The 121,896-nt window shown below is 44.2% G+C and overlaps 1 protein-coding gene across 4 annotated transcripts; it reads left to right on the top strand.

Moving 5' to 3' along the window:
* Positions 1–46,018: 46,018 nt before the first annotated feature.
* Positions 46,019–120,037, top strand: PTPN1 (protein tyrosine phosphatase non-receptor type 1). Of its 4 annotated transcripts, none has more exons than XM_038750140.1 (9): positions 46,019–46,173; positions 95,767–95,857; positions 99,615–99,715; positions 103,566–103,664; positions 107,230–107,367; positions 115,223–115,432; positions 116,417–116,578; positions 117,132–117,361; positions 119,574–120,037. In XM_038750140.1, the coding sequence occupies exons 1-9, from the start codon at positions 46,111–46,113 to the stop codon at positions 119,767–119,769; spliced, it is 1,290 nt and encodes a 429-aa protein (XP_038606068.1). In that variant the 5' UTR covers positions 46,019–46,110; the 3' UTR covers positions 119,770–120,037. The 4 variants fall into 4 exon arrangements, with proteins under 4 accessions (XP_038606068.1, XP_038606067.1, XP_038606070.1 ...); XM_038750139.1 differs by having other exon boundaries at positions 46,020–46,173; positions 117,126–117,361; XM_038750142.1 differs by lacking the exon at positions 46,019–46,173 and adding an exon at positions 64,855–64,875 and having other exon boundaries at positions 117,126–117,361.
* The last annotated feature ends 1,859 nt before the right edge of the window (positions 120,038–121,896 follow it).

Genomic DNA, 121,896 nt, shown 5'->3' on the forward strand with positions numbered 1-121,896 from the left:
CTGACTGTGAACCCACCTGGGACAGGGATTGCATCCAACCTGGTTATCTCGTTTCTACCCCAGTGTTTAGCGCACAATGCCTGGTTAACCATCTCTATATGTTCCTGACTTATACTTCCCAAGCATTTAGTACAGTGCTCTGCACACAGTAAGCGCTCAATAAATACGATTGAATGAATGAATGCTTAAACACCATAACTGTTATTGCCCCATGGGGAAAAAAACTTGTTTTTCTCTTGTTTCTTATATTCCTCCACTGGAATGAGGGGTGATTTGTCACTTAGGAGTGCCTGGGAAGGCAGGGAATGCATCTGGTTTGCCCTGCTTAATCCTTCAAGTGGTTGGAACTGTGTTCTCCTTGCACTGTGATCAGAAAACCCGAGTGAGGATCTGTTCTTCCTAATAATTTTCCCAACCTCTAGTACAGCACGGTGGATACTTCATAAATTTCCACTGTTCTCTAGCGGGGTAATGATGATGATTGTAGTCATGGGAATTATACACTCAATGTGAGCCTCCGTGTTCCCTCTGCCATTAACTGCATAATTGTTGAATTGCAAGCAGTTGCTTGGGCTCAGAGCCGTGACAAAGCAGGAGAACACTGCTAACTCTCTATGAATCGATTTTTGTAAGGTGTCTCATTCACCTTACATTCTCATTCATTCAATCGTATTTATCATCATCATCAATCGTATTTATTGAGCGCTTGCTATGTGCAGAGCACTGTACGAAACGCTTGGGAAGTACAAATTGGCAACATATAGAGACAGTCCCTACCCAACATTGGGCTCACAGTCTAAAAGGGGGAGACAGAGAACAAAACCAAACATACTAACAAAATAAAATAAATAGAATAGATATGTACAAGTAAAATAAATAGAATAATAAATATGTACAAACATATACACATATATACAGGTGCTGTGGGGAAGGGCAGGAGGTAAGTTGGGGGGGATGGAGAGGTGGACGAGGGGGAGAGGAAGGAAGGGGCTCAGTCTGGGAAGGCCTCCTGGAGGAGGCCTGTACTAAGCGCTTGGAAAGTACAATTCGGCAACAGATAGAGACAATCGCTATCCAACAACGGGCTCGCAGTCTAAAAGAGTGACCTATTCTAACCCCTCTCCTACTGTGTGCAGAGCACTGTACTAAGCTCTTGGGAAGTACAAGTCGGCAACATAAAGAGACGGTCCCTACCCAACAACGGGTTCACAGTCTAGAAGGGGGAGACAGACAACAAAACAAGTAGACAGGTGTCAAAACCATCAGAAAATAGAATTATAGCTATATGCACATCATTAATAAAATAGAGCAGTAAATATGTACAAGTAAAATAAAGTAATAAATAAGTCTTAGTAACTGACTCCTATTTTATAGTATTTGTTAAGCACTTACTATGTGTCAAGAATGGTCTAAGTGCTGTCTAATCAGGCAGGATTAACTGGGGCTCACAGTTAAGTAGGGAGAAGGTATTGAATCCCCATTTGTTTGCAGTTGAGGAAACTGAGGCCCAGAGAAGTTAAGTGACTTGCCCAGGATCACACAGCAGGAAAGTAGTGGAGCTGGGATTTGAACCCAGCTTTCATAATAATAATAATAATAATAGCATTTATTAAGCACTTACTACATGCAAAGCACAGTTCTAAGAGCTGGGGGGATACAAGGTGATCAGGTTGTCCCACGTGGGGCTCACAGTCCATCCCCATTTTACAGATGAGGTCACTGAGGCCCAGAGAAGTTAAGTGCCTTGCCCAAAGTCACACAGCTAACAAGTGGTGGAGCTGGGATTTGAACCCATGACCTCTGACTCCAAAGCCCATGCTGTTTCCACTGAGCCACGCTGCTTTCTTGGCTCCCAGGCCTATGCTTTGTCCACTAGGCCACTCTGCTGCCCTCCTTGCCACTCCAAGTTTTATTTATAGATCAGTTGGAGCTTTCAGGTTAAGAGTTGAAAGAAAAGGTAGCAAATCCAAGGTGATAGTTGGCCAGAAGTGTTCAAACAATTGCATGATCCCCATGGGGTTCCAGCACAAGATCTTCTAATATCAAATTGCAGCTTCATTATTCCAACTAGACAAATTAACCTCATCATAGAAATCCCTGTTCTCCTTCCACCTTGGACTTTGAGCCAAGGTGTGACATGGACTGTATCTAACCCACTGAATTTATATCTACCCCAGTGCTTAGTAAAGTGCCTGCCACATAGTAAGTACTTAAATACCACAATTATTACTCGAGTGTTGCTATATGTGGATAGCTGTGCCCTAGAGGTACACGCACCCAAGAAGCTATGCAAATGCTTGAAAAAACCACTTTGCCAAATCGCTTTGCCAAGTCTGAAGAAAACTGGAAATAATAGATCAGTCTGCCCTAGGGAAACCCTTCAACACAACCCAAGCTCTTCCTTAGCAACATGGAGATAAATGCAACCCTAGAATAAATCATACTTATTGAGTGCTTACTGTGTGCAAAGCACTATATTAAGGGCTTGGGCATGTACAATACAGGAGAGTTGGTAGACACGTTCCCGGCCCGCGCGATGGGGAAGTAGAAAAATCTAATTGAAGAGGTCAGAATGTCCTTAGGGAGAGCAGCAGGCAGAATCAGGCAGCAGTGGACCTGTCCTGAAGCAGTGTGGCTCAGTGGAAAGAGCCCAGGCTTTGGAGTCAGAGGTCATGGGTTCAAATCCCAGCTCTGCCAATTGTCAGCTGTGTGACTTTGGGCAAGTCACATAGCTTCTCTGTGCCTCCATTACCTCATCTGTAAAATGGGGATTATGACTGTGAGCCCCACGTGGGACAACCTGATCACCTTTAACCTCCCCAGCTCTTAGAACAGTGCCTTGCACATAGTAAGCACTTAATAAATACCATTATTATTATTATTATCACAATGGCTATCTTTGAGCTTCCCTCAGGGCCTCTGGGAAGGTGACAAAAGGCACATTGTTACAACTGCATTCTCTTCTTGTCCTCCCATGAAATAATATCTGGCTTCCCTGAGGAAGAGAAACAGGTGCTATTGTTCCCATCGTTCAGACAGTGAAACGGAGGCCTAGAGAAGTGACTGTCCCTAAAAATCAAAGCAAATAAGGCCAGTGGCAAAGCCAGGCCTAGAACTTTTTCTACTCTCTCTCTCTCTCTCTCTCTCTCTCTCTCTCTCTCTCTCTCTCTCTCTCTCTCTCTCTCTCTCTCTCTCTCTCTCTCTCTCTCTCTCTCTCTCTCTCTCTCTCTCTCTCTCTCCTTCCCCCAGGCCCCCTGTTGAGCCCAGTAGGCTCAATAATTGTTGACAATGAGGATGAGATTAGTAATGAATATTTACTGTTGAACTAGATGCTCCTCTACACTATAAGCTCCTTATTACTCTATTTTACTTCTACATATTTATTCTATTTATTTTATTTTGTTAATTTGTTTTGTTGTCCGTCCCCCCCTTCTAGACTGTGAGCCTGCTGTTGGGTAGGGACCGTCCCTCTGTTGCCAGCTTGTACTTCCCAAGCGCTTAGTACAGTGCTCTAAACACAGTAAGCGCTCAATAAATACGATTGAATGAATGAATTTTATTTTGTTAATTTGTTTTGTTGTCCGTCATCCACTTCTAGACTGTGAGCCTGCTGTTGGGTAGGGACCGTCTCTCTATGTTGCCAACTTGGACTTCCCAAGCGCTTAATCCAGTGCTCTGCACACAGTGAGCGCTCAATAAATACGATTGAATGAATAGGCGCAGGAAATCTATCAATTCTAGTACTTAGTACGGTACTTAGTAGAGTGTTCCAGACACAATAAATACTCAGTAAACACCATGGATTGATTGAGGTGTCTGTTTGTTCATATCTGAAACATGCCTGCCCTTGAGGGGCTCCCATACTCTAGTGGGGGAGGAGACAAGGCCCATAGTTAAGGGAAGTCAGCAACTTCTAAAGACTCTAACCACTAAATTTAAAATGCCCAGAAGGAAAACACCACAATTCTGCCAACCAGGACACAAGGTTCCGGAACCCAGTCATAATTCTACTTCCTGGTGATGCCTTCCAGCCTCAGTCACCACCGCCAAGCTCTAGTTCAGAGAAGAGAAAGACCGATCCTGGGAGTGACTAGCATGCCCCTCTCTGAGGAGACATCACAGCCTCGCTAAGGTGGCATTGCCCGATCCAGAACTCTGCAGCTCCTTTTTGGATGGATGGATGGATGGATTCTTGGCCCCAGATACGGGACTTAAAAATGTTAAGTCCCCAGTATACAAAGTTGGGCGTTCTGGAAATTCCCTCTAGACAATATGTTCCTTGTGGGCAAGGAACTCATCTACCAACTCTGTTGTGTTGTCCTCTCCCAAGCACTTTAGTGAGGGCTCTCTGCACACAGTAAGCACTCAAATATGATTGATGCGGTTTGCAGTTAGCATTTGCGAGATGTGAGATGTCAATTCCCCAACTTCCCCTTGTGTAGGGCAGGCTGGTACACAGCACAATTACCAAAAAGGGCCAGACACTCGTGACCCGGCCCTGCTTTGGAGTTTATCTACCTGCACCTAAGGAGAACCACTACAACATGATCTCTGAAGAACTCAATCTGCATTAGACTATGCAGGTCTCAGAGGTGGCCAAGGGAGGAAAGTTCTGGTTTCTCTTATTTAAAACAAGCTTCTGATAAACATCTCCAAGAAGGGGAATCAGGAATTGGTCTGGCCAACCTCATTTCCTCTTCTCCCATTCCCTTTTGTGTCATCCTTGCTCCTGCTCACTTTATTCAGCCCTCCCTCAGCCCCTGTGTACATTTCTGTAATTAATTTATATTAATGTCTGTCTTGCCTCCCCCCCTGGACTAAGTTCACTGTGGGCAGAAAACATGCCCACAGTTCATTCAATTGTATTTATTGAGCGCTTACTGTATGCAGAGCTTGGGAAAGTACAATACAACAATAATAATAATCATCATAATAATGGCATTTATTAAGCACTTACTATGTGCAAAGCACTGTTCTAAGCACTGGGGGGTTACAAGGTGATCAGGTTGTCCCACGTGGGGCTCACAGTCTTAATCTCCATTTTACAAATGAGGTAACTGAGGCCCAGAGAAGTTAAGTGACTTGCCCAAAGTCACACAGCTATGTGGCAGATCCGGGATTTGAACCCATGACCTCTGGCTCCCAAGCCTGTGCTCTTTCCACTGAGCCATGCTGCTTCACTATCAATAAACAGTGATATTCCCTGCCCACAATTAGCTTACATTCCAGCGGGGGAGACAGACATCAATATAAATAAAAATTAAATAAATACACATAAGAGCTGTGGGGGCAGGGAAGAACAAAGGGAGCAAGTCAGGGCAACACAGAAGGGATTGGGAGATGAGGAAAAATGGGGATTAGTGTCTATCAAATTGTACTCTCCCAAGAGCTTAATACAGTGCTCTGCTCACAGTAAGCACACAATGAATACCATTAATTGATTCATTCAACCGTATTTATTGAGCACTTATTGTGTGCAGATCACTGTCTTGGCCTCTCCTTAGCTAGGAGCTCTTAAGGTAGCAACTGCACAAGCATGCATACACACCCACGGCCCACCCCCCAAAACACACACACACCATACATTTAATCTTTCCAAGCAGCAGTGGTCATCCGCCTTCCAGGAATGTCCAGCACTCTCCGGCTCTTCAGTAGAGATTCGGAGTGGCCAAGGGGAAGCACCCAAAGAAACAGCATGGGTTCTAATCCCCGCTCCGCCACTTGTCTGCTGTGTGACCTTGGCCAAGTTGCTTCACTTCTTTGTGCCTCAACTACCTCATCTGTACAGTGGGGATTAAGACTGTGAGCCCCACTGGGGGACATGGACTTCGTCCAACTTAATTAGCTTGCATTTACCTCACCACTTAGTACATAGTAAGTGCTTATCCAATACCATAAAAAACCCAGAGCGCAGGCTTCTCAACTATATTCCCATTAATGATAACAATGGTGGTACTTGTTAAGAGATTCCCATGTGTCTAGCAACATACTAAACCCTAGGGCAGATATGAGAAAGTCAGATCAGGTAATTCCTGTCCCTCTTAGATTAAGGAGAACATGTATTGAATCCCCATTTTGCAGATGAATCAGTGATTCAGTGATTACTGAGAGCTTACTGTGTGCAGAGCACTGTACTAAGTACTTGGAAGAGTACAACATAGATTTGGTGGACATGTTCCCTGCCCACAAGGAGTTTATAGTCTAAAGGGTATTCAGATGAGGAAACTGAGGCAGGGAAGCTATGTGACTTGCTCAAATCAAGGCAAAGCCAGGCCATCGGGCCTCTGGACCCCGTGATTTTTCCACTAGATCAGGCTTTTTCCCCCATTGTGGATCTTGGTTCTCAGGATAAGGAGACCAGATTTTCCTGGAACTCAAGGTGGGATAGGGGAAAGAAAGTCACAGAGAGGGGCAGAAAAAGAAGAGGGAAACAGAAAAATGGAGAAAGGGAGCGAGGGGAGAGAGAGAAAGGGTAAGAATAAAAAGTGTGATTTTTTTTCCCCACTCAGAGCAGGCAATTCACACGGTTCCTTTTCCTTTCTTCATGACTATCCCACACAAATAATGGTGCATAACATAAATACTTTCTTAATTTGTTTAATGGGTAGATGTATTGGATGTTTGAACAGTTGTCTGAGTCTTCGCTTCCTCATAAATTTGCCCGTCTGCTCTAGGTTCCCAGAGTTTTGGGGACAAAACAAGGGCCCTGCTGGTGCAGGGGATGGAACAAAGATCTAACTTGACCTTGCTGTCGACTTCAGCAGGGTAGGCGAAGTGGATGTTAGGGCAAGTCTGTGATTAGCTGGGAAACTCAAGAACATTCTTTGTTAATTAACTGTGGTTTATGTTCAATTCATTCAACCGTATTTGAGCGCTTACTATGTGCACTGTACTAAGCGCTCGGGAAGTACAAATTGGCAACACTCTACTAAGCACTGGGGTAGAAACAAGGCAATCAGGTCCCACATGGGGCTCACAGTCTAAGTAAGAGGGAAGACAGGAATTGAATCCCCATTTCACAGATGAGGAAACTGAGGGACAGAGAAGTGAAGAGATTTGCCCAACTTCATACCACAGGTTCATGGTGGAGCAGGGATTAGAAGCCAGGTCCTTTGATTCGCAGGCCCGGGCTCTTTCCTCTAGACTAAGCTGCTTCTCTGTGCCATGTCTACTAAAACTCACTAATGCCCCAGTCAGGAGGATGGAACATTCCAGTTGTTTCTTGTTTCCTGGGTTGCCCAATCCAAGGATAAACATGTCACAGTGCTCCATCCTCCCCAATCTTCAGCTCTGAAGACTGGACTGTGACTCACTCTCCCGTGCCCCCTTCACTATCAACCTCACACTCCTGGAAGCCTTGGAGGATATTTTGTAGATAAATCAGCAAAGGTCTGCAGTGCCGTGTCTGAAATGACCCAACCCCATCTTGCTCCTGAGGCATCTGACACGGTCCTTGCCTCCTCCGTTCTCCGTGACACAGATGTTCCACAGGGGAGATAGATCAGGAGATGCTCCCTGTTGCATCCTCCTGCAAACCCAGGTCCTTTTATGGCCTCCAGTAGTGCTGTCTGGACATAATTCCAGCTGGGGAAGTTTTCTCCCTAGAAAATCGGGTCTCAGCTCCTGCACGCAGCAGATGTGCTCAGGAAGTGAGAGTTAAGTTGCTTAGGACTGACAAATGGTCCAGTTTACATCTGAACAAGACACCATTTGGAACTGACTGTCCTGGTTTGAGACTTGTATCTTTAAAAAAAATGGTATTTTCTAAGTTCTTACTATGGGCCAGGCACTGTACTAAGCACTGAGGTAGATACAAGCTAATTAGGTTGAAAACAGTCCATCTCCCCACCTGGGACTCACAAGTCTTAATCCTCATTTTACAGGTGAGACAACTGAGGCCCAGAGAAGTTAAGTGACTGGCCCAAGGTCTCTCAGCAGACAGGTGGCAGAAGTAGGATAAGAATTCAGGCTCTTTGGACTCCCAGAAGTCTATCCACTTTGACACACTACTTTTCAAGAGAATGACTTTACATCTCGATACTCATTCTGAGTCTGGAATCAATCAATGGAATTTATTGAGCAGTGGGAGCAGAGCATTGTACTAAGCACTGAGAGAGTACAATAGAGTTGAAAGACACAATCCCTGAGCACTGGGAATTTCTTCAGAAGCAGTATCAGCTGAACAGTCGAGGACTGAAATGGGAGATGAAACAATAACTCTACAGTTAAGTTTCAACTGGGAAGATACATCAGAAACACCAATAGACTTAGTAATTAGACAATTACTGCCAAGCAAAAAACCATTTTAGATCTGAGGTGGGGAGGGAAGGGGGGTTCAATTGTTGAAGAGTGTGAGGTTCATGGCCTTTGATTAAAACCTCTTCCCGGTTCCTTTGGTATGGAATTAGACGCACTTGGCCAATGCACTTCCAACACACAGTAACAATTCTACAGAACATTCCAGGTGATCACTAAAGTACATTTCTTGGGAAGGGAGAAGGAGAATGGTTAAATGGCCCATTTAAGATCACAGAAAAGTAATCAATTGGCCATCTTCAACTGAAAGAATTATGGGGTTTCCTTAAATTTCAAGCCTTCCCTAGGAAGTCAATTCCTGTTCTCAAAGGGGGAGGGCTGAGTCCAAGAAATACTGAGAATGAAGAATCTATCCAGAATCTATCCCAAGAGACGAAGTCAAAAGGAGATGGCAGGATGTAATAGAGAACCTTGGATTTAACCAATAAATAAATAAAGAGTTCAGCATTGATTCCCAAGTCTCCCATAATTCTCCCTGTCATTCATTCATTGTCATATTTATTGAGCGCTTACTGTGTGCAGAGCACTGTACTAAGTGCTTGGGAAGTACAAGTTTGCAACATATAGAGAAGGTCCCTACCCAACAGCGGGCTCACAGTCTAGAAGGAGGAGACGGACAACAAGACAAAACATAAATAAACCAAATAAAATGGAATAAATATGTACAAGTAAAATAATTCTCTGGGCAGACAAGGCATACCCATTTCAAACCATACCATACCTGTGACCTAAGCACTAGCCTTTCACCCCTCTATGCTTTGGTTTCCCCATCAGTGTAATAGGGTTAATAATACCTGCCAATTGCTTTCCTCTCAAGGCAGGTGGGAGGAATAATTAGTTAATGTTGCTGAATTTCTTTCATATCCTCAGATGAAAGGCATTATATAAATCTAAGGTGTTATGTCATGCCATTGAGACCCTTTCACCTAGCCATCTCTGTTCTTTGTGGCGGGTGGAAGTCAACAGTTTTGGAGTAGGTGCAGTGATTTCATCATGTTTCTGCAGAACGGCTATGGTGGATGCTAAATTAATCTTGTCTGTGGAAAAACACACAATTCTCTTCCCCTCTGCCCATCCTCAGTTCCTAAGAAGTCCTTTATGAGGGAGGGTGGGTGGGGGTCATTATTGCTTCCCGGAGAGTCCGGGGGTTTCTGATTTTTTTTTTTTTTTAAAAAAAAGGTATTTGTTAAGCACTTACTATGGGCCAGGAACTGCACTAAGCACTGGGATAGATATAAGGTTGTTAGGTTGGACAGAGTCCCTGTCTTACATGGGGCTCACATCAATCCCCATTTTTCAGATGAGGGAACTGAAGTACAGAAAAGTGAAGTGACTTGCCCAAGGTCATGCAGCAGACTTTGGCCAACTGCCTGAGCGGGGCCTAAGGGAGCGCGAGGTGCATTGACGTCGGTGGGCGATGGGGGCAAGGAGGGGAGGGCTGCTCAGCGGCCCTGATGGGGCAGGGATATATGTATATATGTTTGTATGTATTTATTACTCTATTTATTTTATTTGTACATATTTATTCTATTTATTTTATTTTGTTAATATGTTTTGTTTTGTTCTCTGTCTCCCCCTTCTAGACTGTGAGCCCACTGTTGGGTAGGGACCGTCTCTATATGTTGCCAATTTGCACTTCCCAAGCGCTTAGTACAGTGCTCTGCACACAGTAAGCGCTCAATACATACGATTGAATGAATGAATGAATATGTACCTGTATATATGTTTGTACGTATTTATTACTCTATTTTATTTGTACCTATTCTATTTATTTTATTTTGTTAATATGTTTTGTTTTGTTGTCTGTCTCCCCCTTCTAGACTGTAAGCCCACTGTTGGGTAGGGACCGTCTCTATATGTTGCCAACTTGGACTTCCCAAGCGCTTAGTACAGTGCTCTGCACACAGTAAGTGCTCAGTAAATACGATTGAATGAATGAATGAATGAATGAATGAATGGTAGAACTGGGCTTAGAACCTGAATCCTTCCGAGCCCCAGGCCTGTTCTCTCTCCACTATCCACTAGGCCATACTGCTTCTTGTAGCTTCTCACCTGCCCCAAGGGGGAATGAAAGGTTTGTTGCGTACAACATTATTCTATCTGGTCATGAGGCAGTACCACAGGGAGAAATTGAAACACATACTTACGATCTAGCGGAAAGAGCACTGGCCAGGAATCAGAGGCCATGGGTTCTAATCCCAGCTCAGCCATGGGCCTCCTGTGTGAATCTTGAGTAAGTCACTTCACTGTGCCACATTTACCTCATTTGTAAAATGGGGATTAAGACTGGAAGCCCCATGTGGGAAAGGGACTGTGTCCAACCTGATTCCCCTGTATCTACCCCAGTGCTTAGAACAGTGTATGGCACATAGTGTTTAACAAATACCAAAATTATTATTAAGGCAAGATGACCCTAGGTGCCGACTGACTCTCCAACCTGTTGCATCACCAATCTACCATGCCAAGCGAGAAAGGAGCCGGCAGTTACTGAAATCTTCCTAGGATGCAAAGAAAACTGCCTTTGAAGGGACTAATTTTATCCTGTAACAGGTCCAATTTGACCCAGGGGCTTCTTTTCACTTTTAAAGCTACACAGCAGGCAGAACTTCTAGAGTATGCTATTACCAAGGATTGAAGCAGATTGTCCCTGTCCTTACCACATGTTTCATCACACTAGATTCCAAGAATAACCCAGTCATAGCCTGTTTGGAAACAAACAACTGTACTACACCAAGTTAAAAAAAAAACAACCTCAGAAAATTAATGATTCCATGACCATACCCATCCCAGGGAGAAGTTATAATAAAAATAATAATAATGGTATTTGTTAAGCGCTTACTATTTCCCAGGCACTGTTCTAAACACTGGGGTAGACACACAACAATCAGGTTGGACACAGTCCCCGTACCACATAGATCGCTCGGTCATAATCCCCATTTTGCAGATGAGGGAACTGAGGCACAGAGTAGTGAAGTGACTTGCCCAAGGTCACCCAGCCAGCGAGTGGCAGAGCCAGAATTAGAATCCAGCTCCTTCTGACTCTCAGGCCCGTGCTCTATCCACTAGGCCACGCTGCTTCTCAAATATTTGCTCGAGATGTGTGTAACTTCTGTATTTACTCAGTCATTTTCTTCATCCCTTTTTTGTTTCCATCAGCAAGGATCAATCTGTGTTGCCATTCTTAGCATTTGGGATGAAATCAGAAAGAGAAATGCAGCTGTATTATTTACATCACAATAGCCGCTGGAAGATTTCAGCCTGCCAGGTTAAATTCATCTGTAATGGCACAAAGGGAAGAAGTGGAATAGATTTCTAAATTAAGCAGTGGGAAAGGGCCCAAGTTTACCTTGTGGCAGCCGGCTGAGTTGGGACTTGAATCCTTGGGCTCTTTCAGAAATTAAGGAAGCACTCAGTCCCCAGGATAGCTTCTCCCCCAGCCCGGTCCTTAAAGGAATTCTTGGCCATCGCACACATTCACGAGTTGGAAGAGCTCCAGCCTCAGTTACCAAACTCTCCACATGGATCGTAGAGTTGTCACTGACCTTCTCCATGCCAAACACCCTGCCAATAACCCTGGGAGCTTCCAGAGGGGACACTTAGCAAAATGTGTTTCGCTCTGTGCCTGTTTAACTCTATGGGGTCTGATAAGGGCACAGCGGAACAAAGAGCATCTCAACTCTCCCTTCATCTAGGCCTCTTATGATTATTTCCTAGAAGGTTAAAGGCCTTCTCGAGTCACATTGTGCAGGCCGATTTATGCTGCTGGTAGGTGCCGGGGGTGGGGGGGGGATGATGAGCAAGGACAAGATTTTTGTACAATGACAGGCTACTTCCAAGTTGAGAAACACACAGTAAGCGCTTAAACATCATTATAATTATTATGTCTTCTCCCTGGGATGGGGAGGATCCTGGAATTGTTAATTTTCTGAGTTTTCCTAGTGTACAGAATATAGAACTGAGAGGCAAGAGACTTTGGTTCTAATCCCAGCTCTGCCACTTGCCTGCTTTGGGACTTCGGGGAAGTCAATTAACCTGTTTTGGCTTCAGGTTCCTCAAGACTTCTGCCCCAAGGTTCTGTTCATTCATTCATTCAATTGTATTTATTGAGCGCTTACTGTGTGCAGAGCACCGTATTAAGCGCTTGGGAAGTACAAGTTGGCAACATATAGAGACGGTCCCCATCCAACAGTGGGCTCACAGTCTAGAAGTCGGTTGAAGATTCCCTGAGTAGTGAATCCAATCTGTGGCTAGAGCACAAGCCTGGGAATCAGAAGGTCCTGGGCTCTAATCTAGCTCCGCCACTTGTCTGCTGTGTGACCTTGGGTAAGTCACTTCACGTCTCTGTGCCTCAGTCACCTGATCTGTAAAATAGGGATTAAGATTGTGAGCCCCATGGGGGACAGGGACTGGGTCCAACTTGATTACCTTACATCTACCCCAGTACTTAGAACAGTGCTTGGCACATAGTTAAATGCTTAACAAATACCACTATTATTATTCCAGTCTAATGATATCACTCTTGAGGATGCTACTAGGGAATCTAAAAGCCGGAATTAGAATATGCTTCCGATACCTCAGGAAACTCTTCCAGCTCAGAGGTTAAAAGCACTATCAAAAGTCTCAGAGAAAGAGTCTCAGGCTATTTATCCTGTACAATCACTGTGAGAAACAACATGGCCTAGTGGATAGAGCACGGACGGGCCTCAGAGTTAGAAGGACCTGGGTTCTAATCCCGGCTCCGTCACTTGTCTGCTGTGTGACCTTGGGCAAGTCACCTCACCTCTCTGTGCCTCAGCTACCTCATCTTAAAAAGGGTATTAATACTGTGAGCCCTATGTTGGACGAGGACTGTGGCCAACCTGATTAACTTGTATCTACCCAAGTGCTTAGTTCAGGGCCTGGCATAGAGTAAGCACTCAACAATTAATAATAATAATAAAGATGGCATTTATTAAGCGTTTACTATGTGCAAAGCACTGTTCTAAGCGCTAGGGAGATTACAAGGTTATCAGGTTGTCCCTCAGGGGGCTCACAGTCTTAATCCCCATTTTACAGATGAGGTAACTGAGGCCCAGATAAGTTAAGTGACTTGCCCAAAGTCACAAAGCTGACAGTTGGTGGAGCCGGGGTTTGAACCCATAATAATAATAATGATGATGGAATTTGTTAAGTGCTTACTATGTGCAAAGCACTGTTCTAAGCGCTGGGGGGATTCAAGGTGATCAGGTTGTCCCATGTGGGGCTCTCAGTCTTCAGCCCCATTTTACAGATGAGGGAACTGAGACACAGAGAAGTTAAGTGACTTGCCCAAGGTCACACAGCAGACATGTGGTGGAGTCAGGATTCAAACCCATGACCTCTGACTCCAAAGCCCGGGCTCTTTCCACTGAACCATGCTGCTTCTTCCATAATACCATAACATACCAAAATACCGTAAAAAAATTAAGACACTTGTGTCCATGCAAATATTAATGAACTGCTTTGGAGATTCAGCACAGTACGGTATACTGAAGATAACCAAGTTACAAACCAGTTTGCACCCTGAAAACCACTATACAATCAAGGATTTTCAACATAAGCCTTCTGACACCAAGCCAGTGCCTGACCCAAAATACACACAGACACAGAGAGAGCAAGCAGAATCAAGACAACCAGCATGGTTTCAGGCAGACTGCAAGATGGAGGGTGATGACAACAGGACAACTTCATTCCAATGAGGTAATAATACAAGGGGATACTTGGAAGGCCAAATAAATAATTATGAGACTTATGAAGAGCTCACTGTGTGCCAAGCACTGTACTAAGCACTGTGATAGGTACAAGTGGAAAGAGCACGGGATTGGGAACCAGAGGACATGGGTTCTGATCCCGGCTCCACCACTTGTCTGCTGTGTGACCTTGGGTAAGCCATTTAGCTTCTCTGTACCTCAGTTACCTCATCTGTAAAATGGGGAGCCCCACGTGCAACAACCTGATTACGTTGTATCTACCCCAGTGCTTAGAACAGTGCTTGGCACATAGTAAGCACTTAAATATATTATTATTACTCAAGGTAATCAGGTAGGACTTAGTCCCTGTCCCACCTGGGGCTCACAGTGCAGGAGGGAGCAAGATTTCATCCGCATTTTACAGATGAGGTAACAGAGCCAGAAAAGCTAGGTGACTTGCCCAAAAATCACCCAGCCCAAAAGTGGCAGAGCTGAGATTAGAACCTAGGTTCTCCAACTCCCAGACACATGCTCTCTCCACTAGGCAATACTGCTTCTCCAGTCGAGAATAAATAAAATGAGAGATGAAGCCCAGGGTCAAACCATGTTTGATGATCTCAACCTGAGGGGAGGACACTGATAAAGGCTTTCACATCCTACAGAGGTTTCGCAAAGATCAGGACATTAAGAGGAAAATTGTTAAACAAAGACAGGTCCTGAATGGGACACGTCGTACTAGCATATCTAAGAAGAGTCTAACATGCATCAGTCTTTTTCATTCAATTGACGGTATCTTTGTCTTTACTGGATGCAGAGCATCGTACTGAGCACTTGAGAGAACGTAAGAGAGGTGAGATACAATCGCCACCCTCAAAGACCTTGCAATTTAACAGCCAAGCCACTCTCACATACACAGATAAGATCTCACCACGAGAAGTGTCAGCTTCAAAAAACAGAGGACAATTATAGTTACAGCCATTAAATAGAAATGAGCGATGCCAGATAGAATTCATATCTTAGAGAACTTAAGAAGATACTTATATTAAAAATTGTGCTGATGTTGCCAAAGAGCATTAGAATGGCCTACTGGGGAGTCAGAGGACCTGAGTTCAAATCCCAGATCTGCCACTTGCCTGCTGTGTGACCTTGGGCAAGTCGCTTAATGCCTCTGGGCCTCAGTTTCCTCAACTGAAAAATGGTAAATAAATAACTTTTCTCCTCCTACAGCGTGAATCCCAGATGGGACAGAGAATCTATCCTCCCTGATTAACTTCTGTCTACACCAGTATTTAGAATATTCATTCATTCATTCAATCGCATTTATTGAGCACTTACTGTGTGCAGAGCACTGTACTAAGCGATTGGGAAGTACAAGTTGGCAACATATAGAGACGGTCCCTACCCAACAGTGGGCTCACAGTCTAGAAGGGGGAGACAAAGAACAAAACAAAACATATTAACAAAATAAAATGAATAGAGTAATAAATACGTACAAACATATATACAGAATATATATATGCATATATATATAGAATAGTGCTTTACATGCAGTAAATCCTTAAATCTCACCCCCACCCCAAAATAAAATTCAGGAGACAGATCAGTATATCATACTGACAAGTGAGAAATCACGGGTGAGCTGATAAAAGTGAAGCCAGATAGTTAAACTTTTAGGCTTTATGCATAACTACATTTGAATTTTGTCTGTGGAACTCTGGAAAAAAAATTCATGCTCACAGAATGGATAAAAAAAAGAACTTTGGTGACAAAAATAAAAGCAGCACTGTAATCTGGGGGACTGGGCATTAGTTAGGAAGTGTGTGTGAGTCTATTGATCTTTCTGTAGGTTTGCTATTTCCTTTGCATCTTTGCTCTTTCTCCTTCTCCCGCTATTTGTGAATAAATGATTTGTGCCTGCTTGACTCCTATTAGGATGTAAGCTCCTTGAGGGCAGGGACTATGTCTTCTGTGGGTTGTTCTCTCCCAAGAACTTAATACAGTACTCTGCATGAAGTTAGCACCCATACACACCACTGGTTGATTAGACTTGTTCATTCATTCAATCGTATTTATTGAGCGCTTACTGTGTGCACAGCACTGTACTAAGCGCTTGGAAAGTACAAGTTTGCAGCATATAGAGATGGTCCCTACCCAATAGAGGGCTCACAGTCTAGAGGACAGCGGGTTCAGACTTGAGTCCCATTTTTGATTCTGGTTGATTACTTTTGATCAATCGTAGCTATTGAGCACATATTCTGTACAGAGCACTGTACTAAGCAACTGGGAATGCACAAAGAAGGAGCTAGACCTACTGGAGAGAGCATGGGCCTGGTAATCAGAGGACCTGGATTCTAATCCTGACTCTGCTGGGTGACATTGGGCAAGACCTTGACTTCTCGATGCCTCAGTTTCCTCATAGGCTAAATGGGAATTCAATATCTGTACCGCCTTCCACTTAAACTGTGATCTCCATGTTGGTCCTGATGATCTTGTATTTACCCCAGTGTTTTGTACAGTACTTGCCACGAGGGTGTAAGTGCTTTACAAAAACCACAATTATCATTTTTACTACAATAGTATTGTTAGGCATGATTGCTTTCTCTCTCTGCACCTCCTTGTACTATTATTCCTGCTTCAGAGGTGGAGGAGAGGACGAATGATCATAAAAAAGCAGTTTAGTAGTCTCAGAAGAGAGCAAAGAGAGGCTTATTTTGGGCGGGAACATGCATAAACTCTTGTGCCCTGCACATAAAAAATGCTCAATAATAATAATGATTAATAATAATTATGGTATTTGTTAAGTGCTTACTATGTGCCAGGCATTGTGCTAAATTCAGACCTCTGGAGGGTCCTCGCTTCTTACTTCCAAGTCATACCTGACGAGAGGAAGGCAGAAAGGCCAGCTCTAGGGGTTAAAGTTCCCATTATGTAAACAAGACTCAGACCAAACATCTTCCAGTGAGGTTCAGGGGTTTTCCAAGACTTGTTTGGACACCCCCAAAGAGAATGTTAGTCTAGCCTCTAAGCTGGTCATGAGAAGGAAACATAGTACATAGCAAGCACGTAGTAAGCACTTAATGTCTAATCCTGTTGTACTGTACTTTCCCAAGTACTCAGTACAGTGCTCTCTGCACATGGTAAGCGCTCAGTAAATACCACTGATGGATTTGTCCTGTCCCAAACCTGGAGGAAAGGGTGGAACTTCTCTGTCTCAGACTGCTGGGAGCTGACAGTCTTTCAGATATCTGCTCCTTTAAATATATATATATATATATATATATATATATATATATATATCCATTTCAGTCAATTATATTTATTGAGCGCACACTGTGTACAGGGCACTGTATTAAGTGCTTGGGAGAATACAATGGTGGATAAAGCACAGGCCTGGGAATCAGAAGGACCTGGGTTCTAATCCCAGCTCTGCCCCATTTCTTGTGTGACCTTGGGCAAGTCACTTAACTTCCCTGGGACTCAATTACCTCATCTGTAAATTGGGGATTAAGAGTAGGAGTCCCCTGTGGGACAGGGACTGTGTCCAACCTGAATGACTTGTATCTATCTCAGCACATAGAACGGCATTCGGCACATAGTAAACACTTAAGTACCATAATTATTATTACAATATAACAGTATAACAGGCATATTCCCTGCCCACAAAGTTACACTGATATAAAGTTACAGATATGTACATAAGTGCTGCGGGACTGGGAAGCGGGGGGTGAATAAAGGGAGCAAGTCAGGGAGATGCAGAAGGAAATGGAGGAAAAGGAAAAGAGGGCTTAGTCAGGGAAGGCCTCTTGGAAGAGATGTTTCTTCAATAAGACTTTGAGGGGTGGGGAGGGGGGAAAGGGTAATTTTCTGTCAAATATGGGGGTTGCTGGGGAGGCATTCCAGGCCAGAGGCAGGATGTGGGCCAGAGGTCAGCGGCGAGATAGAGGAGATGGAGCTATAGTGAGAAGGTTAGCATTTGGAGGAGTGAAGTGTGCGGGCTGGGTTGGAATAGGAGAGTAGTGAGGTGAGGTAGGAGGCGGGCAAGGTGATTGAGGGCTTAAAACCCAATGGTAAGGAGTTTGACGGGCAACCATTGGAGGTTCTTGAGGAGTGGTGAAACACGTCCTGAACGTTTTTGTAGAAAAATGATCTGGGCAGCACAGGTAAGCATGGATGAGTGAGGAGAGACAGGAGGCAGGGAGGTCAGCCAGGAGGCTGATACAGTTTTCAAGACAGGATAGGATAAGTGCTTGGATTGATGTGATAGTTTGGATGGAGCAGAAAGGACGGTTTTTAGCAGTGCTGTGAATGTTAAACCAACAGGATTTAGTGGCAGACTGAATATGTAGGTTGAATGAAAGAGGAGTCAAGGATAATGCCCAGGTTATGGGCTTGTGAGACAGAAAGGATGGGAGGATTTATTTAGTACTTACTGTGTGCCAGGCACTGCACTAAGTGCTGGTAGAAATACAAGCTAATCAGGTTGGACACAGTCCACATCCTACATGGGGCTCACAAGCATAATCTCCATTTTACAGATGAGGGAACAAGTACAGAGAAGTTAAATGACTTATCCAAGGTCTCACAGCTGACATGCAGCAGAGATGGGATTAGAACCCAAGTCCCCTGATTCCCAGCTCCTGCTCTTTCCACTAGGTCATGCTGCTCCTACAATGGAAGGGAGAACTCACCCCTTGACAAAGGATTTAAGGTTGAAGTTCACCCTCAGAGTTCAAAAACATCTCTCCAACCCGGCCGCCTCATTCCCATCACCCACTCCTACCCTGCCCTTGGTTCCGTTCCACCCCCTCTGACGGCCCTTCCTGATGTTTGTGGTTTTGCCTTTAAAAAGACTCTGCAAAAATTGACTTTGGCTCCTTGGCCTGAACTCTGAAGTGTTTGAGCTGATAAGGCACAGAGGATTACTTTAGGGTTAGAGTTAAACAGTTACTTTAGAGGAACTCTACTCATGAAAGACCATTGGAAGACAGAAAGAAAAAGGGGGAAGTTGCCTTTCACCAACCCAGCAAACTGGTTTTGGTAGGAACACAGTTACCCTTGTCTGTATAATAAGAAGAGAGGTGTGAGGAGCCCATCACCTTACATTATTCTTTAGGATCTCCTTTTAGCCTCCTGGGGTCATATACAAGAATCCTTGAAAGAATTAGCATCATCGTCCCTTTATATTGATGGCCCAGTGGAAACAGCACAGACCTGAGACTCCATGGGCCTGGGTTCTAACCTGTTATGCCACCAGTCTGCTGTTTGACCTTGGCCAACTCCCTTCAGTTCCCTATGCCTCCATCTCCATCTGTAAAATGGGGATTCAATACCTGTTCTCTCTCCTTCTTAAATTGTGAACATCATGTGGGACAGGGACTGTGTCCAACCTGATGATCTTGCATCTTTCCAGTGTTTAATACATCATATTGTGTCACGTTCTATCCATTAGGCCACACTGCTTCTCTATTATTAATATTAGCACCCATGGACATTTACTGGTGGATGGGTAAAACATTAGATAATAGCAACAAGAGTATTTGGTCAACTTATATAATATTGCAAACAATGGGGTGAATATAATCAGGTCTGATATGAGCTCCTAATAATAATAATATTTGTTAAGCACTTACTAAGCATGGGGGTGGATCCAAGCAAATCGGGTTGAACACAGTCCCTGCCCCACATGGGACTCGCAGTCTCAATCCCCATTTTACGGACGAGGTAACTGAGGCCCAGAGATGTGAAGCAACCTGCCCAAGGTCACACAGCAGACAAGTGGTGAAGCCAGGATTAGAACCCTTGACCTTCTGATTCCCAGGCCTGTGCTCCATCCACTATGTCATGCTGTTTCTCTCCAAACAAAGGAATCACTTTTATGAGAAGACGGACCCTCTCTTTCTCTTGCAGTTAGCCCTCAAATTGGGCCACAGACAAAGAAAGGTCGCTCCTCCAAAGTGATGCAACAGTGAAAGAGTCACTGTGTTTCAATTTAAAAAGCAGGTTGAATCTCTTATAAGAAGCAGAAAAAACATGGACCTGAAAGTTCAGAAGAACCTGCCCCCCCCCACCCCCATGGGTCGGCCGTGTGACCTCTGGCAAGTCATTTGACATCTCTGTGCCTCAGCTCTCTCATCTGTAAAATGGGGATTAAGACTGTGAGCTCCACATAGGACATAGACTGTGTCCAGCCTGATTAATTTGAATCTACCCTAGCATTTAGTACAATGCCTGACACATAGTAGGCACTTAAATGAAAAAAGTCAGTGTACAGTACGGACAAAGCAAATCTCTTCTCAGGACCAGTTGCAGTCCTTACACCAGTCAGAGGAACCATTCCAATAATGGCTGTAATTACTGGTAAACCTTCATTGGACATCGGGGTGCTCATCAATAATGAGGGCACCATTTATTAAATGGGCAATTTACTCGGACAGAATTAATGAGTTTTATTAAGCTGTTGAGAGCAAAACACATTAAATATTTCGTGCTTAATTGGTCTCAGGAGAGGTGATGGAGTCCTGAAAACTGCCGGTCCAGCTTCTGCTTGGGACGCTCGAGAGCGGAGGGCTGTGGGGTAGAGTTGGAAAAGGGAAGCGGTTGGTTTCCACCCCTCCTGGCTCCTAACTGTCTCCCAAGCCACTGGCAGTGACACCACCCAACTCTCAGTCAGCAATCCTCATTTAATATTATTATTTTGGGGTTATTTGTTAAATGCTCACTATGTAGCGCAGCATGGCTCAGTGGAAAGAGCCTGGGCTTTGGAGTCAGAGGTCATGGGTTCAAATCCCTACTCCGCCAATTGTCAGCTGTGTGACTTTGGGCAAGTCACTTCACTTCTCTGGGCCTCAGTTACCTCATCTGTCAAATGGGGATTAAGACTGTGAGCCCCTCGTGGAACAACCTGATCACCTTGTCTCCCCCCAGTGCTTAGAACAGTGCTTTGCACATAGTAAGCGCTTAACAAATGCCATCATTATTATTATTATCAAGCCCTTTTCCAAGTGTTGTGGTAGATGCATGTTAATCGGGTTGAACACAGTCATTCATTCAATCATATTTATTGAGCGCTTATTGTGTGCAGAGCACTGTACTAAATCCACGTCCCACACAGGGTTTACAGCTTAAGTAAAAGGGAGAACAGACATTTAATCCCCATTTTACAGCTGAGGGGCTACAGATTGCCCCTCTAACACTTCAAAAGAAGGGAGATCTGAAGGCTTCATCACAGGGAGGCTGCATGGACTGAGTTCTGGAGTCAGCTCCTTGTATTTGTTAAGCGCTTACTTTTTGCCAGGCACTGTACAAGACACTGAGGTAGATACAAGCTAATCAGGTCGGACACAGTCCCTGTTCCACATGGGGCTCATGGTCTTAATCCCCGTTTTACAGATGAGGTAACTAAGGCCCAGAGAAGTTAGGTGACTTGCCCAAGATCACACTGCACACCGGTGGCAGAGCTGAGATTAGAACCCAGGTCCTTCTGGTTCCCTCACCCCTGCTCTATCCGCTAGGCCATACTGCTAGTAGTGTACTTTCCCAAGCTCTTAGTACAGTGCTCTGCACACAGTAAGAGCTGAATAATTACCTCTGATTGACTAACTCAATTGCGTTCAGACACGCTCATTCCTCGACAGTCAGTATTTACTTCAAACGGCTTCCACTCCCCTCGGCTTGACTCCTTACACCCCTTCTTTGATTAATTACAGTCATCGGGTGTAACTCACCCCTAACATCAGATTGCATTCGAGACCATTTTAGCTCAGAAGGTCCAGGATGCTCTACTCTGATAAATTGGTAGCGTGTTTGCCGTACTGTTTTGCTGACTGGAAGAGGTTAAGCAGCAGAGACGCCACAGAGCCTCAGGTGAAGAACACAGACCTGAGTCAGAGAACCCAGCTCTTAACCCAGGCTTTGCCAATTGCCTGCTGTGAGACCTCAAACGAGTCATTTGAATTCTTAGGGCCTCAGTTTCCTTGTTTTGTTATGACATTTATTAAGCACTTACTATGTGCAGAGCACTGTTCTAAGCGCCGGGGAGGTTACAAGGTGATCAGGTTGCCCCACAAGGGGCTCACAGTCTTAATCCCCATTTTACAGTTGAGGTAACAGAGGCACAGAGAAGTTAAGCGACATGCCCAAGGTCACACAGCTAATTGACGGAGCTGGGATTTGAACCCATGTACATATCTATCCTATTTATTTTGTTTTGTTAGTATGTTTGGTTTTGTTCTCTGTCTCCCCCTTTTAGACTGTGAGCCCACTATTGGGTAGGGACTGTCTCTATATGTTGCCAATTTGTACTTCCCAAGCGCTTAGTACAGTGCTCTGCACATAGTAAGCGCTCAATAAATATGATTGATGATGATGATGATGAACTCTGACTCCAAAGCCCGTTCTCTTTCCACTGAGCCACACTGCTTCTCATTTGCAAAATGGGGATCGATACCTGTTCTCCTTCCTCTTTGACTGGGACAGGGACTGTGTCCAACCCATCTTAATAATAATAATGACATTTATTAAGTGCTTACTATGTGCAAAGCACTGTTCTAAGTGCTGGGGAGGTTACAAGGTGATCAGGTTGTCCCACTGGGGGGCTCACAGTCTTAATCCCCATTTTACAGATAAGGTAACTGAGGCCCAGAGAAGTTAGGTGACTTGCCCAAAGTCACATAGCTGACAATAGGAGAAGCAGCGTGGCTCAGTGGTAAGAGCACGGGCATTGGAGTCAGAGGTTATGGGTTCAAGTCCCAGCTCTGCCAACTGCCAGCTGTGTGACTTTGGGCAAGTCACTTAACTTCTCTGGGCCACTAATACCTCATCTGTAAAATGGGGATTAAGACTGTGAGCCCCCCGTGGGACAACCTGATCACTTTGTAACCTCCCCAGCGCTTTGAACAGTGTTTTGCACATAGTAAGCGCTGAACAAATACCATTATTATTATTCTCTGGGCCTCTGATACCTCATCTGTAAAATGGGGATTAAGACTGTGAGCCCCCCGAGGGACAACCTGATCACCTTGTAACCTCCCCAGCGCTTAGAACAGTGCTTTTTACATAGTAAGCACTGAACAAATACCATTATTATTATTATTCTCTGGGCCTCTGATACCACATCTGTAAAATGGGGATTAAGACTGTGAGCCCCCCGAGGGACAACCTGATCACCTTGTAACCTCCCCAGCGCATAGAACAGTGCTTTGCACATAGTAAGTGCTGAACAAATACCATTATTATTATTACTCTCTGGGCCTCTGATACCTCATCTGTAAAATGGGGATTAAGACTGTGAGCCCCCCGAGGGACAACCTGATCACCTTGTAACCTCCCCAGCGCTTAGAACAGTGCTTTGCACATAGTAAGCGCTGAACAAATACCATTATTATTATTACTGTCTGGGCCTCTGATACCTCATCTGTAAAATGGGGATTAAGACTGTGAGGCCCCCGAGGGGACAACCTGATCACCTTGTAACCTCCCCAGCGCTTAGAACAGTGCTTGGCACATAGTAAGCGCTGAACAAATACCATTATTATTATTACTCTCTGGGCCTCTGATACCACAGCTGTAAAATGGGGATTAAGACTGTGAGCCCCCCGAGGGGACAACCTGATCACCTTGTAACCTCCCCAGCGCTTAGAACAGTGCTTTGCACATAGTAAGCGCTGAACAAATACCATTATTATTATTACTCTCTGGGCCTCTGATACCTCATCTGTAAAATGGGGATTAAGACTGTGAGCCCCCCGAGGGGACAACCTGATCACCTTGTAACCTCCCCAGCGCTTAGAACAGTGCTTTGCACATAGTAAGCGCTGAACAAATACCATTATTATTATTACTCTCTGGGCCTCTGATACCACAGCTGTAAAATGGGGATTAAGACTGTGAGCCCCCCGAGGGGACAACCTGATCACCTTGTAACCTCCCCAGCGCTTAGAACAGTGCTTTGCACATAGTAAGCGCTGAACAAATACCATTATTATTATTACTCTCTGGGCCTCTGATACCTCATCTGTAAAATGGGGATTAAGACTGTGAGCCCCCCGAGGGGACAACCTGATCACCTTGTAACCTCCCCAGCGCTTAGAACAGTGCTTTGCACATAGTAAGCGCTGAACAAATACCATTATTATTATTACTCTCTGGGCCTCTGATACCTCATCTGTAAAATGGGGATTAAGACCCGAGGGACAACCTGATCACCTTGTAACCTCATCAGCGCCTAGAACAGTGCTTGGCACATAGTAAGTGCTTAATAAATGTCATTACTAATTGGCGGAGCGGGATTTGAACCCCTGACCCCTGACTCCAAAGCCCGGGCTCTTTCCACTGAGCCACGCTGCTTCCCCATCTTGTATCTACTCTAGCGCTTGGCACATAGTAAGTGCTTACCAAGTGCCACAATCATGATAATTATTACAGTAATGATGATGATGATGATGAAGTGTGGTGTTATGGCATTTAGTGCCCTCTACTGTCCCCGACCTGACAACGTAGTTTTCCCTCAGGCTCTTGAGGGCCCTTGGTCCCAAGCTTGGCTACTTCATCATCATCATCATCAATCGTATTTATTGAGCGCTTACTATGTGCAGAGCACTGTACTAAGCGCTTGGGAAGTACAAAGTGGCAACATACAGAGACAGTCCCTACCCAACAGTGGGCTCACAGTCTAAGAGGGGGAGACAGAGAACAAAACCAAACATACTAACAAAATAAAATAAATAGAATAGATATGTACAAGTAAAATGAATAGAGTAATAAATATGTACAAACATATATACATATATACAGGTGCTGTGGGGAAGGGAAGGAGGTAAGATGGGGGGGATGGAGAGGGGGACGAAAGGGAGAGGAAGGAAGGGACTCAGTCTGGTAGATGCAAGCTAGTCAGGCTACTTATTTTTAAGGAAAAAGTAGTCACCCTCATAGAAGGAACAGAGCTGACAGGGTTGCTCGAATCCTCCTCCTGAGGCCTATGGGAAAGAAGAATTTGGCTCCAGCCTCTTCAGGCCTAACAAGTTCAGCAAACCCTACAGAGCCTGAAGGAAAGCCCTCTAACTCCCCATAATAATAATAATGGCATTTATTAAGCACTTACTGTGTGCAAAGCACTGTTCAAAGCGCTGGGAGGATACAAGGTGATCAGGTTGTCCCACGTGGAGCTCATAGTCTTAATTCAAGCGCTTGTACAGTGCTCTGCACACAGTAAGCGCTCAATAAGTATGACAATGAATGAATGAATTCCCATTTTATAGATGAGGTAACTGAGGCCCAGAGGAGTGATGTGACTTGCCCAAAGTCACACAGCTGACAAGTGGTGGAGCCGGGATCTGAACCCATAATAATAATGATGGCATTTATTAAGCACTTACTATGTGCAAAGCACTGTTCTAAGCACTGGGGGGGGGGGGGGATACAAGGTGATCAGGTTGTCCCACGTGGGGCTCATAGTCTTAATTCCCTTTTTATAGATGAGGTAACTGAGGCCCAGAGAAGTGAAGGGACTTGACCAAAGTCACACAGCTGACAAGTGGTGAAGCTGGGATCTGAACCCATAATAATAATAATAATAATAATAATGGCATTTATTAAGCACTTACTATGTGCAAAGCACTGTTCTAAGCGCTGGGGGGGGGGGATATAAAGTGATCAGGTTGTCCCACGTGGGGCTCATAGTCTTAATTCCCTTTTTATAGATGAGGTAACTAAGGCCCAGAGAAGCAAAGTGACTTGCCTAAAGTCACACAGCTGACAAGTGGTGGAGACGGGATCTGAACCCATAATAATAATGATGGCATTTATTAAGCACTTGCTATGTGCAAAGCACTTTTCTAAGCGCTGGTGGGATACAAGGTGATCAGGTTGTCCCACGGGGGGGCTCCCAGTCTTAATTCCCATTTTACAGATGAGGTAACTGAGGCCCAGAGAAGTGAAGTGGCTTGTCCAAAGTCACACAGCTGACAAGAGGTGGAGCCGGGATTTGAACCCATTACCTCTGACTCCAAAGCCCGGGCTCTTTCCACTGAGCCATGCTGCTTCTATGTTTTAGATGGGAAATTAAGGACACACGGCTACTGACATGCTTATTTATTAGCTTAAATGTTTTAATAATAATAATAACAACGGCATTTATTAAGCACTTACTATGTGCAAAGCACAGTTCTAAGTGCTGGGGAGGTTACAGGATGATCAGCTTGTCCCACAGGGGGCTCACAGTCTTAATCCCCATTTTACAGATGAGGTAACTGAGGCACAGAGAAGTTAAATGACTTGTCCAAAGTCACACAGCTGACAGTTGGCAGAGCCGGGATTTGGACCCATGACCTCTGACTCCAAAGCCCGGGCTCTTTCCACTAAGCCATGATCTAGCTACTACACAGTTCACAGTCAAAGCCTAAGGGTTATTTTTTAAAAAAAGTCTCCAACTGATAGACTGAAAACACATGGGATACTTGTCAAAAAACGCACCTTTGATAAAAGATTTAAGTAAACCCCTTGGGTTTACTCAAATGTGAAACTACTTGTTAAGCACTTACTATGCATCAAGCACTCTTTTAAGCACTGGGTTAGATACACATTAATCAGGTTGGACACAGCCCCTGTCCCATTTTGCAGATTAGGTAACTGAGGCCCAGAGAAGTGAAGTGACTTGTCCAAGGTCACAAAGCAGATGTGGCAGAGCTGGGATTAGAACCCAGGTCCTCTGAATCCCAGTCCCATGTTCTATCCACTAAGCCACACTGTTTCTGAGAAATGATGGAAGGTGCTATCAAGGAAAAAGAGTTCAGATCATCTGCTGTGTTACTACTGCTTAGGGGAAGCAGCGTGGCTCAGTGGAAAGAGGGGTTCAAATCCTGGCTCCGCCAATTGTGAGCTGTGTGACTTTGGGCAAGTCACTTCACTTCTCTGGGCCTCAGTCATCTCATCTGTAAAATGGGGATTAAGACTGTGAGCCCCCCGTGGGACAACCTCATCACCTTGTAACCTCCCCAGCGCTTAGAACAGTACTTTGCCCATAGTAAGCGCTTAATAAATGCCATCACTATTATTATTACTTGCGGCTCAATCGCTCCAAAATCCTTCCTCCTCCTCTCTCAGCTCCTTGCTACCTTCTGCCTTACCACTCCCACCCGCCATAGAGAAGCAGTGTGGCTTAGTGGAAAGAGCCCGGGCCTCAGGGGATGTGGGTTCTAATCCCCGCTCAGCCAATTGTCTGCTGAGTGACCTTGGGGAAGCCATTTAACTTCTCTGTGCCTCAGTTACCTCATCTGTAAAATGGGGATTAAGACTGTGAGCCTCAAGTGGGACAAACTGATTATGGTGTATCTACCCCAGCACTTAGAATGGTGCTTGACACATAAGCACTTAAATACTATTATTATTATTATTATTATTGTTATCATCATTCCAGGAACTGGAATGGTTCTCTCCTGCCATCCCAACAGAAAGCAGGACCCTAACTGGTCCAGTCTTTGGCCTTTCAGGTGATGGAACACAGCCCGGGGGGGGAAAGAAAAAAGATGTCCAGCCCATTTACTGGGTCCCACATGAAGAGACTCAGGACTCGGTTTCTTTATCAACACGACAGAACCAATAAGAAGCAAGGACACTTTGCATGAAGAAGCAGCGTGGCTCAATGGAAAGAGCGCAGGCTTGGGAGTCAGAGGTGATGGGTTCGAATCCCAGCTCAGCAACTTGTCAGCTGTGTACCTTGGGCAAGCCACTTAACTTCTCTGTGCCTCAGTTAACTCATCTGTAAAACGGGGATTAAGACTGTGGGACAACCTGATCACCTTAGAGAAGCAGCGTGGCTCAGTGGAAAGAGCACGGGCTTTGGAGTCAGAGGTCATGGGTTCAAATCCTGAATTGTCAGTTGTGTGACTTTGGGCAAGTCACTTAACTTCTCTGGGCCTCAGTTCCCTCATCTGTAAAATGGGGATTAAGACTCTGAGCCCCCCGTGGGACAACCTGATCACCTTGTAACTTCCCCAGCGCTTATGCTTCTTATTGGTCCTGTCGGGTTGATAAAGAAACCGAATCCTGAGTCTCTTCATGTGGGACCCGGTAAATGGGCTGGACATGTTTCTTCCTTTTCCCCCCTGGCTGTGTTCCATCACCTGAAAGGCCAAAGACTGGACCAGTTAGAGTCCTGCTTTCAGTTGGGATGGCAGGAGGGAACCATTCCAGTTCCTGGGATGATAATAATAATAATAATAATAGTATTTAAGTACTTATGTGCCAAGCACCATTCTAAGCGCTGGGGTAGATACACTGTAATGAGGTTGTTCCACTTGAGGCTCACAGTCTTAATCCCCATGTTACAGTGCTTTGCACATATTAAGCGCTTAACAAATGCCATCATTATTATTATTATTGTATCCCCCCAGCGCATAGAACAGTGCTTCGCACATAGAAATTGCTTAATACTATTATAATTATTTCCCCAAATATTATTATTAATCATTTCCCCAAATATTATTATTAATTATTATTTCTCCAAATAACTTGAAGACAGTGCCCCCCTGTGGTTAAATTGAATATTGCGCCCATTTTCACGGCTGCTGCTGCTTCTCCACGAAGTGTGGAATCAATCAATCGTATTTATTGAGCGCTTACTGTGTGCAGAGCACTGTACTAAGCGCTTGGGAAGTACAAGTTGGCAACATATGGAGACGGTCCCTACCCAACAGTGGTGGAAACCCCTTCTGGGGAAAACTAAAGGCTCTTTCTCTTTCAGAGAAGCAGCATGGCTTCGTAGTCAGAGGTGGTGGGTTCTAATCCCCCCTCCGCCACTTGTCTGCTGTGAGGCCTTGAGCCAGTCACTTAACTTCTCTGTGCCTCATTTACCTCACCTGTAAAATGGGGGTTAAAAAAGTGTGAGCCCCACATGGGCCAACCTGATTACCCTGTATGTGCTAAGGCACATATTAAGTGCTTAACAAATACCATAATTATTATTATTATTTCTCAGAGATGGGTTCCTCTGGCTTTAAGAGCTTAAGTTGAATACTGGGGGTATTTTTACTGCCTCTTTTCTGCTGCTGCTTCACCTGCAGTGTGGAAACTAAATGGCCCTCTCTCAGAGATGGGATCCTCTGGCCTTCAAACTTGGGATAACCAATGCAATAGAAAAGCCATTTTTGTCATGCTTCAGTGTACCTTTTCAGAGCTCAGCAACTGGCCTCATGATCCTTTAAGTATAAGGTTTCCATTGTGTGTGCATATATAGTAGAAAGATAGTTATGTTTATGAATAGTTCTCATATTCAAGCACCCTTAATTAGATCAATCGGTGGCATTTATTGGATGTGCTTACTGTTTGCAGAATAGTGTACTAAGCGCTTAATTGAAGGAAGGGAAGGACTTCAGAAGGACCTGTAGCTGCCCCTGATTGGTGCAGTCAGGCAGCTTTGGAATGGGTCTGATAAGAGGAAACAGAGGAATAGAAGTTGAAGGACCCAATTTCAGTTCAAAGCCCTTGAAACCCACAAAAAAAAAAAAAAGATAGCTCTTTCCAGTCCCAACTTCCAAAGATAGGAATGCTTTCTTACTGGCATCCCAACTCCCATTGATCTGAACACACTATTCTCAAGTCTTAATGAGCTGGGAGAGAATGACTTGGTTTGAAAGTGCTACAAGAGTCATGTTTACTTCCTAGGATAATAATCCCTGATGCATTTGGGGCTCCACAGGCCAAGAGGGAATTCATGCATTCATTCAATCATCTTTATTGAGCGCTTACTGTGTGTAGAGCACTGTACTAAGTGCTTGGGAAGTACAAGTTGGCAACATATGGAGACAGTCGCTACCCAACAGTGGGCTCACAGTCTAAAAGGGGGAGAAAGGGAACAAAACCAAACATACTAACAAAATAAAATAGAATAGATATGTACAAGTAAAATAAATAAAGTAATAAATATGTACAAACATATATACATACATACAGGTGCTGTGGGGAAGGGGAGGTAAGATGAGGGGGAAATGCCATCATTATTATTATGATTATTATTAACAAGGCACAGTGAGCAGGTTAGCAGCAGGAAGGAGAACAGGTGTTTTATCCCCATTTACAAATGAGGAAACTAAGGCACAGAGAGGTTAAGTGACTTACCCAAGGTCACACAGCCACTTAACTGATGGAGCAGGGGCTAGAATCTGAGTCTGACTCCCACATCTTCTAGACTGTGAGCTCACTGTTGGGTAGGGACCGTCTCTATATGTTGCCAACTTGTACTTCCCAAGTGCTTAGTACAGTGCTCTGCACATAATAAGTGCTCAATAAACACGATTGATTGATTGATTTCTCTTCATTCCCACCCCTGAGCAACAATACTGGCTTAGTGGATAGAGCACACGCCTGGGAGTCAGAAGATCATGGGTTCTAATCCTGGCTCTGCCACTTGTCTGCTCTGTGAACTTGGGTGAGTCACTTTATTTCTCTGTGCCTCAGTTACCTCATCTGTAAAATGGGGATTAAGTCTGTAAGCCCCATGTGAGATGGGAACTGCATCCGATCTGATTTGCTTGTACTCACCCCAGTGCTTAGTACAGTACCTGGTGAAAAGTAAGTGCTTTTCATTCATTCAATCAATCGTATTTATTGAGTGCTTACTGTGTGCAGAGCACTGTACTAAGCGATTGGGAAGTACAAGTTGGCAACATATAGAGACCGTCCCTACCCAACTTTGGGCTCACAGTCTAGAAGGGGGAGACAGAGAACATATTAACGAAATAAAATAAAAAAAGTAATAAGTATGTACAAACATATATACATATGTACAGGTGCTGTGGGGAGGGGAAGGAGGGGGAGAGGAAGGAGGGGGCTCAGTCTGGGAAGGCCTCCTAGTGCTTAACAAGTACCACTATTATTAGGCCATTCATTCAATCATATCTATTAATAATAATGATAACAATGATCGTATTTGTTAAGCTCTATGTGCCAAGCACTGCACTAAGTGCTGAGGTAGATACAAGGTAATCAGGTTGTCCCATGTGGGTCGCAGTCTTAATCCCCATTCTACAGATGAGGTAACTGAGGCACAGAGAAGTGAAGTGACTTGCCCAGAGTCATACAACTGAAAAGTGGCAAAGTGGGGATTAGAACCGAGGACCTCTGACTCCCAAGCCCGGGCTCTTTCCACTAAGATTTATTTATTTTTTGAGTGCAGAGCACTGTACTAAGCACTTGGGAGAGTACAATACAATAAACAGACATATTCGCTGCCCACAGTGAATTTGCAGTCTAGGGGGAGGGGAAGGGGAAGACAGGTATTAATAAAAATATATTACAGATTTCAGATCATGACATCTAGGGATTGTGGAGAGGTTTGCTGAAGACCTGATCTTTTTGGTTTGCCCAAGGACTTACCCAAAGAGAGACAGATGAAGGTGGTGATTTTCCAGAGGAGGGCAGTAGCACACAGACAGAGTGGCCGCCTCTCTGGTGGAGCCTCCAATCCCCAGGATCTAAGGAAATGGAAGAAGTTCTTAGCTGTCTGGAACCCAATTTCCCTTTCCCAAAGGTTGGAACAGGGAAAGGAAACAGACAGTAGCGCTTGGGCCTCTCCGTGAGCTGGGTTCTACGATAGGCATAGAAACCCAGGGCTGGAAGAGACTCAGTTGGCACTTTCTGCTGCTGTTTATCCGTTTGGTTTCTAAATTTTCCCTTCTTCCTCCCTCACTGTTCCCAATTCTGCCTTCTCCCGGCCTTGAGCCACTGAAAGCCGGAGAAGAGAAGAGGGGCTCAAGGGTAGTCACTCATCATGCGTTCTCCTGCGGGTACAGCTGTGCCAAGGGCATGCTTGCCCTCCTGTGGGGCGTGAGTAGACTCAGAAACATGCCCAGGCAAACCCAGCAAAGCCTGCCAAGGCTCACAGGGGAGCTTGCTGGTGTGCACTGGAATCTCTTACCTCAATCGTTCCCATGCCTCTACACATTCTACCCTTGGGACAAAAGGCACTTGTCTACCCTTCTCAATGAGACTTCACCTACGTGACTAGTTCATCCCAGGGTCCCACCATCAGGAAGGTCTTCCTAAGCTCATCCTGATGCAATTTAAAACATCTCTCTTTTCTGGGTAAGAGTTATTAAAGGGAGGAGTTTAGGGAGCATTAAAAATGCTAAATGCAGCCCTTCCTTTATGGGATGATCGGTAGATAAGCATAACTAAAAATCAAATTTAAGGGGCTTCTCCTAGATTCTTAACCAAAAACCAATCAGTTGTATTTATTGAGCACTTACTGTGTGCAGAGCACTGTACTAAGCGCTTGGGAAGTACAAGTTGGCAACATAGAGAGACAGTCCCTACCCAACAGTGGGCTCACAGTCTAGAAGGGGGAGACAGAGAACAAAACCAAACATACTAACAAAATAAAATAGAATAGATATGTACAAGATAAATAGAGTAATAAATATGTTCAAACCTGCACTGGCCCTGAATCTACACTCCCTTCTTTAAAATACCGTTCAAAAAAAGGGTGGACCATAATGGCTGGAGTATTGATGGTCTTGTATCAACATTTAAGACAGGCATCAATAATAAAGGAAAACTCCAATTTTCTCCATCCACTTCATACCAAACAACCGACTTCCAAGAAGAGAATCCATGTTTAAAATGACCACAGCCACGCTCACATAGGTATTTTTTTCTACCAATATGTAGGCGGAGAGACAGTGCAAAAACAAGTCAAATGAAAGAGGTTTATAATAATCAACTTCACAATTGGTTCAAAATAAGCTCCCTGGTAGCCCAGTGAGAGTTACCTTCCTCAAGGGAAGCAGGAATGAATGCTAGAAGCGGGCTGTTAGCCAACTTTAAGAATGAACCTCAAAAATAGCACCTATTTGGGGAGTGCCTACAAAATGACTCCTGCCAAGAATGACTGTACGGGAGAGGAGAATCTGTTTCAACACCTCACCCAGAGGACACGCCTCGAAGAACATGTGGCACCCAATCTCTTCTTCTGATCCCAAACTCCACCCAAGACAACAATGCTGCGTCAGCAGTGATATAAATGGCATAAGGATATTTAAAGATCAAGAAAGATCACCATCAAATTCAGTAACTAAGCTGCTCTCTGTCTTAGCAACTAGAACTGCAATTTGAGTTTTGAGCCTGTTGCTGGGTTGCTACTGATAACAGGAGATTACTGAAAAGAGAACTGATTTTTTAAAAAAAATTCCATGATTTGTTACATCTTAAACTTATCAGAAGGAACAAATCACTTCACTGCTTTTGCTATTGTTTACTTCCTGCATACCAAACCAGGACCAAACCATTATTTTGTATTGTACCCCCTCAACACTTACTACAGTGTCTGCACACAATAAGCCCTCACTAAATACCACTGATTATTGCTTATAATTATCATTGTCTTTATTTAATGTGTTTGCAACACTTCCACTTGCAAAGAGCTCTGTAAGAATTTAAATGAGTTATTTAATGCTCTGTGGGCAGAGCATTGTACTAAGTGCTTGGGAGAGTAAAATAAAGTTACTAGACAGGATCCCTGACCTCAAGGAGTTCATAGGCTAGCAGGAGAAGCAATGAAATTTAAAGATTTGTACATAACTACTGGGTGGGGAGGGTAGCCCTGAATTGTACTTTCCAAATGCTTAGTACAGTGTTCTGCACACAGTAAGGGCTAAATAAATATGATTGAATGAGAGTGCTTGAGTTATTGAGAAGTGCTGGAGTGGAAGTGAGGAGAAAATAAGTTGGAGAGGTGAAAGAGCCGAAAAGACAAGTTCTAATAGTTCCCATTGAGGTGAGGGAGGGAGGGAAGGGGAGAGAAACTGTGGCGTAGACAAAGTTTAGTGACTTGCCCAGTGTCACGTAATGAGTTTTTAAGTCAGCACTTGGGCATCCAACAGTTTCCACTGAAGGTCCAAGTCACCATCCAGAAAAATTTAGAACAAGGAATGCCTGAAGCTAATACCCGGAGGACATTACGAAAGCTGCCAATGAAGCATCAGCTGTGTTTAATATGCAGTATCTTTCTGCTAAATAAAATAAAGATGTTAATGCAAATAGCACAATTATGTACAATTTGCACATAAGGTGTTAAGGAATTTGTAAATAGCAACTTTTCCTATAGCATATAGAGATCAATCTGCCCAAACTAATGCTTGTTATCCCAATGTAAATACGGAAATGCTTTCAAAACACTAGTTGAAGACCCTTATGGCTTATTTTGTTCATTTGGAAATTAATTACGTGACTATTTTAAAGCTAGGTGGAAATTCGGGAGTTCAGATATACAGGATTCTAGCCAAATGAGTTGCTTTGCAAATGAGAGAAGGTAAATCACTATATTTTCCAATTTCATGAGGCCTTTTGACTTTCTCTAATTCAAAAACTACTTCATTAAATAAGACCTGCAGCTAATTAGTTCATAGTAAAGCGTGTCCTCAAAATAATTATGATAGTAATTACTAACCTCTTAATACGTACCAAGCAATGTTCTAAGCTCTGGGGTAGATATACATTAATCAGGTCAAACACAGTCCCCGTTCCACCTGGGGTTCAGTCTGAGGGGGTATAGAATCCCCATTTCGCAGATGAGGAAGCAAAAAAGTTAAGTGATTTGGCCAAGATCTTGCTGCAGGCAAGTGGTGGAGCCTGGATTGAATCTAGATCTCTCAATTCAAGTCCTGTGCTCACAATGCTGCCCTCAAATTAGAATTTTACATTACCAATATTATAAACTACCACTTGTAGGGAATGAAGTTTGTCTTTTGAACCCATGGGAGGCTGTGATTAATTTGTGCTGGGGTTTCAAGACCTGGGCTGCAGTCCCCAAATCTCTAGGATTTCTGAATTGAAAGTTTACCCAGAGGTGGGACAAAGCAACCGCTCGCTAACTTCTCCACATGACTTTCTCTCAATTCACGTAATTCAGCTTTACTCTTGTTGAAAAGCACTGTGGTCTAGTGGATAGACCACAGGCCTGGAGTCAGAAGGAAGTCCACCGCTTGTCTGTGTGACCATGGGCAAATCATGTCACTTCTCCAGGCCTCAGTTACCTCTTCTATGAAATGGGGATTAAGATGGTGAGCCTCATATGGGATGTAGACTGAGTCCAACCTGATTAGCTTGAATTACCCCAGCATTTAGCACAGTGCCTGGAACATAGTAAGCGCTTAAAGACCATTAAAATAGAAAAAAAAAAAAGGAACCATTATGGCAGCCAGAGCTGTTGTAATAGCAGCAACTGCAATATGGTGTTCAATTACAATTCTAATTAGGATTTTATTCTTATACTGAGATCTTGTGGTGTCAATAAGACCTGGGGAAGAGTGTAGTGGGCAGACAAGATTCCTGCCCATGTGAAATTTACACAAGAGTGCTTTCAAGAGTGATTTTAAACTGTGCATTCGCTGTGTACCTTGGCAGAAATTCCATTGCTAAACCTAGATCACTCAGAAAAATATTGAGAAAGTAACTTGAAGGTGAAGTGACCTTTTCGTATTCAGACATTCTAGTCATACGATTATGTCAAACATTTTTCCTTCCCCCTATCACTCTGATGGATCCCATGTGTAGGTACTCTTCCCAACTTCCTCTTTTAAGGGTCTGCTTTCTGGAAGAGAAATAAGTTTTACCCAGTTCATACATGAAAATGGGTAACCTATAGAAGGAACAAAAACTCACAGCTCATTCGACTAACCGCAACGCAAAGTTATTCCTAACAGTGATGTTTTAGAACTATGGTATTACACAAGCACAGGCTTATGTAAGTATTGCTTGCAGAATCCAAATGCATCTTCAGATAACGGAGAGTCACACTGAACTTCACTGAATGTCAGATTTGGCAGAAATGCAGGGGACACCAAACCTTAGTCTGGTGATGATAGAATTACAAAACCACCTGGCAGCCTGTACTGTATAGACGGGACTGACAGCCTCTGGGAAAGTTTGGCGAGCCTTTAAAGTTTTTCCAGATCATAAAAGCTACTCAATGATGGTACTTGCTTGTTAATGTCAGATTTGGGGGTGAGCCTAGTCAGAGATGCCACTTGCCTCCTGTGTGTGACCTTAGACAGCTCTGGGTTTTGGTTTCCTCATCTGTAAAATGGTGATTTAGTACCGGTTTTCTTTCCCTTTTAGACTGTGAACCCTATGTAGGTCAAGGGCCTGGGTTTGACCTGATTATTCATTCATTCAATCGTATTTATTGAGCGCTTACTGTGTGCAGAGCACTAAGCACTTGGGAAGTACAAGTTGGCAACATATGGAGACTGTCCCTACCCAACAACGGGCTCACAGTCTAGAAGGGGGGAGACAGACAACAAGACATGTGAACAGGTGTCAAGACATCAGAATAAATAGAAATAAAGCTAGATGTGAGCCCACTGTTGGGTAGGGACTGTCTCTATATGTTGCCAATTTGTACTTCCCAAGCGCTTAGTACAGTGCTCTGCACACAGTAAGCGCTCAATAAATACAATTGATGATGATGCACATCATTAACAAAATAAATAGAATAGTAAATATGTACAAGTAAAATAGAGTAATAAATCTGTACAAACATATATACAGGTGCTGTGGGGAGGGGAAGGAGGTAGGGTGGGGGGATGGGGAGAGGAAAAAGGGGGCTCAGTCTGGGAAGGCCTCCTGGAGGAGGTGAGCTCTCAGTAGGGCTTTGAAGGGAGGAAGAGAGCTAGCTTGGCGGATGTGCGGAGGGAGAGCATCCCAGGCCAGAGGGAGGATGTGGGCTGGGGATCGATGGTGGGACAGGTGAGAACAAGGTACAGTGAGGAGGTTAGCAGCAGAGGAGCGGAGGGTGTGGGCTGGGCTGTAGAAAGAGAGAAGGGAGGTGAGGTAGGGTGGGGGGGTGAGGTGATGGACAGCCTTGAAGCTGAGAGTGAGGAGTTTTTGCTTGATGCATACATGATTATCTTGCACCTACCCTAGCGCTTCATTCAGTGCTTGGCACATAGACAACACTTCATACCATTATCATCCTTTCCTCTGTATCCATGGAATAAAGCAAGGCTGCAGAGAAACAGAAAATGAAACTGCTTTCTACTCAGGAAAAAAAATTGAAAAAGATGTTTCCGCACACCAGGATAAAATTTATTCCAGCTTGTAGACTTACCCACCTGCCTTTGGTTGATCAGATTCAACACACTTGATTTAATTGTGGTATTTGTGGGAGGGAAAACTGAGTTGTGCTGGTCTTACACAAACCACCACTACTATAAATGAAATTATTTCCTCAGGTTCTCAGTCTTGAAGACTCAGAACCAATGCTCACCCATTATTCTAGAAGGGAAAATGCCATCCTCAAGCCTTCCGTTCAATCCATCCTTTACAGTCATTAGCTGAACACGGAAGCTGGTGTCAGAATAAGCCCTCGGCGACTCTTTCGACTCAACAGATTGAGTGAATCATCCACAGTCCTTCATTCAATCACTCAGAGGAGCAAACCTTCATACTGTTGACTGTGTTCTGGAAACACAGACACAAAGGAAATAGTGGGGCCTAGTGGAAACAGCACAGGCCTGGGAGCCAAAGGATCTAGGCTCTAATCCCTACTCTGCCACTTATCTGTGTGTAACTTTGGACATGTTGCTTAATTTCTCTAGGCCTTGGTTTCCACAACTGCAAAATGGGGATTCAATACCTGCTCTCCCTCCTAAGTAGACTGTGATTCCCATATGGGGCAGGGAGTTGATCCGTTCTGATTAACTTATATCTACCCTGATGCTTAGAATAGTGCTTGGCAGATTAGTACTAAAATAAAATCATCCAAAAATAAAAAAATCCCAAGAGAATGAGCAAATCATTAACTGACTTTTTTGGAATCAGGAGAGATTGAGTGATGTATAGTTAGTCTGAAGGTTGAAGTTATGTCCTAGTTCATACCAGGCAAACCCCTAGGCTCACTCAGCTAAGGGTCAGCATCAGCAACACATCAGCTGAATCTGGTCACTGAGTTCTGTTCCCTAATGATAATAATCATGCTAATTTTGGAATGTGTTGAGGGCTTACTATGTGCCAAGCACTATCCTAAATCCTGGGATGGATATAAGATAATCAGAGCGGACAGTCCCTTGTTCCTCACAGTTTAAAAGGGAGGGGGACCATCATTTTTATCCCCACTTTACAGATGAGAAAACAAAGGCACAAAGAGATTAAGTGACCTGCCCAAGACCCCACAGTAGGTAAGTGGCAGAACCAGGACGAAAATCCAGATTTCCTGATGCTCAGTCCCAGGCTATTTCCACTATGTCCATTTCCATGTTGTGAGTCCCACATGGGGCTCACAGTCTTAATTCCTATTTTACATATGAGGTAAGTGAGGCACAAAACTGATTCAAAAAGGCCAAGGTGACCTTTGGTAGAAGCAAACACTGAAGGTGTACAGAGCCAGATGCTATATTCAACTTTCTTTATCACTAACCACAGAAGTCACATTCTACTTCTAAAGCAGTTCCCATACCATCACCCTCAAAGAATAGTTAACATTAAGAAGCACAACAGGATCCTCCTTAAAGCAACCTAGGAACAGTCAAATTTTGAGCCCTTGAACAGTGTTCATCGCAACTTGATGAGTCGGGTATATGAAGAGAATAGTTAACAACAGTCTCTCTGCAGTGGAAGGAAGAAAGACTTTAAAAACATAAAGAAATACAACCACCAACCTTGAGGCAAAGCAGGGAGCAATTCTTTAACTCTGAAGGAAAAAAAGTCAGCCTCCCACGTGGCCAGCAGAAACCGGGGAAGTAAATTGGAGCAGAACATGTGGTAGATTATGAGGCCAAGCACTAGAAACAAAAACAACCTCAAGAATTGTGGGCGACAAATTCAAAGCTACAGCACCTGATATAGTCAGTGGTTTGCTCAATCAATCACACCTGCTTGTCTCACCTGTAATTTGTTTTACTGCCAACCTCCCCCATTAGACTTCTAAGATTTTTTTTAGTGGTATTTAAGGGTTTATGGTGTGCCAGACAATGAGGTAGATACAAGCTAATCAGATTGGACATAATCCATGTCTCACAGTGGGGTTTACAGTCTTAATCCCCATTTTACAGATGAGGTAAATGAGGCAAAGAGAAGTGCCATAAAAAAAAAAAAAGGGAGGCCAGCTCAGGATCCTCTAGACTGTAAGTACACTATGGTCAGGGAATGTGTCTGTTTGTGGTTATATTGTACTGTCCCAGGTGCTTAGTATGGTGTTCTGCACACAGTAAATGCTCAATAAATACAATTGATTGACCGACTGACTGGTTTAATCCAAGTACAGCAGCAGTAGCAGCGGCGGCAAGCCCTGCTCCGCTGCAGAGCTGGCAAGACTAAGCAACAGGTGTGGCAGCCCCACAGCAGGAAGTGAGGAAGCTGCAGCTGTGGAGCAGCTTTTCCTGTCAGCTCCCTTGTTGCCACCATGTTCCCTGGGGCCCGACCTACAAGGTTTGGGGTCATTTCCAACTTGGCCTCCACAGAGCAGTTTACAGCGGGGGCAGGAATGCCATCGGAAGCTAGTGGACAGTATGATACCTGGTGGTAGGGGAGACGCAGTGGATGCCTTGCAGCATAGACCCAAGTCACCGGCTGCTATCCTTATTTCTTTTAATTTCCGACAACTGGGGAGGCAAGGCGTTGGTTCCATCGCCAACACCAGCCCAGTGAGTAGCGTAATGTTACCGTGTGAGGGTATTTCAGTTAGCCTTCCCTCTCTTTTTGATTCTATATCTTTCACTCTCTTTCTGTTTGGCTCTCTTTTGCTCTAGCCCTTGTTGTCTCTATCTGCCTCTATCTCTGGCCTTGGATTTTTGTTTCTCTGGTGCTCTGTCTCCCTCTCTCTCACCCTTCCATTCTAAACCCACCTAATAAAGGCCTTGCCTTTTAGAACATTCACCCTGTCTCCCTCCTCTGCACTTCAAAAATGTATTTACCTTATTCAAAGGACAGGGAAGAAACCAGACCTCTCTCTCGTTGATATGGTTGTTTCCCATCAAATAATTATCCACTAGGCCATGCTGAGAATTCTAATTATTTGATGGGAAACAACCATATCAACGAGAGAGAGGTCTGGTTTCTTCCCTGCCCTTTGAATAAAGTAAATACAGGCCTGGGAGTAAGAAGGTCCTGGGTTTGAATCCTTGCTCCGCCACTTGTCTGCTGTGTGACTTTGGGCAAGCCACTTCACTTCTCTGTGTCTCAGTTTAGCTCAACTGTAAAATGGGGATTAAGACTGTGAGCCCCATTTGGGAAAGGGACTGTGTCCGCCCTATTTGCTTGTATCCACCCCAGCACTTAGTACAGTGCCTGGCACATAGTAAGTGCTTAACAATTACCATTTAATAATACCTACTTTTCAGAGCATGGAATTTGGAAAAATGATCAAAGCAAGGCCCTAATTCCTTTGGTTCACCCTTTATTTTATTTCCAACCAATTTCTTTCCCCATCAACCCAGGATCCTCTCCCCACACCCTCAAATCAGGAACAAGGTCAAGTATATTATCCAGTTCTTACACGGGTGTTAGAAGCTAGGAATGGGAATTTCTTTAATCAATTTTGTCACTCAATGAGGTTTTTTTTTCTACTATACATCCACCCTGCTATTACACATCAAGTTTTCCCCTCCTCAGCTGAGCACTCACAAAAGAAAAACACGGTTGTTTTTCATTTAATTTTTTATTCTTCAAAGAAAAGCAAAAAATTCAGAGATGACAGATAATGTTATTCAGGACTGTCTTTTTTTTTTGACACTGTACTGTAATCTCTAGAGCTATTTTCACGCCAGGCTTTTCACACGTGTTCTTATCATCAAACCACTAGATACTGTTACAGAATGCCCTCTTGAAAATGTCTTCCTATTGTGGGTGGATGTCCTTTGGAACCTAAGATGAAGGTAAAATGATGGGTGTATTAGCACATTAATTAAAACGGGTCGGTAGAATTGAGAGATAAGACCCATTAAAAAATTCAAGACGTGTATTTCCTTAATTCTTAGAAGTCACTTCTTTGAAACAGAAATTAACTTGGTTTATCATGGAGTTTGTTCTTATCGACTCGGTTTATTGAGCCACACTCATTTTGATTAAGATCCACGACATTAGACAGAGGCTAAGGTCAGTCAATAATATATAATAAAAGTCTAGTGTAGAAAATGCCACTTAGACTGATGAGGAGTTATAAAGGATGAAATACTGATTCTTAACTTTAAAGAGATTATAATCTAACACAGTGTTGCCTAGTAGTAGGAGCCGGAGAGTCAGAGGACCTGGGTTCTAAACCCAGCGCTGCCATTTGCCTGCCATGTCATTGAGGACAAGTCAGTTAACTTCTCTGTGCCTCGATTTCCTCTGCTTTAAAATGGGGGTTCAATACCTGTCTCCCTCCTACTTAGACTATGAGCCCCAGGAGGGACAGGGACTGTCTGACCTGAAGAAAATGTGTCTACCATATAATAATAATAATAATAAATAATAATGATGGTATTTGTTAAGTGCTTACTATGTACCAAGCACTGTTCTAAGCACTGGAGTAGATACAAGGTAATCCGGTATAGAGAAGCAGCGTAGCACAGTGGAAAGAGCCCGGGCTTTGGAGTCAGAGGTCATGGGTTCGAATCCTGGCTCTACCACATGTCTGCTGTGTCACCTTGGGCAAGTCACTTAACTTCTCTGAGCCTCAGTTCCCTCATCTGTAAAATGGGGATTAAGACTGTGAGCCCCACGTGGGACAACCTGATCACCATGTATGGGTTGGGGCTCACAGTCTTAATCCCCATTATACAGATGAGGTGATTGAGGCCCAGAGAAGTTAAGTGACTTGCCCAAAGTCACACAACTGACAAGTGGCAGAGCAGGGATTAGAACCCACAACATCTGACTCCCAAGCCCGTGCTCTTTTCACTAAACCACGCTGCTTCTCAAGTAAATAAGGTTCGATGCAGTCCCTGTCCCATATGGGGCTCACAGTTTCATTCCCCATTTTACAGATGAGGGAACTGAGGCCCAGAGAAGTGAAGTGACTTGCCCGAGGTCACACAGCAGGACATGTGGGGGAGCCGGGATTAGAACCTGTGATCTTCTCTGCCAAGCTTTCAGTACAGTGCTCTGCATACAGGAAACATTCAACAAATACCACTAATTAACTGATTAACTTGTGTCTACTCCAGCATTTAGCACAGTGCTTGGAACATAGTAAGTGCTTAACAAATACCATTAATTAATAATAACAACAGTAACATAGAGGTTAGATTACGTAACAAGGCGACGATTACAAGCAACCGTGAAATTCAATTCGAAAGGGAACCCTGAGTGTCTGTGACAATTTGCTCCAACACAAAAGTAAGAGGGGACCCCTAGGAGAGGTGAAAATTGGAGCAGAGAAGGCAGAGCCAAATCACCGAAGGCGGCTGAAAAAAGTCTTGCCTCAAGTGGCACGGGCACCCAAGATTAGATCACACTTACACTCGCTATCCACAGGAGAGGCATTTCACCCCCCAGCCCTTAAAGTGTACATCGCAACACGTCAACAGCAACGGTGGGAGTCACAACACAAAAAAGCAGTCGGAGCTGCTGTTGATCTGCGGCAATTACCTCGCTGACATCAGTGGATGCTGAATGTATCCCTGAAGGCAGTCTAGGCACCATCCTCCAAAGTTTGATAGACAACCGCCGTCCTAGTAGTTCAACTCCTCTTGGATTTTTTTCGTTCGCGGCTCATTGATTTGAGAGGTTTAACTGATCCATCAGCTGGATCAATGCAAGCTCAGGAAGCCTGTGTGCTACAATTCTTCCTCCATGTTGCTGGGAAAGGATAGACATTTGTTTCCGGAGCTGCCGCCAAACCACCCACACAAAGATCTCCTCAGATTGCCACGAGACATTTGCACGGCCCATCATTTACATGCATGGACGGACCTCCAAAGGCAACTGGCTTATTTGGCAGATTCCTTTTTGAATGGCTATGCACAAAGTTTCTTCCTCCTTTACATGCTGGGCTCTTGGGGTTGAGAGTTCACTTTCAGAATATATTTTTTGCTCCTAATGGAAATCAAACCTCCCGTCTACTCAAGCTCAAAGAGATCCAAGGTCTGTTTTTAAAAGTCGTTTTATGTTTTTAAAATCGACTGATATATCTAGCAAAGTAGCTGCACCCAGTACCTTCACTCTTGGGTTGCATTGTTTATCTTTAGTGTTCTTCTGTCTTGTTGTTCCCCTCATAATAGTTATAATAATAATAATAATAATGGTATTTGTTAATAATGATGGTATTTGTTAAGCGCTTACCATGTGCCAAGCACTGCTCTAAGCGCTGGGGGGGGAGGGATACAAGGTAAACCAGGTTGTCCCACGTGGGGCTCACAGTCTTGAGCCTCATTTTGCAGATGAGGGAACTGAGGCACAAAGAAGTGAAGTGACTTGCCCAAAGTCACACAGCAGACAAGTGGCAGGGCCGGGATTAGAACCCATGACCTCTGACTCCCAAGCCCGGGTTCTTTCCATTGAGCCACACTGCTTCTCTGTTAAGCGCTTACTATGTGCCAGGCACTGTACTAAGGGCTAGGGGGGATACAAGCAAATTGAGTTGGACACAGTCCATGTCCCTCATGGGGCTCACAGTCTCATTCCCCCTTTTACAGATGTTAACTGAGGCCCAGGGAAGTGAAGTGACTTGCCCAAGGTCACACAGCAGACACGTGGCGGAGCCGGGATTTGAACCCAGGACCTTCTGTCTTCCAAACCTGTGCCCTATCCATTTCACCATGTTGCTTCATCCCCAGGTACCTTCAATTCCCTCAAACAGAATCAGCGTGGGAGCTCTGACTCCCAGAGCACAGGCCTGAGAGTCAGAGGTCGTGGGTTCTAACTCCGACTCCACCCCTTGTCTGCTGTGCGACCTTGGGCAAGCCACTTCACTTCTCTGTGCCTCAGTTCCCTCATCTGTAAAACGGGGATGAAGAGGGCGAGCCCCACATGGGACAACCGGATTACCTTGTAGCTACCCCAGTACTTAGAACAGGGTTTGGCACATAGTAAGCTCTTTATTACATATTTATTAAAATTATTATATATATTCTATTTATTTTATTTTGTTAATCTGTTTTGCTTTGTTGTCTGTCTCCCCCTTCTAGACTGTGAGCCCTCTGTTGGGTAGGGACCGTCTCTAGATACTGCCAACTTGGACTTCCCAAGCGCTTAGTCCAGTGCTCTGCACACAGTAAGCGCTCAATAAATACGATTGATGATGATGTTGCCAGCTTGTACTTCCCAAGCGCTTAGTACAGTGCTCTGCACACAGTAGGTGCTCAATAAATACGATTGATGATGATGTTGCCAGCTTGTACTTCCCAAGCGCTTAGTACAGTGCTGTGCACACAGTAAGCGCTCAATAAATACGATTGATGATGATGTTGCCAGCTTGTACTTCCCAAGCGCTTAGTACAGTGCTCTGCACACAGTAAGCGCTCAATAAATATGACTGATGATGATGTTGCCAGCTTGTACTTCCCAAGCGCTTAGTACAGTGCTCTGCACACAGTAAGCGCTCAATAAATACGATTGATGATGATGTTGCCAGCTTGTACTTCCCAAGCGCTTAGTCCAGTGCTCTGCACACAGTAAGCGCTCAATAAATACGATTGATGATGATGTTGCCAGCTTGTACTTCCCAAGCGCTTAGTACAGTGCTCTGCACACAGTAAGTGCTCAATAAATGCGATTGATGATGATGTTGCCAGCTTGTACTTCCCAAGCGCTTAGTACAGTGCTCTGCACACAGTAAGCGCTCAATAAATACGATTGATGATGATGTTGCCAGCTTGTACTTCCCAAGCGCTTAGTACAGTGCTCTGCACACAGTAAGCGCTCAATAAATATGATTGATGATGATGTTGCCAGCTTGTACTTCCCAAGCGCTTAGTACAGTGCTCTGCACACAGTAAGCGCTCAATAAATACGATTGATGATGATGTTGCCAGCTTGTACTTCCCAAGCGCTTAGTACAGTGCTCTGCACACAGTAAGCGCTCAATAAATGCGATTGATGATGATGTTGCCAGCTTGTACTTCCCAAGCGCTCAGTACCGTGCTCTGCACACGGTAAGCGCTCAATAAATACGACTGATGATGATGTTGCCAGCTTGTACTTCCCAAGCGCTTAGTACGGTGCTCTGCACACAGTAAGCGCTCAATAAATACGATTGATGATGATGTTGCCAGCTTGTACTTCCCAAGCGCTTAGTACAGTGCTCTGCACACAGTAAGTGCTCAATAAAGGCGATTGATGATGATGTTGCCAGCTTGTACTTCCCAAGCGCTTAGTACAGTGCTCTGCACACAGTAAGCGCTCAATAAATACGAGTGATGATGATGTTGCCAGCTTGTACTTCCCAAGCGCTTAGTACAGTGCTCTGCACACAGTAAGCGCTCAATAAATGCGATTGATGATGATGTTGCCAGCTTGTACTTCCCAAGCGCTTAGTACAGTGCTCTGCACACAGTAAGCGCTCAATAAATACGATTGATGATGATGTTGCCAGCTTGTACTTCCCAAGCGCTCAGTACAGTGCTCTGCACACAGTAAGTGCTCAATAAATACGATTGAATGAATGAATGAATGAATGAATGAATGAATGAATGAAGGTGACGCCTCAGTGAGTCAGCGGGAGCGGCCAGGCCCCACTCCCGCTCAGGCCGCCCGGTTGCTAGGGCGGTTGCCAGGAGCGACCGTCCCGCGAGGCCAAATCCTCTTCCGGCCTTGGGGTTGCCTAGGTAACGGGGCACGACAGCCTGCGTCTCGCGGGACGTAACGACCGCCTGACGGACGACGGCGGGGGGAGGGAGAGAAGGCTCCCGGGCGCTGCCCCCAGGCCGGGGTTTGGGGCGCGGTGATTGGCTGGGAGCGGCGCGGGGGGCGGGGCCTGGCGCGTACTTCCGGTGGCAGGGTTGACATGAGGAGGCGGCGGCTGAGGCGGCCTCAGTGGCGGGCGGCGGGCGAGAGGGAGGGTGGGTGCTGCCGGCCGGCCGCGGGTCCGCCGCGCGGGGAACCGGGTTCCTCACGAACGACGAAAGGAGGGGGAGGAGAAGGAGAAGAGGATCAAGAAGAAGAAGAAGCAGTAGCCGCCATGGAGATGGAGAAGGAGTTCAACCAAATCGACAAGGCCGGCAGCTGGGCGGCCATTTACCAGGTGCGGTTGGGCCCCAAGGCGCGCACACCCTCCTTGCCCATCCTCCCTGGCAGCAGCCCGAGTCGCCCCTCTTTGTCCCCCCGTCTCCATGTTTGGTTGTCTGTCCCCCCCCCCCCCCCCCTTCTAGACCCTGAGCCCGTTGTTGGTCAGGGACCGGCTCTATTTGTTGCCTTTCCTAAGCGCTTAGTCCAGTGCTCTGCACACAGTAAGCTATTTATATTGACATACCATCAATATAAATAGAATTATAGATGTTCAATAATCCAGTAGATTTAATAAATACAATTGGATGAATGAACATCTATAATTCTATTTATATTGATGGTATTGACGCCCGTCTACTGGTTTTGTTGTCTGTCTCCCCGCTTCTTGACCGTGAGCCCGTTGTTGGGCAGGGACCGGCTCTATCTGTTGCCCTTTCCAAGGGCTTAGTCCAGTGTTCTGCACACAGGAGCGCTCAATAAGTACAATTGGATGAATGACCATCTATAATTCATTTATATTTATATATATTTATATTATATTGACGCCCGTCTGCTGGTTTTGTTGTCTCTCTCCCCCCTTGTAGACCGTGAGCCCGTTGTTGGGCAGGGACCGGCTCTGTTTGTTGCGCTTAGTCCAGTGCTCTGCACACAGTAGCGCTCAATAAATACAATTGGATGAATGAGCATCTATAATTCTATTTTTATTGATGGTATTGACGCCCGGCTACTGGTTTTGTTGGCTGTCTCCCCCCTTCTTGACCGTGAGCCCGTTGTTGGGCAGGGATCTGTTGCCCTTCCCAAGCACTTAGTTCAGTGCTCTGCACAGAGTAAGCTATTTATATTGACATACTATCAATATAAATAGTATTATAGATGTTTAATAATACAGTAGATCCAATAAATGCAATTGGATGAGTGAACATCTATAATGCTATTTATACTGATGGTATTGACGCCCGGCTACTGGTTTTGTTGTCTGTCTCCCCCCTTCTACACCGTGAGCCCGTTGATGGGCCGGGACCGGCTCTATTTGTTGCCCATTTGTCCTTCCCAAGCGCTTAATCCAGTGCTCTGCACACAGTAGCGCTCAGTAAATACGATTGGATGAATGAGCATCCATAATTCTGTTTATATTGATGGTATTGACGCCCGTCTACTGGTTTTGTTGTCTGTCTCCCCCCTTCAAGACCGTGAGCCCGTTGTTGGGCAGGGACCGGCCCTATTTGTTGCGCTTAGTCCCGTGCTCTACACACAGTAGCGCTCAATAAATGCAATTGGTTGAATGAACATCTATAGTTCTATTTATATTGATGGTATTGACGCCCGTCTACTGGTTTTGTTGTCAGTCTACCCCCTTGTAGACCCTGAGCCCGTTGTTGGGCAGGGACCGGCTCTATTTGTTGCACTTCCCAAGCGCTTAGTCCAGTGCTCTGCACACAGTAACCGCTCAATTAATACGATTGGATGAATGAACATCTATAATTTATGTGAGCCCACTGTTGGGTAGGGACTGTCTCTATATGTTGCCAATTTGTATTTCCCAAGTGCTTAGTACAGTGCTCTGCACATAGTAAGCGCTCAATAAATACGATTGATGATGATGATGATGATATTGATGGTATTGACGCCCGTTTACTGGTTTTGTTGTCTGTCTCCCTCCTTGTAGACCGTGAGCCCGTTGTTGGGCAGGGACCGGCTCTATTTGTTGCCCTTCCCAAGCGCTTAGTCCAGTGCTCTGCACACAGTAAGCTATTTATATTGACATACCATCAATATAAATAGAGTTATAGATGTTCATTCATCCAATTGTATTTATTGGATCTATTGGATTATTTTTATTGATGGTATTGATGCCCGGCTACTGGTTTTGTTGTCTGTCTCCCCCCTTGTAGACCGTGAGCCCGTTGTTGGGCAGGGACCGGCTCTATTTGTTGCGCTTAGTCCAGTGCTCTGCACACAGTAAGCGCTCAGTAAATGCGATTGGATGAATGGCCATCTATAACTCTATTTATATTAATGGTATTGACGCCCGTGTACTGGTTTTGTTGTCTGTCTCCCCCCTTCTAGACCGTGAGCCCGTTGTTGGGCAGGGACCGGCTCTATTTGTTGCCCATTTGTCCTTCCCAAGCGCTTAGTCCAGTGTTCTGCACACAGTAGCGCTCAATAAATGCAATTGGATGAATGAACAGCTATAATTCTATTTTTATTAATGGTATTGATGCCCGGCTACTGGTTTTGTTGTCTGTCTCCCCCCTTCTAGACCGTGAGCCTGTTTTTGGGCAGGGACCGTCTCTATTTGTTGCGCTTAGTCCAGTGCTCCGCACATAGTAAGCGTTCAATAAATACGATTGGATTAATGAACATCTGTAATTTTATTTATATTAATGGTATTTACGTCTGTCTACTGGTTTTGTTGTCTGTCTCCCCCCTTCTAGACCCTGAGCCTGTTGTTGGGCAGGGACCAGCTCTATTTGCTGCCCTTCCCAAGCGCTTAGTCTAGTGTTCTGCACACAGTAAGCTGTTTATATTGACATACCATCAATATAAATAGAATTATAGATGTTCAATAATCCAATAGATCCAATAAATACAATTGGATGAATGAACATCTATAATTCTATTTTTATTGATGGTATTGATGCCCGTCTGCTGGTTTTGTTGTCCGTCTCCCACCTTCTAGACCGTGAGCCCATTGTTGGGCAGGGACCGGCTCTATTTGTTGCCCTTCCCAAGTGCTTAGTCCAGTGCTCTGCACACAGTAAGCGCTCAATAAATGCGATTGGATGAATGAGCATCTATAATTCTATTTATATTGATGGTATTGACGCCCATCTATTGGTTTTGTTGTCTATCTCCCCCCTTCTAGACCGTGAGCCCGTTGTTGGGCAGGGACCGTCTATATTTGTTGCCCTTCCCAAGCACTTAGTCCAGTGCTCTGCACACAGCGCTCGATAAATGTGATTGGATGAATGAACATCTATAATTCTATTTTTATTGATGGTATTGATGCCGTCTACAGGTTTTGTTGTCTGTCTCCCCCCCCCCTTCTAGAGTGTGAGCCCATTGTTGGGGAGGGACCGTCTCTATATGTTGCCCATTTGTCCTTCCCAAACGCTTAGTCCAGTGCTCCGCACACAGTAAGCGCTCAATAAATATGATTGAATGAATGAGGGCGAATGGGCTCCTCCATCTCCCCTGCCCACCCACATTCATGCTGCCAACCCCCCGCAGTCATTCAGTCATCTTTCTTAAGCGCCGACTGTGTGCACAGCACTGTCCTAAGCGCAGGGAAAGTACCACCGGGCAACCGAGACCATTCCCACCCACCACCGGGCTTCCAGTCTAGAAGGCCTTGTCCATCCATCAGTCCATCAATCAATAGGATCGATGGCACGCCTCCTGTGCGGAGTGCTGTCCCAAGCGCTGAAGAGAGTACAGTAGAGGCGGGCAGGTGGGGATGATAATAATAATGGCATTTATTAAGCGCTTACTAGGTGCAAGGCACTGTTCTAAGCACTGGGGAGGTTACAAGGTGATCAGGTTGTCTCTCGGGGGGCTCACAGTCAATCCCCAGCTTACAGATGAGGGAACTGAGGCCCAGAGAAGTGAAGTGACTTGCCCAAAGTCACACAGCTGACAATTGGCGGAGCCGGGATTTGAGCCCATGACCTCTGACTCCAAAGCCCGGGCTCTTTGCTCGCCCCCACGGGTTGGAAATGCCGGTCCTTCTGTCTTTTTATTTTCCTCCCCCGAAGGAGGAGCAGAGTGCAGAGCACCATACTAAGCGCTTGGGAGAGGACACTATAACAGTAAACACATTCCCTGCCCACAATGACCTTACAGTCCAGAGGGAATCCTCCCCTTCCAAATCATTCATTCATCATGTTTATTGACTGCTTACTGTGTGCAGAGCACTGTACTAAGAGCTTGGGAGAGGACAATATAACAATAGACACAATCCCTGCCCATAACGACCTTACAGTCTAGAGGGACCCTGCCCCTTCCAGGTCTTTCATTCCTCATGTTTATTGAGAGTTTACTGTGTGCAGAGCACTGTAGTAAGTGCTTGGGGGAGGACACTATAACAATAAATAGGCACATTCCCTGCCCACAACGATCTTAACGGTCCAGAGGGAATCTGGCCCTTCCAAACCATTCATTCATCGTGTTTATTGAGTGCTTTCTATGTGCAGAGCACTGTACTAAGCGCTTGGGAGAGGACAATTTAATTCAATTGCTGGGGTCTCAAAGAAACCGGGCCTTTCCCTTCCTCCCTGTGTTGGGGAGATTCACCTCCTGCTTCCTCTTCTCAGCCGGACACGGAGCCACATCCTCAGACCGCCCTTCTTTGTCTTCTGGAGGAGGGGAGGGTGTCTGGACCGGGGGACCGAGGTTGGCACTGAGCCCCCCTCACTCCCCCTTCCTCCTGACGGGCCTAGCCCAAGTAGCCCACAGTGGCCACCCCTTCTCCCTGCCACAGTCAATCCTAGTGAGTGCCTGCTGTGGGCAGAACACTGTACTAAGCGCTTGGGAAGGTACCATACAACAGAGTTGGTGGACATGTTCGCCGCCCACAGTGACCTTACAGTCCAGAGGGAATCTGCCCCTTCCAAACCATTCATCATGTTTTTTGAGCGCTTACCATGTGCAGAGCACTATACTAAGCGCTTGGGACTGGGCAATAGGACAATAAACACATTCCCTACCCACAACCACCTTAGGGTCTAGAGGGAATCTGCCCCTCCCAAACCATTCATTCATCATGTTTATTGAGTGCTTACTGTGAGCAGAGCACTGTACTAAGTGCTTGGGAGAAGACAATATAACAATAGACACATTCCCTGCCCACAACCACCTTAGGGTCTAGAGGGAATCTGCCCCTCCCAAACCATTCATTCATCATGTTTATTGAGCGCTTACTGTGAGCAGAGCACTGTACTAAGTGCTTGGGAGAAGACAATATAACAATAGACACATTCCCTGCCCACAACGACCTTAATAGTCTAGAGGGAATCCGCCCCTTCCAAACCATTCATTCATCGTGTTTATTGAGCGCTTACTGTGTGCAGAGCACTGTACCAAGCGCTTGGGAGAGGACAGTATAACAGATACATTCCCTGTCCACGGCGAGCTTACAGTTTAGAGGGGGAGGTTGGATTTGTAGAGGCAAGAGGACTATTGAGGTTATATATCAACTCCACACTCCTTTAGGGTGAGCTTTCCATCCCCAGTCATAAACCTCGCTCTTGACTCTTTGTTACTAATATAATAGCCTTATAAATGGTACAGTGCCGCAGCTCTGGGTGGCCTGTGATGGATTTGTAAGTAGTTTTTAGAGTTGAATTTTTTTCCCCTCGTGTAGCCCTAAGCCATAGATGAAAACCATGAGACATCTAGTTTCATTGTGAATTCCAACAAAAATATGACCATACGATTAAATGTCACTGTGGGAGTGGTGAAGATTAACATAAACCATACAACTTAAGCAATGTGTAGGGTAAAGACCTTTTGTTACATAAACAGAGACCTAATTATTCTGTTGGGCTAAATTTACTAAAAAGTGAAATTGTGAGCCCTGTTGGGTATTATTAAAGCCAGTCTGAAATCCACCGATAAAGGCAAACGGCTTAAGATAATGTCCACTCACCTACATGCTTAATAGACCTTTTGGGGAAACTGTCATTCTCATCTATTCGGAAGCATTTTGACAGGATTTTTTTTGACCTTTTGGGGAAACTGTCATTCTCATCTATTCGGAAGCATTTTGACAGGATTTTTTTTAACTTGATCTTAATGTGTTATTGACAAGTCATTAGTTCCTACTTTGCCAGACTTCTTTCTGTAATCTATAAAGTCAATCGATATGTAAAATTTGACTTCTTGCCTGTTATAGCTGTAGGTGAGGGGAATGAATTCTTCACTTGTCCTGAGAATTAATATATTTCTGAGAGGTCCCAGAGTGGGGGTGGTGACTAGAGTCAAACCTTTGTCTTAGTTTGAAACTGATGATGGCAAATCTCTTTTCAATGGTAGACTTTATGAATGAAAAAATAAGCAATTGCAAGTTTTCTCTCCGTACTCTGGGGAAGTTTAAAATCTTTAAGTGTAGTAGTTTGAGTCAAGCCACTTTTGAAGTTCAAATCTTTTTCTTCTGATTGACAGGTAACAACTCTTTGTTCAGTTGCTGCTTTACCCCAATTCAGCACTGTCTTAATAGGTTGGGGGAAAATAGTGTTCAGCAAAAAACTGCTCAACAAAGAATTCTTTCTGTTAGAAAATAAAGTGCATTAATAGGTTCCCAACAATATGAATGCATTTTTAAATTGAGTAAAAACATAACATGACTAGATAATGTACTCATTTTCCAGTATTAAAATTTTAAACTAGATTTTGAGTATTTGTTACAATACAGTGCTTTTCAGAGTATCTTTGACGTTCTATTAAGTAGAAAACTATTCTGTGCTAATAGACTAGAGATGTCATTATCCATGCTATACTGAGATGCGCTAGAATCACTATTCAAGTCAATATTTCATATCTAAAGTGAAAGAGCTGGCTGCTGTAATATCTTACATTGAAGTTCAACAGTTGTATCTAAAGAGGTTAAAATGGAATTGCTGTAATAGGATAGAGTATCTGCCAGACAAAGTAGAGGAATTCAGGGTGAAATATGCAATCCTTTGTTCTCATTAAATGGTATACATTTTCTTACTACAAGTGTTTTATAAGAATCTTTTATTGAGGTTTCTTCTGGATTTAGTTATGTTTTTGTGGGTTTTTTTAGGGGGGAGGCGGACGTTGTACTGTTGCAAGTGTAGGGATGGTGGTTTTGGCCTTAAAGAATTGCTTTAGCTTTTGAGTGCCTGTATTTTTTTTTTAAACTATCTTGAGCCCAGAATCTTTCCAAACCTTGCTCTTTTGCAAAAACTCATGAGTTGTTACCTATTGTAATAGAGAACTTTGCCTCTAAAGAATGTGGGGCATTCTGTGAAAATGCTATTACCATGTCCTGCCCTTTAGCTTAACAGAATGTAGAACGTTCAATATTTTTATTTTTCTCTTAAAAACCTTTATTCATCAGTGATCTTGCAAGACATTTTAAAGTGGACATAATTTTTTCTTATCAGTGATTACATTTGTTTAGTTTTCCAAGAGATTCTCTGAACTATATGTTCCACAGTTCGTAGAAATTGAAAAAGTCGTGTTAAGGGAATAGTGGTCTTTTTTCTAGCAAGTTAAAGCTGACATAGAAATTCCAATTACAATATTTAGTGCAAATATCATTTATTTAAAATAAGGAATTAGTTCACTGTGTATATTGGCTGAAGAAATGGAGTTTGCTGGTGGAGCACTGCTGTGCTCTATCCCTGTCTGTTTTTTCCTTTGCTGCCTAAGAATAAAAAGATACACTGATCTAGCTGCAACTGGAAAAATGCCAAAGATGAGGCAGGAAGCACTAACTTCTCTTGAATCTAGACTAGGGTGGCAGGAAAGTCTGACTTAGGAACCGTTTGTTCAAGTGAGAATCTGGTTGAGTGCAGAGACGGTCATCAATCAGTTGTATTTATCCAGTACTTAATGTTTTCAGAGCACAATGCTAAGAACTCAGAGTACAATATGAGTCGATAGACATGTTCCCTGCCCACAATGAGCGTACTGCTTTGTAACCTGGGTGCTAAGAATTAATTAACTTTTTCTCTAAAAGTGGGGAGCTCGACACTGGAAGACATTCATTCATTCATTCAATCGTATTTATTGAGCATTTACTGTGTGCAGAGCACTGTACTAAGCACTTGGGAAGTACAAGTTGGCAACTTATAGAGACGGTCCTTACCCAACAACGGGCTCACAGTCTAGAAGGGGGAGACAGACAACAAAACAAAAGATGTGGACAGGTGTCAGGTCGTCAGAACAAATAGAAATAAAGCTAGATGCACATCATTAACAAAATAAATAGAATAGTAAATATGTACAAGTAAAATAGAGTAATAAATCTGTACAAACATATATAAAGGTGCTATGGGGAGGGGAAGGAGGTAGGGCTGGGGGGATGGGGAGGAGGAGAGGAAAAAAAGGGCTCAGTCTGGGAAGGCTTCTTGGAGGAGGTGAGCTCTCAGTAGGGCTTTGAAGGGAGAAAGAGAGCTTAACTGGCTCAGATTCTGAACCAGCCCTGAAAAGTTCTAGGTCCACATCAATCAATGGCATTTGCAAAGCACTGTACAAAGCACTTGGGAGAGGGCAGTGCGATGATGATGATATTTGTTAAGCGGTTGACACAGATTCTCGTGCCCCCAAGGAGTTTCCGATGTAGTTTACAGTCCGCTTCCTCACCGTAAACCAGTGGTGGTGTTAGAGCTGGAATGTGGGGATGGCTCGGGACTTGGTCAAGGAATAATAGCATTGGAAACACTGGTGAGGCTCCAAAGATTGTTCTGGCTGAAGGAGAACAGTGAACACACAAGATGAGGAAAAACCGTGGGCCCTGGAGGATGGGGTCACGCAGAAGGTCTGGGATGAGTTCAGTATATTTGGCAGGAAAGCTTTTTCATAAACAATCTTTTCCGCTCAATGAGATTGAGACAAGAAGTGGTTTGAAGGACAGATTATTTATTGTCCAGGAGTTCAAAATGGCCTTGACTTGTAGCATTCCTTTTCACAGTTGCTAGGCAGGAAGTCTAATAACTGACTTGCTTTTGGTTAAGATTTGGAATTACAGTTATTTTGAAAACCCCAAGTCTGCTGCAGTTGGCATGAAATATTGAAGTGCTTTACTGTTTATATGAAAACAGAAGTTCTCTACAGGACACCTGTATATTGGGGTAGAGGAAAAAGAACCCCTTGAATATGACTCATTTTTACCCTTGGGTCTAATGACAGATTGGGAGGGTCTACTAATTTTAAGAAATCTGTTCCAACTCTTGTTGTATGCCCCAGTTGGAGTTAATTAATATCAGTTCTTTATTCATAAACTTTGGAGTGGGGCAAATATCCCTAGGTAGCCATCTGTAGTAATACCTTAAATTGACCCGTGACCTCAGCAGATGGTGAATGTTGGGCTGTATATATTCTGTGGACATCAAATATTCACAGGCTTTTAGAAAGTGAATTCTACTAAAATAATCCAAAGAAACAGGCCAGAGATCATGGTAACTAAAATTGTTTTCAGTTGCCACATTCTCATCGTTCTGAGCTTGGTTCTGAGTGTAGTTTCTTGCCCTCCCTTTAAGGTGTGTAAATTATTGTCTAGTAAGATGCATAAAACGTGTTTGGGATACTGCATTTTTGTAAATCATGTAAATGAACAGGAAGTTTCCATTAAGTTTTAGATCCATAAACTGTTAGAATAGCTCAAAATACCACTCTTCTGCTAAAAATACATGTATTTTTCACAACTCTGTTTTCCTTATACCCAAACTTTTAAGGTGTAGAAATCTCTTGATACCTTAATGCTGTGCTGGAGTAGGCTATGGAATGGTTTTGATTGCAAGTCATTTTTGTTGTTCCTGACTAGTGAAACTACAGGCCTCTGCATGCCAAAGCATTTTTTGGTGTAGTTTCATGCCTCTACTGATTGTGACAAATAGGCTAACCATTCTCCTTTAATGTGCTTGTGGATTAGACTGTGGAGAGAGGTGTGTGTAAATGGGTCAAATTTAGAGGCGCCATAGCAGCAGTGGAGGTTTTCAGCCATCGTGTGTGTGCGTGTGTGTGTGTGTGTGTGTGTGAGTACTTATGTGCTTTAGCCTGAAACGCACCATGATCCTTCTTAGTACGTACAAAAACAATGTGGCCTTGTGAAAAGAGCACAGGCTTGGGAGTCAGAGGACCTGGGTTCTAATCCCCACTCCACCACTTGTCTGCCTTGTGACCTTAGGCAAGTCACTTAACTTCTTGTTGCCTTATTTTCCTCACCTATAAAATGATGATGATTATGGTATTTAAGCACTTACTATTTGCCACTGTACTAAGTGTACTGTACTAAGTGCTGTCAAAGACTGGGAGCTCCATGTGGGACATGGAGTGTGTCCAACCAGATTATCTTGTATCTACCTCAGCATTTAGTACTGTGCCTTGCACAAAGTGCTTATAACAAATACCATTTAAAAAGAAAACTTGACTGCATCCATTTTCTGAAAGCCATCAGATAGTAAACTTATTCTTGGCTTGGGCTGAATTGCATATACAGCAGAAATGGAAGCAATTCAGGCTATCTTATTACTCTCCTGAATCATGAAGTAACTTTTTCCTAATTTTTGGGGGGTGGCTTTGTGATACCACATATCCTAGAAAAATGTCCAAAAAAACCTCAGCAAGTTTGCTCATTGCATCTCTAGTCCCACGAATATTTGTTCAGGGTGCCTTCTTTAAAAAAAAAAAAAAAAAAGGATATGACCCTGTATAAGAGGATTTAAAGTATCTGGCCATTCCTTCTGGAAATACACTGTGATCCTGTTTTTATGAGTCGCTGAAGGGGTCAGACTCAATTATTGTGAAAATATTTTTCTAAGAAAAAGACTTCAAAAGTTTCCAAATAGGGTCAATTTAATAGCCATTTCAGTATTTCAAAATCAAGCTGCATACTTAACTAGTGCCTGAGTAGCATTGGGTGGCTTTTCCTGTAAAAGAGAGAGGAACTGATTCTTGTGAAAATGCAAAAAAATAAACCTCAGCAATGTACATATATAGACCATCTGCATAGCGTTGTAGCTTGGGGTTGTATGCAAGAAGACTGGGTTTTGTTTTGTTTTCTAATCTGGAGGGTGGCATTTCACAAATAATCCTCCATGCCTGTGTGAAAGAACCTACTTCAATTTACAAAAAGTAGCCATTTTTTATTGTAGAAACAAGTTTTATTGTTCTCCAAAATGCCCAATCCAGTGCTCTGCACACAGTAAGCACTCAGTAGATACCACGGATTACTTCTAGACCATAAACTCATTCTAGGCAGGGACCAGGTCTACCAACTCCATTGTGTTGTACTTTCCCAAGTGTTTAGTGCAGTACTGTGCACATACTAAGTGCTCAGTTCCATTGATTAGAAATGAGCTTGACATTTATGCTTTTTCAGTGTCGTGTGAGGTGAAGCAAGAATATTGCTCCCTGTCCCTAAACATGAGTGTTGTAGTACCAGAGGCAGTTAATTTTTCACAGAAAGCCTTTGGTTTTGCCCAGTGCCTTCGATCTCCAGGGCGTGGTACGAGGACTCATTTGAAAGGAAAATAACATGACCTGTTGATGCGTGTTTCCTGGCTTAGGAAGGAAATTTATTGCAATTCTTGCTTTTGAAGTCCTGAAATACTACTGAAATTGGGTTCAGTACTATTACAGGCAAAGCTGGATGGCTCGTTTCCACGCAATAGAGGCAGATAAAGGAAATCAAATCTGTCAGCATGTTTCTACTCATCAACTGTTGAGACCTGGAAGCCTGGGTGACACTTTACTTCTCTGTAAAACTTAGTCCTGAATTGAGACTGCACCTTCTCATACTGTCTTAACTACAAGGAAGTGATATTTTGGGTATCGTTTTAAACAGTAAATTTAGCGCTTCTATGGCAGCAAGGTTCAGATGTTGGGCAATCTGGTCATCAGTGGACTTCCTCCTTTTTTGAGTTCAACGCAAAGAAAAATACCTCCTCGAATTATGAATTATTTCATTGTGGCTTCAGTGGATGGCCTCTTCTGTAGAGTAGGATTATAATGCGTATTAGAATTTATTTGAAACTAAAAACAAAGAAACTAACCAAAATTGTTAGTTCATATTGTGCCTAAAATCTTGGTTGAAATGGTCAGCGAAAGCTAGGGCTACTTCATGGGGCTTTTAAAAGTGTTGTTTTAACATATTACAAAGTCTTCCTCCTAAATTAGGAAATGTTTATTAATGAGTATCTTCCTAGTCACATATTTTGACTTTAAATTATGTTGAACTAAGTTCTGGCTTGAACAGAAAGAGTCCTAGCACATGCTGTTCGGATCTGTACTAGTTATTCATGGAGGTGTACTGTGCAGTCATGCATCACACAGGAAAACAGATGGAGAATAATTACCCTAAGGACAGTTGACCGTTCTCTTGGGAGGTGAAAAAATTACAAAGGTTGGAAGATGAAATCAGTTTTAAAGTCTCTCTTAAAGTAATGCTTCGCTTTCTGCTCTCTTGGCTGACAGTTTAGTTTATAGGGTCTGTGTTGTATCTGTGAATATATGGTCCGCAAGGGATGTCATTTTCTCCATTGCCCAAGCAGTTTGACTCTGAGCAGAAGATGCTCCACTTTGGCATTGCCCTTGGTATTCACTCTTAGGAGAAGGTCTGGCTAAGGCATGCCAGGTCAGGGCCACTGGTTGCCCACAGCTGGTGAGCAGTGGCACCTCCCACTTCCAACATCAGTGCCTGCTGCTTTGAGCCAATGTAAAGAAGCTGTTTGGGAAGGAATCAGAAGGCCAAGCCATTGCTAGCACTCCCTCCCATATGAGGGGGAACACTGAGATGACTCAGTTTGCCCCATCCAACCTGGTGTTGGAATGATTCCCCTGAGTGAGGCCTGTAGTACTCTTTAGATTTCAAGGGAGGTGATTCTAATTGTATCAGGTTTTCCTCCTCCAGCCTTCCTTTTTTTCTTTTAGTCTTGAAGGGTCCCACACTATTCCTTCAAAATGCCAGAGAAAAAATTACCTACTTTTGCACCTTTCCTCTCATAATAGCTGCCTCTCTAGAGGCATTTCTGGTGTCCTAGAAAAACTGCGGGCATTTTGGTGTGGTTCCCAGTGCACAGTAGAATACAGCAAACTTTCTAGATTCTAAAATGTCTAGGGTGGGCTCTAGTATCTTTTCCAGATAAAACAGAGATCTTGAATCCTCTTTCTGAACCAGAAGTGGGATCTAGTGAATTGGGGGTAGGCCAAAAATACTTGAACTAGTGGAAAGAGCAGGGACCTGGGTTCTAGTCCTGCTTCCACCACTTGTCTGCATGGCCTTGGGCAAGTCACTTAACGTCTCTGTGCTTCAGTTTCCTTACCTGTTAAGTGGGGATTCGGGGTCTGATCTCCCTAGTCTATGAGCCCCATGTGGGACAGGGATTGGGTATTGATGATTTTTTATCTACCCCAGCGCTCATTAAATCACTTGGCATAGTGCTAAACAAGTACCGTAATTACAGCTTATTTATTCTCCGCACCAAGTTCACCCGGGTCCCTTCCATCCCCACGGGAGTCGGACGGCTCTCGTCACCGACTCCTGGATGTTTGGCCTCTTGGGACTCACGATGAGGGCAGGGTGGAGGGTGCCCTGTCGGGAGACCTCTGTGAGGGCACCATAAGGGGCAGTGAGTGCAGCTCAGGCTCTGCTCAGACCCCTTTGATTTGCCCCTCGATGCAATTTGTGGCGTACATTGAGCGGTTACTGCTTGCAGAGCACTGAACTAAGCTCTCAGGGAAGGTACAACACAGCAGAATATGTAGACGCCATCCTTGCCCCAAGGAGATGCGGTGTTGTATTTGCTACCCACTGTGCTTGGTGCCGATTATATATTTGTTTTCTCTCCCCCTTTGTGTCACAAATGTCTCAAAGCATCTGTTCTGAGATAGTCATCTTGCTTCTAACTGCTGCATGACAGCTGATCGCTCCCTCCACCCCCAACTGTTCCTGGCTCGGCCACGTTGCCAAGCCTGTGCTTTGTGTGGGTTCACAGCATTTCTCCTGGGCACCCTGTTCGCAGCCCTTTCCTTTTCAGTTCCCCACTGGTCACCCTGAGAACACAGTAGCCTCCTTGATTCGTCTATCTTTTCATCCACTCTAGTAGGTTCTGCCTCAGTAGTATTTGAGCACTTGATATGTGTCAAGCGCTGTTCTAAGAGCTGGGGTAGATATAAGTTATTTAAGGTGACACAGTCCCTGTCCCGCAAAGGGGCTCAGTTGAAGTAGGAGGGAGAACAGGTGTCTGCTCCCCATTTCTCAGTTGAGAAAACTGAGGCACAAAGAAGTGACTTAAGGTCACAGAGCAAGCAATTGGCAGAGGCAGGATTAGAATCCAGCTCCTCTGCTTCCAGGCCCGTTCTCTTGCCATGCTGCTTCTCATTGACAGCATTCAGCTCCGTTTCTGACAGAGGCCATAGGGCAGGTTTGCCAAGCACAGCAGGCTGATGCTGCCCTTCCCTGGTTAGCATTTGTAATTGGGTCCCAGAAAATAACGTTACATGAAAGAGGGCAGAAAGAAGTTGTAGTTTCCCACAGGAATTCATCTGAAGTATATTCGGGTATTCCCAAGATCCAAAAAGGTGATCCAAGCAATATATGCAAAAGAAAATTTTAAAATAAAACAATACATGCAGTTACATCTAATAATGGGTGTACTAATAAGGATTTTTTTCACATAGGATTTTTGTGTCTAAAAATGCAGTACCTTATTTTTAAAGCAGTGCCTTTTTCATGCCATTCAGCAGACAGGCACCCAGCGCTAACATCTGCCATTATTTATGGTAAATGGAGGTCGTGATCTGATGCTGAATTAAAATGGCAGCTCAGCACTAACAAGTCGGCCAGAATACTTGGAAGGGAAATGTTTGTCAAGGTAAGCCATGCGGCATTATCTTGATGTGGCAGCTCCTTAATACCCAGCTCTAACCCTATTACAAAAGCCCTCTCAAAGAACAGCCCTTTGAGCAGTGGGGGGTAGCTCTTAAGGCTAATTCTCTTAAAAACTCCTTGCACATATTGCAGAGAAAAGTTAGCCCGCTACATGTGAAAGCCATGCTTTCATTTCCACATTCACTGGAGTCACCCCTTAAAGCTCTTACAGCTGGCGGTAAACTGGCTGAGAAGTGCAAACAGGAAAAGGATGTTCTGTTCAGACACTCAGGGCTCTTTCTCAATAAAAGGGATACTGAAGAAATGCCACAAGACTTTAAAGATGCCATCATTATCACCACTGAGAAGCAGCGTGGCGTAATGTAAAGAGCTCGGGCCTGGGAGACAGAAGGACCTGTGTTCTAATTCCGGCTCTGTCACTTGGCCTGTGACCTTGGGCAAGTCACTTCACTTCTCCGAACCTCAGTTCCCTCATCTGTAAAATGGGGATTAAGACTGTGAGCCCCACTTGGGACATGGACTTTGCCCAACTTGATTAGCTTCTGTACAGTGCTTGGCATATAGTAAGCATTTAGCAAATGGCTTTTAAAACAAAACAGGAACAACAAAAAGAACTGTAACATTTTCAAGGAGAGAGGGAACTAGAAGCATTTTGCTGCTCTCCAGTGCCAGAAAGAGCCTAGTCTGTCAATCAGTGATATTTGAGCACTTACTGCTTGCAGAGCACTGTACTAAGCACTTGGGAGAGTACAATCAAAGAGTTGGTAGGCCCATTTTCTGCCCACAATGAGCTTACGGTCTGGTCTATCCTGAATGTATGTGAATTGAAGAGCGTAGTTCACTGTGCCCTCTGTGAATCTCATGACTTCACACCCAAGTGATACAGATCTGTGCTGCACAGCAGATCCAGAGAAGAGCATCAAGGCCTCTCCAGGGGTGGGCCATAGACTACATCAGTTGATCTAGGCTCTGGCCACTCCTAAAAAAAATGGCCAGCCCAAGAAGTGGGTCATGATTTGAAGAAGGCCACTGTGGCGATATGGCTGCCTACAGAAGAATTGGAGGTGTTTTGCTTGATCCTTTCTCCATCACTAACGGAGTAAAATGAAGCAGTGTATTCTCTCTGGGTCTTGTTCACCCCATTCCTTGCAGCCATGTTCAGGCACACAAACTCAAAGCTAGAAACAAGTGTCACAGAGAACAGTTTCCATCTTCTGGAAAACTTTCAACTCAGTGAGCTGAGAGTGATTAAAACACCCTAATTCTCAGTCTTGCAAAAAAAAACGCAATCCAGGGCCCCACTCTGTCTCCTCTCCCCCGCCCCTCCTCAGAAACTGCGTTAAAGACTGCCAACTCCCTGGGGTCAAATATATCGAAAGGAGCCTATTTTAGATAACAAGAAGTAAGGAATGTCCAGGCCTTCCCTGAACCCAGCCCTGCATAGGCACAGCTGTGTCCAGTAACCAACATCCGTTCTGCCGTTACTCTAGGAGCTAATCTTGGCTCTTTAAATTATTCACTTAATTTCAGTCTCAGGTTCGGAAGAGAGCTTCCTGTGCTCATCCCTAACCTGTTTAACAGGTAACGCCAAGAAAATTTTGAAAGTGCACAATGTCTGTGCACTTGCAGCATTCTCCCCCTCTACTGTGAGCTCGTGGGCTCACGACTGTTATTAGTAATAAGTAATGTGTATACCACCTCTGTTGTAATATATTCTCCCAAGTGCTTACTACAGTGCTCTGCACATAGAAAGTGCTCAATAAGTACCACTGACTGGAAGCTCCCCATCTAAAATATGAGAAAGAACTGGAGTGGGGGGAGCGGAGTCCAACTCTTTAAAACAGAACTGAAATATCCCTAACTGCACAATAGCCAGTAAAAAAATTTTAAAACAAAGTTCAAATCCCTGGGCTTTGAAAGTTCAAACTCTATGGAGGCCAAGAATCTGCTTTTTGTCACCTCTCTGAGGCTGTAGTTGGAACCGTCTCCTTTCCCAAATAACGTTGGGAAGGTTGGATGCCATTGGATAAGTGTTGAAAGGAAATGTCGCTGTACTTCATTTATTTTCATGCCTGTCTCCTCCTCTAGATGGTAACCTACTTGTGGGCTCTGAATGTATCTGTTGACTCAGTTGTATTTAGTGTCCTGAGTGGTTAGTACAGTGCCCTGCACACAGTAAGTGCTCAATTGCCATTGATTGATTGTGGCCTCAGCTAAATATCTTAAGTGTTGACTGAGAGGATCTAGAGAAGAACCTAGTGGAATGTTTTCCTCAAATGTTCCAAGGTCATTTAATTTTTTCTTAGATGAGTTCGAGAATAGAGAATGTTTACACTTTATTCCTGCATTGACTTATGTTCTTTGATTTAGGGACTGGGGTTCTAATCCTGCCTCTGCCTTTGCCTTCTACGACCTAGGGCAAGCCATTCAATTTCTCTGTGCCTCAGTTTCCTAATCAGTAAAGTAGCTACTGGATAAGTATCCAGTATTTACCTGTTCTCCCTCTTAGACTCGACTCCTTGTAGGACAAGGGACTGTGTCCCATCTGCTACCTAGTATGGCGATTGGTACATAGTACTTAACAAATACGATTATTATTAGTACTAGTAGTCTACTGTTGTAGAACTACGATCTGTTTGTTAAAAGTTAATCACTCATTTCCTGGACTTCCTAATCTACCAGCATTCTGAGTAAATTTGTTGTATACTTTTAAAACATTTGTTTGCATGTTTGGGCAACCCCTTTCTTGGAAGAGATAACAATTTAAAGAACGATAAGTTCCAGCGGTAGGGTTGAACTAAACTGAAGCAGAGTTGTCCCTAGGGCCGCTTTGGAGTGTCTTTTGAAACCCTGGGTGGTGGCAGGTCGTAAAGTCTGTAAACAGGTTTCTAGCCAGGTCCAGTCCCATGAAGGTAGCGAAACACTAAGAGTTCTCACGCACAAATGCAGTGAAACGTAGAGTCTTGTTTCAACTCCCTGAGCAGATTAGAAGTGCAGTTTGGCACTATCCCCGGTGAAGCCTGCAGGAATAGAGCCTAGAAATCCAGACTAGAGCCCCATCACTGCACATGGTTTTCTACCCAGGGGGCGGTTGGGGTGAGGGATTATCAGTCAGTCACTCATATTTATTGAGCACTTACTTTGTGCAGAAAACCCTGTACTAAGCGCGAAGGAGAGTATTCTATAACAGCATTCAATTTTCTATTGAAATAAGCATAAACTAGGCCATATTGCTGAGATTTGATATGACAAGCCTTTGATTTTTAAGCTTTTCCAGTGCATTAAGAAGGATTGGAATGGTGGTGGAACATGGGGAAAGTAAAGTGATCATTTTCCATGTCCCAATTTAGAATGTACTAGTGCATATGATTGGTTTGTCTGACACACTGGACATGTGGCAAACTCTCATTCCTAGGGTGCACCAGCTGATGGGCTCTTTATCTGCTCTGCCTAGTTGTCTTTCTGCCTCATGAATTTACATTTTCTTCAGGGAACCATATTTTTTAAAATCCAATTTCTACTCTACTGCCGAGTGGCGTACTCTGTGTTTGATTCTTAGATTAATGATGACTAAAATACCTTCTCATAAGTAGGCTTCTCATTTGTAGGACTGATTCTTTTCATCAGAGAGGAAGTCTATTGTATATTTTCATATCACAATAATAATTCTGATATTTAAGTGTTTTACTATGTACTAGGTACTGAAGTAAGCACTAGGGTAGATAATAGGTATTCAGGTCGAATGCAGTCCCTGTCCCACCTCAGGCCCACATTCTAGTTTGAGGGTGAACAGGTATTGAATCCCCATTGTACAGATGAGAAAACTAGGGCACAGAGAAGTTAGTTGACTTCCCCAGGGTCACACGGGATGCAAGTGGAAGAACCAAGATCAGAGTCCAGGTCCTCTGACACCCAGACTCATGCCCTTTCAACTAGGCCATGCTGCTTTAGCTTTACTACCCTTATTTTTTGCAATAGCCTTTGGGCCTAACAAGTTACTAAAATGTTAAACTTAAATGTTGGTTTCACAACCTGAACACAGAGTGCAATAGCCGGCTGTTTTGTGGCTTGAGCTAATTTTAATCTTTTATTACAGGTACTGACTCTGTACTCGGTGACATTAAAACATGCCTTCTGGAGGTACCAAAATTGAATGTCTATATACTTCGATCAGTACTCCCCTTTTGTCCCCTTTTAAAGGTTTGTAGTGTTTTTTTTGCTGAATTTTGAAGCTGGGCAGATTTTCATCATCAATCGTATTTGTTGAGCCCTTACTATGTGCAGAGCACTGTACTAAGCACTTAAGATTTTCAGTTTTTCTTGGCTAAACAATGCACTGTTTCAAAAGAAACATCTTATTGGTCTGTTAGGAATTGTCTAATCAGACCATTCATTCCTTATAGGCTATTTAGCCAGTGGAGTTGCTTTTTCTATTGCTTTGCCTAAATCGAAAGTTAGATGATTGGTCACCTCTAGACTGTAAGCTCATTATGGGCAAGGGGACGTGTCTACCAACTCTGTTATATTGTACTCTCTCAAGTGCTTAGTTCAATGCTGTGCACACAGTGAGCACTCAGTAAATGCCATTAGCTGATTAAAATGTACCCCCAAGCACCTCTCTCCGGCTTTCCTTGCTTGGAAACACCCTTAGTGTTTCACTAAAACACCGTCTAATCCAAGTTAGGGGCATCATAGCTAAAATTAGCATTATAAAGATGTTTAATCGGACCAGAAAAAGCAAAATGATAGCATTGAAATAATGATGGATAGTAATTGTAGAATAATAATAATAATTTTGGTATTTGTTAAGCCCTTACTATGTGCCAAGCACTGTTCTAAGCGCTGGGTAGATACAAGGTAATCACGTTGTCCCACATGGGGCTCACAGTCTTAATTCCCATTTTCCAGATGAGGTAACTGAGGCACAGAGAAATGAAGTGACTTGCCCAAAGTCACACAGCTGATTAGAACCCATGACCTCTGACTCCCAAGCCCGTGCTCTTTCCACTGAGCCACGCTGAGTTCTGTTGCGATTGGGGTGAAAAAGGGGAAGTGAAGGTGGTGGAGACCACTGGAGCCATGGCCCGAGTGCCAGCGCCAGCCCATTGCAGCTTGAGAGAGGCGAGGCCGGTGCGCTGGGGTGACTCACATAGGTAGAGCCCTGACTTGCTGGCTCCTTCCCAGCCCCACCTGCAGTACCTCCCTTGTGTACCTGGGTTTCCCATCTCACTCTCCTGCCCATCATCTCTCACTCTTGAGAGGAAGTAGCAGGACAGATGTTCTGCAGGAGCCTCTGATTAAAAAAAAAAAAAGTTATCTCCGCTGACGTACCGCAGCAGAAAATCGTATGCGATGTCCGTCCCCCCAGAGACGCCGTCGCAAATTAAAGCCAAGAACTTCTCCGGTGATGATGGCCAAATTCTTTATAAAATAAATTCATACTTTCCAATGTTTCCTAATCTCAAGCGGTGATGATTATCTGTGGCGTACACAGCAGGCACACTCTTTACTGTGCAAACTGGTTGGAGCTCTTCGGGAAGCCAAAGGTTTATCCCTAAGGGAATAACATGAACAGTGAGTATCGTCTTGCTACGAGGTCTGCATTGTCTCTCCCTCTCCCCTCTCTTTTTGTGGTCTTTATTAAAGCACTTATAGTGTACGAAGCACTGGAGAAGCAGCGTGGCTCAGTGGAAAGAGCCCGGGTTTTGGAGTCAGAGGTCATGGGTTCAAATCCAGACTCTGCCACTTGTCAGCTGTGTGACTTTGGGCAAGTCACTTCACTTCTCTGGGCCTCAGTTCCCTCATCTGTAAAATGGGGATTAAGACTGTGAGCCCCACATGGGTCAGCCTGATCACCTTGTAACCTCCCCAGCGCTTAGAACAGTGCTTTGCACATAGTAAGTGCTTAATAAATGGCATTATTATTATTATTATAAGCATTGCACTCACAACTGTGGCTGTCATAACTCAAAGCATTTTACATTTGATTTTTGCATCTTTTATTTTTTTTTCTATTTGATAGGCCTCCCAATCACCCTTCCTAAAAAGCATAATATAGCTGAAACCAAATCCCAGGGAGTTTAAGTAAGTTGCCCAAAGGATGCTGAAAACAAGGCTAGAACTGCATATTCAATCTCAAGGTGTTCATGGATTTCTTATGTCAATTTCTCTCATGAGGATAGTCTAGAAAAACACTATTGTGCATTTATGAGGCTTTATTTGGCACCTAAAGTCCCTCTAAATTGACAGTTGAAACCCTAAAAAAATGTACCACATACCGGTTTTTAATTCCCTCACTCTCTAAGGGCAAGCGAGAGAGCAAGATGTCTACAGCCATTAATTTCTTTTTGTTACCGAATATTGAAGTGCAACAGTGAAACAAAGTGTCCAACGTGAATAGTTTGTATCTACTCCAGCATTTAGTACAGTGACTGGCACATAGTAAGTGCTTAATGAATACCATAAAAAAAACCCAACAAAAAACAGCCTTGTGGGATAGAGGGTGTGTACAATTGACCATGTTCTAGGTATCTAACTTCTAAGCTTCCTCTTAGAGTTATACGGTTTTCCAAATCCTGGAAGCTCAAAAAAGTCACAGGAGGTGTAGGTTCTCTTAACATAGCCTGCCACCTATTAAGATAAAGTGTAAACAAGGTAATGGGATAGGACAGTTCTCACAAGAATCTGCTAGGAGGAGAAATGTCCTTGAAGACACACAAAGATAAAAGCATATTTTAATTCCTTACCCCTTCCTCTTCTCATTTTGGAGCAGTTGGATCCTTTTTTTTTTCTTTTTCCAATCCTCCTGCAGTCTGATGTGACTATCATGTGGTGACATTTGTGTGAGCTGTTTTTGGTGGTTAAGAAATTGAATCAGGTGGCTCTATTACTGAGCTCGTAATAGGAACAACTTTGGAAAAATGTTAATTCACTGGAGAATCTAAGTGCTTATGCTTTTTCAAGTACGTACCAAAATAATACTGCATGTGACTTGTTCAGGCTGATTACAGTGATCGCCTAAGTCATCCACAGACTAATATGCAGTTATTTGGAAGGCATTTGTTTTGTAGGAGGATATCTTTTTGTTTGTTTTTGTTTTTGAACTCTCCTGGCCCATTCACCATCAAACAACTTTTAATCAGTGGTATATATTACTGTACTTGAGAGAGTACAGTACCATAGAGTTGGTAGTCACATTCCCTGCCCACAGCAAACTTACAGTCCAGAGGGAGAGACAGACAGTAATATAAATAATTGGTAAATTTGTACATAAGTGCTGTGGGGCTGAGAGTGGGGTGAATGCCAGCTGCCGAAAGGGTACAGCCCCAAGTGCGTAGATGATGCAGAGGGGAGAGGGAGCTGGGGAAGAGAGGGTTTAATCAGGGAAGGCCTCTTGGAGGACATGTGACCTTAATTAAGGCTTTGAAGGTGGGGAGAGCAGTGGTCTGGTGTATATGGATGGGAGGGAGTTCCAGGCCAGAGGGTGGATGTGGGAAAGGGGTCGACAGCTAGATAGATGAGATTAGGACAAAGTTGGTGGTCTGGGCTATTTAGGGCCCGAGTGCTGTTTCCCTTCCCAGGTCTGATTCCAAGAACCAACATCATTGAGGAATCTTAACCACACATCTAACCTTCATTCTGGTAGGTTTGGTCCTGGAAGTTGATATGAGGACCACCAGTTTTTTGAGGGGAGGGAAGGACAGAGGACAGTGTTTGAATGTAAAGTCCGAACATATGTGCTGGTTCCTTTTGTTTGCTTACATCCAGATTTGGAAGTGTGATGATACTGGCCTGAGTCAGAAGGCCAGGAGTTCTCATATTGTCTCCATCACTTGTCTGCTGTGTGACCTTGGGCAAGTCATGTCAGTTCTGTGTGCCTGTTACCTCATCCTTAAAATGGGGATTAAGACTTAGCTCCATTGTGGGACATGAACTGTATTTACACCAGTGCTTAGTACAGTGCCTGGGACATAGTAAGTGCTTAAAATGCCATAAAAAAATACCTAAGTTCATAACTAGGAATTCTATCTGTGTAGTCTATATCTAATGTAGAGTTGTTGACCAGTGTTATTTGACAGTTCTCAGATGCTGCTCTACCTCTGTTTTGGAGCAAGAAGCAAAAATGAATAGTAGAAAGTGATTGATCATTTCTCCCGTTTTGCAGCTATATGCAAAAACACCAGTTGTGTGGACCTTATTTCTGTGTTTGGTTTCAGACATCTGGGATTTTGTGCCGTTTTCTTCTCCTAGTTGGTTTAGAAACTCACAAAGTCCGGGGCCAATACATACTTTTTTTTTTTTTTGCTATTTCATGTGACATCTGAGCTTAATTGTGACTTTTGTCTTTTTTCACATGAAGTAAGCTGAAACCTGATTCTGAACTAGCAATAGGAACTCCAGATCTGTAAAGGTATATAACAGTTGCTAACTTTTTAATAATCATACTCCAAAAAATTGGGCACTGATATAAAACTTTTTTTTCCTTGAACTTTCTGACCACATGATGAGAGGTAGTGGGAAGATCTCAATCCATTCCATTATTTAAGGTCTATTGTTACACCGACCTTATTTTTGATGACTGTCAGGACCCGTATCCCAAGCTTGCTGGCCTTCCCCATGACCTTGAGAATTTTGGAATATTCTGGAATGTTGAGCCCTAAACTGAGTAGATGCCAACCCAGTCCAAGCATCTAAAGTTAGGGTTGCCATGAGGTAGGCTGACCAGGTTAGTTAACGTGATCCCAATTCTAAAAGGGCCCCAGTCAGCAACACAAAATGAGGAGTTTTCAGTTTAGAGAGTTGTGTGCAACTTGCTGTGTGCAAATTTGCTTTATTTGAGCATTAAAGAGTCAAATCCCAGATTCTCTGATCTTGTCTCTAGACAAATTTTACCGCTGTTGCTACTGAAATGATGGAAAGGTTGTAGACAGGCTTCTGCTTGGGAAAAGGAGCTGTGCCTGACAAGTAAGCATTTACTGAACAACTCCATGTTTAGTCAGTTGGGATTCATCTTGTGATTACTTAATCCTTGCTGCCAGGAGGTGATCATTTAATGGAAACCATCAAATATACCATCAGAATGACCTAGTGATGGCAGGATCTAAGTACAGTTAGTGGTGGTGTCACTGACCATTTAACAAACTGCTACTTTACTCCTGTTTGTTGCATGACACCTTACTCTTCATTCATTCATTCAGTCGTATTTATTGAGCGCTTACTGTGTGCAGAGCACTGTACTAAGTGCTTGGGAAGTACAAGTTAGCAACATATAGAGATGGTCCCTACCCAGCAGTGGGCTCACAGTCTAGAAAAGGAAAAGGTGAGGGGGCAGTCTTTATAGCAATGATTCCCAAATCTTGTTTTGGTTAGCACGTTTCTGTGGGGATGGTTGTGTATCTGAGGCTGTGTTCTGAGAAGCAGCGTGGCTCAGAGGAAAGAGCACGGGCTTGGGAATCAGAGATCATGGGTTCTAATTCCGGCTCTGCCACTTGTCAGCTGTGTGACTTTGGGCAAGTCACTTAACTTCTCTGTGCCTCAGTTCCCTCATCTGGAAAATGGGGATTAAGACTGTGAGCACCGTGTGGGACAACCTGATTACCTTGTATCCCCCCCAGCACTTAGAACAGTGCTTGGCACAAAGTAAGTGCTTAACAAATGCTATTTATTATTATTATTATTATCTTTTGTTTTTGTTTACATTTTTGTGTGATCCATCTCGAAAATGTTCCTTAATTTGCAGGTAGGCAAGTACAATACAAAATGGGGAAAAGCAAAATATTTATTAACAGCATTTGTGTGTATGTCCCATTGTCTTGCCTGGCAGGGGAAGTGTTGCCCTATTTCTTGGGATTTCCAGTGCCCCGTTTTTGCTTTTGGAGATGACTAGAGGGTGTTTTCTTCCTCAGCACAGATTGTTGACCTCTTTGTCACAACTCAGGTAAAAGGTCTTGAGGTCATTGCCCACATCATCGATCCAGTTGGGCAGCAGCAGCCAAGGAGGTCAGCAAAGTGCTGAGCCTAAAAAGTAAGAAATGCTATTACTGGGCCAGCCTAGTGGTTGGTCCGTCCAGTCCGATATTTTTCCTCCGCTAGTGGCAACAAGATTCTTGAAGGAACTGTGTCGAATGATTGTCCTCCATGACATCTGTTGCTGAGAGCTCTGTCGTATTAATAATAATAAAATAATAATAATAATAATAATTGTGATATTGAAGTGCTTACTATATGCCAAGCACTGTAATGTGCTGGAGATCAGTCAAGCAAATCAGTCAACCAACAACCTTCATTTTTCCTTTAGCATCCCTTTGTGGATCACTTATCCATGAGTTTATCCAACTGCCTCTTGAACTTACTGATCTCGTCTTCCTGTGGTGGTAGATCCCTGTGCTTACAATCCACTGTGCAAAGTGTTTCCTTGATGTTTTAAATCTGCCACCCTCACCCTGTTGCTGTGAACTGTGGAGAGTTACTTTGTACCTTGATTTCTTACTTTGTGCAGAGCACGGTACTTAGCATGTACCTGCCCTCTAGGGGCTTGCACCACAGGCCCCCAGAAGAAACGAGAGTTGTTGCTGTTATTGTGTGCCCTCAAGTCATTTCCTATTCATGAGGACTCCATGGATATACTTTCTCCAGAATGTCCTGTCTTCTACCATAATCCTCAACCGTTCTAACGGTTCTTCTGTTGTTGTTGTGGCCTCTATCCATCTAGCTGCTGCTCTGCCTCTTCCACATTTTCCCCGGACTTTTCCCAGCATTAAGTGTCTTCTGCAGAGAATTAGTCCTCCTGATTATTTGTCCAAACTATACTAATCTAAGTCATTTGGCCTTCCAAAGACCACTTAGGATTAATTTGCTCTAAAATCCATTTGATTTCTGGGCAGTCCATGGTATTCACAAAGCCTTCTCCAACACCACATTTCAAAAGAATCGATGTTCTTCCCTGTTTTTTCCCTATTCAGCTCTCAGATCCATACCTTGTCACTGGAAACACCGTAGAGTTGACAATTTGTATTTTTGTGGCAGTTGTTACATCAGCACATTTCATGACTTTTTCCAGGCTCTTCATAGCAAGTCTTCCTAACATTAGTCTTTGGCGTATTTCTTGGCTACTAGTTCCTTTATTATTGATTATCAATCCCAGGAGGGAAAAAGTCAACTATTTCAATCTTCTCTTTGTGCCCTACAAATGTGTTAAAACTCCAGTTGTCATGATTTTTTTTTCCTTGACATTCAAATGTAGGCCCATCTTTTTGCTCTGTTCCTTAACTTTTAATAATAAGCCCTTCAGATCTTCTTAACTTTCTGCTCCTAGGGTTGTATCATCAGCCTAACAAAGGTTGTTTGTATTCCTTCCTCCAATCTTTACTCCCCCTTAGTCTTCAGAGTTGTTAGGCTCCCCACATCTGGGAACCACTTCCTAGCAGGAACGGGAAAGAGGAGAAATGATCTAGGTGAAAGGAACAATCCCTTTAGAGTACAGCTATTTTAGTACTTTCCATCCTAAACCATCGCTCTTTCTGCCTCTTCTCTGGCCCACTCCTCTCCTTGGTACTTTGACTTCTTCTTTCTCATCACCATTGTTCCCAGAGGAAGAGGTGTGAACAAGGAAGAGAGAAAATTATGGTGAAAGCAAGAAGGAAAGAAACAGGGTAAAGTAGAGGGGCAAGCAGATGGGGGAAGGAAAGCAGGCAGTGATGGCAAAAAAAAAAACAGAGGGAGAAGGGGAAAGGTGGCACTGGTGGTTCCTCTCCATGGCATGATGGTGTAGCAGGGGCTGGAAGGGGTTGCCGAATCGGTAGGTTCAGTCCTAATCTTCTTTGATGCCCACCTCTGGGCGGCACCGTAGCCCAGTTGACCAATTATAAAGGAACATTATCCGGCTCCTCCTGCCCAAGCCAAAGCAATAACTGTGAATGCTAGGCGCGGCATCCTGGGTTACATTGGCAGATTAGAAGGTGGTGGGGATAGCAAAAACTTCCAGCAGTTTTGACATGTCATTTGTGCTTTAAACCAAAGGAAAATGACCTTCCGGTACTTGAAGTTTCTTACTGTCGGCCTTAAAGTGCTCAAACGGCTTGTCCCCGCCTATCTCACCTCACTGATTTCGTACTACCACCCAGCCCTCACACTTCACTTCGCTAACGCCAACGACGCACTGTACCTCAATGTCGTCTATCTTGCCACTGATCCCTTGCCCACGTCCTCATATTGGCCTGGAACTCCCTCACTTTATATCAGCAGACCACCACTCTCCCCCACCTTGAGAGAGAAGCAGCATGGCTCAGTGGAAGGAACCCGGGCTTTGGAGTCGGAGGTCATGGGTTCAAATCCCCACTCTGCCAGTTGTCAGCTGTGTGACTTTGGGCAAGTCACTTCACTTCTGTGCCTCGGTTACCTCATCTGTAAAATGGGGATGAAGACTGTGAGCCCCCCGTGGGACAACCTGATCACCGTGTAACCTCCCCAGTGCTTAGAACAGTGCTTTGCACATAGTAAGCGCTTAATAAATGCCATTATTATTATTATTATTATGTTAAAATTACATCTTAGCCCTCCCCAAGTGCTCACTTCCTCTACCACCTTTTCCTCTGCATCACCTATGCGCTTGGATCTGTACCCTTCAAGCACTTGATATTCATCCCACCCTCAGCCCCACTGCACTTATGTACAAATCTGAAATTCATTGTAATGCCCCTCACCCCTTCAAAGCTCCTTGTGGGTAGGGAACTTGCCTGCCAACTTCGTCGTACTTGCCCAGGCACTTAGTACAGCACTCCTTACACAGTAAGGACTCCAAGAATACCACTTTTTAAATCATTCTTCCTTTCATGTACTAAGTAGCATTTATTGAATGCCTGCCGTGCCTGGAGACCTATACTAGGTCCTAGGAGTAGTTTAGTAAGAGTAAGACATGATTTTTGCTTAACCTAAAGACAACTTTTTTTTTCATTAGCCAGACTTGTTACTTGTTTTTTCCAATTATTCCTGTTCTGAATGAAACATGACTCATGCATAAAGAGGAATGTTCTGCTGTTCCCTTTTTTCATATTCATACAAAAGCTGCCTGTTCTAACCAGTTCCTATTCCCCAAAATACATAGCAACATATAATGTGGTGACTTCTTGGTATGACTAGAAGGAAGCAAGACTAGCCATTTAAAATGGTCTCGAGTGCTATAATAAACACTGGCAGAGAACTGCCTCTTATTGCTAATAAGTAGCACAAGCTCTGTAGGATGACTCCACTTTCTCTGGTCTGAATAGTAGAGAAATATAAAAGATTTGAGTTGATCTTAGTACATGGCCTGCTGGCTACCACTAATTAACTCTGGTTATTAAATGCTTACTGGGTGCAGAGCACTGTACTGTTTGGGGGAGTACAGTACAACAGAGTTGCTAGATGTGATCCCTGCCTTCAAGGAGCATACAGTCTACAGGGGGAAATCCTAACTCTATCCCAAGCACTTAATACAGTGCTCTGCCCAGGGTAATCCAGGTAACTTTCATAAGTTATAATAATGATGGTATTTAAGTGCGTACTGTGTGTTACAGTGTTTTAAATGTTGGTGTAAATACAAGTTAATCAGGTTGGGCATAGTTCCCATCCCACATGGGGCTCCCAGTCTGAGTAGGAGGGAAAATTGGTTTTTCATCCCCATTTTACAGTTGAGGAAACTGAAGCATATAAAGAAGTGAAATGACTTGCCCAAGGTCACACAGCAGGCAAGTGTCCGTGCTGAGATTAGAACCCAGAACCTCCCAGGCTCATGCTGTTTCCATTAGGCCATGCTGCTTTCTTAGAAGTAGGACAGGTGGTCATAGTATTCTAGGGAGTGCAAATAAGCTGTCCCTGGCAGGTTTTGCGTGAGTGTGTTGGCAGAGAGCAGGTGGGAAGCAGAGCTGGGACGGGGATACATACACACTCACAAAGCTATCACCCTCTCTCCCTTTGTTGGGGTCACCTTCTCCTTGTTTACTTTGGGAAAGCGGCCTGTGGACATTGTAGAGGACTTCAGTCCATAGGCGTGGCCCTGTTTTCCAGGATCTTTCCAATGACTCTATTGCTTTGCTCAACTAACAGAAGCAGGGCAGAAATGCCAGTGATCAACACTGGTCTTTCAGTTAAATGCTGCCCGGTTCTTCAATGTCAGTTTAATCAAAGAAGGAAACCTGTTTTGATGAGTGGTGTGTTTTTGATCAAAACTGCCCAAATGCAAAAATTCTGAGTTAAAGTTTTGGGAGGGGTGGTGGTGTGGTGAGAGACGGAGATACTCTTAGGTGGGAGTTATCACCGTTGGAAATTGACACACTGTCACAGGAAGTGTTGCTGGAGAAAAATGGGAAAATTAGCAGATGAGCTGATCTCATTTCAAATGTCTAAGAATCCCATATGTACCCTGGACCTGACAAGATTGACAAAAGAGATTCCGTTCTGGAGAAGATCAGTGGTCCGTCCGCCCCCAGTATTCTGTGTCTAGTTGGCTCCCCAAAGGACACTTAAAGGAAAAAGTTTAGAGTTGATATACTGGACATCCATCACCTCAACAGTCAGGTGTTTGAGGAGGGAAGGGATTGTGGAGGAATCACTGCAGTAACCTGTTAGTAGTTTTACACTCTCTCTCTCATATTTAAGTGCTTACTACTAATAATGATAGCATTTGTTAAGCGCTTAATATGTGCAAAGCACTGTTCTAAGAGCTGGGGAGGCTACAAGGTGATCAGGTTGTCCCACATGGGGCTCACAGTCTTAATCCCCATTTTACAGATGAGGTAACTGAGGCACAGAGAAGTTGTGACTTGCCCAAATTCACACAGCTGACAAGTGGTGGAGCCGGATTAGAACCCGTGACTTCTGACTCCCAAGCCCGTGCTCTTTCCACTGAGCCACGCTGCTTCTCTACTATGTGCCAAGCACTGTTCTGAGCACGGGGATATGTCCAAACTAATCACATTGGACACAATCCATATCCCAAATAGGGTCGGGGGCTCACAGTCTTAATATCCATTGTATAGATGAGGAAATGGAGACATAGAGAATGCACAGAGAAGTTTGAGTTTCCGGAACAACTGTGACAGTGTTATTGGAGTAGGTGTATTCATAATTACTTAAGAATGCCAAATGGGGGAACTCTTGGTGGGTACTCATTTGATCAATCCAGTATCATGGGACCTATCATCATCAGTGGTATTTAATCCATCAGTGGATTTGAGCGCTTACTACGTGCAGAGCACTGTACTAAGTGCTTGAGAGAGAGGAGTACAACAGAATCAACAGACATGTTCCCTACCAGTAACAAGCTTGCAGTCTGTTGTGCACTTACTATCTGCAGAGCCCTGTACTAAACGCCTGGGAGAGTACAGTAGAGTTAGTAGACGTGATCCCTGCCCACGTGGGATCTGCCATCGGCAGTACAGAAGGGATCTCTGTGTAAACAATCCTATATCTGTCAAGATAAAGTAAATGGTAGTCCAGAGCTGGGTCCTGCCACTCCCTTTAGGGAGTTGTAATTGTCATGTTGGTTTAAAAGGGCTTGTGCTTCCCTGTGCCTTCCAAGTATGAGAAGCGGTAGGGATAGGCGGTAACTTCCTTGCTACGGCCAACGTAAGCTCGATAACCGATGGCGGTCGGAGCTGACAGGAAGTGGAGAAATTTATTATAAGCAGAGGGTAGTTTAAGTTTCAGGAAGTAAGACTCTAGTTAGCCTGTTATTTTGTGGTCAGTGTTGTGGTCTGAATTTTGAAGCTAAGGAACTGGACAGGAGTGGGAGTTACACGTTTGCATCTCTAAAATTAGGCCAACTCTAGTCGAGCTACATCATTTTGTTTTTGGAGCGTCTCCAAAGTTTGCCTATGCCACAGGGTCTGTGAAGCAGTTACATCTAAACCATCATGGTTTTCTCAGAAGTTAAAATGTGTTCCTTGAGTCGGGTTGTTAAGGTTCCTTCAGTTAAAAACTAAGGCTCTCACCTTTTTCCTGACCTCTGGTTCAGAAAAGCCGTGTTGGTTATCGTGTGTTCTTTACCAATTTAAGAAATGAGGCAAGATGCCCACTTACTGGCCGGTTCTTTCCCAGACAAGTTTAGAAACAAAATTAAGTTGGTGCAGAGGTGCACAAAAGAGAACTCCCCAGGTGGCAAGGGGGTTTGCTTGAATTGTTTGGCCTGAGCTCCATTGTACTAACTCAGTCTTTCACAGTTCTTTCTAGTTTTGGAATACCTTGCATCATTTGATTTGTCCTATCCCAGCAGTTCAGTTATTGGCGTGACTCATTCTTCTAGTGAGTTTCTAACCTCCTTCTCCAGCTCTTTCCCCACCAGAAGTTGAGTTGTTGGGAGTGGCACCTCGAAGCCTCACCTACTGCCCCATCTAGCCTTTCCCATCTCGCTCCTTCCAGGGAAAATGGACTTTGGCACCCAGGTGGTTGTCACCTTGGCTGTGGTGTCCTGCTCTCTCTCCTCAGGATAAAAGCAAAGGAGTTCCTTTTCTGCGTGCGCTTGCTCACTTGGTGAGGTATTTCAACTGTATATATGGTATTTAAGTGCTTACTATGTGTCAGTCAAACACTGTTCTAAGCGCTGGGGCAGGTAAAAGTTTATTAGGTTAGACACAGTCACTGTCCTACATGGGGCTCACAGTCTAAGTAGGAGGGAGAACAGTTATCCCCATTTTACATTTGAGGAAATTGAGACCCAGAGAAGTGACTTGCCCATTGTCACACAGAAAGCAATTGGCAGAGCCAGAATTAGAACCCAGGTCCTTCTGACCTCCAGGCCTGTGTTCTCTCCACTAGGACACACTGCTTAACTGCACATGCCATTCAGAGTCCAAAAAGGTTTGGCACAAACTGGGACAGTTTGCTCTCAGCTCTGAATCAGCCAACATTAGAGCTCACTCTCGTTCAACTTGGCATAAGGTTGGCATCAACCTGACTTGTACTTCCCAAGCACTTAGTACCGTGCTCTGCACACAGTAAGTGCTCAATAAATATGATTGAATGAATGAATAAGGGCTTCTGGTTAATTACCCACTTGGCTGTCCCTTCTTTCCCTTTCCCCTGCCCCATCCCTGCCAAAGTGTGCCAGTGATTGACACCTGACCTGCGGAAAGTTTCTCCCAGCTTGTTGTCCAGGTTGATCTCAATATATTTAGGTCTAGAAACAAAACACAACAAGCAGCCTTGACTAAAGGCACCCCCAACAGCTAGATTTTTTTTTTTTGAGCGAATTAAGTACAAACCTCACACCAGAGTCCTGAGCTAGGAAGCCCTTCAAACCTGGACTAGTACTAACTGCTGGAATTAGTTCTTGGCAGAATATCTAGGAGGAGGAGATGAATCCTTTTGATGAGAAAGTTAATCTGGTAGGCTCCGGACTGTCAGTCACTGCTCAGAAGAGACTCTAAGCTCGTTGCGGGCAGGGAATGTGTCTCCCAACTTGGTACAGTGCTCTGCACACAGTGTGAGCCCAGTAAATACCATTGGTGGTGATCTCTGAGTCACTGTTCTCTGTTCCTTTTCAATCACTGATCTGAGATGGGCAGCCAGAAAGGCTGACTGAATCCCGGGTGTCATTAGATGTGAATAGGCCAAAAAAAAAGGTGCAGTCTTTGGGTATCATCACATCACCTGGATTTCTATGCATGCAGTTATGGTTACTACCCTTGGATGTCGTAGAACCAGGAAAGGCTAGGATGATGAGGGAGATGGAGAAACTTCTTTTTTAATGGTATTAAGTGCTTATTTTGTCCTAGGAACTGTATTAAGTGCTAGGGTAGATACAAGCTAATCAGGTTGGACAAAGTCCATGTCCCACATGGGGCTCATATTCTTCATCCCCATTTTACAGATGAGGTAGCCAAGGCCCAGAGAAGCAAAGTGTCTTGCCTCCTGGTCACACAGCAGCCAAGTGGCAGAGCTGGGCTGAAAAGATGAGCTTCTCCATCCCCCTCATCATCCTCATCATTCCTCTCCTCTCTCCGTTCCCTTTCCCCTCCCCAGTGGTCAGTAAGCATTTGGAACTTGTTACTGCAGGAACTGATGCAGGCAGAAAATATCAGCAGGATCACCACCGGTGGGGACAGAATACTGGGTTAGCTGGACCCACTGGTCTGGTCCAGTAATGGCACTTCCTATGTTCTTATGGCATGAAATAGATGAAATGTCAGATGCAATCCTTCTGTAAGCTGCTGAGAGAAGAATGGGTCTTTAGTCTTTAAAGTATACTGTTTCTTCTGAGAAACGATCATCTGACTGAAGTTATTTATACAATAATAGTAACCTCATGGCTTTGCTTAATATTCAGTGATTGGATTTTTGTTTCTCTCTACACATGTTCAACCGTAAGCATCAAAATATTGACCAAAGCCTTTTAAAGGAAAAGATCTGATGTTTCATAAGCCTCTGAAGATTGATTTTTTTTTCCATTGTTAGCAAAAAAAGTGTCATAGTTCAATCACATTGAATCTTTTGATCGTAGAAGTTCTAAGAAGGTATGTGGAGAGAAGGATGCCACTATTGCTCAGGTGTAGTGGCTTCTGAAAATCCTCTCTTTAGAGTGACACAAAGGTTGTAGTGCATTCAAAGAGATGTGAGCAAAGTCAGCATTGGCGAATTGCATTAGAAGGTATTTTAGGAATTCCTTACTTGGAAAAAAAACAAACTTTGAATCCTGTAAGAGTCTTCTGTATTTTGCTAAACTGTGAGTTCTGAATTTGGATGGGTAACTACCCTGAAAATGTATCTTTATTTCCCTTCTTGACCCTGTCTGTAGTTATGGATTAATTCTCCTTTCACCAATGGGATTTGGCTAATTTCTTACTAGATGTATACTTTCTTGTATTTTGTGTACGATTCTGTCATGTGGAAAAAATAAAATGTGCCTTCAGACTTTTTATTTATTTCCTTCTAGCCTTTTTTAGTCCTTGCAAAAGAATTGGCTCCAGTTTTTCAATAGAATCCTTCGGTGCCCTCATAGTCTCTTAATTTGCTTCTAAGTGCAGAGGATGAATGTGGATTCCTAGTTATTTGATAAGACTAAGATATGGATTTGAGGATTTAAAAAATATAATTCAGAGGCCATTAGCAAGCTTACTTCAGGGAAAATAAGATTAAAAAAAAAAACCAGTTCTTAAAATGTCAGGTTTTCAGCTTTTTTGTAATTCACCTACAGCAGCAGCTGCATGGCAAGTGTTTCTTCAATAATTTCCCTCCTTTCCATTGTTTTCAAATGGCGAAATGAACCCTCAACAGTAGAGCTGCCCATTGACATACTATTTCAAAGGAATCTGAAATAAACTGGGGCTGTTTTGTGTTTTGTGGGGCTCATTCTTGTAATACCTAGAGCTTTACACACTTTTTTAAAAAAAGTAATCTCCCTGAGAGGAGCAGGAATGCTTTATGCATTCTCCGCATCAGAAGCAGCACAGCCTAGTAGCTAGAGCACGGGCCTGGGAATCGGAAGATCCTAGGTTCCAATTCTTGCCCCACCAGTTGTCTGCTGGGTGACCTTGGGTAAGTCATTTCACTTCTCTGGGCCTCAGTTACCTCATCTTTAAAATGGGGATTAGGACTGGGAGACAAAAACTGTGTCCAACCTGATTAGCTTATATATACCCCAGAGCTTAGAACAGTGCTTGACACATAGTAAGTGCTTAACAAATACCACCATTAGTATTTTATTATCAGAACAATAGGAGCAGAAACTTTGAAGGTGTTGGGTGGGTGAGTGGTGAGTTGATAGAAAAGTGTCTCTTATAATTGGTATTTAAGGGCTTACCTATGAGCTAAGCACCATGGTAGAGGTAATGCATTCAGATCCAACACAATTCCTGTCCCGCATTAGACTCACAGTCCAATAGGAAGGGAGAATAGGTATTTTACGTCAGTTTACAAATGAAGAACCTGAGGCAAGAGGTTGTGACTCGCCCAAAGTCAAGGAAGGTGACATTTTAAATACCTTTGTTTTGTGCCATTTAAACAGGTTACTTTTTTGCTCACCTTCAGACCAACAGTGTATTTGGCGAAGTGTTTAAAATCCCTAAGGTGCATATTTTCTCTAATTCAAGCATTTCCAGAAGTATCCTTGTGAATTTATTTTCCCCACAAGGAGCTTACAGTCTAGAAGAACTGATACCTCTCCAATACTAACTGGTAGTTTGAGGCTTTGGGAGAACTGGGGCTCATTTTAGTCACAGTTCTAAAGACTGAGTTATCATGGTTCAGCTTTATTTGTATTTGTGATTAATCTCACAAATTGCAGTTGTTGAACTTTAAAGGCAGCAGGGCATGTTAGCAAAGGGAGAAATTGGGAGCTGCTATGCCAATCAGTTGTATTTATTGAGTGTTTACTGTGGGTACTAAATGCTTGGGAGGGTATAATAAAGTAGACATGATCTCTGTACTCCAGGAACTTTATTATCCAGTTGGGTAGACAAACACAAAAATAAATGATAGGTAGAACGATGTACAAGGATGTGTACATAAGTGTCATGAGGGTGGGGTGTGTAAGTGTTTTATTCATTCATTCAATCATATTTATTGAGCACTTACTGTGTGCAGAGCACTGAACTAAGCGCTGGGAAGTACAAGTTGGCAACATATAGAGACGGTCCCTACCCAACAGTGGGCTCACAGTCTAGAAGGGCGAGACAGACACAAAATAAAACATGTGGACAGGTGTCAAGTCGTCAGAACAAATAGAATTAAAGCAAAATGCACATCATTAACAAAATAAATAGAATAGCAAATATGTACAAGTAAAATACAGTAACAAATCTGTACAAACATATAGGTGCTATGGGGAGGGGAAGGAGGTAGGGCGAGGGGGATGGGGAGGAGGAGAGGAAAAAGGGCTCAGTCTGGGAAGGCCTCCTGGAGGAGGTGAGCTCTCATTAGGGCTTTGAAGGGAGGAAGAGAGCTAGCTTGGCAGATGTGGGGAGGGAGGGCATTCCAGGCCATGGGGAGGACGTGGGCTGGAGGGTCGACGGCGGGACAGGAGAGAACGAGGTACATTGAGGAGGTTAGTGGCAGAGGAGAGGAGGGTGCGGGCTGGGCTGTAGAAGGAGAGAAGGGAGGTAGGAGGGGGCGAGGTGATGGAGAGCTTTGAAGCCTCCACCTTGATGCTTGATGCGTAGGTTGACAGGCAGCCACTGGAGATTTTTGAGGAGGGGCTCAAAATGCCCAGAGCGTTTCTGTACAAAGATGATCTGGGAAGCAGCGTGAAGTATAGACTGAAGTGGGGAGAGACAGGAGGATGAGAGATCAGAGAGGTTTTAGGCAGGGTATGGATTCAAGTACATGGATGATGCAGTGGAGAGGGAAAATAGGATGGGGAGATGGAATTTATCTAGTCAGGGAAGGCTTCCTGGAGGAGGAGATGTCACCCTATTTGGGCTTTGAAGATGGAGAGATCAGTGGTCTGTCATGAAGGGGGAAGGTGTGAGAGAGGGAGGAGGAGAGGGAAGCAGGGGTGAGTGAGTAGGTTAGTGTTAGTGCGTGGGCTTGTTTGGGGGGAGACTGAGTGCCTTAAAGCCAATGGGGAGGGGTTTCTTAGAAGTTCCCAGCCAGCCAGCTGTTGAGGTTGCTCTGAGCCCAGCTGTTTCTACGAAGCTGACTAAGCTGTGGTCCCCCAAGCAATGACTATTTTTAAGAAACATTTTATGGGATTTGTTCTCACCTGTATCTCTTGTAGTGTAAAATTACCGGTTTGCAACCAGCTCCAGAGCTTGTAACTTTAAGGTGGCTGTTTCACGGTTTGCACCGGTGGCCTGAATGAAATAGTGTAATGAGAATTTAAACTCACGGCCAGTACTAAAATGAAATTTGAAAGGAGTGGGGTTCTGATGCGTGTGAGTGAGGAGAATAGTTGATGGGCTTTAGAGGGTTTACACTGAGTGGCTTTAGAAAATTGAATGTACACAAAGTGAAGCTTATGTGCCATTTTTCTCACATTTTTAGTCATTTTCTAACAAGATTCTATTAGGTTCTAGGGTTTCATTGGCCTTTGGTATATGTCAAATTTAATTGTCCATTTAGCACCTAGGACAGTAACAAAGGGACAACATTCCCAGGGTCATTAGGGCCCATAAGGTAATAGGCTCTTAGGTGCACATTAAGGAAGACACTGACCTTGGCCTCAAGACACATAAATGGTGGCTGTCCAATTTGGGGGGGGGTCCTTTTATTTAATTGTCATTGTGTCAGAACCCAGAGCTAAGGGAGAATTTAATGCTTCTCTCTTACAGAATCCAATCTGTTTGCCAGTGTATGCTGTGTTTTAAGATCTGGGCAAATAGTGATCACCCAGACACTAAAAGGCCTACTCTGAAGGGGACTGTGATGTAAACTCATAGTGAATGGCTAAATGAGTTTCCCTGTGGGATTATTTTACAAGCTGACCTTATTTTTTAAATAAGGTTTTCTTTATCATAGAATAACCTAAGTATTTTAAAGTTTTTTACAATAGGAAGATATGAAATAGGATTGAGGGAGGGAACATGACTTAATGGAGGCAGTACAGAATTTGTTAGGAGAGTTGGGTTCTAGACCCGGCTTTTCCACGTGCCTGCTGTGACCTTGGGCAAGTCACTCAAGCTCTCTTTGCCAATTCCCTCATCCGTAAAATTGGGATTAAATGCCTATCCTCCCTCTCCTTTACATTCTGAGCCCATGTGGGACGGGACTATGTCCAACCCGATTATCCTGTCTCCGTCCCAGAGCTGAGCACAGCTTGGCACATTGTAAGCGCTTAATAAATGCCATCACTATTACCAAGGCTTACAAGAACTCGAGAGAACAAATGCTTCCATTGTTGGAGCCAAGTGATTCTTTAAAAAAAAAAAAACTGGGAATTTAAATATGGATTGATGAAGTAGCCTTCAAAGTGTGGTGGTGCTCTCATCTTAAAATTTTGGCACAAATGTATGAATTGTTGACCCAGTTCTGGAAATTTACATAGGAATTTTTTCCCTCTTATTTTATGAAAGGCATTTTGAACAGGGAAATCAAAATGTGTGTGTGAATTTCAGTAGAATGAATGCTCTTGGTGCCATCCCTTAACCTTGGGTGCATTTGTGGCCAAACCACCCCATACTTACACAGATAATAATAATAATAATGATGATGGTATCTGTTAAGCGTTTACTATTGTGCCAAGCACTGTTCTCAGCACTGGGATAGATTTGAGGGAATCAGGTTGTCCCACGTGGGGCTCACAGTCTTAATCCCCATTTTACAGATGAGGTAACTGAGGCAAAGAGCAGTTAAGTGACTTGCCCAAAGTCACACGGCTGGAAGTAGCGGAGCCGTAATCAGAACCTACGACCTCTAATTCCCAAGCCTGGGCTCTTTCCAATAAGCCTCGCTGCTTCTCGTCCTCTGTGCTGCCTTTGCAGCGCCTAGCAGTGTTCTCCCTTTTGTCTCTTTCACCCAGTCCTCTAGAAGCTTGTGCTCCCCAAAAAAGCCATTCCTTCTCGATTGCTGTGTGCCTTGCCAGGTCTGCCTTGCAGCCTTGGTCTTTCAGCTGTGATGCAGTAGCATCTGAAATACATCTTTAAAACCTTTCCTCAGTTCCCCTCATCCTTTTGGCTGGCCATAGGGCAGCTGTTTGGGTTTCTTACTGTCTCATCCATTCATAGTGATTGTGGTGGTGTGTTTTATGGTTTCTTTGAGCTCCTGCGGTATGTCCTTGGTGTTCCATATGTTTAAAAGGAAAAAAAACTCATTTAAATCTGATTTTCTTCCGTGGTTGTAGAGCTCAGTAGGCATGCCATCAGGTCCGGTAACACGGTTCTGGCTGTCAGCGTGACGTCCTCAGCAAATTTAATGATAGGTCTTCATGTTTTGGTAGCCATCCTGGGCTTTGCAGGGCCTCGTCTTTGATTAGAAGAAGATGCATTCAGGAGACTCTTGGAGCAGTGTTGACATCTCCTCATGATCCCTTTCCTTGTCTTTACTATTCAGAGGTGCTGCGATAGTGTACTTTCTGTAGCATTGCGGCGAAATCCTTGGGGTAGTGGCCGTCAGCCTGGCCTTGGCCTAGATAAAATGTAGTCACTGTTCATATCCTACTTTCCCTTGAACTGGAGGGGGACAAGAACTACTTCAGTGAGAGCTAAGCAGGCAGAAGTGAAACTAGATAGTTTTTTAAGTCTGATCATTTACAGGAATAATTTTGTGGTTCGAAACATTGAAACAATACCAGTTTCAATATGCTTTTTTGAAATCAATTACTGTAAGTCAGACTGATTCATTTTCTGTGTATTGATTTCTGTCCCCCATGGAATTTGTGACATTAACAGAAAGCATAAGTGATTCTTCAGTCAGTATTTGGTCAGAAACATTTTTAAGTCTTCCAATAGTGTAACTTCATCAGCAGTGCTGGTGAAAAGTCAGTCTTGGTCAGTCGACCATAACGCTTCCAACCTGCCCTAAGTAGAACAGTGGGTCTCAAAGTAAGATCCATGAGACAAGCATGCCAGCTCCACAGATTTGAGTCTGCCAAAGGCAGTGGCCACAATGAAATTATCCACAGTCCTTTGCTATAAAACAATAGAGCATTCTCATCCAAAGAAGATCTCACTTCAGTTATTAAAAGCTTGCAGCTGGTTTGGCAGGAGATGTAACAAGGCCCCGAATTCAGGGTGAGAGAAGGAAAGCTGGTGAAAAGAGGGGGGGAAGACTAAAAACTAGTAGAGCCTTTGCTCATAATCAGACATCTTGATTTCCCATCTCCTGTCTCGCTGTCCCATAAACTTTGCTTTCACTCCTACAGTTTGCGCTGTTTTCAAGTGAATAATGTTATTGGTGCTGTGCGAGGAGAATTTTCAGCTTGATCTCAAGAACACACCTTAGGGAACTGAAAATAGCTATATTAACCACAAGTGCATGAAGTGGCTTTTGTTCTCGTAAGTGTTTTGGTTTTGAAAGCAGTGACTCTATTTTCTCGTGTGGATGTATTTAAGAAGTTCTTTCTATTAAATGATTGGGTAAGCCTAACAAATCAGATTAAAAAAAAAAACCAGAAATGCTAAGGAGTTTGCCTTTTTCAGATTGAGTTGCTAGGCTTTAGAAGACACTGTGTTTGTGACAGACATAGCATGCTTAACTTCATTGTCTGCTTTGTTCTTTCTTTTTTCCCAGTAGCCAAGAGCTAAGAACCTCCCTCCCCTACCCCACAGTTACCTCCAAGGTACCTTTTATCTCTCCATTATAGGTAGCTGCTTTTTTTTCATTTTCCTATTCCTATTTAACTGTCTGCAACTTTGTATGTTTGAATGCTTACCGTTCTCAGAGTCAGTATGTTCTTGGTCCCTTGCCTATAGTGAGATTGGCTAGAAACTTGCCATTTACAAACAGTAGGTGTCAGTTACAAACTAAGACAGGTAACAGGAGTTGAGATGCCTTCTTTGAGGCTGACAGGAATTTTCTCCAATATCCGATGCAGTTCCCTGTCTGGTCTGGAACCTTAATTGTTGAGGAATCTTAAGTATTTGAGTGCTTCCTGCTACTGTTTGGTAGGCACTGCAGAATTAGGCCGCGTCACTTCCCCCCAGATTGATACACTTGTTTTTATGAGGAGTTGGCTTGTACATTTGAGCAAAATATTCGCTCATCTGAGGTGGAAGTGTATTTCATTTTTAAAAGACTGGTCCCACCCTTCTTAGTATTTCCCTTTTTTTGCTGTAACTTCTAACAGTGGAAAATGTGTTGCCTTTTTGTGGTTAGGGTTAAGATCAACACTTTCACATGAGTGCCTTGACATACAACCTAAAAAAAACCTAATTATCTAATCATCCAAAACTCCTAGAAAAAAATACATCACAAATAAGACTTTACACCATGTTCCTGTGACCTTTCTACAATTGGCTTATTTTTCCTCCCTCTGTGAGTCTGAACTGGTTTTTCAGAACTCGCCAAGGTTTTCTGTTTGAAACAGTTTCATTCTATTTTGATTTAGCTGACTTGTCCTCAGACCTTGTCCCATCTCTGTAACTATACCTTGCCCCACCTTCAGGCCCTTTTCCTCCCACAGAGAAAGTCTAGATAAGTTAATGAAGTTTGGTCATTTTCTCCAAGCGGTATGTGAAGCCAGTACACTTGTCGTGCTCCTAATTTGTCCTTCTTTGCCCCAGATAAGTCCAGAAGGAGTTCTTGGAAGCCCTGAAATAGGTGTTATCAATCAATGGTATTTATTGAGTGCCTAATATGTGCAGAGCACTGTACTAAGCATTTGAGAGATTACAATACAGCACAATTAGCAGACACATTCCCTGCCCATAACAAGCTTACAGTCTAGATGTTATCCTATCACTAGCTTTTAAATTCTTCCTCCGTGCTTTTGGGGGCATGTAAAAAGAGATTCCAATATTGGTTGACTCAGTAAATCACATTTAAAAAATTTGAATATGTTCATTGTGTAACATGCAAAACGAAATTGGTTAACACTAAAAATCAGATTCATGCTGTAGGTGACACAAGGGAGGGTATTAAGCTTTCTAAAATAAACTTTTCTGCAAAGTTTGGAAATGGTTTGGTCTTATGAAGTTAATCTGTTCCATCTCTTCTCCTCACCACCCCACCTAAATATTAATAAAACATGAATGTGTGAATGAAGAAAGGAATTTAATCAAAATTTTCAAAATACTAATCCATTAAATATTTTTTCCCACCACGTTGCCAGGTGAAGGTCTCCATTTGGGTTGCGGTTAGATGGGAAAGAGCATATTTAATCCAAAACTACTATTTAAAAAAAAAAACTTGGAGTTGTCCAGAAACATGAATATTTCAGTTCGTAACTCGACTATTGTGCTCATGTATTGTTAAAATATTTGGAAATCATAGACTTGAAATTCCTAGCTTTCTCCCAACTGATATCAGTTCATGCGTAAAACTGAAATCAACAGAAAATAAATGCTTCTAATAAACACAAAAGAGCTTTTCTGTATAATCCTTGAAGAGATCAAGTTGAATTTCCATCTCTGACTCTGTGGCAAGCCCATGTAATTCATTCATTCATTGAGTCATATTTATTGAGCGCTTACTGTGTGCAGAGCACTGTACTAAGCGCTTGGGAAGTACAAGTCGGCAACATAGAGAGACGGTCCCTACCCAGCAATGGGCTCACAGTCTATAAGCGGGAGACAGACAACAATTGAAGAAATTATAACCTTAAAAAATGGCAGCATGATTTTTAGCCACCGCTCATTACCCTGGTAGTGTCTTCTCATCTATGAACTGTTCTAGTGATTTGACTTAAAATGTGTTAGAAGCAAAAGAAGTTCTGATTAATGTTTCTTCCCAGGTAAAAACAAACTTGGAAATAATTCACTTTTGTTATTTTTGAAATAGTCAAGTATAGAATTGGTGTTTTATCCATAGTTCAGAAACGTTTGTTTCTGAGCAGTTGCCATTCGTGCTCTGGGCCTCACTGTGGGCCATTGGAATCAATCAATCAATGGTATTTATTGAGCGCTTACTATATGCAGAGCATGGTACTAAGCGCTTGGGAGAGTACTGTACAATGGAGTTAGCAGACACCTTACCCTACTCACAGTGAGCTTACAGTCTAGAGAGTGGTTATGCTGTCCTAGATCATGCTTAGAACAGTGCTTTGCACATAGTAAGCACTTAATAAATGCCATCATTATTATTATTAAGTGTGAATATTGGATTTATCCAACAAGGGTCTCCTCGGTTCTGCTCACTAGCCTCCAAAAAGAGTGAGAAGTTGTAGATAAACCGAGAGAACAAGGAGAAGTAAAACCTGGTTTTCGTTCCAAAAAATGGAAGTTCCCCTTTTTAGTTTCTAAGGTAGTATGTGTTTTCTCAGTGTCTTGATTGGTTGTGAAATAGATCAGATTACGTGTTCTTTCCACATTTTTGTGGACTTTTACTAAAATATTTCTTAGTCTGTGGATCCCTGGGCCAAAGTCTGACTAACCCCTACCCCTTGTTTCACCTGTAAAGTTGTAGTCCTTCATTTTATTTATTTTGATCTCAGAAGCCTGAATGCATTTTACACCCCAGTAGAGGAGTGATACCAGTTTTCCTCCCTTGTAGAGAAACTGGGGCTTTTCCTGCTCTTTAGCCATGGACAAGTCACTTCACTTCTCTGTTTTTCACTTTGCTCATCTGTTAAGGGGATTCAGTAGCTCTTCTCTCTCTCCTTTAGACTGTGAGCCTCATGTTCATTCAGTCATATTTATTGAATGCTTACTGTGTGCAGAGCACTGTACTCATGTGCGACAGTCTGTGTCTGAGAAGATTACCTTGTAGCTATCTACTCTAGCGCTTAGTATGATGCTTGGCACATAACCACTTCACAAATCACGATTGTTATGTAGCTACTGAATCATTAAGCTGAATTCTATTATGAACTGGATTTTAAATATGATTTTTACATAATCAGAGGCCTTGTGAGAGAGGCAGCTCATTCTGCCTCCTCTCCCAAGCACTTAGTACAATGCTCAGCACACCGTAAGCGGTTAATATATACGATTGATAGGTGGATTACTCTCCTACTATAACACAGCCCACACACTTTCCTCCTTTAATGCCAACCTCACTGTACGTCGATCTCGTCTATCTTGCTGCCGACCCCTCACCCGCGTCCTGCCTCTGGCCTGGAATGCCCACCCTCTTCAAATCTGACAGACAAGTGCTCTCTTTCCCCTTCCCCCTCCTCAAAGCCTTACTGAAGGCACATCTCCTCCAAGAGGCCTTCCTTGACTAAGCCCTCCTTTCCTCTTCTCACACTCCCTTCTGCCACACCCTGATTTTTTTCCCTTTATTCATCCCCCTCCCAGCTCCACAGCACCTATCCCCATATCTGTAATTTATTTATAGTAACGTCTACCTCTTCCTCTAGACTGTAAGCTCATTGTGAGCAGGGAATGTGTCTTTTATTATGTTGTACTCTCTCAAGGGCTTAGTTTAGTGCTTTCCACACAGTGAGCACTCAATAAATATGACTGAATGAATGAACTGTATTTCCCAGACTGAGCCCCCTTCTTCCTCTCCTCCTCCCCATCCCCCCGTCCTACCTCCTTCCCCTCCCCACAGCACCTGTATACATGTTTGTACAGATTTATTACTCTATTTTACTTGTACATATTTACTATTCTATTTATTTTGTTAATGATGTGTTTTTAGCTTTATTTTTATTTATTCTGGTGACTTGACACCTGTCCACATGTTTTGTTGTCTGTCTCCCCCTTCTAGACTGTTAGCCCGTTGTTGGGTAGGGACCGTCTCTATATGTTGTCAATTTGTACTTCCCAAGCGCTTAGTACAGTGCTCTGCACACAGTAAGCACTCAGTAAACACGATTGAATGAATGAATATGTGGGCCTGAAACACCAGGTCTCCTCCTTCCCAAAGCCCCTGTCTCTCCACCGGGCCAACAGTGGGTCTTGGCCAGCTCGTGGGTGTATGTGGAGAAGTGAGAAGACAGGTGCTCAGGCCTGCCAGCTAAACTGAAGCCAGATAAGTCAATTGGAGAAGAATTCAGAAGCCACAGAGCTAGCAGTTTATCACAGGGTGTGTGGCCCGTAAGTTAGAACCAGACTCAGAATCACTCTGTACAAGCCCTTTCACATGTATATGGTACTGCATAGGTTTTCATGTTCAGAGGCGATGATAAAAATAAAATAGGAATGGAGACTTTGCATTTTAGTGTGGGCTGCTCATCCCCTTTGAGAAGCAGTGTGGCTGTAGAGAAGCAGTGTGGTTCAGTGGAAAGAGCACGGGCTTGGGAGTCAGAGGTTGTGGGTTCTAATTCTGGCTCCACCACTTGTCTGCTGTGTGAGCTTGGGCAAGTCACGTAACTTCTCTGTGCGTTAGTGCCCCTGTAAAATGGGGATTAAGACTTTGAGCCCCATGTGGCACAACCTGATTACCTTGTATCGACCTCAGCGCTTAGAACAGTGCTTGGCACCTAGTAAGTGCATAACAAGTGCCACCATTATTATTATTATTATTATTATTATTATTATTATATTCTGCTTGGGCTTCAGTGGACCGACTTTGTGCAGCATGAACTGATTCCCTGAAAGCGCCACCTGGAAGGGTCCTTGAACCCTAAAAATCAGGCATCAAAAGAAGTGATTATTTCATTGTGTATCCCAAAATAGTAAATCTGTATATGTGCACAGTCACAATTGTGCATGTACACATACGAATCAGATGTTGGGGGCATCAGGGGCAGTAGAGATGGGGAGTCTGCTAGCTCCATTGGGAATAGAAGAAGAAAACACAGAACCGAGCCAGGGGAGATCTAGAGAGTCAGTGAGAGGAATTTACCTTCTGACTTTTCCTGGCCAAGCATTCTTCCCCTTCCCTAGGCTCTTTCTGTCCACTAATAATAATAATAATAATAATAATGATAATGGTATTTAAGCGCTTACTATGCGCCAAGCACTGTTCTAAGTGCCAGGGGGATACAAGGTGATCAGGTTGTCCCACGTGGGGCTCACAATCTTCATCCCCATTTTACAGATGAGGTAACTGAGGCACAGAGAAGTGAAGTGACTTGCCCAAAGTCACACAGCTGACAATTGGCGGAGCCAGGATTTGAACCCATGACCCCTGACTCCAAAGCCCGTGCTCTTTCCGCTGAGCCATGCTGCTTCCTTAAGCCATTCCTTAAGAGGCAGTGATTGGTTAGAAAGCACTGGCACAGGTTGCAGGAGTTTTTCTTATAGCAAAGCAAGGATGTTTGCTTAATATTGTAGATATCATTAAACACACCCCCCCACCCCACAGGTCTTTTCGTGCAGCTATACGATCAAGGACTCCCATTGGGAATGACCAACATGCTTAGGCTCTGAGACAGAACCTGAACAAAGGAAGTAATTATAGTGAGAGTGGCTTGCACTCTCTGCTCTGCCAGTCTGTTCCACTGGGGCACAAGATTGCAAAATGATAGTTTATCAGAAACGTTGCTCATTGGTAGCATAAATAGAGCTCCAGTGAACTGTGGTCAAAGTCTGAGAGCCTAACAACTGGGATATTGTCTTCCTGATCATTAATACGGCATTTAGAAAATATTGAATTTAAAGCATCTATTTCCCAGTTCCTTTATTATCTATAAAACTAAAGTGATCCTTCCAAGAAGCAGGGGCCAAGAACAAAATCAGAAAGCACTTCAGACCTCATAACTATGGAAATGCCCAGATGAGATAAATCATCATCGGGACTAATTTATGACTGACCACACAGAATCTGGTTGAGAAGAGATACTGGCCTCTCTAGTCTCCCGTCATCATTCCCATATGAAGAAAAATCTGCTTTATCGAAAGACTGTAACTCTCATTATGCTGCCACGCAGCTCAGCAGCAAAAATCCATGTGTGAGCCGGAACACCGAGGGTTGAACTTTTCGTGAGAGCCCCTCCCCGGCTGTTGCCCAGTGAGCTGCGGTGGGAGTATTGGCCCACTTTTGGCAAGCAGACGGGGATATGGCTGCAGCAAGGCAATGGAGGCATGAGGAAGGCCTCCTGGCTCCTCCTCCTCTTCTTTTCACTCAGTAGTTTGTGTCAATGCCTACTGAGCTCACAGTATTCAGTGCTGGGGAAAAAATTACCCAAATGGAGAATGAGTTCTTCCAAGTGGCTCAGTCTAAGATGGACGCAGGGAAGGAGCAGTGGCTGCAGACACACAAAAGAATACTTCATATTTTGATAATCAACCCAGTCCCGCATCACTTACGCGCATGTCCTTGTACTACAGTATCTTATTCTAACATCGATCTCTCCATGTAAGATGTAAGCACCTTTGGGGCAGGGATCCCGTCTCTCATCTCTGTTGTTTTTGTCCTTTCCCAAGTGGTTTGTACAGCGTTCTGCACATAGTAAGTGCTCAATAAATATCACTGATTGAGGGGAAGATGGAACCCTCAAAACAGAAAACAAGACACAGGCCTGCAACAAAGACAGGACCACCAGAATGCCATGCCTAGAAGAGTACAGTTTGGGGCCATTTTTCTCTGCCTATGCTGCTGCCCCCAGTCTATGGCTGAGCTGTCTGGGGAAAGGCCAAGCCCCTCTGGTTCGGCTGGGCTGAAAACTTCCAGAATATTACCCGTGTGAAGAGAGCTCATAGTTGTTTTTTGTCGTTTTTTTGGGGTGCGTGTGTGATGTCTGGTTTTGTGTGTGCCTGGGCCCCTCCTCCCAACCTTCCTTTCCTGCCACTTCATTCCTGTCCCCTACCCACTTCCCCCTTTGAATTCCAGAAATACGGTTATCTCGGCCTAGTCATTCCCTTGATTAAGCAGTTCCAGTATGGGTTTCGTTCACCAGCTTGGCTAATTCAGTAATTTGTCTCTTGCAAGACTCACTCTTACAACAGACACACTCCCCCATGATCTCTTCTCCCTCCTTTTCTCTTTGGAGGGCCACGTGTGCTGCAAGAAGCATTTTAAGGAGACAGAAAAGGTGGCGAATTCTGATTTTAATGACATCTTTTTTTAAAAAAGAAATCAGTTTAGTGCTCAGTGAGGTCCAGGCAGTCTATTTTAAGTTTTCACCAGTGTAAAGATAAAGGGTCTATGTCATAAAGCAGACCACCAAAGGCTATCCTAAAGGCCAAATCTGGGTGGGGGAACATGGGCCATGTCAGTTGGTCAGATGGCACTTATTAAGCACCAGTGTGGGCATTTTACTAGGCACGGAGGAGGGTACGCTGGAAGCAAAAGACACAGTCCCTTCCCTCATGTGGCATTATCCAGTCTAAAGACAGAGCTTACAGTGTAATTTGTATGCCTCCCAGAATGGACACCGCTTGCCCCAGAAGCCCTTCCAGACCCATAGTGGCATCATCCATGCGTGGCCCACTGACACCCTCCTTATTTACTTACATTAATGCCTTTCTCTCCCTCTAGACTGTATGCTCGTTGTGGGCAAGTAATGTGTCTGTTTATTGTCGTATTATACTCTTCCAAGCACTTAGTACAGAGCCCACCCCGTAAAGCCCTACTGAGAGCTCACCTCCTCCAGGAGGCCGTCCCAGACTGAGCCACCTCCTTCCCCTCCCCATGGCACCTGTATATATGTATATATGTTTGTACGCATTTATTACTCTATTTTATTTGTACATATCTATTCTATTTATATTGTTAATATGTTTTGTTCTCTGTCTCCCCCTTCTAGACTGTGAGCCCACTGTTGGGTAGGGACCGCCTCTATATGTTGTCAACTTGGACTTCTCAAGCGCTTAGTACGTGCTCTGCATACAGTAAGTGCTCAATAAATACGTTTGAATGAATGAATGCTCTGCACACAATAAGCACTCAGTAAATATGATTGACTAAATACAACTGACTGACTGACCACCTTCTTCCCACCGTGGCCAGGGAAAGCCCAGATGGCCCCCCTACAGAGCCGATACTCTAAGGGGCGCCTCCACCCTGAAGTTGAAACCATATTGGCCTTTGCTGATGTGATCTGGACTCCACACAGGGCATTTATTGAGATGGTGAACGGTGGAGGAGCTCAGAGGATGGGAGTGAGACACAGTAGCTCTGCTGAGATGGCTACCACGCCTTGGTGACTCAGCTGGTAGGGCACCCTAGGGCTGGCCCGGGATTTCCATGGCACCCCTGGGAGTGGCTGAGCAAAAGAGTAGCCGAGGCTTCCGGGAGCAGCCACAGGTGGACTGGGCAGTAGTGCCCGAAGGGCATATGGAGGGCTTGTTGTGGCCCAAAGCCGACACAGGAGTTTGCCCTGCCCTCTGTTTGTAAGGCTTAGTGGATAGAGCATGGGCCTGAGACTCAGAAGGTGGTGGATTCTAATCCCGACTCCACCACTTGTCTTGTAATGATGGCATTTATTAAGCGCTTACTATGTGCAAAGCACTGTTCTAAGCGCTGGGGAGGTTACAAGGTGATCAGGTTGTCCCCGGGGGGACTCACAGTTTTAATCCCCATTTTGCAGATGAGGTAACTGAGGCACAGAGAAGTTAAGTGACTTGCCCAAAGTCACACAGCTGACAACTGGCGGAGCCGGGATTTGAACCCATGACCTCTGACTCCAAAGCCCACGCTCTTTCCACTGAGCCTTGTCTTGCTGTGTGGCCTTGGGCAAGTCACTTCACTTCTCTGTAACCTCACCTGTAAAATGGGGATTGAGACTGTGAGCCCCAAGTGAGACCAGGGACCCTATCCAACCCAATTTCCTTGTATCCACCCCAGCACTTAGTACAGTGCCTGGCACATAGTAAGCACTTAAAAGATACCACAGTTATTATAGTCTTCCCTTCTCTCCCCCACATACTCCCCGCGTGCTCTCCATCTCAGGGCCTGGGAGCTTCTGGGTAAGAGTCAGGGACTCCAAGAACTTGGAAAGACTTCACAACTGTAATTATTACTCTATTTACTTGTACATATTTACTATTCTATTTTGTTAATGATGTGCATCTAGCTGTATTTCTATTTATTCTGATGACTTGACACCTGTCCACATGTTTTGTTGTGTGTCTCCCCCTTCTAGACTGTGAGCCCATTGTTGGGTAGGGACTGTCTCTGTATGTTGCCAGTTTGTACTTCTCAAGCACTTAGTCCAGTGCTCTGCACACAATTAGCGCTCGATAAATGCGATTGAATGAATGAATGAACAACAATTCATAGAGTCCCAGCACGGGTGGGGGCTTTTTGGTGCCCTCGTTGGAAGGAGGGCATAGAGCAAAGTTTGCCCCTACCCTGGGTGTGATCCAATTTAATATTTCATTCTGGTTTTCCTGCTGTGTTAATAAGTACTCGTGCCTTTCGTCTCCTCCCTTGTTATTGGATAAATTGTTTTCTAGTCGCTCTAACCCCATAGAGAGTCTGCCAGATTTGGGATTTACCCTCTGTACCCTTTCTGTGTATGTGACAACTTAGTAACTTCTTTTTAGAGCTAGAAAACTAGAAATCTTAAGAAGATCCTTACGGCAAGCCAAACTAAAGTGGATATAACGAGAAACGTACGCTGCACGTGCAGTGATTGGGTTTTATTTCCATCACAAAATGCTGGAGACTTCAAATGTGGCATTTCTGTTGCAGGAGATCCGACGTGAAGCCAGTGACTTCCCATGTAAGGTGGCTAAACTTCCTAAAAACAAAACTCGAAACAGGTACAGAGATGTCAGTCCTTGTAAGTATTCTTATCTCAACTATTGGTCTTGCTGCTTTTTTTTTTTTTAGTCTGTACGGATGGCCTTTCTTGGTTGAGGGCATGTAGGGAAAGTGATGATGACGGATCCAGATAGCTAAATCTGTGCCCACCCCTTGAAGGGTTCGTGGTGCACTTTTTGGGAGGAGGTGTCCACAATAATAATAATAATAATGATGGTATTTAAGTGCTTACTTTGTGCCAGGCACCGTACTAAACACTGGGGTGGATACGAGCAAATCGAGGTGGACACAGTCCCTATCCCATGTGGGGCTCACAGTCTCAATCCCCATTTTACAGATGAGGTAACTGAGGCACAGAGAAGTGAAGTGACTTGCCCATGGTCAAACAGCAGACAAGTGGCAGAGCTGAGATTGGAACCCATGACTTTTGGACTTCCAGGCCCATGCTGTATTCATTACACTGTGCTACTTCTCAATAAGATAAAACCATAATAATCTCAATGATCTCGATCACAAGATCATAAGCAGCCCATGCTGCATCAGTCCAGCAGTTCATTCAGCCCAGTGTTCCGTCTTCGAGGAGCAGAATGACAGCTGCTCAAACCCCACTAAACCGGAGGGTGGGTCTAAGCTTTCCCATCGAGCCATCGGTTTTGTCCGGAAGGATGTTCCCTTGGTGGTGCTTCAGGATGAGCCAAGTGGTTTGATCCTGGTTCCGGCTCCCCTCCCTCCTCTGCCTCTGGCCTTTCGTTGAAGGGGACAGGGGCTGGAAATGCCAAGAATGGCTCGTGTCTCACCTTCTTAGGTACTCCCCATCCTTCCTTCTCCCTCGTGCTGCCCTGTTGATCTGAAAAGATGGGAGGAGCTGAGAAGAGTTTAGCAGTGTGGGCCTTGCGCCCTGCTGACAATTAGCCTACTGTGCCCTTGATTGTCAGAGCACTTTCCGCAAAAGACTGCAATGGAACCAGGAACAGCGTGGCTCAACGGAAAGAGCCCGGGCTTTGGAGTCAGAAGTCACGGGTTCAAATCCCATTGTCAGCCGTGTGACTTTGGGCAAGTCACTTAACTTCTCTGTGATTCAGTTACCTCATCTATAAAATGGGGATTTAGACTGTGAGCCCCACGTGGGACGACCTGATTACCTTGTATCCTCCCCAGCACCTAGAACAGTGCTTGGCACATAGTAAGCGCTTAATAAAATGCCATTATAATAATAATAAAGGTAATGATTTTTGTTAAGCACTTGCTATGTGCCAAGCACTGTTCTAAGCACTGGGGTAGATGCAAGATATCAGGTTGGGCCTAGTCCCTGTCCCACTTGGGGCTCACAGTCTTAAAATCCCCATTTTACAGATGACGTAACAGAGGCCCAGAGAAGCGAAGTGACTTGCCCAGGGTCACACAGCAGACAAGTGGCAGAGCCGGGATTAGAACCCAAATCCTCTGGCTCCCAAGCCTGTGCTCCTGCCACTAAGCCGTGCTGAGTAGTTGTTAGTCGGTGCCTATTTCGCATCACTAAGGAGTGACAGGTTAATCGTTCCGAGACCTCTGAGAGTAAGAGACTTGGGAGTGGGGTGGCCAGGTCACCGTTGCAAGCTCGGACCCTCTGAGACCTGATCAGGTCAGGGCCGGCTCCCTAATGACTCCTGGTCCAGGGAACCCTTGGTGGGGGGGGAGCCGGTTGCCCTTCACTCATCTTTGGGCAGCTAGTGCTGCTCCCAATGTAGTGCAGGCCAATAGACATAAGTGGACAAAGGCGCCTTAGTGAAAAATAGTAGCTATGGATAAATGAATGGTAAGGAAAGCCGGTGAATGCAACAGCATGAATGGGAAGATCTTCCAAGGAAAACCTCTCCTCCCCGCCCCCACCACCAAATTCATAGAATTGAATAATAAAAACTGTGAAGATGCCGATCACCCCATCCCCTTTCCCTCTTCCTTTCCATCCATGGGGCCCCACAGGAAGCAGCACCATAGATTGTAAGCTCCTTTAGGCGTGGCTCAGTGGAAAGAGCCCGGGCTTTGGAGTCAGAGGTCATGGGTTCAAATCCCAGCTCCACCACTTTTCAGCTGTATGACTTTGGGCAAGTCACTTAACTTCTCTGGGCCTCAGTTCCCGCATCTGGAAAATGGGGATTAAGACTCTGAGCCCCACGTGGGACAACCTGATCACCTTGTAACCTCCCCAGCACTTAGAACAGTGCTTTGCACATAGTAAGCGCTTAATAAATGCCATCATTATTATTATTATTTAGGGCAGGTTTGACAGCTGGTACTGATTCTGTATGATCCTCAAGTCCCTAGTGCAGCGCTCTATCCTTCAATACTACTGCTAATGGAGCTGCAGCTGTATACTCTTCATCTGATCTATGCATGCCCTGAGGGTTACTATAATACAGGTTACACGTGTATATAAAGCATCTTGTCTCTTGGAGAACGCTTTTAAAAAATGAATCAGTGTTTTCAGTAAATTGGGTTGGAATTTCAACTCTGTTGTATTATATTCTCCCAAGCACTTAGTACAGTGCTCTGCATACAGTGAAGGGCTCAATAAGTTCCACTGATTGAATAGCCTAATTTTCTTTATAAAGACTCATCCAAAGAAATCATTTAACTGACTTTTCTTTCCCCAATCTTATGAATTTTTCACTTTCCTTTTCCACTCTTGATGCTTTTATGCCATATGCTGTGGACATTTCCGTCATTTTAAAGATATAATGCACGGCCACAGATCTAAGGCTTCCAGTTGGTTTTTTTACCTCATTTTCCCCAATCAACATTTTATTTTTCACACCTTTTTTTAGCTTTTAACTGTACCTTAATATCCTTCTTCTAAGTCAGAGGAGTTTTCTCTGCCACTAGGAATTACTATTTCCATTTGAGTGCTATGAATTTCCAAAGTGTTTTGTTTGGTTTTTTCGTGGATCGTCTGTGTCCTACAATGGACAACTAGGTTTACCATAAAAATGTCTTCTGCATAACTTAGCCCCAAGGTTTTGAGCAGCAATGGTTGGTAAAGAAGAGATAATTATGGTTGGGAACAAATCCCCTAGGAAATATGCTTGCCTTAGCAGCACTTTTGAATTAAGAAAACCAAGTGATTTTCAGCTTGCCAAAATAGAGCACTGAGATATTTCCTTGGCTTGTTTTTTTTTCACATGCATTTATTCAAAAATCAGTCAATCAACCAATCAGTGGTATTTATTGAGAGCCTACTGTGTGCAGAACACTGTACTAAGCACTTGGGCAAGTACAGCAGAGTCGGTAAATGTGATTGCTGCCCACAAGGGATTTATAGTCGTTTTAGTTGTCAAAATTACTTGACAGGTAAAAAAGAAAATACCAGTTCGCCTGTCATCAGCACAAAGCATATAAAGAGCTCCATCTGTGTTCCATCATAATTATAACATGTTTAATTTTTCAAGTAGTAATAATAATCGTGGGATTTGTTACGCATTCTGTGCTGAGCACCATACTGTCAATCAGTGGTATTTATTCAATTCAATTCAGTCGTATTTGAGGGCTTACTGTGTGCAGAGCACTGTATGGAGCACTCAATATAACTGACCCCTTCGCTGCCCACAAGGAGCTTACGGTCTAGAAAGACTAAGGGTAGATAAAAGGTAATCAGATCGGATGCAGCCCCCATCCACACTCAGTCTAAGCAGGAGAAACAACCGGTATTCTTCATAGTTTTTTCATAGAATGTATCGTATGAATATAAAAAAATGGATTCTCTGGGCATTAAACACCACGTTCTGTGATTTGCGTTGCAGTTGACCACAGTCGAATTAAGCTACATCAAGAAGATAACGACTATATCAATGCTAGCCTAATCAAAATGGAGGAAGCCCAGCGAAGTTATATCCTCACCCAGGTAAGGGAGCAACAGCCTAGCCTGCTGTTTCACATTTGGGCGCTATTGTAAATCCTATTAGCCTGGCCTTCGCCAGATTGAAGGTGGGAGAAAGATGAGGAGGAGTGTAGAAATCAGCAAGGATCTCTAGAAATGGCCCAAGGTGTCATTTGGGGGTGAGGCAGTAAGCAGGTGCTCTTTTAGGGGGGTTCTAACACCTGCCCAGTAGCACTGGCTACCAGCCAAGGGGTGTCAGTCATTTGTGTTGATTGAGCGCTTACTGTGTGCAGAGCACTGTACTAGTTCCTTGGGAGAGTACGATGCTACAACAAAGGCATATCACCTGCCCACAACGCGCATACAGTCTAGAGGGTGTGATTCTCCAGTAGAAACAGGGACGAACCGGCTTCTCTCGGAAACCAGGGGCAGCTACCAAGGGCGAATTTCAGTACTTTCAGGAGCTCCAGACTGAAAAGTAGGTCACCTAGTGAACAATTAATTGTTCATTTCTCTGGGTAGCTTAGATAATTGTATGTGATTTTAACTGATCTGTCCTCTATTCAGTCTACGTATATTCCTAATCAAGTTAGTTATACAATCCAGCTCATTTTCATAAGAACGCTCTAATGGGAATTATCGCCTTGTTGTGGAATACAGTCACTGAAATGGCCACTTGGTCTGTTGGTCGTAATTATGGCATTTTTGAAATGCTTGACTGTATTCTAAGCGTTGGGGTAGATACAAGGTCATCAGTTCGGTCCCAGTCCCTGTCCTATTCGGGGCTCATAATCTATTTTATCCCCATTTTACAGATGTGAAAACTGCGGCCCAGAGAGGTTAAGTGACTTGCCCAAGGTCACACAGCTGGCGAGTGGCCAAGCTGGGACTAGCTCCTGGGTCTCCTGACTCCCAGTCCTGTGCTCTTTCCATTAAGCCATGCTGCTTCCTCAGGTTAGAGACTGTTGACCCCACTGCAGCAATGAGGTCGCCCATTCTGATGGCCGAGGGCAGGGGGCGGGGGGTTGTTCTCACCCTCTGATTTAATCGGGCTCAGAAAAGAAAAGAACACCAGGGAATAACTGGTTTAGACTTTCTGCGGACCACGTCATTCGAGAAGGGCAACAGGTCAGCCTTCTAACTACTGCATTCGACCCGATGAGATTGGAATTAACCTAGATGGGACATTCGTCCCTAAGTTAGAAGCTCCTTTTTTTTTTTTCTTTCCTTGATGTTCTTTTTTAAGAGCTTATTATGTGCCAGGCACTGTACTAAGCACTGGGGTAGATGTACGTTAATCAGGTTGGACACAGTCCCTGTCCAACTTAGGGTTCATGGTCTTAATCACCATTTTACAGGTGAGGTAACCGAGGTACAGAGAAGTGAAGTGACTTGCCCACCATCTTTTGAGGTCACGGATGGTGTCTACCAGCTCTGTTGTAGTGTCATTTCTCAAGCTCTTAGTACAGTACAGTGTTCTGCACACAGTAAGTGCTCAGTAAGTACTACTGAGTGATTGTCTATTAATTGCATTTACTGAATGCTTCCTATGCAGAGCACTTGGAGGAGTACGCTATAACAGAGTTGGTGAATACGTTACTGATTACTTACTAATACTACCTTCTCAGGCTATTTTCACTACGTAGAAGAAGATGAGTGAAAAATAAAGCGAGGAACACATTAAGTAAAGCCTAAGCACTATTGTCATGTCAACAAGTGTAAATTTCATTTCATGAAATTTTAATGAGTACTTTATTATGGTATTTCAATGCTTGCTATGAACCGGGCACTGTACCAAGCACTGGGGCAGATACAAGCGAATCAGGTTGTACACAGTCCATGTCCCATATAGGGCTCACAGTCTTAATCTCCATTTTACAGATGAGATAACTGAGACACAGAAAAGTGAAGTGACATGCCCAAGGTCGCACAGCAGACAAGTGGCGGAGCCGGGATTAGAACCCAGTTTCTCCATCCACTAGGCCACGCTGCTTCTCTGAGTATGAAGTTCAATAATAAAATAGGATGGTGGGATTTGAGAACCGTAGTGTGAATAGTGAATGTCGTCCTTCTCTGGCCTTCTGGAGTGTGGGCAGACTGAAATTTGTTTTTATCATAATGTTCAAGTCTAGACTCCTCGCGGCTCCCTGGGGTGGCCTCTACTTGGTTTCTGTACACGGCAGAAATCGGTGCTGAGCTGGACCAGAAGTAGATCAAGATTTTTGACTTCTGGATAGGAGGGGGTGGGCACAAGGAGCCATTCATGTGTAGTATTTTCCTGTGGAATAACGCCACTCACCGCATGCCGGAAACCCATAAGGTTGGGGAGAGCCCGTGGGGTCTGGGCAGGTACTGACCCTATCTTACCCATCCTCAGTTGAGCTAGGCGCTCGGGCACAGGCCAAACTCTCTTCTCTCTCTCCCTCCCTTGAGCCCAGAACGAGAAGCCAGAGATGTAACTCGGCCATCTTCTCCCCATCAGTGCCCGTGAGCCCGTTCTTGCCCCGGTGGGCCCAGCTTCCAAGCCCCTGGCACTAGTTGTTCACCTGCTGCCAATCAGATTCCATATTTGGTCTTGATGGGGGAAAAAATAGAGAGAGAAAGAACAATTAGAAAACAGCAACTGGGATTCATGCACTCATCCAAGGCCCCGTAGGAAAGCTGTTGAGACAGCTCTGACTATAACCACAGGTTTTGCCTAAGAAAATAGAGTTCTGGCAAGGAGCACGACTGTTGGGTTTATAGGAATGTAAACCCACCTCCCCTGCACTGAAACCTCACACTTTCACACCCCACATGAAAGCTAAGTGATTGGGTCCAGGAGTCTGGAATGACTGGTGGGAGGAAGAGTGAGGTGATGAGGGCGGGAAAGGGGTGGCGGGGCCCGGAGCTTGAGGAAATTCTAAAATTGGAGTGGGAAGGAAAGAGAATAAGTTGAGAATGAGTCCTGGGCAGCTGAGGAATTAGCATCTAGGAAGGAGATGGAGAGGGGTGGGTTCAGACTGGGATGTTAAGGGGAAAGGATCCGGGGGATGAGGGAGATATCCCATAGTGTAGCAGAGAGGAGGAGATTTGGGGCAGTGGGTGGGGGGAGCAGTGAACAGTAGATTGGGCAGGGTGGAGGTTGGGATAGGGGGTGCTTGGGGGCCGGGGGAGGGGAAGCATTTCTGGGAGATGGAGGAACAGGGGAGAGACTGAATTGGTGGGGTGTGGGGAGAGGGCTATGCGAGGGAGAGTGATAATGATGATAAAAATAATTGTGGTATTTTTTTAAGAGCTTACTATGTACCGGTCACTGAACTAAGCACTGAGGTAGATACAAGCAAATCAAGTTGGATACAGTCCCTTGTCCCACATGGGCCTCACAGTCTGAATCCCCATTTTACAGGTGAGGGAACTGAGGTGAGGTGACTTGCCCAAAGTCACACAGCAGATGAGTGGCAGCTCCAGGATTGGAACTTAGGTCCTTCTGCCTCCCAGTCCTGAGCTCTATCCACTAGACCATGCTGATTCGGTGGCTGGGTGGGGAACACTGCACCCCCATCCTCAGGTATTGAAAGTTAAAGCCTCAGTGATAGGTGGCCTTTGTAGGCCACTTTTCTGGGTCAAAAAAAGACTCTTGTCAGAATGATGTAGGATAATCACTGATGTGGTAGATAGAAACCCTGCATCCTCAGGGCATCGGGGCAGCTGTTCAGGCCTAAAATAGGATCCAGACTTCCCAAGGCACGGTTACCTGGATATAATTATACTGGACTGTAAAACCACCTACCTTGGACTATAAAACAATCTACGTCAGATTATAAAACCATTTCTGTGGACTAATGAAATGTGTCACCAGTTTTGGGGGTTTTTTTTTCCTTCGTTTCCACAGGGTCCTTTGCCCAACACTTGTGGTCACTTCTGGGAGATGGTTTGGGAACAGAAAAGCCGAGGTGTTGTCATGCTCAACAGAGTTATGGAAAAGGGATCGGTAAGTATTTATTTGAGTTTCTCCCCCTCCCCCCCCCCAACCTTTTTGTGAGATAGGTGATTTACAGAACTTGATTCCCACACAAAAAACTGTAGCCAAACTGAGTTGGGAAGCGGTAATAGTAGCAGTGGTGTGAATAGCATTTATCGAGAGCCCCTTTGGTTTGGTGCTGGGAAGAACAGAATTACAGGCACCCCTTCCCTGTTCACAAGAAGCTTGTTCACTGGCGAGACAAACGTAAAAATATTTACAACTAAAGAGGTGAAAGATCAACAAAGCCGACATGGGATGTGAGTGAATCAATCGTATTCTTGAGCGCTTACTGTGTGCCCTGCACTAAGCACTTGGGAGAGTACAATACAAAAATAGGCATAAGTTCATAAGTGCTAGAGTTGGCTGAAAGAATGCTATGGCTCAGGAGGCTACGAAATGAATTGAAGAAAGCTGGTTGGAGGAGGTGAGATTTTTAGGAAGAATTTGAATTTTGGGGGAGCTATGGTCTGCTAGACGTGGGGAGGGAGGGAGGCAGTGCTTCGGTTCAGATCTGTCACATATTTTAATGTCTCTCCCACTATAGACTGTAAGCTCCTTGTGGGCAGAGATCATATCTACCAACTCTGTCGTACTGTACTCTTCCAAGCACTTAGTACAAGTGCTCTCAGTAAATACCATTGCTCATTATGGGCAAGGAGTGTGTCTGTATTATTACATTGTACTCTCCTAAGCGCTCAGTGCAGTGCTCTGCACACAGTAAGTGCTCAATAAATAAAATTTAATGAGTGACTGATTGAGAATGAGATCCAGCTAGGAGGTTGGCTTGCGAGCAAAGAGACAGCAAGTTGGGCGAGAGCAGAAGACGAAGGCAAATAGGTACGGTGGGGTCAGAGGATGAGGAGCCTTGAAGCCAGTGTTTGGCTTCGAGGAGACACGTGGGCCGGGCCACTCTTCGGGGCGATGACACGTGGGCCGGGCCACTCTTCGGGGCGATGATCTGAGCAGCGACCTGGAGTAGAGGATGGAGAGGGGAGAGGTCTGTGCTCTTTGCAATAAGCTACACTACTTCCCCTAAGAAAGCACAATCTATTCAGTCTTTTCATGTGCCTGCATCTGGTCAAATGTAGGTGGCCAGCAGCAGTATTCCGGATGTATGCTCGGAGCATTGCTCAAAGTCCTCTGGCCTGAAGTCGGCCATAGGGACAGCAATCCAATCAAGGTCTCCACTGGAGACCTAGCAGCGTCTTCTCATGTTTTCTCAGCCATGTGACTACATTTATGAGATTGACCATCCACCTTGTATTGCCCCATATAATCTTTTGTGTCTGCTTTGTGCACGATTTGAAAGATACATGCGTTGTTTGTCCACAAGTAACCATTCAGATGCCTTTAGCGGTTTATTATTGAAGAAAAGCCTACTCCTGTTGCTCAAAAAATATTTGTTCTAACAGAATATCGCCTTGAAATTTTTGCCTTTGTTTTTTTTTTTTTTCTACTTTGGTGACTTGACAGGTATGACAAACTCACCTGTGACCAATCAGTGGTGTTTGAGTGAACTGTGCAGAGCACTGTACTAGGCGCTTGGGAGAGTAGACTTCAACAGTTGGTAGACATATTCCTTGCCCACAAGGATTTTACACAGAGACAGACCTTTAAATTAGGGCTATGCATAATGCTGAGGGACTTGAGGGGGGGTGGTGAATATTCATTGCTTAAAGGGTGCAGAACCAAGGGCATAGGCGACACAGAAGGGAGAGGAGTAGGGGAAATGTGGGAACAGTCGAGGAAGGCCTCCGGGAAGCGATATGCTATTAATAAGGCTTTGAAGATGGGGAGCATACGGTAGTCTGTCATTCATTCATTCAATTGTATTTATCGAGCATTTACTGTGTGCAGAGCACTGTATTAAGCACTGTCGTATATCGGGAGAGTGGGGAGAGAGTTCCAAGCCAGAGGGAGACCATGAGCAAGGGGTTGGCGGTAAGACAAATGAGCTAGAGGTAGAATGATGCAACTACTTTCAGGAAGACCCTCTATCTCTGCCAGGAATCCCGAACAGAGCAGAAAATGATTTGAGTCCCTTAGGACACCCAGCTAATGCTTCTAATCAGTCAGCAACAGAAAATTCTTATCAAGACTAATTGAAATGTTATTGCAGAAGCATTTGGTGCAAAAATTGGGCTTGTTGCTAATTGTTCTCTTCTGACTTTTCATTAAAAGGCATGTTTAGTTACAGGGATGGCTCAATGAGTCCAGCTAAAACTTTGCAGAGAATACTTTTAGTATCTTTTGCCATGGACTCATGAGAAAAAATTCTCCAGTAGGTGAATTAAAATGCCTATAAGCAGGGCTTGCTCTCCGTTGTCTGTATGCCTTTTCCATTATGAAACGAGTAATGTCCGTTCCTAAAACTGTACTCTAAATAGGATAGAGCAGTCGGCGTTCTTGTATTTGTCCCAACCATATCCCATGTCAGATTTGGCCATTTGAGCATCATTTGAGTTTTAAAAATATTAGCTTCCTGTAGTCTCTGGATAGAGATGAGCTAAGGAAGAGATTTCTGTTTAATTGACAGTTTGTTCTCCAATTTCTTTCCCCCGCTAAACTGAGTAGAATGTCCTCCTTGCATATTTGGCTGATTTGTTGGTGGTTTTGTCTGTTTTCTTTAAAGAACCTCCAGATTCCTGGAAAACTGTTATGAAACAAACCCCATGAATAATCAGACCGAGGTTATCTGAGTTTAAGACTTGGCCCACAAGCCCCTTTTGAAAGAGCATTCATTTCTCTCTCTCTTGCCAAATCCTTTCTGTTTAATGGTTCAGAGTACAGTGAATTTTATTGCTGTACTTTCATATAAATGATACTGTTACCTGGTTGCCCTGTCATCTTGTAATTCACCACTCCATGCTCAGTTCTTTTTATTTTCACCGAGTTCCTGCTGGCTGTCTGATAGCTAAAATACCGTTCTGTGGAAAAGACTGAAGTTATTCTCCTGTTGCACGTTCTTTGTACCGTGTACAAAGTACCATGGACACTACCATGTCCAGTGTTATCACATTGACACCCCCCCCCCACCACCCCACTATATTTGGTGGTTGGCACAGGATGCGCCTTCAAATGAGTCACAAAGCAAGCTTCCTTTCTGATGAATCCCTTATATGAGTCAGTTCATATTTATCAAACTCTAACATGATGACAGGAAGCAATAATTTCTTGGGCTCGTTGATTAAAATATATACATCTAGCTATAGAGGTAGACAGTTGCTGCCAAAGTGTAAGACTTCAGTGCATTGCTGTTCAGAAGTTTTCTTTCTGGCCAAGTAGCCAATAGAGCTAGATAATCCAGTCGCATAGAAACCCATGAACTGAGACTTCAACTCCAGCTCTGCAGGATTAATCCTTCATTTCTAATAGTGAGGGCTGACTACCTTTTGGAAGCCACCTGTAAAGGGAAGTCAAATTGCTTTAGTATGTTACCTTTAAGAGTTGGGGGCCAAAGTCACGGGAGCACTAAGGGTTTGGGGGGTTTTTGTTTGTTTTTCAAAGGAAACAATTTAATTCTCTTTTGCAGTTGAAGTGCGCACAGTACTGGCCACCAAAAGAGGAGAAGGAAATGATCTTTGACGATACCAATTTGAAATTAACATTGATTTCTGAAGACATCAAATCGTATTACACAGTACGACAGTTAGAATTGGAAAACCTCACGGTGAGTGTGCCGACTTCGAATTGTATTCTAGATTAGGACAATTAGAATTGGAAAAGCTCGTGGTGGGTATGCAGAGCACTGAATTGCCTAAATGGGACATTGTTGGTTAGGATTTTCTTCTCTGGGGTCTGGTGATCCCCTATGTGGGATTTTCAGGCTGGTTTTGTACATATGGGAAGATAAAAAATAGACTAAAATACTCCTCTCTGCGGGAATACTCCAGCTTTTGGTAACTGTAATCCCCAGGAATTTGCTAGCCTTAAATGGCTACAGATGTTAAATAATAAGATTATCTTACTCTTGAAATTGGGGGGGAGTGAAGATGAAATTTAAGACTGTGTTATTGTTGGACTCAGAGTGCCTAAAATGCCTCCGCTCACAATCCCAAGCCACAGGACTGCAATTACTGTTCACGTGGCAGTTGGCGAAAGCTAATTTATAGGGGCTTTAGGGGCAGAGCTTTGAAAAATGTTCATTGTTTTCCTCCAGACATTTCCCAAACCCTCAGAATCTAGACACCAGAACAGAAAAAGGAGAAAGCTAAATTTGAAATGAATGCCAACACACTCTTAAATGTGCAGACTTCAGTATATGCCCCAACAGTTCATTCATTCATTGTCATATTTATTGAGTGCTTACTGTGTGCAGAGCACTGTACTAAGCGCTTGGGAAGTACAGGTTGGCAACATGTAGAGACGGTCCCTACCCAACAGTGGGCTCACAGTCTAGAAGGGGGAGACGGACAACAAAACAAAACAGATTAACAAAATAAATAGAATAGTAAATATGTACAAGTAAATTATAAATATACAAGGAAACTCACTTAGATTATATCAAGTTCTGAGTGGACGGACTCACAAGGCAGCACATAGGGTCCCAGCGGAAGGGGAGCCCAGGGTTCCCTTTCCTGAACTTAAAGGACCCTGTTCAGCTGGCTGATTGGTTCTCATTCCCAGATAATTCTGGGAAATGTAGTTCCCGGACAGCAAATTCTTCTGCAGGAATAGGTTTCCTGTTTCTCAGTCCCTTGACCTCAATTCCACTTTTTTCAATGGTATTTGTTAAGCGCTCATTGTGTGTCAGGCACCATACTAAGCACTGGGGTAGATAAAAGCTTTCAAGTTGGACACAGTCCATGTCCCTTATAGGGCTCACAGTCTTAATCCCCATTTTACGGATGAGGTACCTGAGGCCCAGAGAAGCAAAGTGACTTGTCCAGGGTCACACAGCAGTCAAGCCTGGACCAAATCAGGTTCTGACCACAGCTACAAATTCATTTTATCCAGTAGAAATAGTCCAGAGGAGATTGTGTGGGTGGACATTGCCACCGTATCCAGCCCCTTTACTACCGTATCTTCAGATCCCGACAGAACCGGACTGGTTGCCCTCTGAATTAATCAATCAATCAATCATATTTATTGAGCGCTTACTGTGTGCAGAGCACTGTAGTAAGCGCTTCAGAAGTACAAGTTGGCAACATATAGAGACAGTCCCTACCCAACAGTGGGCTCACAGTCTAAAAGAGGAGTCTAAAAGAGGGGGAATTAGGCAGTGATGCTCACCCTCGGGCCAGGCCCCTCAGACTACCATTGCCCAACGGGCCATCCGGTCCTCTCCATGGGCCTGGCAGCATGGCTCATTGGAAAGAGCCCAGGCTTGGGAGTCAGAGGTCATGGGTTCAAATCCTGACTCCGCCAATTGTGACCTTTGTGACTTGGGCAAGTCACTTAACTTCTCTGGGCCTCAGTTACCTCATCTGTAAAAATGGGGATTAAGACTTAGCCCCCTGTGGGACTACCTGATCACCTTGTAACCTCCCCGGTGCTTAGAACATCGCTTTGTACATAGTAAGGGTGTAATAAATGCCATTATTATTGTTGTTATTATTCTGCATTTACCAGCCGCTGCAGCACCCACCATTGTTTTTTCACTCCTCCTCTTGGTGTGCATTTTCTAGCGACTGGCTGCCATTCAGCGAGGCTGGAACTCACCAGATGCAGTCCTCTGAACCTGTTTCGAGTGAGGGAGGCAGGCGAATTATGGGAAATCCTTCCTAGCCCCTTCCCAATTTGGGGTAGGCGGTGCATCCTAAAAAAAATAACTGAAACCCCAGTGCGTCCTGCATGTGGCCGCCGTCTCTTCAGTCAGTCAACTGACTCAACTGTTTATGGAGTACTTTCTGTGTGCAGAGAGCACTGTACTAAGCATTTGGAAGAGTACAATGCAGCAGAGTTGGTGGACACGTTCCCTCTTCAGCAGTTAAAAGTCCAGTGTCCTGAGTGAGCCATCTCTTATGGGAAGCAGCCTGGCCCAGTGACAAGAGCATGGGTTTGGGAGTCATGGGTTCTAATCCCGGCTCCGCAACTTGTCTGCTGTGTGACCTTGGGCAAGACACTTAACTTCTCTGGGCCTCAGTTACCTCATCTGTAAAATGGGGATTGAGTGTGAGCCTCATGTGGGACAGAGACTGTGTCCACCCTGATTACCTTGTATGTACCCCAATATTTAGGACAGGATATTTAGGACACACAGTAAGCACTTAACAAATATGTAATTGTTATTATCAGTATTCCTGTTTACGTCGGGCTTTTGCTTAGGGCAGAGTCGGGAGTATCTCACCCTCAGTGGGACATGAGGTGGATTTCTTTTTCCAGTAGTAGAGATGGTAGGTGGTTCAGAACATCCCAGTCCCCCGTGGCCAACAGACCGCACTGAGATGGCCAGCCAGGAAAAGGAATTCCATCTGTGCCCCCCCAGTGGAATATTTCTGTGTCTGCTTAATAATAATAATGGCATTTATTAAGCGCTTCCTATGTGGAAAGCACTGTTCTTAGCGCTGGGGAGGTTACAGAGTGATCAGGTTGTCCCACGGGGGGGGCTCACAGTCTTCATCCCCATTTTACAGATGAGGTAACTGAGGCACAGAGAATTTAAGTGACTTGCCCAAAGCCACACTGCTGACAATTGGTGGAGCCGGGATTTGAACCCCTGACCTCTGACTCCAAAGCCCGGGCTCTTTCCACTGAGCCACGCTGCTTCTCCATCAGTCAGAAGCTCCTTACTATCACTTATTTTAAAGCACTCAATCATCTTGTCCCCTCCTGCCATACCTTTGCTGCTTTCCTAGTACAACCCAGCCCACAGACTTCTCTCCTCTAATACCAGCCTACTCGCTGTACCTCAATGTCACCACCAACGTCTGCATCCTGGAACACCCTCCCTCTTCATTTTCAAGAATTGATCACTATGCCCACCTTAAAGACACATTACAAGCACATCTCCAAGAGGCCTTCCTTGACTAAGCCTTCATTTCCTCCTCTCCCATTCTCTTCTACATCAGCCTTGCACTTGCATTTGTCCCCTTGATTCACCCCTCCCTCAGCTCCACAGCACTTGTGTACATTTCTGTAATTTATTTATAATAATGTCTGTCTCCCCCTCTAGACTGTAAGCCCTTTTTTAATGGTGTGTGTTAAGCGTTTACTATGTGTCAAGTACTGGGGTAGATATAAGTTTATCAGGTTGGACACAGTCCCCATCCCACATGGAGCTCACGGTCCAAGGAGGAGGGAGTAGGATTTAATCCCCATTTTACAGTTGAGGAAAGTGAGGCACATAGAATTTAAGTGACTTGCCCAGGGTCATACAGCAAGCAGTTGGCAGACCTGAGATTAGAACGCAGGTCTTCTGATGCCCAAGCCCATGCTCTTTCCACTAGGCAGCACTGGGCAGGGAACGTGTCTATCAACTCTGTTGTATCATACTCTCCCAAGTAGTAATAATAATAATAATGGCATTTATTAAGTGCTTACTCTGTGGAAAGCACTGTTCTAAGCACTGGGGAGTTTACAAGGTGATCAGGTTGTCCCACGTGGGGTTTATAGTCTTAATCTCCATTTTACAGATGAGGTAACTGAGACACGGGGAAGTTAAGTGACTTGCCCCAAGTCACACAGCTGACAAGTGGTGGAGCTGGGATTTGAACCGATCACCTCTGACTCCAAAGCCCAGGCTCTTTCCACGGAGCCACACTGCTTCCCATACTAAGTACTTAGTAGAGTGCTCGGTGCACAGTCAATGCTCAATAAATTTGATTGATTGATTACCCCCCCTCCCCCGGACTCCAAGCTCGTTATGGGCACAGAATGTGCCTAATTCTGGTGCGTCGTCCTCTCCCAAGCGCTTAGTACACTCCTCTGCACCTAGTAAGCACTCAGATAATACCACTGATTGATTCCTTAGCAGCAGGCACAGCCGTGCCCTCACTTCTTATGCCATTATTAATGCATTACCTCTTTTTTGTGGTAAGAAATGTCGGTGTCCTTCATTACATAGAATGGGGCTTAAAGACAAGACTCTTTAGATGGGCATGCCATTCTGTCAAAGGAACTCTGGGTTCTGGAAGCTCGTGAGGTAGTCTTAGAGAAGCAGCGTGGCTCAGTGGAAAGAGCCCGGGCTTGGGAGTCAGAGGTCATGGGTTCGAATCCTGGCTCCACCACTTGTCAGCTGTGGGCAAGTCACTTCACTTCTCTGTGCCTCAGTTCCCTCATCTGTAAAACGGGGATGAAGACTGTGAGCCCCATGTGGGACAACCCTGATTACCTTGTATTTCCCCCCCCTCCCCCCAGTGCTTAGAACAGTGCTTGGCACATAGTAAGCGCTTAACAAATACCAACATTATTATTACTATTATTTTAAACAATTAAGGAATTTTAGGGAGGAAAAAATGGGAGCCCCCCCCCGCACAAAAAGAACCCAGCTCCCTTTCCCCCAGAGACTGAGGAGAATGGAACAGCAGCATCAACTGGGCCACTCCTGAGAGAGATCTGGGGCCACCCTTCTCCTTCAGACTGGTACGGACAGCTCTCTTCCACCTGTCGCCTGACCCCGTAAGCCGGCGAGCAAACAGAAGTTGCAACCCTTTTCTGGAATTCCGCGAATCTTGATGCCCCAAGTACCATTGATTGATTTTTAAACATTTTCAACCAAAACGTTGGACTTCCAGGTTCCATCAGCGGTTCTATTTAAGTCTGTTGAAATCCCTATTTTTGTCCTCAAGGGTCCGATAGCCATTAGTGTCTTGATAGAGTGGCTTTGATGGCATTCGTATTTCTGTTTATGTTATGTAATGTTACACGATACGTCTGCCTTCCCAGAAGTACAATTGATGATATTGTAGAAGCTGAAAAAACATTTTCAGCCGTTTCATTCGCTAATTCCTCTTGATAGCTTTCAATATTTCCCAGCTTGTTCAGATCTTGATTCGCAGCAGTGTGTCTTCTTCCTGTATCTGATTATTTTCTGAGACACTTTGGGCTGGGAAATCCAACCCCTGGGTCTTATTAACACGAGGCTTCCTTCATAAGCCATCAGACTTTGAGACTCACAGCTCAACAAGTCTAGTTTTAAAAATAGTTCCCTACTTATTGGGAACAAATGGGGAAAAACCCCTCAATTTGTATGAACTCTAAGAAGGAGCCTTGCTCCTCCTTTAAGCCCCTAACCACATTTTTTTTTTCAGAAATATGAAAGGATATATTTCCAAGAACAAGAGGCCAACTCTCAAGCCCAAGAATTTTGAAAATTTGCCAAGGAGCAGGAATGTAATTCTTAGTTCCACTAAGTAAAGAGCAAAACACTATTAAATGTACATGCTGACTAGTTTTAATGAAAGATTGTCAACATACTAAGAGGCTATAGTCTGGGTTATATGAGTTCAATTCATCATTCAGAAACTTTTATACTTATTTTAGAAGTGGTGTGATCATTTTTTATTCATTCATTCATTCATTCATTCAATCATATTGAGCGCTTACTGTGTGCAGAGCACTGTACTAAGTGCTTGGGAAGTACAAGTTTTTAGAGGAATCTATTTGCTCTTTAAGGTTTTAGTTAAGAATTGGCTTGCCACAGCAGAGAGGACATTGAATTATGTGGTTTAAATTAGAAAGTAGAGAATCCCAGTCATGTAAGACTTCTTTTAAGCAAATTATGAATCAGTTATCACATGGGGAAAGTTCAGTTAATTGCATACCTTCAGGGTATAAACACATCAAGATTTCTAGGTCTGTCCTCCACATTCACTTTCTCCCCCTTCCAACCCACCAATCTCAAGTGAAGCTGGATGTGATCCAGAAGGAAAATCACTAGGTCATTTTGCACTTTATTCAGCTGGTTATCCCCTACACCAGTCGTTCACACACAACTTTCACCCCCTTCTCTCCAGTCAGAGATCATCTTGGGGTACCCCGGTTGTTCAGATTGGTCCAGGGTGGGTTTCACCCTCCTCTACCCTGCCCAGCCAGACCCATACATTCCCCCTGGACCTGCCAAGCACCCCATTTTAGCCAGAGGTTCCACCACTTCAGAACTGGAAGTGAGCCAGGTGACAAGGGAAGTGACCAGAAATTCTGGGGAACATCATGATGGGTGCCCAGCTGCCCCGTGGTACAGAGCAATTTCAGGCCCGTCCCCCATTGATGTGAGTTTCCAGTCGTGCCCGTGGGGGAGCAGGCAGTGTCCAGGCCGGAATCCGCCCTTTTCCATCAGTCATCGGCAACCAGCGCAGAACATGGAATGAGCTCCTCAGTTCTAGGGTGTAGGTCATATGTAGTTTCCTTTCTGGTTGGAACCAATGAGAGCTCCTTTTCCTGGCTAGCAGGATGAGCTTCTTACCTCCCATTTCACTTCATTCCTCTCTCTCCTCCCCAGACTGGGATTCCCAGGGCACTCTGCCACCAATCCCTGTAGAGAAATAGCAATTAACCAAGAAGTCCGAAAGAGAATAATCCACCTGATTGCGTGGCAGGATAGTCTGCTGGTCTTACAAAGGATTTAATTTTTTAAAAAAAACCTAACCAGGTACCAAAACAGCACTAGCACTGATGGGGGAAATCCATTTTGATAGTGAAAATGTTAAGTAGATTTTTTTTTTTTAATTCAGCCATGGTTGACCTAAGTTGCTTTAGTGTGCCATCTGTGGGATAGTGTGAATTGTCAGCATCTCCTCAGTCGCCAGTAGAAATGATGTGCATTTTGGAATGTGATCTATGGAAGATTTGATCTTTTAGAATGCTCCATGACTTTTGGGGAGGGGGGGGGGGTTATCTTATTTTTTTGTGTGGTGGGGTGGGTGTTTCCATTTGGAATTTCTTGGGAATTTCTAAGAACCAACCCATGACTAGTTTCTTCTTATCTTGTGCTACTGTTCTTTTCACCCCAGTATGGGTCCTTCTCATAACCAAGATTTGGATGTTGTTATGGCTTTAGGATGACAGTATAACACACCACCCTAAATAAGCCAGGCTGCGTTTGCCCACAGTGTTGTTGTCAGCATTACAGATTGACCAACTCTAAAAAGGTGTTTATTCCAAACAAAGATCGAAAAATTAACTTTGTGTCTATGGAGACTTTGATTCTGAGTTGGTCAGTAATATATTGGTTTGGGCGGGTGCGGGGGGGAGGTAATACTATGTATACACAGCATATACATATGTATGTATACATACATATACATAGCAGATAGGACTCTGCTGTCTTTTTTTTATGGTACTTATTAAGTATGTGCCAGGCATCATAGTAAATGTGGGGGTAGATACAAGATAATCGAGTTGGACACAGTCCCTGTCCAACGGAGGGCTCACGGTCTTAGTCCCCATTTTACAGATGAGGCCCAGAGAAAGTGAAGTGACTTGCCCAAGGTCACAAAGCAGACAAGTGGTAGAGGCAGGATTAGAACCCAGGGCCTTCTGACTCCAAGGCCCATGCTCTATCCATTAGGCTGTTGCTTCTCTTGCTTCTTGTGCTTCTCTTTCAAAGTAACTAAATTAAATCCTGAATTTTGTTCATTTTTCAGTCACAAGAAACGAGAGAAATCCTGCACTTTCACTATACCACATGGCCTGACTTTGGAGTCCCAGAGTCTCCAGCCTCGTTCCTAAACTTCCTGTTTAAAGTCCGTGAATCTGGGTCACTCAGCTCTGACCACGGACCTATTGTGGTGCACTGCAGTGCTGGAATTGGGAGATCGGGCACGTTTTGTCTGGCTGACACATGTCTCTTGTTGGTAAGTCATTTGATGATTGATATGTGTGTCTGCATCTTTTCAAGAGAGTTTGACACATGGAAGAACTTCACTCAAAGGGAGATGTAGATTGTCCCTTCCTCGTGGGAACCGTTCCTTTCCTGTACACCCACCTCACAGAAAGACAGCCACATAGGCATTCATATAATAATAATAATTGAGGTATCTATTAAGCTCTTACTATGTTCCAAGCTCTGTACTAAGCACTCAGATAAGTATAAGATCATCAGATCGGACATGGTCCTGGTCTCACATGGGGCTGATAATCTAAGGGAGAGGAAGAACCCCCATTTTACCCCCATTTTTACAGATGAGAAAACTGAGGTACAGAGAAGTTAAGGGACTTGCCCAGACAAGGAGCAGAGTGGGATTAGATCCCAAGCCCATGCCATTCCCACTAGGCTGCGTTCTATCTGGGGTTAGGGAGCTGGGCCAAGTGACTTAAAGATGATATTTCAGCCCAGTGGCCTGCAGGGAGTTTTCTTTTGTGTGTTCTTCCTGCCGGGGCAGAAAGGTTAAAATTATGCTATTTAAACCAAACACTCTTAAACAGAAAATTATGATTTGGGGCTGGCTCAAGTCTCTCCTGGAATCCTATTTGTCCTTGTAATGTTTGTTTTTTCTCTAAAGTTTAAAGTTTGTTTTGACCTTACCAATTATGAGTTGTTTATTTGGCTCTGATTTTTCAACTTCATTCTGTAAAGTCAGGGTGAATTTTATGTCGGTGGCTCTCTCTTAGGACATCGTCCTCCTCGTCTCTAATACTGTATTGCCCAAGTGACTGGAAAGACTTTAGGAGCCGGCTACGGTCGTGATTTCCAAAGGGCTTGCTGGACTTCGGTACAATTGTTGGTGACCAAGTCTTACAAATAGGTCTCGGTTCCAATGAGTGAAGCTCGCCATGGAACTGAATTTATCGTGTGAAAGTTGGAATTTGGCCTATTGTTTCTCCTGTTTTGCCCCCAGATGGATCGGAGGAAAGATCCCTCTTCTGTGGATATTAAGCAGGTTCTCTTAGAAATGAGGAAATACAGAATGGGACTGATACAGACAGCAGATCAGCTTCGTTTCTCTTACCTTGCTGTCATCGAGGGAGCTAAATTTATCATGGGAGACTCTTCAGTTCAGGTGAGCATTGCGTTCTCCATTAGTCAATCAATCAGTGCTATTTATTGAGTGCTTACTGGGTGCAGAGCACTGTACCAAGCGCTTGGGAGAGGACAGTATTAGCAGAATTAGCAAATACGTTCTGTACTCACAGAGCTTACAGTCAATGTGTGCGATTTACATTTCCTCCCTTGGATCCAGTTTTCTTTGGCAAAAAAGCTTGTTGAATGCGGAAAATGGGAAATGTTTTGAATCAGAACTGGCTTTTGAAGAGCACGGTACCCAGAACTTAAAATCAAAGAACCATGGTGGGTTAACAGGTGCCCTCCCTTAGTGCAAAAAGAACTTCCAACCTGTAGCTGAAGATCGATCAAATGGCAAATTCCCAACTTGAATCAGCAGCATGTGGGTCATCTTCCAAGAGAATGTATTTATTTCCTAAAAGCCTCGGTGCCTCTGTCTCACGGCCTGGAGAAGAGGGTGAGATTGCCGCCTGTGCCCTAATCAGTAGAAGTTTGCAGCAGCTGCCCCAGAAATCTAGTGAGCCCCTTAACTGTCTTCTCTGCAGGAGCAGTGGAAAGAGCTCTCCAACGAGGATTTAGAACCACCCCCCGAGCACACCCCACCGCCACCCAGGCCACCGAAGCGAACCTCAGAATTGCATAATGGGAAGGTACACGACCAAACAGACTTCTTCCCTCAGCACCAGAGGTCAGAAGACCTGATCGAATGTGTGGAGAGCCCCATTGTGTCAATTGGGTCAGAGGGACGAGCCTCCCTCGCCGCGCCACTGAACGCAGAAAGGTAATCGGATCTTCTTGGTTTGTTCTGCATCTGTTTTGTTGTTCTTCCCTCATCAGCACTGGTATTTCTCAAGCACTTTGTGCAGAGCACCGTACGAAGCTCTTGGGAGAGTACAACAGAATTAGCGGACACATTCCCTGCCCGTATCAAGCTCACAGTCTAGAGGAAAGAACACTTCCTCCAAGCAAGGCATCCTGAAACCACTCCCTCCTCTTGGCTCCGAAAGTATATTCAGGGCAGCGCTTCATAGGTTCCTAAAATGATTCTTACAGAATCTTTTTTCTTCTTCTCCAGCGGATACCTTAGTGTTTTGACCAGAGGAAGTTTACTGATGCCACCTTCTGGTTCTCTGTAAAGCCATCTGAAACCCAGACACATAATTACAAAACACAGGCTTTCCTCCTCCAGCGTGGTAGCCAGGCTCCTGTAAACTCCCAGTTTAGTCAGAAAATTGTGCTAACCATTTTTGCAGTTGGAAGCGAGGGGTTGAAAGGAAAGTGGAGGAAACAACTTGCAATAATGTATTCCCCCAGGTGCAACTCAGGATGGCTGTGCAAGTACTAAAATTTGACCTGAACTATTGTACTTCACTTGTTCCTCCGAGATTTCTCTGACATTTATTTGTAGTCATTAGCGCTTCGAGAACCAATTTAACAGCTTGAAGTCCATTTCTGGTAAGCAGTGAGTTTTAAATAATTGAAATTGGTTCCCTTTGATAAGAGGATTTCTGCAAGCTCCTAAAGCAGAATTGACAGAGCCATGCTGAGCTGGGTTATGGTACAAGTATTCCCTTATTCTTCCATTTCATTCTAGTTAAATTGCACATTAAAGTAGGTGTTATAAGAAAAATGGCTTTATAAATTTTGGATATCACCAGAGTGCTGACTTTATTTGGCAATTAGCTTGGGTAAACCTTCTGGAGATTTTACCAGATATCTTCAATTCCTGCAGTTGCCGTTATTTTTCAAATGGTATTTCTCATAGTGTGTTCTCTAAATGTCCTTGCAGGCTAATTACTGAAATACTGAATCACAGCATTTCTCAAATTTATCCATTGCCATTAATAAAGATGCAGTGGTGAAAGTTTTATTCATGATGCTGTCCTTCTAGGTCCTCCTCAAGGATTTTCTCCCATCATCTTTCAGTATGATTAAATACCAATTTTTTCTTGGACATTAAAAAAAAAAATCACATTAGCCTGTGTCTGAATTTAGGCCCTTAGCCACCCCAGAAGACAGGGGATTATCTCCCTCATATCTTGCACGTATTTATGTATGCCGCCCTTAAGCTGTTGTGCTTCTATGTATATTTGATGGAACATTCAATTTGACTTCAGAATCCACTGCTTGGGACTATTTGTAAATGTCTTCCCCATTGGAGTGTAGGCCTGTTGATGGAGAATGTGTCCTGTGCTTGTCATACTTCCCACGTACTTAGAGAGTGTTCAATAAGTAGCATTTGCACTACTGTTTCGTAGAATACACCTCCTCTCCTTCAAAGCCAAGCAACATACCACTAGATGTCAATATTGTTTATCTATCCGTGCAGTGTTTTCTCTTTCTTTAGTAGTAAACAGTGTTTCTCCCAAAACTATCTGGTGATAGACCCAAGGCTGGTGATCAGGTAGGGAACAGTAGCGGTTGAGATGACATCGTAAGGTGTTTCAGTGTAGGTACTGGAACTGGGGGAGAAGGCGACCAACAGGAAAGGTCGTTTTCAAATTTCCACTCTCCGTTCATCTCCTCTTCTTCTGTTGGGGTTTCCCAGGTTAGTGTGGGCCACAGTACAGCCCTCCAGGTTCCCAGAACTGTCCCTCGAGCCCCACAACTCTGAGGTGGGGAGGTGCTTCCCCCCTGCTCCCAGGGACCCCCCCAGTGCTTAGAACTGTGCTTGACAACCTAGCAAGCGCTTAAATACCATCATCATCAACTGCCAGGATGAAGTTCCTGCCTCTTCCCTCGAGCCCGCTTCTGGAGTGAGCCCCCTGAACTAAGGGGGCTCCTACTGTGGGCGACCGCTCATGGGGTCTGGAACTGTGTGCCCCCCCCCCATCACCCTCTGTCCCTCCTTCCCTTGTTCCCCGAAGACTGCCTGCAGGAAGAAAGGAGAGAAAAATCCCCAGGGTCAGGCTCTGATCGAGGAATTTGGTCTTGTCTCTGTTCCAAACGTTTCTCCGTTTTTAAAGTCTGCCGTGCCTGTCCCAATTTCTCAGCACTTGTCAAGACACTGGAGTTAGAAGGAGAACTGTTGGGGAACATCAGCGTACAACTACCCGCAAAGAAGAGCCATCCCCGGAAGAGGACGAGGAGAGCGTGATGCCTAATTGGAAGCCATTTCTAGTCAACATCTGCATGTTCACCGTCCTCACAGCTGGCGCTTACCTCTGCTACAGGGTATGTTTTCATTGATGGACGTGCCAGCGAGATGAGAGGGTGTGGAAACAGACCATCACCTTGACCAGTTTGTGATTCAGTACTCCGAAAGTTTCTGAGCCATGCCTCAGTGGAAACGGATGTAAGGTTGAAAGGCTGGAACTTTGGTAGGGCTAAAAGAGAATTGATGCACCAGGGTCTCAAAAAGCCCTCTGGTCCCAAGAACATAATATTCTAGTCTCAGGGCCTTAAAATATTCAGGAGTAAGCAGAGAAAATGCCAAATAAATCTTTTTTTTTCTTTCTTTTCTTTTTTTTTTTTTTTTGGGTTTGTTTTCATGCAGGGGGAGGGGGACGGTTTTTGTTTATATCGAAAAGAATAATAGAATTACAACACATTGTTGTTTTTAACCTTTTTAAAAACCTGTCCTTTGTGTTCTTTTTCCGGTAAAAAGAACTAGGCACAAGTGAAACTTGCTTATACTCTCCAAGCGCGTTGTTACCAGATACACGTTTTTACTCGGTTTCCCAGGAAAGTCCCAACATTTAAGTACGTAAAGCCTTTTGGAGAGGAGGGGTGGGAGCAAGGTCAGCCTCCAGTTCACCTCATCTAGCGTATAGGCTGAGTCTTGAGCAGTGCCTGTGATATTCATACACTGAATCTCAGCATCACGAGGTCATTAGCATCTCTTTTGTACCTGGCCTTTATTTAAAAAAGAAAATACACAGGCTACTTCATTTGCTCAGGGTTCCCTAAACACTTATTTTTAATTTTATTTTTATGGGGGGGGCGGGGGTTGTTTATCCAGCGATCTTTTTGTTGCACTTGACTTGCACATATTCTTGCAACCATTGTACTGTCCCCTGTGATTTTTTTGTTTACCATTACACCCCTCAGCCCAAACTTGTCCACCAGCATTTTAAAGCTGTTGTAGTTGATTTTTAGACGAACCAGTTTCAACTTCATTTGGAATGTAAAATGCAGTTTCACTAGAAATACTTGGTAAGCAAAAATATGCTGCTGTTGAAATTGAGGAGCATGGGAGCAGCTCTCCCAAGGAGCAAACCCGGGGGCGGTAGTTGTGGGGGAACCTTGAGGGAGCAGTTTTTGAAATGCGTACATTTTGTGCCATGGCCACCCCTGAGAAGGTTTTCGAGAGGCCACCAACTTCTTGTTCAGTTCAGACTGAATCGATTGGCTTATACAGTGCAGGCATCTTTTGTTTAGAGTTCTGGTTTTGTTTTGGGCTTTTTGTTGGGGTTTTAGGGGGTTGTTTGTTTTTTGGCTTTTCTTTAGAAAACCAAGATTTCTATGATGGCTTTATTTTGGCCTGGGGTTCTAAAATCCATTTGGGCCATCAGAATGGATTCATGCCCCAAGTCTCTGCAGATCTGGGTCCGGGGCCTAGTTCCTCTGAAAGTAGTTTAGTCTCATTCCAGTTCCTCCTCTCCTCCTCCTCCACCACCACAAACACCACCAGACTTGGCCCACTTCGGCCTCCACCGTTCGTCCCCACCGTTAGCCCTCGGCTTCGATCCCCGTCCACCCGCAAGAGTCGGGTTGCCTTGGCGAGAGCCGAGAACAGGCCAGTGGAGCGGCAAAATCCAAGTTTACTCTGCCCCCGAGGCCTCCCCACCCAGGCTGTTCACCATTCCTTCCCCCAGATCTTAATCCAAGCCCTTCCTTTAAGGAACAAGGGATAGTATTACGCTGGTTGTGCAAAGATAAGCGGCCAAATGCCGTTCTCGGGGGTCGCATTGGCTGGGGCCGGTTCACTGAACTCAGTAGGCAGTGGAGCCGCTCATCGGTGCTATTTCACGCATCCTCGATGTGGAGCACTTAAACACCATTCTCAGTTGACTTTTATGGAGTTTGTTGTGTAATTAATCTTTCACTCCATATTTATTTTTTTCCAAAGGTGTTCCTTTTCGTAAACCAATAATGTGTTCGTTCTTTTTTTTTTCTCTGTACGTGTCAGCCTTGCATCAAGGGCTTATCAAAAGTACAATAATAAATCCTCAGGTAGTGCTGGAAACTGAAGACTTATCTGTGAGATGGTTGGCTCAGACCAGTGCTTGAAAGGAGGAAGATTGTAAGCAGTCATTATTTAGTAATATTGTGGGTAGCAAGAAAAAAGATATTGGAATATGTTTATAGAACAAT

This window comes from Tachyglossus aculeatus, chromosome 8, assembly GCF_015852505.1.
Source record: "Tachyglossus aculeatus isolate mTacAcu1 chromosome 8, mTacAcu1.pri, whole genome shotgun sequence".
Classification (NCBI taxonomy): Eukaryota; Metazoa; Chordata; class Mammalia; order Monotremata; family Tachyglossidae; genus Tachyglossus; species Tachyglossus aculeatus.

Coding starts and splice junctions, on each gene's coding strand:
- PTPN1 (XM_038750139.1), top strand. CDS start 46,111: ATGGAGATGGAGAAGGAGTTCAACCAAATCGACAAGGCCGGCAGCTGG. Junction 46,174..95,766: donor GCTGGGCGGCCATTTACCAG/GTGCGGTTGGGC, acceptor TTTCTGTTGCAG/GAGATCCGACGTGAAGCCAG. Junction 99,716..103,565: donor GAAGTTATATCCTCACCCAG/GTAAGGGAGCAA, acceptor TCGTTTCCACAG/GGTCCTTTGCCCAACACTTG.